At 56.2% G+C, this 115845-nt stretch overlaps 2 protein-coding genes across 12 annotated transcripts; one reads left to right on the top strand and one right to left on the bottom strand.

The window, feature by feature from the left end:
- Positions 1 to 26312: 26312 nt before the first annotated feature.
- Positions 26313 to 33917, top strand: LOC113917133 (cartilage oligomeric matrix protein). Its single transcript, XM_027584714.2, has 19 exons — positions 26313 to 26391; positions 26636 to 26721; positions 27113 to 27164; positions 27634 to 27803; positions 28496 to 28633; positions 28920 to 28994; positions 29089 to 29247; positions 29357 to 29461; positions 29549 to 29656; positions 29862 to 30021; positions 30533 to 30651; positions 30858 to 30910; positions 31014 to 31195; positions 31336 to 31514; positions 31626 to 31674; positions 32026 to 32222; positions 32861 to 33033; positions 33501 to 33640; positions 33726 to 33917. Exons 1-19 carry the CDS (start codon positions 26313 to 26315, stop codon positions 33770 to 33772), a joined length of 2271 nt encoding a protein of 756 aa, XP_027440515.1. The 3' UTR covers positions 33773 to 33917.
- Positions 33918 to 34365: 448 nt separating this feature from the next.
- On the bottom strand, positions 34366 to 112159 carry CRTC1 (CREB regulated transcription coactivator 1). Of its 11 annotated transcripts, XM_027586690.2 has the most exons (16): positions 111954 to 112159; positions 69355 to 69471; positions 68092 to 68139; positions 66401 to 66538; positions 65303 to 65364; positions 63469 to 63563; positions 60886 to 60971; positions 56735 to 56775; positions 55991 to 56211; positions 50652 to 50785; positions 47396 to 47548; positions 47237 to 47287; positions 45072 to 45176; positions 41999 to 42085; positions 41191 to 41371; positions 34366 to 39869 (listed from the first exon to the last, which is right to left on the bottom strand). In XM_027586690.2, the coding sequence occupies exons 1-16, from the start codon at positions 112077 to 112079 to the stop codon at positions 39658 to 39660; spliced, it is 1857 nt and encodes a 618-aa protein (XP_027442491.1). In that variant the 5' UTR covers positions 112080 to 112159; the 3' UTR covers positions 34366 to 39657. The 11 variants fall into 11 exon arrangements, with proteins under 11 accessions (XP_027442491.1, XP_027442485.1, XP_027442496.1 ...); XM_027586684.2 differs by having other exon boundaries at positions 47237 to 47548; XM_027586695.2 differs by lacking the exon at positions 68092 to 68139.
- Positions 112160 to 115845: the final 3686 nt, after the last annotated feature.

The raw sequence follows: 115845 nt of genomic DNA, 5'->3' as shown, positions 1-115845 counted from the left end.
AGAGAGAGACACAGCGAGAGAGGGAACACAAGCAGGGGGAGTGGGAGAGGGAGAAGCAGGCTTCCCGCAGAGCAGGGAGCCCGATGCGGGGCTGGATCCCAGGACCCTGGGATCATGACCTGAGCCAAAGGCAGACGCTTAACTGACTGAACCACCCAGGCGCCCCTCCTCTGTCCCTTTTAAATGATTCGTATTTTTATTTTGGCATGGTAGGAGTTCTATCTTCTGGATACAAGTCCCTCATCAGATGTATGATTGGCAAATGTTTTCTGCCCAGTCCATGGGTTGTCTTTTTTACTTTCCTGATAGTATTATTTGCAGGACCAAAGTTTTAAATTTTGATCAAGTCCACCTTGTCTGTTTTTCCTGCTGTTGCCCCGTGCTTTCGGTGTTGTTTCTAAGCGACTCTTGCCTAATCCAAGGTCACAGAGATTTATTCCTGTATACGGCGGGGGTCTGACTTCATTCTTTTGTGTGTGGACATCCAGCTGTCCCAGCACCACTTGTCGAAAAGATTGTTCTTTCTCCGTTGAATTGTGTTGGCACCCTTATCGATGTTTTTTAGTGTAAATATGTGCCATGCAATATTTGGAATATACTCAAGCTAAAAAATTATTATTTGTCTATCTGGAATTCAAATTTACCCTGGGCATCCCGGGTTTGTATTTGCTGAATCTGGCAACTCTATACTGGCATCTAGTGGGTAGAGGCCAGGGATGCTGCTAGAAGTCCTACAACACCCAAGGCAGTCTCCTCCCCTCCCCTCCCCAGGGAAATCCGGCCCAAAATGGTGAAAGTGCTGAGGTTGAGAAACCCCTCCCATGAAACAAACAAGGGGATAGCGTCACCTGACAACCGGTACCACAGCAACTCTGAGAGTAGGTGGCATTGGCCCATTTCCCGGGAGTGGAAACTGAGGCTCAGAGCAGTGAAACACACTGCAAAATTTGAATCCAACACTGGGGGAGAGGAGGGTAGGATTCGCCTGGATACTCTTTAAAAAATTGTCCAGGAGAGGGGCGCCTGGGTGGCTCAGTCGTAAAGCATCTGCCTTCGGCTCAGGTCATGATCCCAGGGTCCTGGGATCGAGCCCCGCATCGGCTCCCTGCTCCGCGGGAAGCCTGCTTCTCCCTCTCCCACTCCCCCTACTTGTGTTCCTGCTCTCGCTGTCTCGCTCTCTGTCAAATAAATAAAATCTTTAAAAAAAAAAAAAATTGTCCAGGAGAAATTGTCCCAGAAGGGAACCCAGGGGCTTTTCAAAGGGACCTGGGGTGTCCCCCTTGATACAGGCCTCTCAATCTCCAAGGACCCTTGGACCCTCAATCTCCAAGGACCCCCTCCCCCACCAGGCACTCAGCTTGAGAAGGTCCTGGATAGTCCCAGGAATCTGCATTTTCTTAAAGATTTTTTTTTTTTTAGGGACGCCTGGGTGGCTCAGTCGTTAAGTGTCTGCCTTCAACTCAGGTCATGATCCCAGGGTCCTGGGATGGAGCCCCGCCTCGGGCTCCCTGCTCAGCAGGAAGCCTGCTTCTCCCCTTCCACTCCCCCTGCTGTGTTTCCTCTCTTGCTATCTCTCTCTCTCTCTCTCTGCCAAATAAATTAAAAAATAAAACGAAATCCTTAAAAAGAAAAGTTTTTTTAAATTTATCCATTTGAGAGAGAGAGAGCACGGGCACTCGAGCACAAGCGGGGGGCGGGGGGGGGAAGGGAGAAGCAGGCTTCCCGCGGATCAGGGAGCCCGCTGCGGGGCTCGGTCCCAGGACCCTGGGATCATGACCTGAGCGGAAGGCAGATGCTTAATGACTGAGCCGCCCAAGCTCTCCCTCCTCTGTCTCTTATATGGACACCTGTCATTGGATTCAGGGCCCACCCTAAATCCAGGATGATCTCATTTTGAGGTCCTTCACTTAAGTACATCTGCAAGGGTCCTTTTTCCAAATAAGGTCACGTCCATAAGTTCTGGGGGTCAGGACTTGACCGTATCTTTTGGAGGAACATCATTCAACCTAACATAGGAGGCAAATGTTAATTATTGCTTGTTAGTTTAAAAAAAAAAAAAATGACCAGTGACCAAATAAACAAAAGTAGTCACAGAACCTCTAGTGATGAGAATATGGCCAGACCAAGCATTATTTTCTTTCTCATCCTTTCCATGTGACATCCTAAAAACGTCCTCGGGGTTAGTGTTAAAATGCAGATGCCTGGGACACCTGGGTGGCTCCGTCTGTTGAGCGTCTGACTTTTTTTTTAAAAGATTTTATTTATTCATTTGACAGAGAGAGAGAAAGCACAAGCAGGGGGAGTGGCAGGCAGAGAGAGAGGGAGAAACAGACTCCCCACTGAGCAGGGAGCCTGATGCAGGACTTGATCCCAGGACCCTGGGATCATGACCTGAACCGAAGGCTGACGCTCAACCGAATGAGCTACCCAGGCATCCCAAGCGTCTGACTCTTGATCTCAGCTCAGGTCTTTTTTTTTTTAAAGATTTTATTTATTTATTTGACAGAAAGAGAACGAGAGGGGGAACACAAGCAGGGGGAGTGCGAGAGGGAGAAGCAGGCTTCCCGCAGAGCAGGGAGCCTGACATGGGGCTCGATCCCAGGACCCTGGGACCATGACCTGAGCCGAAGGCAGACACTTAACGACTGAGCCACCCAGGCGCCCTCAGCTCAGGTCTTGATCTCAGCATCGTGAGTTCAAGTCCTACATTGGGCTCCACGCTGGGCATGGAGCCTGCTTAAAAAAAAAAAAAAAAAAAAAAGTGCATATACACTTTTAGTTGGATTGTGTTTCACTTTGTGAAGGCCATCATGCTAGCTGTGATCTAAGGGGTCCTTACTCCTTTTCATGTAGTGATTCTATGTCTGAGCTCCGGCCATTTTGGCGCCCAGCCCTTGGGGCGCACTTCTGGATGCCTTTCTGACCTCCATTCGGCACTGAGGTAGATTCCAGGTCTGCCTGGCTGTGGACACCTCCAACACATCCAGCAATTTCTCTTGGGCAAATCACAGGGTGTGCGAATATTCCACTCCAGGAAGAAGAACCAGCTGGCTTCAACACAGCAACTGTTACACACCAGCAAACCCCCCTCCACCGTCTGTGAGATTCTCCCTGGGAAGCCCCACTCCCACCAAGCTAGGTATTATCTCCCTTGGTCCTTTTTCCCAAAAAACTGTAGGCAAAGTGGTATCTCACTGAGGTACTCAGGTTATTCTGATGCACCTTTTTAAAACATTGAATTAAAAAAAATCTAATCTTAAAAATTCACATAACGTAAAATGTCCCACGTTAGCGGCTCTAAAGTTGGGCAATTCAGTGGCATTTAGTGCATTCACAATGTTGTGCAACCATCAGCTCTATCTAGTTCCAGAACATTTTCATCACCTTAAAAGGAAACCTTGTACCTTTAATGAGACTTCCGAGCAAAACTAAGCCGCTAATATTTAATTTAATTTAATGTAATTTAATATTTAATATTAATTTTATATTATTTAATATTTGTGTATTTCTTCTGTTTGGGAGAAACCCAGAAGGTTGGTGTGTATGAGACGGAGGGTCCCCGACTGTAAAAGGAACATATTCTTGATGCTGGGAAAGAAAACAAAAAAAAATCGGACAAAAGAGAAAAGTGGAATATAAAACCACTGGAACCTCACAGCCCAGAACGCTGTGTCAACCGTGATCCCCTCCCCCGACGCTAACCTGAAAAAGCTGACACCAGCAAGTGCTGGTGAGGATGGGGAGGAACCGGGACTCCCGTCCAGGCTGCTGGAAATGCACAATGGCTCAGCGGCTTGGAAAGGCAGCTTGGCAGTTTCTGCACAGGTTCATCGGGGACCCACCGTGGAGCCAGGCTGTCCCCCCAACTGTCCATCATCAGGGTGATGGATGGAGCCACGATGAAATACTTCTCAACAATGAGAAGGCGGAAGCTGGCAACCCCACGGGTGTACCTCCGGGCCATTACGCTGAGTGAAAGAAGCCAGACCTGGAACGTTACATGGTGCAAGATTCCATTTATGTGCCGTTGTAGAAAGTGCAAAGTATTGTAAACTGACAGAAAACAGATCAGAGGTTGCCCAAGGAGAGGTGAGAGGGAGGGACGAGAAAGGGCAGGAGGAAACATTCAGGAGTGATGGCTGTGGTCACTATCATTTTTCTTTTTTTTTTTTTTGGATTTTATTTCTTTATTTGACAGACAGAGACACAGCGAGAGAGGGAACACAAGCAGGGGGAGTGGGGGAGGGAGAAGCAGGCTTCCCGCCGAGCAGGGAGCCCGATGCAGGGCTCGATCCCAGGACCCCGGGATCATGACCTGAGCAGAAGGCAGACGCTTAACGACTGAGCCACCCAGGCGCCCCTGCGGTCACTATCTTAATCCTGGTGACAGTTTCATAGGTGTAGACGTATGCCAAATGTATCAAATCATAACACTTTAGGGGCGCCTGGGTAGTTCAGTCGGTTAAACGTCTGCCTTTGGGGCGCCTGGGTGGCTCGGTTGGTTGGGCGACTGCCTTCGGCTCAGGTCATGATCCTGGAGTCCCGGGATCGAGTCCCGCATCAGGCTCCCTGCTCGGCAGGGAGTCGGCTTCTCCCTCTGACCCTCTTCGCTCTCGTGTTCTCTGTCTCTCATTCTCTCTCTCTCAAATAAATAAATAAAATCTTTAAAAAAAAAAAAAAAGTCTGCCTTTGGCTCGGGTCATGATCTCAGGGTCCTGGGATCGAGCCCTGCATCGCGCTCCCTGCTCAGAGGGGAGCCTGCTTCTCCCTCTGCCTCTGCCCCTCCCCCAGCTCGTGCTCACTCGCTCGCTCTTGATCTCTATCTCAAATAAATAAATAAAATCTTTTTAAAAAAATTGTACACTTCAGCCACAGAGGAGAGCCTGTTGATGAGTTTGGGTTAACTAGAGCAGGCCTGGATTCACCTTCTTGCCCTGCCATTGGCTTGCTGTGTGACCCCTCTCAACTGTCTTGGCCTCTCTGTGCCTCACCCGTGAAATGGGATTCTAGTGGCCCCGACGCCCCATGGTGTGTAACTTAGGGCAGCATCTGGCCAGCAGCCATCAAGCACCGGCTTTTACGAATGCTCAGCTCTGCTTTGCTTTGTCTACATTTTAACAATTCATCACTGGAATTTTTAAAAAAATATCATTTCAGACCATGCCAAAGTCCCACAGGGCTTCCACCACAGAGGTGTGTGTGTGTGTGTGTGTGTGTGTGTGTGTGGGCTAATCCCAGGCCCATCCCAGGCCCATCCCACTTGGTGACTTTCACCCAGCTCGGGTTGCACTCCTGAATCCACCCGCCAGTCCTGGATTCACAGCTTGGCCCCACATCCTGGTCCAGCCCCTCCTCAAGTTCCCCGCCAGCCTCTAAGTCCAGGAAACTGGAATTCTTCTCTCATACCAAGAGAGGTCCCTCAAGGGTAAGCAGCGGCTGTGGCTGCTGCAGGGAAGTTCCACGACTCTGGAGAAAGGAGATTTGGGATCATGCAGCTGCTTCTCCCAGCCCGGGCCACCAGCCTTTGTGAAGCCCCCCTGTCTTGGGGTCCCGGCTCGCACAGATATGGCCCTCCCCCTGCCCTTGCTGAGATGAGGCCAGCTCCCGCAAACCTGGACCCCATGTAGGGTTCCCCCCAAGAACAGTGGGCTCTTGTGGGTTTCTGTGGGCACCCCTCTGCGGCCCCATTCTTGCTTCAAAGGAGCCCTTTGTGGAACATAGCTGTGTGGCCAAGGCCCCAGTGATGCTGGTGGGGAACAGAAAATAGCCATGTGTGTATATTTCATAGCCCTTCTCTGCTCTCTGAACGGCCTCTTTGAAGGTGACGATGGGTCACAGCAGGCCTTGGGCGGGAGGACCGTACGCGGCCACCTTGATTCTAATTTGACCATACGTTGCTTTTCTGGGGGATGTGCTGGGGTGTCTGGAGAGGTGGGTTTTGGCTTGGCCTCAAAGCTCTGGTTCCCACAGAGACTCAAGGCCCCTATTGTGGGTGGCAAGGCTCCGAGGAGGAAGGCAGCCCCTGGGGACCCCCTTCTATTCCCGCACCGGGCTGCATGCCGGGATATATTTTGGATGGAATACCACGGTGGCTATTTTTGAAGGTGCTGGGGTGGGAAACTAACCAACCCCTTCTTAGAGGCCCCGACCCCAGGTCACTGTCCCCCGTTCACGGATAGCTGTGTGAGCTCTTCCAGCAGCGGGATGGACGACAAGCAAAGTCATGGGGAGTCAGTAACGGGCGTAGTGTGTCGGGAGGTGAACAAAAGAATCAAAGGAGGACGGACCACATCACCGCCACTGGGACGATCGTTGTCCAAAATGGAAAATAACCAGCGTCGTCAAGGACGTGGGGACGCTGGAACCCCCGAGCACCGCCAGCGGGAGTGTAAAATGGGGCAGCCGCTGTCGAAAGAAGCTTGGCGGTTCCTCAAAAAGTTAAACATAGAATTATTTTATGACCTAGAAGCTCCCCTTCTGGGTGTGTACCCAACATAAGTGAAAATAGGGTCTCAAGGAGATTCTTATACAGGTACAGTCACAGCAGCATTGCCCAAAGGTAGAAAGAACCCAGGTTTCCATGAAGAGGAGCAGATAAACAACGTGGTCCCCGGGCACGAGGAATATTACTCAGCCATGAAAAAGAATGGAGCCCTGATACACATCACATCGTGGATGAACCTCGAAAACATCATGCGAAGTGAAAGAAGCCAGACACAAAAGGCCACATGGTGTGGGATCTCATGTATATGAAATGTCCAGAATTGGCAAATCCATGGAGACAGAAAGCAGGTGCAGTGGGGGCCGGGGGCTCGGGGAGGGGGATGGGGAGTGGCAGCTAAAGGGGCTGGGGCCTTGGTGTGGGACTGATCAAAATTATTTGAGGGGAGGGCGCCTGGGTGGCTCAGATGGTTAAGCGTCTGCCTTCGGCTCAGGTCATGATCCCAGGGTCCTGGGATCGAGTCCCGCATCGGGCTCCCTGCTCCTTGGGAGCTTGCTTCTCCCTCTGCTTCTCTCTCTCTCCCTCTGTCTCTCATGAATAAATAAATAAAAATCTTAAAAAAAAATTATTTGAGGGGTGCCTGGCGGGGGGGCTCCGTCGGTGGAGCGGCCAACTCTGGATTTCGGCTCAGGTCCTGATCTCAGGGTCAAGATCGAGCCCTGCGTCGGGCTCCACGCCTGGCATGGAGTCTGCTTGAAGATTCTCTCTCTTCCTCTCCCTCTGCCCCTCCCCTTGCTTGTGTGCTTTCTCTCTCTCTCTAAAGTAAATAAATAAATCTTTTAAAAAATGATCTGAAAGCAGAAAGAGGGGATGGTTGCAACATCACTGCGATTGTACTAAATGCCACTGAATTGTCTGCTTTAAAATGGTGAATTTTGGGCGCCTGGGTGGCTCGGTTGGTTAAGCGACTGCCTTCGGCTCAGGTCATGATCCTGGAGTCCCGAGATCGAGTCCCACATCGGGCTCCTTGCTCAGCGAGGAGCCTGCTTCTCCCTCTGACCCTCCCCCCTCTCATGTACTCTCTCTCTCTCATTCTCGCTCTCTCAAATAAATAAATAAATCTTTAAAAAGTAAAAAATAAATAAATAAATAAAATGGTGAATTTTATGGTATGTAAATGTCACCTCAATGAAAAGAGGACAAACTGCTGGGAGAATTGATAAGGGGTTACCTGCAGGATATGTTGTAAGTGGGAAAAACAGCACACGCTGCGGCAGAGGAAGTATACCCTCAGGACCCCCATGCGCACAAAGTTGGGAGAGGTAGACCTGCATCTTTCCGAGCATGGATGATGGCTGTGGAAGGAGCTTACATCCAGGCGCACCTGAAGGGAGTAGATGTGCTAGAGGTTTGGGGGGGCTGACAGAGGCTGGTGGGGCCATCAGACCATGCAGGTGCCCCCCCGAGAAGGAGGGGAGGAAGGAGGGTGGGGAGAGGCTGGGGGTGGGAGCCGTGAGTAGGTCCAGGCCAGGTGGAAGGAAGGAGTCCTCCTGATTGGGCCCTGCCCGATTTCAGTGTTGCTCTTTGTGGCTGATACGGTGGACTCTTCCAGAAGCAGTGGTAGCTGGATCATCATTGTAAGTGGGGGGGGCCTGCTGCTGGCCTATGCGTCGCCCCTTTTCAGCGCCATGATTCCTCTGTTCGTGAGCCTGTCACATGACAAATGACCAAGGCAGCCAACGTCACCAGGCCAAGTCATGTGGTCTGTGTGGTGGTTCCAGGCCCCTTCGTGGCGGATGCCTTCTGGAGGACATTGATGCCGGGACAAAAATCCTCACGCTTAGTCCAGCCCCGTTGGTCCACGGATGTCTCTACCCCTGACCTCCTTTTTTTTTTTTTTTTTAAAGATTTTATTTGTTTGACAGAGAGAGACACAGCGAGAGAGGGAACACAAGCAGGGGGATCGGGAGAGGGAGAAGCAGGCCTCCCGCCGAGCAGAGAGCCCGACGCGGGGCTCGATCCCAGGACCCGGGGATCATGACCCGAGCCGAAGGCAGACGCTTAACGACTGAGCCACCCTGGCGCCCCTACCCCTGACCTCCTTGTCTCTGTCCTTTCCTTTGTGGCCCCAGCCCAGAAATCCATGCATGCTCTCATCCAAGGTCACCTCCCCACCCCACAAAGTGGGGGGCCACGGTCTCCCTCACAGCTCTGCTCACGGGGAAGGATGCCCCTCCACTGTCCTTCAGACCCACCTGCACAAGGCTGGACTGCAGCCACTGGCTTGTCCCTGTGTGCCAAACAACCCCCCACAGACCCATGCAGGAGGCTGAACATGCCCCTGAGTGTCGGGGTGCCAGATTTATCAACACAGACAAACACACACCCAGAAAACAAACAAAGCTTTTAAAAAAGCACACCCGGATGGATCTGAGTTTCACAGAAGCAACAACAAATTTCATTTACAATTTTTTTAAATTGTGGTAAAATATACGCAACATAAAATTGTGTGTGCATTTAACTGTGCATTTCAGTAGTCTTTTTTTAAGTTTTTTTTTTTTTTAATGAGAGAGAGAGAGAGAATGAGCTGGGGGAGAGGCAGATGGGGAGGGAGAGGCTGAGCAGGGAGCCTGATGCGGGACTCGATCCCAGGACTCCGGGATCATGACCTGAGCCGAAGGCACGCGCTTAACAGACTGAGCCGCCCAGGCGCCCCTGTGCACCTCAGTAGTCTTAAGAACATCCATAATGCCGTGCAAGCGTCACAACTATCCATCTCCAGAACTTTTTCATCTTCCCAAACAAAAACCCCACTAAATACTAACTTCTTAGCCTCTTCCCTCAGCCCCTGGCACCCAACCATTCTTTCTGTCTCCAAAAATCTGACTATTCTAGTGACCTCATGTAAGTGGAATCACACAGTATTTGTGCTTTTGTGACCAGCTTATTTCACTCAGCATAATGTCCTCAAGGTTCATCCAAGTTATAGTCTGGGTCAGAATTGTCTTCCTTTTTAAGGCTGAATACTATTCCCTTGTATGGATGCACCACATGTTGATTATCCGTTCGGCTGTCAATGGACATTTGGGTTGCTTCTGCCTTTTGGCTATTGTCAATAACGTTGCTGTGAACGTGGGTGTGCAAATATCTGTTCAAGACCCTGCTTTCAATTCCTTTGGGGATCTAATCCAGAAAAGGAATTGCTGGATTATTTATTCTATTTTTAATTTTTTCAGGAAATGCCATATTGCTTTTCCACAGTGATTGTGCATTTCACATTCGCACCAGCCACGCACAACGGGTCGTTTCTCCACATCCTCGCCAACAGTTGTTTTTGGTGTCCTTTTTTTTTTTTTTTTTAAGATTTTTATATATTATTTTCTTTGAGAGAGAGCGAGAGATAGAGAGAGAGCACAAGTGGAGGGGAGGGGCAGAGGGAGAAGGAGAGGCAGACTCCCCGCTGAGTAGGGAGCGCAACACAGGGCTCGATCCCAGGACTCCAGGATCATGACCCAATCTGAAGGCAGACGCTTAACTGACTGAGTCACCCAGGTGCCCCTGCTTTTGGTGCTCTTGACAGCAGCCACCGGATGGGGATGTGGCGATATCTCATTGTGGTTTTGGTTTGCCTTTCCCTAATGATTAGTCTTGTTGAGCAGCAAACACATTTGGGATATAGTTATCCTTAAAAAAAGTCATTGTTGATTTGAATTCAAATTCAGTTGGGCGTCCTATATTTTTGTTTCTTTTTTCATTGCAGTAAAGTACACGTAATATAAAATTTGCCATTAACTATTTTTAGGCATAAAAATCCATTGGCATTTAGTACATTTACAATATTGTATAAACACCGCCGCTATCTAGTTCCAGAACTTGTTCATCAACCTTCCACCCCCACCCCAAACGAATAGGCTTCTGTATCTTATCCGGCAATCCTAGCCCCGGGACAAAAACTACAAATGCATATTCTTGTCCATCTCAGGGGAATGTGAACTGTTTCTCATTCTTCTTTCTTTCTTTTCTTTTTTTTTTTTTAAGATTTTATTTATTTATTTGAGAGAGAGAGAATGAGAGACAGAGAGCACGAGAGGGAAGAGGGTCAGAGGGAGAAGCAGACTCCCCGCTGAGCAGGGAGCCCGATGCGGGCCTCGATCCCGTGACTCCAGGATCATGACCTGAGCCGAAGGCAGTCGCTTAACCAACTGAGCCACCCAGGCGCCCTCTTTCTTTTCTTTCTTTCTCTCTTTCTCTCTTTCTTTCTTTCTTTCTTTCTTTCTTTCTTTCTTTCTTTCTTTCTTTCTTTCTTTCTTTCTTTCTCTTTCTTTCTTTCTTTCTTTCTTTCTTTCTTTCTTTCTTTCTTTCTTTCTTTCTCTCTTTCTTTCCTTTCTTCTTTCTTTCTCTCTTTCTTTCCTTTCTTCTTTCTTTCCTTTTTCCCCCCCATCCTTCTTTCTCATTGAAATAGAGAAGAATGTGTTCACCAACCCAGTGGCCGCGAGCCACGTGCATGTGCCACGTACCAGGGATAAGCTCTGGCAAGGCTCCCCAATACGGCCCAGCAGCTGGATGGGGGCAGCTACTCACTCCGGCCTGTGGGGGTCCACGGTCATTCTCTGGTGCCCATCTAGTGTCTACAGATGCTGAGTGGAGATGTAAAGGGACCCACGCCTCCATTCTTCAGGCCTTTGATGGTGGCCTCCCTGCAGGTGCAATATCCGTTATCTTTTACTGCTTTGGCAGGGGTGGGGAGCAGTTTCAGAAGCCTCCTACAGCCTTCCCCACTCTTAACCCCCAGGCCAGGAGCTCAATGGTTGGAGGCAGGTCCACCAACTCTCATCAGCTCTAACCACACACTGGGAGCCCAATGAGCCAGGCCACTGTGAGCTGAACTTCCTCTGGGACTCTGTCCATTCCCTGGACCCCCAGCCCTCAGTCTGCAGATGGCCATTGTGACTTGTTGGTCTCTGGGGATCAGTGTCAACTCAGCCTCTGTGTCTGATAGTCCTTGAAATGTCGGCGCCCCCTTCTGCAGTGAACGGTGACTCGAGTTCAGGACTGCAGGTCATTGTGGGGAAGGACTGGGGGCTGTCATGCACCTGACCACCTCCTCCATCTGGCTCAAGCCTGAGAACCACGCAAAGTGATTGTGGCTCTTTATTGGGGCGCCCGGCCTCGGCGTCCTACCCCTCTCTTCCTCCTTTGTCAGGTGATGGATGTTAATTAAAAGGTACCTTCGGTGGCTGCCCATCCCTCTCATCCAGAGAGACATTTTTTTTGAAAGATTTTATTTACTTATTTGACACACACACACACACACACACACACACACACACACACAGAGAGAGAGAGAGAGAGAGAGAGAGAGCGCACAAGCAGGGGGAGTGGCAGGCAGAGGCAGAGGGAGATGCAGACTCTGCCCGATGCGGGGCTCGATCCCAGGACCCTGAGATCATGACCTGAGCCGAAGGCAGGCGCCCAACCAACTGAGCCCCCCAGGCGCCCAAGAGAGACATTTGTTAATTCTATTCACCGTCGCCATGACTCAGTGGGGGCTTCACCACCTTGCCTGGCATATCAACCGCGTTCTCCCAGAGATGGAACCAGCAGGACATGCATATACTGGGCAACCTCTCCGGTCCCCTCCCTCCTCTGGAGTTTGATACTATCACTTTGCTATTGCTCAGTAAACCTTGCTTTTCTGCCCGCCCCCCCGCCAAAGGATATGCATATGTCAAGAGACTTATTGCAAGGAGCTGCTTATGCAACCATGGGGGCTGACCGGTCTGAAATTCGTAGGGCAGGCAGGCAGCCTGGAGCCTCATGCAGGAGCCGATGCCACCGTCCACAGGCTGACCAAGACTCTCCATGACCAAACCCAAGCCAGGCTTCTCTGAACCCGCTTCTTGACGAGGCCTGAACCTTGGCCCTCTAAAGACTCACTAACATGGTGCCTGAAGGCTCAGCACCTCATCCCTAGGATGACCCTAGCCCCTCTTAAAGTACCTGCCTGAGAAAACTCAAGTCCGCTCAAGGAACTGGCCTCTTGTTCCAGCAACACCTGAAGGTGGGCCCCATCTCCCCAGCCTCTGGGGCCGAACTTCAAGAAGCACCAGTTAGCAAACCCAGGTGGGTTTCGCAAGGACCAAGCCCTCCCACCTTCCAGTTTTTCGTACTTGTTCAGGTCCCTGACTCTGAAGCCCCCCTCACCCACCTCCCCGTTCCCCCCATTCTCCCTGTAAAGTGCCAAATTGATGTTGAGTTCACGCCACCCTGGGCCCTTTGCCCTATTGCAACAGTATGTTACTGACTAGAGTCTGTCCCGACTTCAGCTAGGGTCTGGCTTTACCTTGGACAAGCTGGAACTTGTTTTGCTCTCGAGGCCTTTCAGCTGACTGGATGAGGCCCACGCCAATTACTTAGCGTCAAATGGCGTGGCTGTTAATCACATCTACGAAGTTATCTCCACGGCAACACCCGGGGTGGTGTTTAATAGTCGACTGGGTGGTAGGGCTTAGCCACGTTGACATGTAAAACTCTCCACGGCACTGTCTTAGGACAATCGAGGGCTCTGGCAGGATGGTTCCCTCTTGTTCCCACCGTGTCCCCAGCGCCCGACAGGGACCGGTGCACAGTGGGACAATAGCCGGTGTTTGTTGAGTGAATACATGATGGAAACTACATCAGCCCCTGGCTTTAGCGCAGGCCGCTAGGGAATTTCTCCCTGGTCTGGGGGACAGGGGAGAGGGGGACTTCGCTCGGGTAGAGAGTCTCTGCAGAGCCTGGACCTCCGAGGAGGGCAGAGGAGGACGGGTGGGGTCTGAGCCGCTCTGCTGAAGGAACAGCAGCGTGTCGAGGCCTTTCCACTCTGCGGTCAGACTCCTGGCCCCGAGAGCCATAAAACAGCCCTGCTTGGACTGGAAACATTTTCCTTTAATATGTTCCTGGAGGCGTTGGCAGAGCCTGTAAGGAAAATTCCAGGGGAATAAGGAGAGAGGTCTTCAGCAACCACTGAGGGCTGGGAGGTGGTGGCCAGACCCATGGCTCTGGGGGGACCCAACTGTCTTGAGGGGAGGGTGAGGGACCCGGGCAGGGTCAGGTAGCTGTCACTGTGTTATCTGGGTCTGGGAGGATCCTGCGGACTGTTGGACCTCCCTGAGCCTTGTGGTGGCGGGGCTGGCGGGTGGCCTCGCCGGTCGGAGTCAGTTCTCCACAGGAATTTGTATAAAGCTGCCTGGAGTTGGTCTCAGCAAGCATGAGCACGTTGACCCCACAGGGCGCTGAGGTCTGGGGAGGGAGCCTCCAAGGGCCTGGCAAAGGGCAATGGGGTACAAGTCTGATGTGCCTTCTGCTCACTCACCTCCTAGGGTGCCCCATTGCCGTCGGATGGAATCCAGACACTGTCATCCCAGGTGCTGTCAACCCATCCAGCTCCATCAGCCCGTCTCCCCTCACCCCATGTGTACCCAGTTCCAAGAACACTGCCTTGTCCTCTGTCACCTCCAGGCCTTTGCTCACACTGGGGCCTACCACCCCAAGCACCCTCTGCGGCCTCTGACCTGGCTTATTCCTATCCCTCCTTCAGCTGGAGCTTAGAGGTCCCTCTTCCTGGCCCCCCGTGGCTGCCTGTGTGCCCCCCATCACGGCTGCAACCATCCTGGCATGTACTGAGAGCAAGTGTTGGTTATAAATCCCGGGGTGTTGCAGGGGGAGGTCAGGGGGCCTCGGAGGGACAGATGTTTCTCCAGCTTTGTCATCGGGACTGGGTATGTCCCTTCGTCCCCAGGAAGACACAACCCCACCTAGTACGGGCCAGGCACAGTGGTATGCCCCAGGGAAAAAACGCAGTTTGTATTTGCATGAACACACCAAGATGATAACTTCAAAGACTGGAGAGTTGGGTGGAGGTGTTTCTGCTCAGGGGTTGGCGGAGGCCTCCTGAGGTGCTAACATTTAAGCCGAGACCTGAAGGAGGATAGGAGAGTATCGTGTAGGTATGGAGGATGAGCATTCCAGACAGAAAGGATGACTCGTGGGGCCCTGGGGCAGGAAAGGGCTTGGGGGCTGGAGGGACATGGAGGAGGCTGGCGTGACTGCAGCCAAGTGAGCGAAGGAGGAGGAGACACACCAGAGGGATGGGCTGAAGCCAGATCACACAGGGCTCTGCAGGCCACAGAGAGAAGGTGGGTTTTATTCCGAGAGAAATGGGGAGCCATGAAGGGTGTGTGAGCGGGAGGGGAACACGATCTGATTTGGGATTTTTGAGACATCCCCCGCGGCTGCTATGGGGAGAAGGCCGGGCCCGCATCCGGGCAGGAGTCAGGAGGGCGGAGACCGGGACCGGCTGGCAGGAGAGGACAAGTGGTTGGATTTGGAAGCTGAGGGGACAAGAGCTATTGATGTGCTGGACAGACGGGGGCAGGGAGGAGTCTCAGACGCCACCCAGGTCTCAGGCCCAGCGCTGAGTGAATGGTGGGGTCGTTGTCGGAGACAGGAAGACTTGGAGAGATGACGTCAGGGACCAACGGCCCCACCTTGGCCGTGTGCTTGTGGTGTCTGGTTGGACCCAGGAGCCTGGGCTGGGATGGCCAGGCTCCAGATGGAACCATGGGCTTTGCAGGCCAAGAGTGGCCTTTGGTGTCCGGGCCTGGATGGGGTCCACCGGGGAGAGGCAGGCAGGGGGCAGGGGCCAAGCCCTTGACGCCCAACTTTTGTGCAAGAGGCCGGGCCCACCCCAGGTCCTCTTGTTCCAGCTGGAAGCCAGGACCAAATCAAAAAGTCCAGATGTGGAGTTGGACACCGTCCTGTGACCGTGCGGTTTGGGGAGGCCCAGCGGCCAGGCGTCCAGTGGGTCAGGCCTCCGTGTGGCCTCACTGGCGACCGCCCGGCCGGGTGTGGGGGGCAGGACGGCTTCGGCTTTGAGTCTCTGGCTGCAACAAAGGTTAAAAAAATAATCACCAGCACTGAGACCTGGCCCCTCCCAGCATCAACCCCGGTGCCGGTGGAAAAACAGGTCCCGGGACCCCCGCCAGCCCACAGGCCTGAGACTTGCCCGGGGCGGTGGGGGGGGGGGCGCCCCATTCAAGAGCAGTGGCAGGGGTCAAGAGGGCATAAAGCTGGATCCCAATCTTTCTTTACCCGTGACTCAGTTTCCCATCTGGAAAATGAGGCATTGCTCTAGAATCACATCATGCTCAAGTTCTCCTGAAGCACCTATGGGGCACCAAGCCCCCCTCCCCCTCTCCAGGTGCTGGGGAGTTGAATGTCGGACAAGCCAAGGCTGGGTCTGCCCTCACAGCCTCCCAGGCAGGTGGGGATGAGATGCAGGATTCGCTGGACAAGGGCTGTCACATCCCTGGGCCTTGGTTTTTCCATCTCTATGATGGGGAGAAAAATAGCAGCTACCCCTGAGAGTCATCATTATTCCTGTGACAGCTTCCCCTTAGGGGACTGTTTATGACCCAGCTTGGAGCACCAGGTGGTTCCAAATCTTCCAGGCCAAGGGGGCAAGTTGGCTGTTTAAAATCAGGTGTTCCCGGGGCGCCTGGGTGGCTCAGTTGGTTGGGCGACTGCCTTCAGCTCAGGTCATGATCCTGGAGTCCTGAGATCGAGTCCCACGTGGGGCTCCCTGCTCAGCGGGGAGTCTGCTTCTCCCTCTGACCCTCCTCCCTCTCATGCTCTCTTTCAAATAAATAAATAAAATTCTTAAAAAAAAAATCAGGTGTTCTGGGGGCACCTCAGTGGTTCAGTCGTTAAGTGTCTGCCTTTGGCTCAGGTCATGATCCCGGGGTCCTGGGTTCGAGCCCCCTGTCTGGCTCCCTGCTCAGCTGGGAGTCTACTTGTCTCCCTCTCCCTCTGCCCCTCCCCCCACTTGTGCTCGCTCTCAAATAAATAAATAAACATTTTTTTAAAGATTTTATTTATTTACTTGACAGAGAGAGAGAGGAAGAGAGAGCACAAGCAGGGGGAGCAGCAGAGGGGGAGGGAGAAGAAAGCTTCCCACTGAGCAGGGAGCCTGATTCTCGAGGCTGGCTTCCAGGACCCTGGGATCATAACCTGAGCTGAAGGCAGATGCTCAACCCACTGAGCCACCCAGGCGCCCCAGTAGGTAAAATCTTTTTTTTTTTTTTCTTTTTTTAAGGAAAAGAGTTCTGGAGATGGCTGCACAACAATGTGAACTTGCTGTCGTTTAAAAATTATTAAGATGGTAAATTTTATGTTACGTGTTTTTTACTATAATAAAAGCTGATTTTTTATAAGAAGAGGGAAAAAAGGTAGAGTTTGGAATCTGATCTGCCTCTTGTTTACTGTATGGCCCCGAGCAAATGTCTTACCCTCTCTGGGCTCCTGTTTGTTCCCTGCCTCCCTCCCTCCCAGCTCTGGGTCAGGGTCACCACCTTGATTTTACGGGTTCCCTTCAAGTCTGCGTTTCCCGGTTTCAGCCCTCTGGGGCTCGAAGCAGGGCTGGGAGCAAGGGAGCCGAACATCACTTGAGCTGCCTTGGAACTGGTGATGGGGCGAGGAGGCCCCTCCTGTGGGCTCCTCCACTACCAGCCAGCCATTTGGAAATAACAGTCTGGCGGTAGCAGCCGTTCTGGGCAAAGCCTGTTTCCTGTGATGTTCAAGGTTGCCTGGTACCCAGGAGAGGTCAAGAGGCCACCAGAAGTAGGGAAGGGCTTCGGCTGGGCCTGCAGCCGCCCCCAGCAGCACCCTTCCAGGGAAGCCTGGGTCACAGCTGGGACCGCCACCCTTCCCAAGGGCAGAGGGCAGCAAGAAGGGCCTCTCATAGGGTTTGGAGGCGGAGGGAGAGGATGGGGGCTTGGCACGCTGCCAGAATCACCCCCATTAAAGCAGGTGGAGCCTAACAGCCTGTGATCCAGAAAGCCCACTGAGGCAGGAATGAGGGGTGGAGGATCCAGTCTCTACCATTTGCCTACTCAGAGTGGCATCCAGGAGGGGCTGACCACCACCACAGACACCACCCCCCCTCCAACACCCCAAACACACCTAGAGAGGCTGGCTCGGGCCAGGGCACAGTGATTGGTCCTGGGAGGGGCATGGGACCTGAGCTGGACCAATGAGAGTCAGCCCTGAGATCTCCGCGGGGCCTATCAGGGGAAAGGTGCTCCGTTTCCTCCAGACCTGGGCTAGGAGAGATGTAAGCCTGGCCAGCCTGGCCCCCCAGGTGCAGGAAGAGAGCTGACCACGGAGACGCAAATCAGAGCCACGAGGAGATACCACCTCACACCCACTAGGCTGGCCGTCATCACAAGCCGGAAAAACGAGTGTTGGCCAGGCTGTGGAGAAGCTGGAACCCTCAGGAAGTGCTGGAGGGGGTGTCAGTGGCCTGGCCACTGTGGAAAACAGGGTGGCAGGTCCTCAGATAGTCAGACATCGAGTTATAGGATTCAGGGATCTCACTTGCCGGTTACATACTCGAGAGACACGTTCACTGCATTCATTCCGCACAATCGCAAAAGGGGGGGGAACAACCCAGCTGTCCGGCCACTGGAGAATGGATACACAAAATGTGGTCCATGCGTCCAACAACATGCTAGTTAGGCATGAAAAGGAACGAAGCTCTGATACAAGCTGCAACGTGGATGAACCTTGAGGACACGCTCGGTGAGAGAAGCCAGATGCAAAAGGACACATGTTGTATGACTCTGTTTATATGAAATGTCTAGCACAGGCAAGTCCATAGAGACAGAAAACAGATTAGTGGTTGCCAGGGGTTGGCGGAGGGGATGGGGAGTGCCTGCTAATGGGGACCAGGTTTCCTTTTGGGAGGAGAGGAACATGTTCTGAGATAGAAGGGATTATTGTGGGGCATCACGAATGTTCTAAAAACCACTGAACTGTACACTTTATAACTGTTGAAATGATACATTTTATGTCATGGGTATTTTACCACAAGCTTTTTTTTTTTTTTTTTTTTTTAAGGAAGAAGAAGACAGCTGACAGACACAGATCCTGGAGGCTTCATTTGGGGATCTGGATCCAGCCATGCCTGAAGGCAGAGCTGCCACTGGGGTAAGGCAGCAAGAGATGGGCTTTCTCTCCCTATAACTTGGCATTTCAGAAAGTCAGCTGTGTTTGTTCTTGCCCATGTCCCCATCATGATGAGAAGAGCCTCACCGAAGGTGCTGGAGGCCTCAGGAAGGTCCAAACCTCACTCCCTAGCCCCCTGCTTTGCAATCTGTAAGATGAGAGGGGGACAAGGTCCTGCCACGCTAGCAACACCAGGTCCCAGTATGCACTCACAAGGATGATGCTTCATTGTCCATCACAGGCCTGTGAATCCGGTGTTCTGAGCTCAGCTAAGGGAAGAAATTGCTGGGGCCCATGTTCCTGCCTTCCATGCTGTGCCACCTTTAAGCAAACTGCCAGGGCCTCAGGAGGAAGGTGGCTGGGGCCCCGAGAGGCAGCCCAGCTGGGTGCTGATGAGCTCATGCTTAGCATCTGATAAGTTTGGGTTCATGTCTTGGCTCTGGCCCTCTGTGATCCTGGGCCAGCTCTCTCCCGTTCTGGGCCTCAGTTTCCCCTCTCCAAAACAGACTGGTTGTTCTGGGTGTCGGGTGTGGGGTCTGCTGGGTAAACAGTTGCTGTCTCAGGAGAGCTCATTAATACACGGATGTGTCTGGTGGCATCCGAGCTGGACTAGGACTACTGGTGTGGGCAGAGCTGGGAGCTGGGGGAGAGGGCGGGGACAGCCTACCAGCTTACTGCCCCCCTCCCCCCGGAGAGGGATGCAGCCGGGATACATCCTTCCCTCTGTGCTGTGTTGTTATTGGCTTCTGAAAGGATAGGGATGTAGAAGTAACTCGTTGATTCTTTTTCCACTTGCTGCCGAGCACTCAGCGTCCTGGCGCGCCCGGCCGGAGACTGGTACTGTTTCCAGGCACCTGGACGGCTTCGCTTGGCCCCGGCACAGGGACTCACTGAGTGTTTGGCGGCTGGCGGGCTCCAGGCGTCGGCACATGGCGTGGTCCTTCTCTCCTGTGGCTGCTCCCGAGATGGGGGTGGAAAGCGCCTTGTAGCTCCTGCAGCCTCCGGGAGCCTCCCTGGACAGTCCAACACGTGAGGGTATGGCCAAGAGGGCGGTTCTGTTGGGGTCAACTTGGAGACTCCCTCCTATGGCACCTCAGATGTGGGATGCCCCCGTGCCGTGTCTCCAGCCTCCCTGGGGCCCTGTGGCTTCCACCATCCTACAGCTCTCTGTGCTCCCACTGACTGACAGCCACATCACCCTAGGTCCGTGGCTCTGTAACACCACGGTCCCGCAGCTCTAGGATCCCACAGTCCTGGGGCTTTAGCATACTGTGGTCCTCTGGCCCCACTGACCCATGACGCTATGACTTTGTCATTCCTTAGTTCTGTGTCTCCTTGTTCTGTGGTCTCATGACTCGGATTATTTGGAACTTCATGACTCTAGAAAAGAGTAAGTCATTCACGCCAGTGGGAAATAGTCAGGAAGCCTCATGGGGTGGCTGTTCCAGAGACACCCACCCCAGCACCATGAGGACCAACAGCAACAGTGACATCACCCCTTTTCCAGAAGGCTCCATGGAGTCGTCATCGTCCCACAGCTCCCTCTCAGACTGCCCTGACAGTTGCTGTGGTTTGGCCATTCCTGGAGGGCTTTATTAAACACCTCAGTCTCCCTCTGTGGTGCAGGAATATGGACACACAGGCCAGAAAGCCTGGTCTGGCCTGAGGGAGTAACCTTTAAGTTAGGGTGAGTAGGGGCCAGCCAGGTAAAGAGCAGGATGAAGAGTGCTTCAGGCAGAGGGTACAGCCTGTGCAAAGGTCCTGAGATGGGGAGGAGCTGAAAGTTGAGAGGCCCAGAGAGGCAGCCAGTGAGGCCTAACTGTTCACCTCCCTTTGTCTCAAGTAGGGCAAAGGGAACAGAAAATGGACAAAAAACACCTACTGTGTGCTTCACTTTCATTCTGTCATTGACTCCTTATAGTGATTTCTGAATGGGGTTGCCACATAGCCAGAGAGGCCCCTGGGGGGGGCGGGGTCCAGCCAGCCAGCCACCACCCAGCCACCTATTCACCCAGCCACCTATCCACTCACTCGTCCATTCATCTGCCCAACCACTTGACTGTCCATCCAACCACCCACCCAGCCAGCCATTCCATCTCTCTACCTATCCATCATTTATCCATCCATCCATCCACTCATCCCCAATCCATCCAACGATACAAACATCCATCATCCATCCATCTACTCATTCAACCATGCATCCACTCATCATCCTTCCCATCTGTCCACCCATCCATCCATCCACCCACCCAGCCATCCGCCTACTCACCCGTGGGGCTCAAACATGGTTCATGGCTCTGTCCCTGCACAGGGTTCCCATCACCACACCCCTCTCTGTGTTCCGGCCCTCCTCCCCACTCCATTGCTCCCTCACCTCTCTGCTCCAGCCACACCTGCCTCCTCGGTGAACCTCCAGTGCATCAGACACCTCCCACCTCTGGGCTCTTGCCTTTGCTGTGCCCTCTGCCTGGGGTGCTCATCAGCGAGAACCCATTCACCTGCCCTGGTCTTGGCACCAACATCCCCCCACAGTGGCCTCCCTGACCCCTGGGCTCCGTTCCCTGCAGTCCAGCTGGCTCCTCCTTCCGAGCGGCAAGCACTCCATGCCCCTGCGTGCACTTGTCCACCTTCGAGATCACCCACCTCGGGGCTCAGAAGCCAAGACCACCTCCTCCCTGTTGCCCATGTGGCAAGGGGACTGTATGGTGGATGAAATTGTCTAATCTCATCCCACTGATCGATGATCATTTCTGTGGCACCCATTGTGTGCCAGTCTTCCTACATTGGGGCTGGGGCTCCTCCCTGCCCAGTACCCTCCCTCCCACACTGGCCCATGCCCTGGTCTGGGCCACTGCCTGCCCGGCAGCCGGTGGGTAAACACACCCCGCCCTCAGCCTCCCGCCCCATCCATCCCTGGCCTGAACAAGGGCCTCCTGTTAATGAGCTGGGGTGGGGGCCAGAGAGGGGCAGGAAGAGGGAGGATGAGGAAGGGTGAGGAATCGGGGTCGGCGCCCTGCTTCCTGTGCTCTCTGCTGCCCACCCACCCACCCTCCCGACAGCTGCAGAAGCCTGGGTGGGGGACCCTCTCCCTATGGCCTTTGTGGGGAGGGGAGTGTGTGACTTCCTTCTTTGAGCATCTGGTGCCCAAACTGAGGCAACAGGACGAACCTGCCTCTCTGAGCCTCAGTTTGTCCATCTGCAGAGTGGGGACATTAATGAGTGCCTCCATGGAAAAGTGCTCAGCACACTTCTTACGTATGGGCTAACTTATTCAGTTCTCATGACGACCGTAAGATGTGGGGGCTCTTGTTGTCCCCGTTTCACCTGGGTTTTTACTGCTCCTGTTAAGGTGCCCAAAACTTTAGCCATTTCTATTCTTCACTTCATTAAACACACACACACACACACACACACACACACACACACACACACACACACACACACAACAAAACTTGTGTAGTTAGCCCCACAGGCTGTCTCTCTCCCTGTAACACAGACACAGACTTGTTTTACTGTTACCCTACAAAACTCTCCTTAAATGTGAGAGGGAAGGAGAGAGGAGCAGGGTGCTCATTTGCCCTGCCAGTTATCTCTGGAAAATTATAACCTCGTTCTCCAAAATCGGTACCCGCTAAATGCCACATCGGTCAATTCCAGTCAGTTCCTCATGAAGTGAAGTTCTTTCTCCCCTGAAACGACTCTTCAGTACACTCACTAACCTTGAGAATTCAAAATTTACATGGTAATAAACTTTTGAAGGTGGCTCTGCCCTTCCCCTCCCAAAAAGGAAAGAAAAACGTATAAACTGAGGCACAGACAAGTTAAGCGGCCTACCTCAGGCCCCACAGCAGAGCTGGGAGACACGACCCAGGGCCCCCTGCCAGAAAAAAAGCAAGACCTTCATCACTGTGCCCTGCTGCCCCGCATGATGAGGAGTTCCTGCTTCCTGGGGCCAGGGGAGGGGGAGCAGAAAGGGGAAACCCACACATGTGGTATGGCAAGGTTTTGAACCCTTGGCACCTGCTCGATAAAATTGTAGCCACTATATTTATTGTTACCTCCTTTCTTTATCAGCACTTTCCTGGGAACCTGGGATGGAATGGGGACAGGGTTGGGGCAGATTGGAAAGTGGGAGCGTAGGCAGGGCTTCCCGAAGTTCACAGTGTAAGTCGGGGTGGGTGTGCCCGACTCCAGTGTCTGGGTGGCACCCTGGCACCCACTCCCATACCCCCAACTACTTGGTCCTTCTGGAGAGATGGGTCCAGTGGGGCTGTCTGAGGCAGGCTAGGTCAGACTCTCAGCTACGGATGCAGCCGTGGCCAAGTGGCCTCCCTCATGGCCCTGATGAATTCCCCAGACCCTGGGCCTGTGGCCGGGCCCGCCCAGGGCAGGGCAGCTGCCTTCCCAACATACTTTCCCTCTGGATTCACGAGAGGCGGCTGGGTAAGCTGGGGGCGCCCACATGTCTCCTGGCCCAGCAAACCCCTGCCAGGAAGGGCCCGGGGGCCCCATCACACAGGCACTGGCCCCTCTGCCCCAGCCTGGCCAGGGTCCCGGAACCACTGGGTCTGGTGTGATGGGAAGGGGAGCCGGCTGGGCCGCCAGCCAAAGGCTCAGGCCAGGAGGTCCTGGGCAGCAGAATCTTCACAGCTAATGAGGGGCCTGGGCCAGCATTTCTTGTCTGGATTCTGGGGCCAAGGGCAATGAGGGGGGTGTGAAGGCCTTAGGGGTCCCCCCTTCCCCAGTTCTAATTCCTGCTGTGTGACCTCGAGCTGTCTCGTTTCCTCTCTAAGGAAAATGTGAATAAGGGCAATCTGAGGTGTAGGTGACATAGTGTATACGTTCCATATTGTATAGCAAGGCTAATACTGGAGCCAGACATCAGGCACAGGTTAGCTCATTCAATTCTCTCAACCACGAGCACCCCCATTTTACAAGTGAGGAAACTGGGGCACAGAGAGGTCATGCAACTTGCCCGAAGTCACACAGAAAGGCTGAGCCCAGCCAACATTTGAACCTAGACCATGTGGCCCCCAAGTCTGTTGTAAAGTATAGTGGGGGCAGGTATTACTATTATTAATAGTAAATAGTAATTAATAATGATCAATAGTAAGTATTAATATAATCAATAGTAACAGTAATGATGTCCCATGAATGATAAGGAATAAGAAGTGACACGCTAATCCTAGTAGGTAACCTCACAGCTCACCAGCCTCCTCTCTCTGCACCGAGGGATCCCCAGGCTGTGAGAGACAGAACAAAACAGAGACAATCCCAGTTCCCAAGAGTCAGACCATCCCAACCTTTTCTGCCAGGAATATTCTGCCAGGGGTCCCAGAGGGCTGTCATACAGCCACCAGCCCCTGAGCCCGGCCCGGGGAAGAGCACGGAGGGCTCCCTGGAAGAGGAGGCATTGGAGTCTGGACTTGAAGGATGGAAGAAGGTATTTGGGGTGATGGGGAACAGTATCTGCGAAGACCGGGAAGGACACCTGGAGTAAGTTATTCTGTCATGTGAGAGTGGTGTGGTGTGCTTGAGAGAAGGAATCACTGCCTGGAAGGAGGATTTCAGGGTTGGTGAGATCCAGGAGGCAGGATCGTGAAAGCAGACTGCTTGTCTGGGCCTCTGTTGTCTGATCTGCAAACTGGGACATCCTCAGGACCTCTGCCTCTGCCGTCCCCCCGGCTTGGAATGCCCTTCCCTGCATCTCCCCGTGGCCTGGCCATGAACAAGGCCACGTGCATCCAAGTCCCAGCCTCGTGCCCAGCCTGTGGCAGAGGCCTGGCTTCCATGCGCCCTTGTCTCAGCTGCATGAGGCACACGCAAGCCCACAGGCCCTGCTGGAGTTGCGGTTTTCCCAAGAACTCCAGTGCCAGCCGGGAGCGGCCCCCAGGTGTGCTGGGCGCCAAGGAAAACAGGAGGTGAGCTCATGGCCCGCCCACAGGCAGCAGGCAAGGTGGGCACCGTCAGGGCGCAGGCTTCACTAGAAATGCCCAGGTTGGGGCTGACTGCTCCCACCCAGCCTCCCCGCCAGGGCCGCCCCCTCCTACTCACCCTCTGCAGCTCCCTATTGCCCTAGAAGACAGCCTGAGCTCCGCACCACTGGTACTGCATCTCCTGAGCCCCAACATCTCTCCACGCTGAGATCATTCCTTCTAACAGACCAGGCTCATTTCTGTCTCAGGGCCTTTGCATATTCTGCTCCTCTACCTGGAAGACCTACCACCATCTTTTTGCCTGACCATGTCCTCCTCACCTTCCTGGTCCAAATTTACTGCTCCCCCCTCCTCTGAAAAGCCTATCCAGATTCCCCCCAACCCCACCCCACCCCACCCCAGGCTAGGTCAGGCACCTCCTTGGGAGCTCCCACCACTGCCTGTGTATCCCCATCACAGCTCTGGCCCCTTTGGGTGATTATGCAGCTGCCTCCCCACCAACCTGGGCTCCCCTCGAGGGAGGAGCCCAGTCTGGCTTGTTCATCCTGGGTCAAGAGTCTGGCCTAAGGACATGACACATAGTAGGTGCTCAGTGTGTGTTTGTGGAATAAATCAATGTGTCTGAAATTTCCCCACCTCCAAGCCATAGGTGCTTCCTCTGCTGATCTGAGTCCTTCCTTTCCTTGAGGTTTCCTTTCCATCTCCTCTGGGAAGCCGTCGATGACTTCTCTGCAGCCTCCCAGGAGAACGGATCTGGCTATGACCCTACTCTGACTTCACCCTTGCCCCTTGCGGTGGCCTTAGGCTAGCCACTTCCCCTTTCTGGGCCTCCGATTCCTGACCTAGACCATAGAGGCTTCGAGCACTTGGAGGGTGGGGTGGAGAGGGTTAACTCCAGAAAGCTGAGGTGTTTTGTAGCTCAGGAGCGAGGCTGAGGCTGCGCTGGGAGGGACGATTTTCCTGATTAGCAGTAATTTTTATTTTTATTACAGGCTGTGCCCACAGCAGCTGGAGCGCAGCTCGGAAGGTATGGCGAAGTCTCCACAAACAGAAGCCCTGGCCACCCCCCCCCCCCCACAGACCTCCTCCTGCTGGAGCCCTTGAATTTGTGCACTCCCCTGCTGAGGATGGACCCCCACACAGCCCATTACACAGACTGGGAAACTGGGCGGGCTCCCGGCCAGGCTGTCCCTACCCACCACTCACCAGCCAGAGAACCACAGAGAGGGCAGTCCATAAAGCCGATCGGGGAGGCACTTGCAACCCTCTAGACCTGGGCAGGGAACCCGAGAGTCCCCGCTCTCACTTGACTCCCCATTTTCCTGTAATAATGATAATCATTAACAATGATACTTATTACCTCCCTTGTGCAGGGGAGGAAACTGAAGCACAGAGAGATGTCATTTGCCACATTTTGAAGCAAGTGAGGAAGGAATGGAGGGCCAGTCAGCCTGACTTTAAAGTAGACTGGAGGGGGGTGGTGGAGGCTAACCTTTAGCCTCTCTTGACTCTGTTTCCCCGAGTGTGAGCTGAGGGGAGGGGCCACGGGGATCGCCTCGTACTCAGCCATGTCCCACTCCTGGCATACAGCAGGCACTCAGTAAATAAGTTAAAGAGGGCTGGAGGGTGGTCCCACCTGACACCCTGCCCCACCGACCTCTACACTCAGGTTCCCCTGTGACTCAGTTTCCCCGCTGTGTCCAGGTTCAGCAACACCGGGCGGGGCCTTGAATGCAGAGACCAGCGCCATCTGTTTACCTTGCGGCTGGACGCTGGGCAGGGCCGCGGGTGGGCCGTCCCGGGAGCCGGCTGCGCCGCGGCGATAAATAGGCCCCGCGGGTCTCGTGGGCAGCAGAGAGCCAGCTGCAGTTCAGCTCCCCGCCGCCGCCATGGTTCCTGCCGCCGCCTGCGTTCTTCTGCTCACCCTGGCCGCCCTCGGCGCGTCGGGTCAGGGCCAGCTACCACTGGGTAAGCCGCCCCTTCCCCCACGCGTGGCCTCGACCCCCAACCATACCGGAGGACCCGTGAGGCCTGGGGTCGCGGCTCCCAGGCGCTCGGGGACTGTTCACCGGGACGTGCAGGACGGAGAAAGCAGGCAGCGGGGCGGACGTTCAAGGAATGAGGGCGTCCCGGGTCCCTGCCGCGGCGCCGTGAGGACTGGTGGTGGGGGTCCCCAACCCCGACGCCCCATCAGCGCCTCCTGTCGGCGCAGGTGAAGATCTGGGCCCGCAGATGCTTCGGGAACTTCAGGAGACCAACGCCGCGTTGCAGGATGTGCGGGAGCTGTTGCGGCAGCAGGTGCGGACCAGGGCGCGGAGACAGGGAGCGCCGAGGAGGGGAGAGAGGCGTGGAAGAGGAGGGGGGCGAGGAGGATGGGAGAAGGAGGTCCCGGTGGAGAGGGAGAGGGTTCTGGGTACGAAGATCCGGGGAGGAAGTTGTAGAAAAGAGGGAAAGGGGACTCCCAGGGGCAGAAGGTTCCGCGGGAGAAGACAGGGGTCCGTGAGGGGTTAAAGTCCCAGGGAAGGAAGGGGGGGGCAGGGAGGATAGGGAGTACGGGGTGGGGGGGGCGGATCCGAGGGGAGTGAGTGGGCCTGTGCGAAGGGAGTCTGGGGGAGGGGGAGGGGAGACCCGAGGGAGGAAGAGAGGGATGGCGCCCCGCGGACTACATCCCATCCCCCCTGCACCGCAGGTCAAGGAGATCACGTTTCTGAAAAACACAGTGATGGAGTGTGATGCGTGCGGTGAGCGCCGCTCGGGCGGCAGAGAGGCGGCAGGCGGGAGCTGGAGAAGAGATGGGGAGACAGACAGAGACAGCGAAGGAAAGACCGGGAGCAAAAGAGACAGGAAGAGACGGAGGCTGACCGAGATGGAGAGATTGGATGAGGGATGGAGAGAGACGAACAAGGAGGGGAGACAGAGACTATGGGAAGGGAGATGGTGGACACACGAAAAGAAGCAGAAGCCGTGCGAGAGATGCAGGGAGATGCAGAGACGCTGAGGCAGAAGCAGAAAACGGACGCGCGCGCGGAGATACAGTGACTGAGAAAACCTGGCGGGCGGGGAGCGTGGTCCGGGGCGGGGTCCCAGAAAGCCCGGGACCTCGCCACGCCCCCAGGGGGGTGGCCCCCAGGACGGGGCGTGGTCCCAATAGACTCTGCCCCGCCCCCCCCGCCGGCGTGGCCCTGACCCGCCCTACTTCACTCCCCGCAGGGATGCAGCCGGCGCGCACCCCGGGTCTGAGCGTGCGGCCCCTATCCCAGTGCGCGCCCGGCTTCTGCTACCCGGGCGTGGTCTGCACTCAGACGGCAAGCGGCGCGCGCTGCGGACCTTGCCCCGCGGGCTTCACTGGCAATGGCTCGCACTGCGTCGACGTCAACGAGGTGCCCTCGCCCCCCAGCGCCCCGACGATCCCCCTAACGCCTGCCCCCACAACTGCCCACCTCCCCAACAATCTCCTCCCCCGCTGAGGGTCCTCACCCGGAGGACCCCTTCACCTCTGGGGGCGCACGTCCGGACGACCTTGCCGGCGGGGGGCCCTCACCCCGACCACTTCCTTCACCATCAGTGACTCCGGTCCCGCCAACCCCCTCCGTAGCCAGTGACGCCCGCCCCGACCACTCTGCTACGGCAGAGAGTGGTCCTCCCCGACGACCCCCCTCACCTCTGGGCCTCACAAGCCCCAGCGGCGCTTCCACCACCGCGAGGCCCCCGCCCGGACGACGCGTCCCCTGCAGGGCACGCACGCCCCGACGACCACTACCCCCCTCTGCTGGGGACGCCCGCCCTCGCAATTCCTTCCCCCACCCTTGACCACCCAGCTCTTCGGCTCCCGGGAACAGCCCCCTCCAGACACTCCCCTCTCTCCGCCAGGTCGCTCCCCTAGCCCCATCAAGGCAAAGTCGCGTCTGACCCCTGGGACGATGGCCTCTGCCCCGCAAGGCACCCCCCTCCCCAAGTGCTGGCTGATGGCCCCTGAATTTTCTAAGTTCAAGCCCCAAAAATCCTGAGGTGCCACTCTCGACGGGGCCCACCTCCTGCATCCTCTGACCCTCCGGGGCCCTTCCTCCCCCAGTGCAACGCCCATCCCTGCTTTCCTCGCGTCCGCTGCATCAACACCAGCCCCGGCTTCCGCTGCGAGGCTTGCCCGCCCGGGTACAGTGGCCCCGCTCACGAGGGCGTGGGGCTGGCCTTCGCCAAGGCCAACAAGCAGGTGAGGGCCATGGAGGGGTGGGCGCCAGGAGGGAATTGGGGGGGGGCGCTCGTTTTGTTCAATAAACTGGCCCTCCAACCTTGCGGCCATTTTCCTCCCTCGCTTCAGCGGGAAGGGGTGGGGGACCGGGGCCTGGGGGAGGGATAGGGGAAGGGTCCTCATCAGGATGGTTGAGGCTGGGGGAGGACTGGAGGGGAGAGGCAGGATGCAGAGGAGACGTGAACCGGGTGGGAGGCCCGAGGGTTTGTGCGTGTGGGCGGTGACCTCTGCGCTCCCTGCCATCCAGGTTTGCACGGACGTTAACGAGTGTGAGACCGGGCAGCATAACTGTGTCCCCAACTCCGTGTGCGTCAACACCCGGGTAAGGCCCGGGAGGAGTGGGTAAGGATCGAGACACTGGGGGTGGGTGAGAAGTGGCAGGCAGCCCAAGCTCACTGCCCGCGGCCCGGGCCCAGGGCTCCTTCCAGTGCGGCCCTTGCCAGCCCGGCTTCGTGGGCGACCAGACATCTGGCTGCAAGCGGCGCGCACAGCGCTTCTGCCCGGACGGCACGCCCAGCCCGTGCCACGAGAAGGCCGACTGCGTCCTGGAACGCGATGGCTCGCGATCGTGCGTGGTGAGTGCGGGCGAGCAGGGGAGGGGCGTGGCATGGGTATGAAGGGGGTGAGGTGGGGTGGGATGGGTGGCGATCACGCCGGGGCACCTACTCACTACCTCACCCGCAGTGCGCCGTTGGCTGGGCAGGCAACGGGCTCCTCTGCGGCCGAGACACGGACCTAGACGGCTTCCCTGACGAGAAGCTTCGATGCTCAGAACGCCAGTGCCGAAAGGTGGGCGGGGTCTCAAGGGCGTGAACTGGACGGCGACGGGCGGGGCTCCCCGACCACGCCCCTCATGTCCGCTGTGCCCGCCCCTAGGACAACTGTGTGACGGTGCCCAACTCAGGGCAAGAGGACGTGGATCGCGACGGCATCGGAGACGCCTGCGATCCGGATGCCGATGGGGACGGGGTCCTCAACGAGCAGGTGGGGCCAACGTCGGGTCCTAGGCAAAGCTGGGTGGGGGTGTGGCTTCGGTGAGGGAAGTGACCTCAGAGGATGTGGACTCGGGGGTCCAGGAGGGATGAGGGTGTCTCCGCGGAGGGGGCGGGGCCTCGGAGATGGGCTGGTCTGGGGAGTGACGTTTGCCCCTCGAGGCTTACCCCCCCCTCCACCCGGCCCTGTCCCCCAGGACAACTGTAAGCTGGTGCGGAACCCGGACCAGCGCAATGCGGACGGTGACAAGTGGGGTGACGCTTGCGACAACTGCCGGTCCCAGAAGAACGACGACCAAAAGGACACAGATCAGGACGGCAAAGGCGACGCCTGCGACGACGACATCGACGGCGACCGTGAGCGCAGCGGCAGAGGGGAGGGAAGAGGGCAGGGCCGGCAGCGAGGGGCGGAGCTTGCCTGGGGGCGAAGCTCGGCTCGTTCTGGAAGCCGCAGCGGGTGAGCTCCCCTGGGCTCCAGGCACCACGATTGTGCTCTGGTGGGCGCAAAGATGCAAGCCGGGACACGACGCAGAGGGTAAAAGGCAGGAACATTCGGAGGAGGGGAAGGTGGGTCCTGTGTCGGATGCCGCAGGGATTAAGTAGGAGCACAGAGACGTGAGCTTGGGGTTTAGTGCCAGGGAGGTGCCAGTTTTACATTCACAGTGCCAGCGGAGGGTCCCCCTGAGCTTGCCCTGTGAGAGCCAGTCCCCTCACCCGCCGGCCATCATTAAGTCTCTGAGGCTTGGGCCAGTGCAGGAGCACTTGATTTAACTTCGTATCTGGAGAGGCGTGGTTTGCATCTGCCTTGCTGGTCAGCCTGTCCCCGCCCCCATCTTGGGATCCTGTGCTGTCCCCCTGCTTCTCGCAGGGATCCGAAATACGGTGGACAACTGCCCAAGGGTGCCCAACTCAGACCAGAAGGACAGTGATGGTGATGGTGTAGGGGATGCCTGCGACAACTGTCCCCAGAAAAGCAACCCAGAGCAGGTGAGCGCGGGCCACACCCCAGCTGGGTCAAATCCCTGAGATGAGCTCTAGACTAGTTAAGGAGACGGAAACCTAGTCTAAGCGCGGTGTGTGGGGCGGGAGGGTGTTCCGTGGGGTCAGGATGACCTTGGCTCTGGAACGGGGGTGGGGGTGGGTGGGAGGCTTCCGAATTTCCCTGCCCTGATTTCGGACTCCTTCCTCCCCAGAGGGATGTAGACCACGACTTTGTGGGAGACGCTTGCGACAGCGACCAAGACCAGTAAGGATGCCATCTGGGGTGCGAGTGGGGACCGAGGGTGGGCGGCGCCGACCCAGCACTCTGGGAAATCTCACCGTCTCTGTGTCCCACCCACCAATTCTAGGGATGGGGATGGGCACCAGGACTCACGGGACAACTGCCCCACAGTACCAAACAGTGCCCAGCAGGACTCAGACCACGATGGCCAGGGTGACGCCTGCGACGAGGATGACGACAACGACGGGGTCCCCGACAGTCGGGACAACTGTCGCCTGGTGCCCAACCCAAACCAGGAAGACTTAGACAGTAAGGCAGGGGGCGGGGCCTGTGGTGGGATTACGGCTGGTGTGGAGACCTTGGCAGGTGTGGGCGGGACCGATAGCAGATGTGGGCGTGACTAGGTCTTGGGCGGGGCTGGCGCTGACCCCACCGCTCGGGTCTCTCAGGGGACGGAGTGGGCGACGCGTGCCAGGGCGACTTCGACGCGGACAAGGTGGTGGACAAGATCGATGTGTGCCCGGAGAACGCCGAGGTCACCCTCACCGACTTCCGGGCCTTCCAGACTGTCGTACTGGACCCCGAGGGCGACGCACAAATAGATCCCAATTGGGTGGTGCTCAACCAGGTTGGGACCGGGCCCCGGCGGAAGGTGGTGGGAGAGGGTCCTAAGCTGGGGGCGGGGGAACCGAGGGCCCACGCGGCCAGCCTGAGGCCCTTCTTCCTTTGACCCCTTCAGGGTATGGAGATCGTGCAGACGATGAACAGCGACCCTGGCCTGGCTGTGGGTGAGACAAGGAGTGGGGCAAGGCGGTGCAGCGAGCTGAAAAGGGGGCGGGGTCAGAGGAGGGCCGGGGCGGGGCGGGGCCAGGGGCGGGTCTGAACGCAGGAAAGGCAGAGCCGGGTTGGGACTGGGCTCCGGGGCCGGACGGTTCTGGACTCTGAAGGAGCGTGGCCCTAGGCGGTTGGCAGGCTCATGGGAGTGGTCATGGCTGGCCTCGGGGGTGGGGGGGTGGTGGGGATGGAGCGGGCCTGTGGGTGGGGATCTGGGCCTAGGAGGCAGTTTGGACCCCAGAGGGGCGGGTGGGGGGGGGGTGCCCGGGCTCCGGTGGCGGTAAGGCTAGCGTCCCTTCCCCCAGGTTACACGGCCTTCAATGGCGTGGACTTCGAAGGCACGTTCCACGTGAACACGGTCACGGATGACGACTACGCAGGCTTCATCTTTGGCTACCAGGACAGCTCCAGCTTTTATGTGGTTATGTGGAAGCAGATGGAGCAGACATACTGGCAGGCGAATCCCTTCCGCGCGGTAGCTGAACCGGGCATTCAGCTAAAGGTGTCTGTGGCCCTACCTGACCTCTAGGTCCCTGGGCCCTCTAGGAGGCCCCAAATCCTTCTGCGGACTCCCAAAGCCTTTACAGCTCCCCAGCATCATTCTATGGATCTCAGAGTCCTCCCAGCCCTCCCCTGGATCCCACAGGCCCTCACACACTCCCTCGGGGCCCCCAGTCTTCCTCTAGGCCCCAAAACCTCCTCATGGAGCCCTAAACTTTCCCTCAGATTCCAAATCTTCCTGCAGAACCTCTAGACCCCAGTATGTCACTGAAACCCTGTAGTAAATTCCCCAAATCCTCTAGCCCCCCGTTTATCCCATGGACCCCCAAGCCTTTCTATAGGTCACCAAGTCCTCTTGCAGACCCGTCCAAATCCTCTCAGAACCCCAACCTGTCCATGGACTCCCAAATCCTCTCATGGGATCCCGGACCATCCCGGCCCTCCAAATCGCCCCTACAAATCTCCATGTGACCCTCAAGAAAGCTTCCTTGCAGGTCTCCCATCCAGGCACCCTAAGGCCTCCCACCACTGCCAAGACCTGCAGCTCCCCACCTGTCCCATCCCAGCAGGCAGGGTTCTGGGGGCCTCCGGCAGCCTGTGCGGTCTCTGACTCTGTTCCCCCGTCCCCGGGCTTGGCAGGCCGTGAAGTCCTCCACAGGCCCTGGGGAGCAGCTGCGGAATGCACTCTGGCACACAGGGGACACAGCATCACAGGTGCGACTGCTGTGGAAGGACCCCCGCAATGTGGGCTGGAAGGACAAGACCTCCTACCGCTGGTTCCTGCAGCACCGGCCCCAAGTGGGCTACATCAGGTGGGGACCCCACCCCTTGCCAATGGGCCAGGATTCCCTTGCTCTGTCCTGGCCCCTGGCAGTTCAGGGGGCCTCAGTCCCCTTATCTGTAAAATGGGAATGATACGGGCAGTTAGATTAACTGTCTGGCTCTGGGACGTGACACTCCTCCTAAGACCCAGGACACAGCAGGTCCTCAGATAGAAGGTGGGGTCCTACTCACACCCTGTTTCTCAGTCCCCACTCTGCACTGCCGGCAAGTCCAGGCACTCTGCTTAGCACCTGCTGTGTCCATCCTCTCATGCAGGGAAACTGAGGCTCAGCTCAGGAGCCCTACCTGCCTTGTGTGTGGCCCAGGCAGGGGGGAGGGGGAACACATGGCCCCCACTCCCAGACAGGAGGGGACCCATCTTCCAAGGCAGACGCCAAGGTCTCAGAAGGGAGGGCCTAGCCCAGGGCCCTGCCTCACCGTCCCATCCTCCTCACAGAGTGCGGTTCTATGAGGGTCCTGAGCTGGTGGCTGACAGCAACGTGGTCCTGGACACAACCATGAGGGGTGGCCGCCTGGGCGTCTTCTGCTTCTCCCAAGAGAACATCATCTGGGCCAATCTGCGCTACCGATGCAATGGTGAGGGGAGCGTCCCGCCAGGGGGGGTGGGGAGTTCGTCCTGCGCCAGCTCACCCCTTCTCGCTTGCTTGCCCTTTCTCCGCAGACACCATCCCGGAGGACTACGAGACTCAGAGGCTGCTGCAGGCCTAGGGGATGGGGGTGGGGACCCACTGCTGGAAGATGGCCACCATCGTGGCCACCCTCACTGCGACAAGCAGGGAACTCAACACCCGGCTCCAGGGGGTGGCTGCCCTAGAGGGGCTGAGAGAGGACAGAATAAAGTGTGTGTGGTGGAGTGGCTGGCTGCGGTCTCTGCTGCAGGTGGAGTGGGGCCTCTGCAGGAGCGCTGGGAAAGGACCCCAGACCCAGGCCTGCCACTGACTCCCTTCCTGACTGGCTAGGGCCCAGCAACCTGACTAGGAGTGTCCAACCCTGATGTGGGAGGCCCCAGGCCTGCTGCTGCATCCTACCCACTTGAGGTCATGGGCCTGGATCCCACCACCGAGTGCCTGCTCCAGGATCCTGGGGGGCGGGTCCTTGCCCTTCCGGACATTAGACCCAACTACCTGGCTAGGGGTGGGGACGAGGGGCTCACGCCTGTGCGTCCATATTCATGTGTGTGTGTGTGTGTGGGGGGGGGTGCCTGTGTGTGGCTCCCACGTGGCATATCCCACTAGGCCCATGTTCCAACCCCGTTGTGGGGAGGAGGAGCAGGAAAAAAGGGGAGGAGGCAGAGACGAAAACATTGGATTTTTATTATGTTTCATTACAAAGGATGCAAAGGTACAAAGACAAAAGCGGCCACGCCAGAGAGGATGGGCAGGGGCCGGCCGAGTGCGCCCTGAGCCGCCCGCCCCCACCCGCCATGGGCACCCAACCCACGGCCCACGGGACATCCACAGCAGAGTGTACATGCTGGGGGGGGGGGCGGGGGCAGAGCCAGCCTGGGGACAGAAAAACACAGGCGGAGCAGGGCTCGGACCAGCGGTTTGCATATATCAGTGGGCCCGCCCGGCCCCCTGGGGGGCAGTTTCCTATGGTGGGGCACAGAGGGGCCGGTGGACCTTGGCTGCCAAAGCCCTCCTCTCGGGGCCTAGTGGCAAAGGCCACACCTGTGTCCACCTGTCCCGAGTGGGCAAGAGGTCAGAAGTGATGGGCTAGGATGGGTTGGGCATTGACTGCCCCCAAGCTCCAGAACCCTCCCCTGGCAACACCCCTCCCCTGCAGGTACCATGTGTCCCTGGCATCCTGGGACAGGGTGTGGAGGGCTGGCCAAGAGGGCAGAAGACAGGGAGAACCGTCTGAGCCAGCATCACTCTCATGTCCAGCCCCTACCCCTGACCCTACCAGGGAGGAGCCTGAGGCCCCAAGACCCATGGGGTCTGAGCCAGTGATGGAGGGAAACTGAGGCCTGGGTCACAGGGGTCTTTTTCCCGTTACCCTCCCCTCCCCTATACCTCTCAGAGTACTCCAGCGCCCAGGCCTGAAGGTGCGGGTCACCCCACCTCCCTCCTGGGGAGTGGCCGCTTCGGAGAGAATGTGGCACACGGAGGGTGATGAGAGGTGCCTGAGCCCCACCCAACCAGGACACCCCTGGAGGCCAAAGGCCAAGAGAAACCAAGAACAGAGAGTCAGCTCTGGCTGGGCAGGGCCTGATGGGGGAATGTCCCAGGAACCCCCAGGAGGTGGGGCAGCAACAGACCCAGCTGCCCACTCACCCCAGGCAGGCCTCCAGCAGTGGGCAAAGAACACAGAACCCCCCCACCCCCACCCCGCAGCTCTGCAAGCCAAGCGGGAAGGGCTCAGGTGGCCAAAGCCCCTTACCTGGAGCGCCACCTGCAGGAGTGATGGGCCAAGACCAGGGGCACGGAGTACCCTTGACCTTGCAGCCCCCACACCCTCTGCGGCCTCTTAACTACAGCTCCATCAGAACCCAGGGAGGGTGATGGGTGCTGCTGTTGCTTTGTCAGGAGCGGGGTGGGGGGTGGGGGGCCCCCCAATACCACCAGGCCTTACCACACCCAGCCTGTACCCAGGAGTGGGGATGCCTTCTTTGGAAATGCAGAAAACCCAGAATCCATCCGGGGGGTGGGAGTCTGGAAGGATGTTTGGTTATGAACCAGCTCAGGGTTGGCTGAGATGTGGAGGCCTGGGGAGGGGGGGCACATTCCCGTGTGTCCTCAGCTCCCCTGAGGGCCCAAGGACAGTCCCTCACGGGGGCTCATCAGGCCCAGGATGCTGGATGGGGGAGAAGGCAGCTCAGCTCCCCATAGTCCTGGCATCGTCTCCCGTCCTGCCTGACCGGGCCGCAGCTAGCACCTGGCACACAGCCCGCGAACCGGACCTCCACCCCTGCACAACTGGATGGACGTGGAGCCTTCTCACCCTCCACGTAGGGGTCTCCTGGTGTTGGACACCCGTCCTTGCCTGCCCCGCTATGACACATGGGCCTCACAACAGGGCCCACCGGGCTAGGCATCCTCAGGGGACCTCAGCCACCCAAAGAAATCAGGCCAAACACACAGACAGCAGAACCCTTCTTCCCAGCCCCCGACACCCACAAATAGACGAGTCCAGAAAGAGGCTGCAAAGGCAGGACCCCTGCCCTCAAGGCACACCCCCGGGGCAGGCAGGTGGCTCAGAAGCCAGCAGGGAGGTCTGCGTGGAGGTGTGGCTGGGGAAAGGGCCACAGTGGCAGGGGGGGTTGGACTCACCCCAATTAGGGCCCCTTCTGCTCTGGCTTGTCCCCCACAGGGGAGCATAGACAGTTTTTGGATGCTGTCAGCTGTGGGCCCCTAAATTTTGCTGAAGGGTCAACCTGCCTCCTGAGCTTTCCACGGAGGGTCTCAGCGTCCCTTGCCCCAAGGGGTTGGCACCCCCCAACCCTTCCTGCCCAGAAGAGTGTCGGGAGGAAGCAGGGTGCGTGGGAAGAACAGGGAGGGGGCTGCAGGATGTCCTGAAGAACGCTGACTATCCTCCCCCTGGCAAGGACTCAGTGGGGATGGAGGCTGGCATGGGTACCTGTGACGGGGAATACGAGCCCGAACAAGACCCCTTCTCCTCCCCCACGTCAGCCCTGGACACTGGGGGGGAGGGGGGTGACTGATGGGTGGGTGTCGAGGGAGCAGGGACACAAGCCCTCTTCTCTGAGGACAGAGAGGGGCTGATCCCAGGCTCTACTCTGGCCCACAAACCTCCCTGGGGGTAAACAACTCACTGTCCTGGGGGCTTGGGGGGCAGAGGCGAAACTGAGGCAGGTGGGAACACTGTTCAGCTTGTTCCCGGGGCAGAAGTTCCCACAGCTGAGGGGACTGAAGTCGGGAGAACTCAGGGGGCAGCGGCAGCGGGACAGACTGGCTTGGCCTCCGACTTCGCGCGGGCTGAGCATCCAGGCCTGTCCCGAGCGAGTGAGCGAGCGAGGACACAGGCGGTGGGTCTATGTACAATATTCCGGGCCCCCGGCCCAGCCCTCACGGCGCGGCTCGTCTGAAATCACAGTATTTTCACATCACAAGTAAAAGGGCTGGTTCCCTTAGGCTGTCCTGTTTCAGGAAATCTTGGCAATTCAAGAATACTTAGTAGAGAAGCAGTATTTAGGAAATAAGCAAAATCCCCTGTTGTAGACCTCAGGAGGCCTGCCCAGGCCCAGGCAGGGGTGTGAACCCTTTTGAGGACCCAGGGACGCCTGGCCACTGGCTCCTGGCTGGGACCCCCTCCCTGGGAAAACTGCACCTATGCCCCTCCTGGGCCAAAGTGGCCACATAAATACAATGTCACCTGTGCCCCCCAGCCAAGGGGATGCTGGACACAGGCTGCAGGGGTGGACACCCTCCCTCTCCTGCCCATCTGCACTGAGAACCGGGCGCCAAGCAGACGGGAAGTAGGGGCTGACGAGGCTCCCTCATGGGGGTCCCCAGTGCCTCGTTTGAAAATTGCATCCAGGAAGGTTGCTTGTAATTTTATTAAGGCCATTTTTTAAAAAGTTCTACACACAAGTCTAATGGTAATCAAACTCTTCTATGTACATGTAGTTTTTTCTTTAAAAAAAAAAACAAAACAAAAGTCTCACTCTTTGCTCCCAGCCCCTGCCTCAGTGAGAGGCTGGGCCCTCGACCTGGACGGACTGACCCCGTGTCCCCCAGCCCAGACACAGGCAGCAGGGGCCACCTGACTGAGGCGGGGGCCTTCTCACGCCTGTGGCCGCCCAGTTGCTTGGCCAGGTGCTACGAGCCCGGCCAAGGGGGGATGAGCGGGAGGGACGTCGCTAGGATGAAATCTGGCTCCCACACGGACAGAGCCGAGGGCTCGTGAGACCTAGAGGCAGTGGCCGCGACACCACACGGAGAGACACGCACCGCGCGGCAGGGGCTGGCCCGGCCTGCAGGCCGCGCGCTCAAGATGCGGCGGCTTCGGAGGGACCGAAACAGAAGTTCCCATCTCAGAGCAGCTGACCGAAAACAAAGACACCCCTGTCACCCCCTCCCAGGGCCTGGAGGACACAGGGACAGTGCCCAGCACGGTCCGAGCCCCGATGGTCACCTCAGCCTCCCGGAACGCCGCCGCTACAATGCACACTGCGCTCTTTCCTCCGGAGCCAGCCCTGCCCGGAGGGGCCGTGAGAGGGGCGGCTGGTGGGGACGAATGTCAGCTGGGTCTCGGGGCGAGGGGGCACCTCATCGCTGGGGTGCGTCAGGGCAGAGGGGCTGCCGCTGCCGCCAGCCTCGGGGTCTGGGACTAGCCCTCCCTGAGGACCGGCAGGCACCTTGAGGATGACCAGGCAGAGGTGGGTCTTCGAGGGACCCTTAATAAAAGCCGTGGCTCCTTCCTGGGAGTCTGACATGTGGCTGGAGGGCGCAGCACCCCCGGCCACCTCGAGCTTCTGCCAGAGACCCTACCAGGCCCAACCCGCCCTCACTCAGCCCTTCCATTTCGAGATAGCACGGGCCTGAGCAAAAGCGGCCGGAGACTCAGCTCAGACCCGGCAGGCAGCAGCCTGCTTCCAGTTAGCTTAAAAAATATATAACATGGGATATCTGGAATAAAAACATGCTCTCAGGCAAGTGTTAGATTGAAGGAGTCAGCTACTCGTCTACAACCAAAGTGTAAATACAAACCAAAAGAAACAAACAAACAAAAACACAACAAAGAATGCCCTGGCCGCCCCCTCCCCACCCCGTTCTTTAAATAACAGTAACAGTGACCACGGTACAGAGAAAAAAAGATGAAAACAAGTTGAGAGACGAAAACAACCCGCAGAAATAACCCCTGTCTCCACATGCATCCCCTGGCAGGCCCCTTCATCCTGGCCAGGGGCTTCACTTTCAGGGCAAAGGTGGCCACAGAGGGACCTGGCTGGGGGAGGGCAAAGCGGGAGTGTGGGTCCCGGGAAGATTTAGCTGCTTTGCATGCTCTGTTCACACCTTTTATAGTCTACCTCCATGGGACGGAGTCTAGAATTCTCTGAATGTGCTCAGAAATATAAAAGACAGCAGTCAAAATAGTGTTTATTTCACTTTGTGTCTGCCCCTCTCTCTGGCACCTTCTCCCTTTGGGTGGGGCGGGGAAGGGGGAGGCTGGCTTGCTACCTAACCTCAGGCTGGGGGGTGGCCGGGCGGGGTGGGGGGGGAACCAGGAACGAAGGAAGGCAGTGAGAGCTGGACAACAGTCGGAAAATGCACCTCAGCCCACCGCCGCTGTGGACCACAGCGCCCCCTCCAGGCCGGTGGCCCTGCCCAACACGCTTTCCGCATCTTACAGGGGGGACGGCTCATGGCCCAGGGTGGGGGGCGAGAGAGCACGCGCAGGAAGGGTCCGCGGGGGTGACACGCGGCCTCCCGAGGGAGGTGGACAGCTGGGGGGGGGGCGGGCGGGTGGGCAGGGGGCGCTTGGCGGCATTGCAAGCTCAGAATCACAAGCTCGGCCGTTTGCGAAGGACGGAGCGCGGCCGTCCCTGGGCTCAGGGAGACGCCGTCGGGACCACTGACCGGCGGGGTGATGGAGCCGGGGGCTGGGCGGCGATGTGCCGGGTGTGCAGCTCACAGACGGTCCATCCGGAAGGTGTCCTCGGTGGCCGGGTCGGCCAGGACCATGTCGGGGTCGTTGAGCATGTGCAGTCCGTCCAGGGTCAGGGGGTCAATCTTGAGTTCGTCCAGGGGGAACTGGTTGTCGGAGTCGAAGCTGACGTCACCGACCCCGGCCAGTGTGCTGGTCAGTTCTTTAGACAGGCTGGGAGGGGACTCTCCCGTCACTGGGCGGGGAAGGTGGGGGGAACAGAAGTCTCAGCACGGCCCTGGCTCTCTGTTCCCATGCCCTGCGCCTCCATGGACCCTGTCAATGCTCAGGGAAGAGGGGCTTGGGCCACCCCAGGGGTACTTACCTGGGGGTTTGCCCTCTGGGGGTTATACTGGCGATGTCTAGGGGCATTTTTAGTTGTCATGGCCGGAGAAGAGGAAATGCTACTGGCATCAGGTGGGTAGGGAGCAGGGATGCTGCTCAGCACCTCGGAATGCACAGGATAGCTCCCACCACCCCCAGAGAAAGATCCAGCCCCACGTACTGGCAGTACCAAGGCTGGGAAGCCCTGGGCTGAGACCTAGGTCACAAACGTTCAGCGTGAGCTGGCAGGGGCAGGGGCCTTTCCTGCTCTGCCAGGCTCTGCCAGGACATCTCCTCTGTGTGCATCCCTGAGAAGCAGGCTGAGGTGTGTGTGAATTCCCCTCCACCCCCCAAAGACCTGGGTTCAAACCTGGGCTCTCTCCTCTACTTAGTAGTGACACCTCAGGCCTTAGTTTCCCAATCTGAGACATGGGTATGAAAATCCTGGTCTTTCTGGGCTACTGGGGCCATCACAGGGGCCTAAACCTTCTCATGCGTCTGAAGCTACGGCCCCCAGAGCATCTACTGCAGACCACTGCTCACCCATGGTAGGGAGGAAGCACTACGCCCTGGGGTGAGGGGTGGGGGTAGGGGTGGCTCTGGGCGTGGACTCCTCTATCCTGGAGATGTCAGTGGGACCACCAGAGGATGTCACTCTCAATCCTCAGATAGTACTGGTTTATAAGGAAATTGCTTCTTTCAATAAAACCCAGAACCTAGGGTCTGGGTTCTATGCTACATGGAGCAGGGACTTACTCACATGTGCTGTGCTCAGGCTGTTTGGGGATGCTCATCGCAGTGTGTGTGAGCTGTTGCACGTACGCTGACTGTGACAAGCCCTGCCAGGCAGGGCCCATCCCCCCCCACCCCCAGTCACCTGTGATCCCAGTATACTCAGCTAATGGGGTTGAGGGACCTGGGTAGCAGACGCAGGGCTGGGTGAGTGACCGGCTCTGTCCTGCTCTTGCTCTGAGAACGGGACACCGGAAGCCTGGTCCAGGGTCCAGTGTGTCCCCAGGGGCCTGCTCCACACAGCCCAGCAATGAGTCAAGGTTGGTGGGGTCTGGCCTCCTCATCCTGCAGGGCAAGGGTGCCATCTCTTCTGGGGATGAGGCCCCTTGCAGCTGCCAGGCCCCCCTGGAGGCACTCTGCCCAAGACCCCCACCTAGGACGCCATGGTCAGGTGGCCTCACCTGTGAGGATGATGTTGGGGATGCTGCTGTGGCTGGGGTAGCCAAGCTGCTGGGTGTCTGGCAGGCTCCCGTGGCTGCCCGTGAGGCCCATCATGGCCGCCTGTGAATAGTTGAGCGTCGAGCCCGGGCTGTACAGGCTGCTGGAGCTGATGGCATTCTCCATCATGTTGAACTGCTCCAGCTGTGGGCGGAAGCACGCAGGCATGAGGCCGGCCCTGCTGAGCCCCTGGCTATTATTGCTGGCTGGCTTGTCCTGCGGCAGCCGGAACCAGCTCCTCTGCAAGATGCCCAGCGCCTGTGCTCAGACACTGAGGGCTTGTTGAATAGGAGACTCTTTGCCCTAAGGTCTCCAGGTCTCCCCCTCTTTCCTCTCTGAACCTGCCCAGGCCCTGTCCACATACGGCCCCCATCTGGGCTTGCTGGATGGATGGATTGATGGAAGGATGGATGGGTGAGTGACCTGCTCCAGGAAGCGGCCAACCCTTCTCATGCCCACATGCCCTTGACCCTGACCTCCACGCAAAGCCAGTTTCGCCTCCCAGCAAGCCCACATGCACGGCCCACGCTGAGGCGCCAATGCTACAGCCACCACCTGTCCCTGCCAGTGTTTGCTGCCCACCCTTCCTCCCCCTCTGCTGCTGGCCTCATTCTGAGGGCCCGGTGCAGGTGCCTGCGGAGGCAAAGCCAAGTCACCCCCTCCAAGGCCTGGAGACAGGAGGGAGCCTCAGGAGTGAAGCTCACGCCCGAGGGGCGGGCGGGGTCCGGGTGAGCGTCTGCTGTGGGCGCTGTGACCCGGGCACCCGCTCACCTGGTGGGACAGAGCATTGGCCTGCCTGGCCGCCATCTGCTGCTCATAGTACGAGTCCCCAAACACGCCGCCCAAGGTGGAGGAGTGCTGCAGACAGAAGAGAGGCCTGCTGTCATCACGGTCCCCAAGACCAGGTCAGGGGCTGCCGAGGTGGAGGACCTCCCACGGGCTGCTTGTGCCCATAGGGAGGTCCCTGGAACCTCCGGTAGGATGCTCAGAATAAAGGAGGCTGAGCACCTATTGCAGGCCTCCTGGGAGAACCCACACCTTCCAGGATGGAGGGGTGCCCCCCAATCTCAGGATGTTTCCACCACCTGCTCCTGAGGGGGCCTCTGTACCCCAATATCCCCCAAAGCAAGATCCCCCCATCTCCTCTACTTGAGCCCAGGTACGGGTGACCCTGTTTCTATCAGATAGAAGACGGGGGGGGGGCACGGGGGGGGATCAGGAAACCCCCGACAGGGTCCAGAGGAAAACACGTGACCGGGGCCAGGGTGGGGGGTGTTCTGAATTTCAGGAAGAGAAGTGCACTTGGTGACCATTGTCAAGCCCCCAGGGAGACATGGGACATGGTGGCAGGCCATATACACATGGACAGGATGGGCGCATGGAGCCGAATGCCGGCCGAGTGAGCACAGGACGGGCACACAGAAAGCCCCCCTGCCCAGCTATCTGCCCCTGGCTGCTGGCCTGGGAAACCCCAGGGCCCACGGGTGGGCAGGAAGCCCACCTCCTGCTCTTCCAAGGCCAGCTGTGGGCCAGGTCTGCTCCTGGGAGAAGAGCAGCGGACTGGGGACCCTCACAGGCAGTAGAGATGCCAGGAACAGGAGCTTGGAGCCCCTGCCTGCTCCCATGATTCCAGAGAGAGACGGCAGGATGGAGCCTGGTGGGATGTGCAAGGGAGGAGGGACAGCCAACGTGTGGCCAGACCTCACATGGGGCACCGGGCCTCAGGAAACACATCCGCAGCCCAGACCCGAGTCTGTTTCCTCCTTGGTGAATGAGCTGAGAGCAGAAAGAAAAAATGCCACCTTCACCCTAACTATAGCCAGCTTCAGGTTTGGAAAAGGGGGCTGCAAGGTTGTGGCCGGGATTCCCCATTAAGGAGGAAGCAGGTCTGTTCTGGGGTATCTGTGTCTACCCCCACAGCCTTGGCCTCAAAGGGGCTCGTCACAAGCAGGGGACCCAGGCTAAGGTGTCTGTCTTTTGTGAGGCTGCCATGAGAGTTTGCCAGGAAGGTCCACTCATAATGGAAGGGAAGAACACAGTACCGAAGGCCAGCTGCCTAAGGCCCAGGGGTGCGGTCAGAGACAATGTGCACTCGAGGCTGGGGAGGCCGAGGAGGGGGAGGGAGGCCGTGGCGCACAGGGCCACTGAATGCAACCTAGGGACCCAGCTGCAGTACGAAGCCAGGCCTGGCCTCCACCCAGCACGGTCTGCCCCCAAGTGAGCCTCCTGGCCATCTTAAACCCAGGTCTGGTTGAGTCCAGACAACCTGATAGCCCTGTCCTCACAGCCACTTGAGCTGCTTGCCGCCCTTGCCAGCACCCAGTGAATGGATGGATAGACCAGCACACAGACTTGGGCTTGACGAGACAGCAACACACTTTCTGCCTAGGACGGATGAGCCCACTTTGGTCTAGGCAAATCTCTCCTGAGAAATCTGCTCCACCCTTGAATTCCTGTCCTGCTTCCTGTGTAAAAAGAGACATTACTCAAGGACCAGCCCCAGGAACAGGCCCCACCTGCCACTTCCCCTGCCTGACCTGCTTCTCCCATCCCTCAGCATCCCATGACACCACACGACACGACCAGACGCTTTTCGGGAGCCACAAGAGCTGGGAGCCGGCGTGGACGTATCTAGAGCTTGCAGACACCAGGCTGAGCTCTGGCCTGCCCTGAGCTCACGGATGCCCTCCCCACCTGCCTATGGAGCAGGAAGCTGCACACGGATGGTCCCAGCAGGACCCCAGGCCACTGTGGGGTGGTGGAGGAAGGGTCCTAGGAGAGCTCCTCCTATAGCAGATGGAACCATGAGAGCAGCCTTCCTGAACAGGACACCCACCATCTCAATACAGGGCCCAATTTGGGTGCACTTTTGAGAACTGGGGAAGTGGGCACAGCAAGGCATGTCCCCCTGGGACAAGGAAGCCCGACATTGTTCTTGCATCGTCCTGCCTGGTGGGACAGTTCCTCTCCCTTCCTTAGCAGGGAAGGAAAATCCTGTCGCCCCCTGGGCCAAGAATGAGGCTTCAGGGTCTTGGGCACTGCCCTGTGGCAGCAGCTCCTGGGACTCTCTCAGCTTGGTGACATCTTGGGGATGGGGTGGTGGGGTCCTGAGGCGGCTCTGCAGCATCGAAATTCTGAGCCCAGATGTCAGCTTTGTAAGCACCCCTTCTCTTCTGGTGGAATGTTCCAGATAGAATTCAGCCATGGGCTGAGAGCAGTGCTAAGGAGAATTCTGAGGAACCTGGAGGGGGATATGTATGCATGTACGCCATGTCAGAGATTGGGGTCCAACGGTGTTGGGGGAAAGCCCCAGTCTGATGAATGTGGTCAAGCCCTTCTGTTGCCTGGGACAAGCCTCAGTCTCCTCCTCGGCTGAGACGGAGACAGAGGCCCCTGAGAGGCTGCAGTGCCACTCAGAAAAGCTTCCTGTGAGGACCTGCCTTCCAGGGAGGCAGAGGGGAGAACAATCTGAGGAGTCAGGGCCCCAGCCACAGGCCAGCTGTCACCTCAGCTGCGCCCCAGGGCGGGAGGAGAACCCCTCCACTTCTGGGAGTCTCGATGCTGTTGGACACATGCTCTGAGCCGCACGCTGAGGGGGCCCTGACTGCCGGCCAAGAGGCCAGGGTGTGGCCGACACGAAGGTCCCTAGTGCGAGTGAGGAGCCCACCACCCCCGGACGGGTCCGCAGGCACGTGGCAGCGCCTCGTGCTCCCTGCCCCGCCGGGGCGGACGAGATGGCGTGGAATGAGGCGTGAGGCACAGACGGCGGGAGGGTCGCTACGTGGGGGGTGCGAAGCAGGGCCGGAGTGCAGGGCGCTGGGCGAGGGGCGGCGGCGTCCCTTACTTGCGGGGAGCTCCCCGGGGAGAAGCCTTGATTGGAGACAGGTGAGGTGGGAGACTGGTTAGCCGGGGAGCCGGCACTAGCGCGGTACTGCTGCAGAGCCGGCGCCTGCGACAACAGACAGGTCAGGACGCGCAAGGGGCCCCAGGCCTGGCATCCTGGGGCTGGCCATTCCCCACTGGGCACCACCCCCAAGGACACCCCCCCTCCCCCGCACCTATCGGGTGAGCAGAGCACCTGCAAGAGATCTGGGTCCCTGAGCCCTGTCTGAGCCTGGGGCCTTTTGGGGCTCCCGGGGGAAGGGGGCCGCATTGGTCAGAGAACCCAGCTTCATGGATCATACCGGAGGGCTGTGGGAGGGGCACGGCAGGCTCCAGAGCACCCGCACGAACGCACGCCCACACCCATAGAGGTGTGCACACAGCCACACGTGTGTACAAACACACCCACACCCAGGTGGGCACGGGAGGCCCAGGGCGGGGCAGGGAGATGCTGCCTTCTGCTGCCGACTCCGGGCAGCGCCCTCGGTTCTCTGAGCTCCAGCTCTGCAAGCTGGCACGTCCTGCCCACCTCCAGCAGAAGTGGAACGACAGCAAAGGTCATCCGGGGCACGCTGCACCCAGTACTGGGCAGTCACTATCAGCAGCATCACTTGGGACAAGCCTGATGGGTATGCCGTCCAGAGACCTCAAAGGGACAGCAACCTCCTCACCCGAAGGACAGAGGGCCTTAGCTTCTCACCAGGGGCAGGATGGGCTGGGTCAGGAACCTGGATTTAGACCCTGCTCTGTTCCCAGTCCAGCCAGGACCCGCTGTGTGCCTCTGGACAGGCTGCCTGACCTCTCTGGGCCTCTTGTTCACCGAGGCCCGGACGACCAGCCCAGGGCCCCATAAACGCTCGGTCTCCCCCATTTCCTCAGTGGCCCGTTCTGAGTAGTCTAGGGTAGGGATTGAGCCTGGGTGGGTCATGGGGGCTCAATTAACAAGGTTATCAATGCTGGAGGTGCCAGCACGGTCACTTGGCAATGACTGGCTTGGACCTTCTCAGAGTTGAAAAGAAGAAAATGTCCACAGGAACACTGTCCTTGCTTGGCTGAGTCAGCACAGACCAAGGAAGAGGCCACCAGAGCCCCTGCCCCAAGGGAACCAGAAGTTCCTGGTAGGGGTGCCCGGCAGCCGACGCGCTTGCCTACGAGCCTGGGGGTAATGTCTGTGCCCCGGACACCCGTGCCTTCCTTGTCTGCCCGGCTCAAAAGTGAGGTACCACTGGTGGAGGGCGTCAGGGAATGAGGTACCCCAGGCAGGCTCCACCACCAGAGCTTGCGTGCGTTCCTATCTGGGGGACCCCTGGGGTCTGCCCTATGAGGGGTCAGAGCAGCTTGGAAACAGGTCTCCATTCACCCACCCTGCCCAGCTCAGGGGGGTAGTCTTTGCAGAGCACATGATATTCTGATGACATTTATCTTGGGGTTGGCAGCCAAGGGCTGAGTGGAGAGGGCTTGCTGTACCCCAAATGTGGTCCCCGTTCCTTGGATTTGGCCAAAGGTAGCTATGACCACCCCCTTGCCACCAGGGCAAAAGCCTGAATAATCAAGAAGCTTTGAAGGGGTGCAGAGGTCGAAACCTAGCACCCATTACCCCGAGCCCAGGCCCAGGCAAGGGGTCCCGTGATCTAAATTGCACCTCTGGGCCCAGGCCACTGTGCTGCATGAACCACAGGGGAGCTTTAGCCCTTCTTCTCCTCCAAGGTCCCCTCCGTGCTTCTGGCTCCCAGGATCTGTTCCCCAGGCCCTGAGAGTTCTGAGCCCTCCCTGCCCCCAAGGAAGGCATTTCAGGTGGGAAGGGTTGAAGTACTAGGCATCAAGGGCCATGGGGGGACCCTTGGCAGTCAGACACAGGGTGGCCCATCTTGGGTGAAGTTGGGGCAAATGCTTCCTGCTCGTCTCAGCCTCCCCATCTATACATGGGATGAGACCTCAGCCCAGCAGTGTTTGCTTCAGCTCTGACCCCTGGCCAAGTTGGCCTTGAAGTGGAACCTCGAGAAGGCCTAGGCCAGACGCCTGAGTGTTTTTGGGCCTTGGGAGCCCAATGGGGGCCTCCCACAGCCCCTGGGTTCCTCCTGCATGAGCCCCCCAGCCAGGCCCCACAAAACCCCACCCTGGGCTTACCGAGGTAATGTCGATCCCCATTGGCGGCTGGCCCGGGTTCTCTGGGGGGGACTGGGGGAGAGAGGACGGTACCGTGACCGCGAGCGGGGGCAGCTGGGGCCCCCGCGTCAAGCTGGCACTTGGCATCAGGGGGCCGCCTGGGGGGAGGCCGATGGGCACCTGTGGGGGTGGCGGGGGCGGCTGTTGCTGGGACGCGGGCGGCGGCGGAGGAGGGGGCTGGGGCTGCGGCGGCGGAGGCTGCTGGGAGCCCGCCTGGGTGAAGAAGGCGTAGGGCAGCTGCTGCTCCAGAGACAGGGCATCCATGGCCACAGCCTGGGGGAAGAGGAGGGCGTCAGGTGGGAGGCCACGGGGCAGCGGGGGCCAGGCTGGGAGTACCTGGACCCTGGGGACACCCCATGGCCTGACGTGCTCAGCAAAGATGTCATGGATAAACAAAAGGGACATCCAGACCCTGGACCGGGGAAACACAGGCCTAGAGAGGGCAGGCCTCGCCCAGGGCCACAGAGGGTTAGGCTGCAGCTGGACAGGGCCGGGACTTCTCATGCAGCTGGAAGTGCCCTGTCCCCAACGAGCCTTTCCTTCGTCTCTGCACCACCTTCCGTACCCACTCAGGCCCCGGAGGTCCCTGGCCTCTCTGAGCTAGAGTCTGCCCACTGCAGGCAGGCACAGGGCGCCACAGTCCGGCAACCCAGCAGGCAGCCTGTGCCTAGCCCAACTCTGTGGGGGCTGGAGACCGTGTGGGTGATGGATGCGCTGGTGTGGCCACTCGGTCATGACCAGCTCAGGTCTTCTTCAAGTTGGAAAGAGGAAAAGTTTTCCCTGGTTAGAGGGAAGTTTTCAACATTTGTGAATCTGTACGGACAGCTCCTGGGGCAGGCCAGGGCTCCTGTCCTCCAAGGGAGGCAGCATGTGACCAGGAGCCACAGGATATAACACTTCGCAGAATGCCCGGCCTCTAATAAGTGGTGATTACTTCATGAACAAAAAAGGAGTCTCTAGAAAAGGAAGGCAGGTTTAAGGGAGAGGGGAGAAGGAACGGGGGTCACAGATGGAGAGCTACCTGTGCCTCTGTTTAGATCCTGGTCTGAACAAGTAGACAGAGACAAAGAGGTGAACCAGGCCTAGGCGAGGCATTGGAGGGGATGGAGGAATGCCTCTCAGTTTTGTTGGAGGTGGACAATGCCACTGAGGTTATGTTAAAAAACAAACAAAAATATCATCTATTAGGGATTAAAAAAAAAAAAAAAGACAAAATGGACAAATTCCTAGAAACACACAGACTACCAAACTGATCCAAGAAAAAATGGAAAATCTGAATAGACCTATATCAAGAAAGGAGATTTAATCAGTAATCAAAAACCTCCCAAGGGAAAATATTTGCAAATGGCATTTCTGAAAAAGGTGGTATCCAAACGTATAAAGGTAGTACCCAAAACGTATAAACGTATAAAGAACTTGCAAAACTCAACACCCAAGAAATGAATAATCTAGGGCGCCTGGGTGGCTCAGTTGGTTAAGCGACTGCCTTCGGCTCGGGTCATGATCCTGGAGTCCCGGGATTGAGTCCCACGTCGGGCTCCCTGCTCAGCGGGGAGTCTGCTTCTCCATCTGACCCTCTTCCCTCTCGTGCTCTCTATCTCTCATTCTCTCTCTCTCAAATAAATAAATAAAATCTTTAAAAAAAAAAAAAAAGAAATGAATAATCTAATTAAAAAATGGGCCGAAGACATGAATAGACATTTTTCCAAAGAAGACATACACATGGACAACAGACACGTTAAAAGATGCTCAACATCACTCATCATCAGGGAAAGGCAAATCAAAACTACAATGAGATATCACCTCACACCAGTCAGAATGGCTAAAATCAACAAGGCAAGAAACAACAGGCGTTGGAGAGGATGTGGAGAAAGGGGAACCCTCTTGACCTGTTGGTGGGAACGCAAACCGGTACAGCCACCATGGAAAACTGTATAGGGGTTTCTCAAAAAGTTAAAAGTAGAACTACCCTACAAGCCAGCAATCGCACTGCTAGGTCTTTACCCAAAGAACACAAAAATACTTACTCAAAGGGATACATGGATACATGCACCCCAATGTCTACAGCTGCATTATCTACAACAGCCCAATTATGGAAGCAGCTCAAGCGTCCACTGATTGATAAACGGGTAAAGAAGATGTGGTATATATACAATGGAATATTATTCAGCCATTAAAAAAGGATGAAACCTTGCCATTTGCAACAACATGGATGGACCTAGACAGTATAATGCCAAGTGAAATAAATCAATCAGAGAAAGACAAATACCACATGATCTCACTCGTATGTGGAATTTAAGAAACAGAAAAAAAAAGCAAAGCGGGGGGGGGAAAAAGAGAGAGAGAGACAAACCCAGAAACAGACCCAACTATAGAGCATAAATTGCTGGTTACCAGAGGGGAGGTCGGGAGGGAGATGGGGGAAATAGGTGATGGGGATTAAGGAGTGTACCTGTTGTGATGAATCACTATATTGTACACCTGAAACTACTAGAACACTGTATGCTAACTGGAATTTAAATAAAAACTTAAAAAAAAACCAAAAAACAACCCTCTCAATGAAGATAAGCTCAGACCAGTGGCTTTGCTGGTGAATTCTACCAAATATTTAAAGAGTTTACACCAGTGCTTCTTAAACGCTTCCCAAAACAACAGAAGAAGAGGGAACACTTCCTCACTTGTTTTGTGGTCCTAAACTAAATAAAAAGGAATCGAATTCCTGAAATCAGAAATGAAAAGTGGGATTACTGCTACGGACTCCAGAAAATAAAAATTATTATGAGAGCTACGAACGATCGTATGCTAGCACAATGGATAACGTAGATGAAAGAGACCAATTCCTAAACACACACGAGCTACCAAAAAAGCAGATGAAACAAAATTATGGTAAACTGAAAAACAAAAAAAAAACCTCTCTAGGGACGCCTGGGTGGTTCAGTTGATTAAGCGTCTGCCTTCGACTCGGGTCATGATCCCAGGGTCCTGGGATCGAGTCCCGCGTCGGGCTCCTTGCTCAGCGGGGAGCCTGCTTCTCCCTCTCCCACTCCCTCTGCTTGTGTTCCCTCTCTCGCTGTGTCTCTCTCTGCCAAATAAATAAAACCTTTTAAAAAAATGTTTAAAAAAATAACTCTCTAAACAACTAGATCCTCAAGAGAAAGTAACACAATGAAGAAGAGTCACACGGATCTGCCCATGACAGGTACAGGAGACTACAGGCCAGTAATGCATGCATTTCTGTGCGTTTGAAAGTTTGACAAACAGCCAAAAGTGTTGGGAACCTTTGTCTTCGGGATTCTATAGCCCCCAGGAAGGAGAGGGAGGTCTCCCAGAGGGGTAGAGCTGGCCACACCTCCCCCACCCCCCCAAGCCCTCACACCTGAGTGATGGGTGACAGCTGGGAGAGGGTGGGTGACACCTGCTGGGCCTGCTGCCTCCTTGTCTCCGTGCTCAGGGACAACGGGCTGACACCAGCCGGGCGGTGCTGTGGTGAGGAGCCTGGAGTGCTCATCCCTGAAAGGAAGGACAGGAGACAAGGGTGGGCCTGACTCTAGCCTCTGGAAGGCTGCTCACACACCATGATCACTGCTGAGAATAGCCCAATCAGACAGAATCCATTGTGTCCTGATCACCAAACCCAGGGTGCCCCCTCCAAGGCCCCAACACTTGTGTGGGCTCTGTTCTCCTTCCTGATCCATCCCCATGCTGGTCAACACTCTCCCACTTATCCTATCATCCCTCCAAGAGGGGTGTGTCCCACAGGCCCTGCCAATCAGCACTTCCCTGCCTCTAAACCACCACATGATTGGCTCCCAGATGGACATGTTACCAGACTGGCCCAATGAGAGCCTGCCCTGGGACTTTTGAGGGAACTCCAAGGAGGGACGTTTGGAGCTGTGTAGGGGGAGCATCACGTGGCTGCAAGGGGAAGAGCCAGCTGGACAATCAGGGGCTGAGGGGTAGAGGCAGCACCTGTGCCCTGGATCCAGCCATACTGGTGCTTCCTGGTTTGGGGAGATAATCAGTGCCCTTTTTTGCCTAAACTGCCTTGGGGTTTGGTTAGCTTCAAGAAAACTGGTCCTGGGGGTGCCTAGGTGGCTCAGTTGGTTAAGCGTCTGCCTTTGGCTCAGGTCGTGATCCCAGGGTCCTGGGATTTGGCCCGAGTCAGGCTCCCTGCTCAGCTGGGAGTCTGCTTCTCCCTCTCCCTCCCTGCTGCTTGTGCTCTCTCAAATAAATCAATAAAATCTTTGAAAAAAAGAAAGCTGGTCCTGTCCAGACGCTGCAGTTTCTCTAAAGCCTCATGCTCCCCTTCTCCTCCTCCAACAAAATCGTACCTTCCTGTAACTGCTCCTTCAGCCCCTCCCCCCACACCCCTCCACTTCGTGTGCTCTCCATGCTAGACCATCAGCCCTGCTAGAAACTCAGTTACTCTGTATCTTCTTCCAATACCCACAGCTCCCAACTGACCTCCTGTCAGGAGGGCTCCATGTTGCCCTTTCCCTCACCCTGGCTCCCTTCCCCAGCAATGCTATCCCTGGATGTGTCTGTCGCGAAGGAGCTTAGTGAGGTCAAGTTCAGTATGGCAGCAATTGGGGCCTGCTGGGTTTTCCTGGGACACTGTGCCAGGGAAGCAACAGGCTTCCGATGCTTGCGGGAGCCCTGAGGGCTTGGCCTTGATTCCCCCAGACTTGTCTCCTTATCCTTGAGATGGAAATGGTAACAGCCACCCTCAAGAGTTCACTGTGAGGGCCCTAATGAGGTTGGGAGCAGGCTCTGAAGACAGTCTGGCCTGCAGTCAAGGCTGATGTAGGAGCCTGACTCACCGGGGGCAACTGGGCTCATCCTGCCGAGGCCATCAGATCAACCTGGGTCCAGCGGGTGAGACAGCAGGCTCACAGGCCAGTGGGAAGGCACCCAGCACACACCGAGGGGAGAGGACGGGTGGCCTTCTCACTGTGCAAGGCATGCCTGGTCATGCCTGCATTTCCCCTTGGTCACCCTGGCAGCTCCACGCAGCCGTGCACCACAGGAGGGCCTGGTGCCACTGAGTGCTCCCGAGGCAGAGCCCTGGGTTCCGGGTTATGCACAGACCTTGGGCCCCAGAATCAGGCTGCTGCAGACATAGCAATATCAAGGGGGCATGGACAAGAAGCCTGAGCAGGAAGAGTCCAGGAGACGCCTGATCAGAGAACACTCAAGAGTCAGGCCCACGGGCTGCTCCCTCCCCTTCTCTGAGTGTCCATGGCCTCTTATGCCCTTCAGGCTGAGAACACGCCACACCCAGGGAGAAGCGATGTCAGGGCTTGGTAAGCAGCAGAGGCCAAGGTCAGGAGAGGAGACGGTCAGTGGGGCAACGGGGACTTGGGGCAAACTGGACCATGTCAAGGCCCAGGACCTCCACCCACCACTGCTGGGCCTTCCGATTCTTCAAGAGAAGCCAGAAATCCTGAGTTTTACATGCACTCTCCTGATTTTTAAATGTTGATTCAAACATCACGCACGCAACTACAGGCCAGACAAAACACACTGTAGGCTGGATTTGGCACTTGGGCTGCCAGCCTCTGTCGATCCGGAATACAAGGGAGTTTTTAATCCTCTGCTGGGCTGCAGAGTGAGCTCCTGGTCTCACACTGGGCAGGCCACCACCCCCAGGAAAGGCCAGTTGGGCCGGGAGGGCAAACGGACTCCTTGCTGTTGAATTCCTTTTGGCAACCTGGATCACCTTTGGGAAAAGGAGTGAGGCCAGCTGGAAGGGAAGTCTGGGGCGGGCAGGGAGAGCTGCCAAGGGAGGGCAGGCCAGGTGGCAGGGGCCCAGCCTGAGGCACGCAAGCCTTGTGTGCGGGGCCGGCAGGCCTCGGAGCCGTGCCAGGAAGGAGGACCCGGGCCTGCCCTCCTGGTTCTGGCCAACAACCAGGAAAACGACCTCGGCAAATGTTTAAGAGAAGAGGGGCCGCTGTCTCCCTGGTGGCAGAAGCCTCCCATTCTTTCTCGAGGGGCTCACGTTCCGACTGGCGGGTGGGCTGGGTTGGGGGGGGGCGATCTCCATGTGTGCCAGGGGCCTGCGGCTCGGCTTGATTTAAAATGCGCCCAGAAAGTGAAGACCCTGCCAGGCGAGCTGCTAGAACGGCAGGTTCGCAAACAACCAAACACATGTCAGACATTACTGGGCTGGCGCTCCCAGCCAGGCGGGCCGGGGTCTGGGCCCCACGCTCGGGGTCTGCGCTTGTTCCCGCATCTATGACTTTCACATGTGCTGTGTTTTCCTGTGCTTGTTTAGACTTGGCGTGGGCCGGGGGTGCATAGCTCCCGGGCGGGCGCTGGGGGGCTGCCAAGGACCCTCTGGAGGAGGGGGTGGTGCTCTTGGTGAGACATGAGGAGAAAAACGGGGGGCCAGGAAACAGCGGTGTCTGCACACGGGGCTCCCCCACCAGCATCCTCAGAGCCAACCTTCTGATTTTTTGCTTTGCGCAGGCCTGTGTGGATGCTGCCTGCCCACCCACCTCTCAGGAGGCCGTGGGTCTCAGGCTCCCCTGAATCTGCTCGTTTTGTCTTCTAGGCCTTCCCTGGGGGTGTGGGGGGGGCACAGCGGGGGCTGGCATCCTCTGCTTGGTGGCTGAGCCTGAGTGGGCACAGGGCCAGGGGTGTACAAGCAGGAACAGAGCCTCAGTGCTGTTAGGCCAGGGTCTTGCTCTGCTTTGCACTGTTCTGGCCTCTATTTCCTCATCTAGAAACCTAGGAACACTTGCACTGTTCTCAACACCCTTCACCTGCCTCTGGCCCTGTCAGCACCAAAGCCAGGAATGACTCCAGGCTCCTCAAGTTCCTCTGCTCCCCACACTGACCTAGCTCCCAGGCCAGCCAACTTTACCTGGAAGCCTCTCTAGAGCGTTCGATGGGGCCCTGCCCTGGTGCTGCCACCCCTCCTGATAGCCTGTTCTCCCTGGGCAGCCAGAAGGGCTGTGGCAAATGTGAATCTGAGCGTGTGATTCTCCCTGGGAAAACCCTGCATGGTGCTGCCCACCACACTTGGGGCAGAGGTGCGACAGGCAGATGGACGGCGTGAGCACTGGCTCCCGGGCAGGCCGGAGGGCACAGCAAGGTAGTGCTCTCACTAGCCGCCAAGTCCTGACATGTGTGGACTCACAGAGGGGTCCCCCCACAGCCTGTCCTGCCTGTCTCGCCACAAGGCTGCCAGGGCTTCCTTATCTCCTCCGTGGATGCAAACCCACACATCCCACAGTCAACATGGGTGCACGAACGACAGCGGGGACATGGGGGACATAGTGGGGACACGGGAGAGCTGGCCCTGACCCAGGGGACAGTTGAGAGCAAAGCAGTGACTCAAGAGCAGCAGGGTAAATGCAGAAAAGCGATGCAGAGGGGAACCTGGATGGCTCAGTCGTTGAGCGTCTGCCTTCGGCCCGGGTCATGATCCCAGGGTTCTGGGATCGAGCCCCGCATCGGGCTCTCTGCTCAGCAGGGAGTCTGCTTCTCCCTCTCCCTCTGCCTGCCGCTCCCCCTGCTTGTGCTCTCTCTCTCTCTCTCTCTGTGTGTGTCAAAAATAAATAAAACTTAAAAAAATAACAAAGAGGCCAGACACAAAGTCTTACTTAAAAAAAAAAAAAAAAAATCGATGCAGAGTGAGACCTGTGTGGGCAGGGGGCCAAGACGGCTCACCGAGAAGAGGAAGTATGAGCGAGGATGGTGTGGGTGAGGGGCCCTGCGGCCCACCTGCAGGAAGAGGAGGACTGTGAGAGAAGGGCAGCACGTGCGGACACCCTCAGGCGAGCTCACTGGCTGGACGGGAGATGCTGTGGGGGGCGGGGGTGGGGGTGGGGGTGGGGGCGGGAGACCAAGTCAGAGGGTGAACCAGACCTCCCAGGCCCCAGGGGTCTCAGGTTTTCACTGGGAGGGGGCTGAGGACCCGTGCCAGGTCCTGAGCAGACAAGAGCCACGAGGTGATTCTGGGTGAGAAGAGGCTGGGAGCTGGGGGGTCGGGCGGAGGGCAGGCAGGTGGAGGTCATGCAAGGCGGAGGGGGTCCAAGCTGGGCGGGGCCCTAATGGTGGGGCTGAGGAGATGCATCAACAGGCTAGGGCAGGCAAGAGAACAGAGGAATCATGCCACTGGGAAACAGTGCTGCCTGTCCCCAGAGGAGCAGGACTGGGGCAGCACCGGGAGGTACTACAAAGGCGAGGGGCCCGTGGGACGTCTTCATGGACATGGAGTGTCCCAAGCAGGTGGGACACTGTCAGCCACTGGGTGCGAGGGAGTGTGGAGGGGGCAGGTTAGGCCTGGTCCTGTCCCTCCGTGAAGAGCTGAGGACAAGGAGAGGCAGGGGGAAATGCCTGGTATACCCCAGGTCAAACCCTTGGGGGCTCCCCTCCTAGAATGTTCTGGACTCACTCAGACTCTCTGAAGCCCCCAGTCCACCCTCAGAACCACTGTGTGATCCCTGGGGACACTGGGAGTTTTCCCACCTCCAGGCCTCTGCCAAGGCTATGTACCCTCTGCCCAGGCTATGTACCCTCTGCCCAGGATGCCTTTCCTGGGCAACATCGGGAAATGACAAGCCGCTATGGTAGGTTCTGCCTCCCACTCCGTGCCCGGTATTTTGGATGTCATCCTGCTAAATCATCATTCAAACCCGTATGTCATCTTCACTAGATGCTGAGTTCCGCCAGGGAAGGAAGTTCTGCCACCGCCTGGCCTGGCCTTACCCTGGCTGGTGCCGCCGATGCCCAGATGAGTCAGGTTGGCTGCGAGGTTGCCGGTGCTGCTGGAGCTGCTGAGCGCGGGGAAGGTGGGCTCCTCAGGGTCCAGTGGGGTCGGGAGGGGGGAGGGGAAGTGTATGTTGGTCAGGTCAGGCAGGGAGCCCCCTGTGTTGTGGGTGGCAGGGATCAGGGCTGTAGTGTTTTCCTGGTCAGCGGATGGAAAGATGCTGGGGGGAAGGCCAGACAGAGGGGGGAGGTGAGCTCTCGCCCCGGGCCCATTCTCCCCCAGAAGCTATAGTGGGGGGTGAGGGGGTGGGGGAGACTGGCGCAAGAACATTAGGGGGCACCAAACGGTACCCTGGGATTAGGTGCTGCCATGCTCAGAAACTACCGTCAGCCTGCACCTCCAACGGAACCTTAGGAACCAGCCTGTCTACGCAGGACGGGGGCTGGGGTGAGGGGGGCTGGGGTGAGGGTCCTCCTGCTGCCCGGGGGACAGGGTGTGTCTGATGAGCCCGTGAGCTGGGGCTGAGTGGCGGGGAGAGGGGGCTTGGTCCCCGCAGGCAGGGAGGGGTAGGAGGGCCCCCCCACCCCCACCCCCACCCCGGTGAGGCTCGTTGGATAGCGGCCAGCGGCAGGGCAGCCCTCTTGTCAGGACTTGCAGCCTGCTGAGCGGCCGGGAAGCCCAGGGGGTCATCTGAACAGCCCCAACAGCCCCAGGCATGCAGGGCGGGCCCTGCTGAGACTTACTTGATCCCAGGAACCTCGCAGGACTTGGGCCTGGACCCCGTCTGAAAGAGAAGACAGCAGAGGCTGAGCGGGCCTCCTCGCACACTGCAGCTCCCCGGGGCACGGCTGACCATGCCAACAAGAGGGGGAGTTCATCAGGCCCCAGGATGTCTCACAAACCAGAACCAGGCAGCCTCTAAGGCCAAGGGGCCTGTCCCAGACATGTCCAGGGGCAAAAGCAAGAGTGATATGCAGAGGAGTCTCTACAGCTCCCACCTCCAGCTCCTGCCCTTGGTGGCAAGCAGGCACATCCCAGCCTAGCTCTGCCTGCCCGTAAGGTGGGCACAGCAGACAGGGGCGAAATGATCCCTTGTCTGAGCAGGCATTTGAGGAAGAACGTGCCTTGTCCACTCTTTACACCTGAAAACCCCAGGCATGCACGAGCTCAGCAATGGGCCCAGTGGAAACCCAGGCACCCCGAGGCCAATCCCCCATTCCACTCCTGGATCAGAGCGGGTGGTGCTCCTGGGGAAGGAGCTGCCTCTGCTCAACACGCGTTTGTCTACAGCAGGCAAGTACATCATGTGGGGCAGCACGAGGACACTTGGACTGGGCCCCACGAACATCCAGAAGGCGCTGCCCATGCCCCTAGCCGACCCACGGAGGTCCCTCAGCCATGGCTCCCACAGGGACCCACGGAGCCGTGGGTGCTCCCATGCCCCCACCACCTGAGGACGAAGACTCTGGCTGCCCTGTGGGCTGGGGAGGGGGTCCCAGGGAAACCCCACTGGCAGCAAGACCCTGGCTTCCTCCTCTCGAGCTACGGCCACCAGGTCACCCGAGAACTGCAGGCTCTACGCAGAGCCCCCAGACTCTCATTCAAGGACAAAGGAGGGAACTCTTCGGATGGTGGCAGACATGATGGGACAGGGCCCGTGTGCTGATGGAGGGCTCCAGCTGTGTCACATTCCCTAATTCCCCATCGGCCTCAGAGGCCCTCAGGCTGATGTGTTCTTTAGGGATTATCAGATATAAGAAGGCGGATGCACTGGCGGAGGGCTGGGCTGGCGGCCTCTATGCGCATGCCCAGAGTGCGTGCCAGGGGTGGGGGCTGGGGGGGTGCTGGCAGCGACTGGGGAGCCTGAGGGGTAGTATGCGACCAGCAGCGTTAAGCCTCTGCAGAGAATGCCAGAGGAACGGGTTTCTACTTGGCCACGGGCTCCTTAATTCTGTGAGTAAACAGTTGCTTCATTACCGGATTTCTACAAAGCATGAAGACAATGACTTTCTAAAGAATCTTTTCAAAAGCATTCCACGAACATTATGGGGATAACAGTGGATTTCTAAACAGTATTAAAAATTCACCCATCATTGCCTGCCCCCCCCCCCCAGTGCCACCCCACTCCCAACAAATCCAACGGAATTCCTTTACTGACATCCTTGCAGACACATCCTTTCGTGTGGGCGGTAGTTAAAAGTTGGGCCACAATGCTGGGTTCTGCCACCCTCTTCTCACTCCCAGGATGTCAAGTGTGTTTGCACCAGTATTCACCATCACTTTAGGGCTCAGCAGCACACTGAGCTGCTTGGAAGGACCCTGCTGTCTGTCCTTACCCACCTCTATGCAACCACACATTTCAGTTGCTCCCCAATTTTACTGGGGTTGTAAGAATTCTTTTTGAGTTATTTTCTTCCCTGAATATAAAAATCATATGCAAAATCATATGCCTGTGCAAAACTGGAACACGCAGGCAGGGGTAAGGGCTGACAGTGGCCATGCGAGAGAACACGCCCCCCCGCACATCTCCCCAGGCATCTGTGTGTAGACAAGCGTACCCTGGGGATACTGTGGGTTCAGTTCCAGACCACCCCAATAAGGCAAGTATCACAGTAAAGCAAGTCAAATGAATTTCTTCATTTCCCGGTGCATATAAAAGTTATGTTTATCTTATCGTGCAGCACAAGAGTGCGAAAGCAGTACGTCTAAAAAAACAACCTAGGTACCTTAATTAAAATATGCTGATCATCATCTAAGCTTTCAGCGAGTTGTAATCACTGATCAAACATCACGTGACAAATATAATAATGAAAACAGGGACACCTGCGTGGCTCAGTTGGTTTAACACCTGCCTTCAGCTCAGGTCAGGCTTCCTGCGCAGCAGGGAGTCTGCTTCTCTCTTTCTCCCTCTCCCTCTGCCCCTCCCCACCACTCGTTCTCTCTCTCTCTCTCAAATAGATAAATAAAATCTTAAAAAATAATGAAAACAGGGCGCCTGGATGTCCCAGTCGGTTAAGCATCTGCCTTCGGCTCAGGTCATGATCCTGGAGTCCCGGGATCAAGTCCCACATCGGGCTCCCTGCTCAGCAGGGAGTCTGCTTCTCCCTCTGACCCTCTTCCCTCTCGTGCTCTCTATCTCTCATTCGCTCTCTCTCAAATAAATAAATAAAATTTAAAAAAAAAATAAGGAAAACATTTGAATTACTGCGAGAATTACCAGAATGTGACACAGAGACACAAAGTGAGAAAACTGCTATTGGAAAAAGGGCGCTGATATTCTTGTTCAACACAGGGTTGCCACAAACCTTCGACTGGTAAAAAAAAAACACAGCACAATAAAGAAAAGTGCAATAAAATGAAGTGTGCCTGTCCGTTTCTAACTGTTGCATGCCTTTCTAAATAGCTATATCCTGCTCTTTCCACACAACATGAGAAGGGTCACTCATGCCTTTAAAATTCCTTCAAAAATCCTAACTCCAGGGGCGCCTGGGTGGCTCAGTGAGTTTATGTCAGACTTTTTTTTTTTTTTAAGATTTTATTTATTTATTTGAAAGAGAGAGTGATTGAGAGAGAGAGAGCATGAGCAGGGGGAGGGAGAAAAGCAGACTCCCCTGCTGAGCAGGGAGCCTAACACGGGGCTCGATCCCAGGACCCTTGGGATCATGACCTGAGCCGAAGGCAGACGGTTAACCAACTGAGCCACCCAGGCACCCCTAAACGTCCAACTCTTGATCTCGGCTCAGGGTCTTGATCTCAGGGTCATGAGTTCAAGCCCTGCACTGGGCTCCACGCTGGGCACCGAACCTACTTAAAAAACAAAATCCCAACTCCACGCGTGTGGAACTTTCCACATGAGGGACTGAGGATAATTTCCTTATAAATACCCCACTGTCAAACATTCAGGTTGTCTCCAGTTGGTTTCAAAAGCTCTGAACACACACCTTTGAGGAACACATCAGTGTTTGCTCATTTGTCACCTCCCTACGATTTCCTGGAGGGGATGAGCAATTCATGTTGCTGCCCCTTTCACCACAACATGACCAGCAATGCGTTTTAGGTTTGTTTGTTTGTTTTAATATTCAAAATAGCTTTGGTGTTAAGTGCATTTTGTTCTATGCAAATTCTCTGAAATCTGTATTCATGGCACAAATTCTCTTACCACTAGACATTTTATAGATAGAACTTGAGAAATTTGTTTCTGGACCTGGAAATAATACAGAAATTCCAACTGAACTGGAAATTCCAAGTAGACTTTGTAGTCTAATAAACGTTGTAGTTATTTGTGCAGATGAATGAAAGTTTAAGGATGACTGTCAACATTCATAAACATTAACGACTACCCAAAACTATGCATTAGTAGGAAGATCACAGGCTAAGAAGGAGGAGGTATAGGTTCTAAACCCTGAGTATCTTCACAGCCTTAGACAAATCACTTAACCTCCACAGCTTCAACCTTTTTTTTTGCGCTATAACGGACCTATAATATTGCGTTAGTTTCAGGTTACATAATGATTCGGTATCTGAATATACTATGAAGTGGTCACCACAGTAAGTCTACTTCCCAGCCAATACCATACATAAAAATCTGGAGTGCTTCATGAATTTGAGTGTCATTCTTGGGCAGTGGCCGCGCTGAGCTCTGCACCATTGTACTTTTTAGTATACGTGCTGCCACGGCAAACATGGATTTTCATTTCTCATGGCTTCTGCCAGTGTAACAGGCCTGCCGTTCATGTTAAAGAGGCCTATACGACTAACCAAATCTGAGTGAGGGTCACCCTTGAGAGAAGGCAAGACTCCCCCGATAGACTATTTTCTCCATCTTGGACCAGGCTATGCTTGAAGAAAAGATCGAGAAGGAAAATCATTTCTGAAAGCCCTTAGACTCTCTTACCTTCTTGGTGTCCCATGCTTGCTTAGAAAGATTCTTATCTGTCTCCGATGTGGTTTCCTCCATTCCTGGAACTGTTAATAGTAAGACTGGGGTAGGGTGGGGTGGGGTGGGGGAGAGAAGGGTGAATCAGAACCTTTTCACTCTGAAGCTGTGTGGCACCAAGGGGGGAGCTTCCCCAACATACACAGTCATGATCGTGACACAGGTACTTACTGCCCCAACCAGCGACTTCTGGGGGTTGCACTCAAGTACAACAAAGGGTTTCATTCAGAGCAAAACAAAACAAAACAAAAAACTTAAAAAAAAAGTAAGTAAGGGGCGCCTGGGTGGCTCAGTTGTTAAGCGCCTGCCTTCGGCTCAGGTCATGATCCCAGGGTCCTGGGATCGAGCCCCCCATCGGGCTCCCTGCTCGGCAGGAAGCCTGCTTCTCCCTCTCCCACTCCCCCCGCTTGTGTTGCCTCTCTCTGTCTCTGTCAAATAAATAAATAAAATATTTTAAAAAAAACCACCCAAAAAACAAAAAAACAAACAAAAAAAGTAAGTAAGTGGGGGGCGCCTGGTTGGCTCAGTTGGTTGAGGGTCCAACTCTTAGTTTTGGCTCAGGTCAGGATCTCAGGGTCATGGGATTGAGCCCTGCACTGGGCTCCATACTCAGTGGGGAGTCTGCTTGGGATTCTCTCTCTCCCTCTCCTCCTGCCCCTCCCCATCCTTAAGCATGAGCATGCTCTCTCTCTCTCAAATAAATAGGTAAATCTAAAAATAAATAAATAAGCCAGAGACCCGGTGACTTAAAAAGAAATGAAAATAGGAGCTCTGGAGCTGAGGACATGTATTAATTCTGCCTCCCATGGGACCGACTCAGGCCTTGGAGGTCAGCAGAGAAATTCTCCGGGCCTTGCCCCACCTGCCACCCTGTGGTCACCTGCCTCCTAGCCCATGATGCTCAAGGTTGGCCAGGGGTTGGTTGATCTACTCATTGTAGCTGCGGCGTATGAATTAGCTGCAATGTCAGCCAGCCCCACAGGAGGAGAGGAGGGGAGGGGAGGGAAGGTCTGAGGGACTGAACGGGCATCCTTTAAGGCCCTGGAACCAGCCGTGCCTGAAGGCCCCTTTCTTTGGATCTTTTGGTTAAGGTGAGATTAAACATTATCTTTATGAGACCCGGTTTCTTTATGCGTCTTGAAGGTTCAGTCTTTCACTTGCAATAGAGCCATACTGAACACAGACAGACGGGTCAACTCCTCCTTCTTAAAACCCAGAGAGACCAGCTGTGGTGGGTGGGAGGGCAGCCAGGCTAACCCCCCACCCTGTCACTGCTTGGGTCCCTCCTAGAGAAACAGGGGCAGGTGACAGGTCTCCCCTCTCTCCACCCCGAGGACAACTGGACTCTGAGCTGCCAAGGGCCCCTGGGTTGCAGCTCCCTTCCATGGTCACAGATTCCCGAGGCATAATGACGCTTGCCTTGGAAAGCCTACCTTGAAAGCCACCCCCCTGGGGAACCCACCAAGGAGACAGCCCCCTCAGAATGGTTCCCAATATTGGGAACAGGAGGGAAGCACCAGGTGCCCTGTGTCCTCTTCACCCCCGGAGCATTTGGAATCCTCACTTTTATCATGGAGACAGTTCCTTCTGCAATCTCACCTTCACTGTCTGATGAGCAGGGATCCAGGGAAGATGGCAAGTGCACAGCCCCCGCCCAAAGGGTGAAGCTCTGATTGATAATCCTTATTCTACCAGCAGAATCCCCCTGGTATATTTACATGTTCACACAGTGCAATGCTACCCAAGAAACTGTAAGTGTTCGGACCTTAACTGTATGTGATTAATTCTCTGGTTTCTGCGTCTCTGGGCAGATCAAGCCTGGGTGGGGTTTGCCACAGCCTTACAGCACTGTGCTCCCCTCTCTGGGTAATGCTGCCCCAGTTTTTACGTTGGCATCTACCCTCCCACAAGGGCCCAGGGACAACTGCCCCTGCGCCCAGCTCTGGGGAGAGGCTGGGGGCCTGGGCCCAGATCTGCCCTAGCTACTGCAGGGGTGTACGCACAGCCCAGTCAGAGAGGAGATTAGGAAAGAGGTGGGAAAGAACGGGCCCCATTTCCACCCACAGTAGGCAGAATGGGTCCAGGGACTGTGAACCACGAGGGTTCTGAGCTGCAGAGCCAGGGAACGGTCCAGCGTGAAGGCCTGAATTGAGTTACACCTAATGCTGAACATCTAGCTCTAGATTGCTTGGTCATGAGCTGATAAATGCCTCCTTTTGCTTGGGCTGGCTGCCCCCTACAACTGCAAGAACCGGCAAGGCCCACATACTGTGTGGCCATGCCCTGAATCCATGAATGGAAGCCAGTGTGTCTTTGCAGGGGCGGTTTTCTCTGCCCAGAAAACTCCTATGCACTCTTCAAAACCCAACTCAAGCAGCACCATTTCTGAACATGTTCAAGCCTCTCCCCTTGTCCCATAATACCCACTGACTCCTCCTTTGCATGTCTGTCCACCTATGAGCTTGTGACCTCTGGGAGCACAGGGGCCACCCACTGGACTCGCGTGACCCAAGGAAAGAAGCCCACGTGCCCTGCCAGTACCTCTTTTCTGGTGTGCGTCCTGGGACCCGCCTGTAAAGGGCTCTGGTTGGGTGGGTGTCATTGTGCTCTGGTGCAGGGCAGAGTCCGAATTGGTCCTGAGGAGAGGAGAGAGACAGTGAGCCTAGGCCCCAGTGGGGACGATGGGATAATCCTGGCCCCACTCTATCCAGGAGATGCTCAGTGGGACAGGGTGCGAATAGTGGGTCATACTTGCGAGCTGTTGGACCTGCATAAAACCCCAAGGACACTGTTCTCAAAAGAACCACAGGAGTGACCATGAGTTTCATCTGCAAAGCCCGCTGAAGACAAAAAGCTGCTGTAGCAGAGATGTCCCTCCACTCCTAACCAGCCCCTCCCCACTCCCACCCTGTCCGTGGGCTTCTCAGCTTTGGGGGAAAGGATGGCGCCTTCCTGCTGAAACTCTCTGGACAGATGGACCCACGGTGGCCCAGCCTTGGGGGTACAAGCCCCAGCCCATCACTGGGTCCCCTTCTGGTGACAAACACCAATGGGCAACCATGCCACCCCAGGATGCTCAGTTGCAAACCAGGTGTAATGAGCAAAACGGAGAGGCAGTGATAGGAGGCTCGAAGAACGACCCAGAAAGAATGCAGCCCCTTGAAAGCTGCCAGGAGCTCTGCCTTCTGCACCAGGGATGGAGTAACTCAATGTACTCCCAGCTGCAGGTGCCTGGAGGGATGTTCCCCAGAAGAGCCCCTCGGGTACCCAGGAAACTGTGGGCACCCAGGGGAGCTGGGCAGGTCCAAGCCACATGGCTGGCAATCTGGGAATAAAAGTAAGAGCAGCATGAATCCAAAAGGGACATCCTAGCTACTGAGAGTGACAGGGAGGAAACTTAGTTCAAGGAGATGGGCAGGTTACAAGGGATTGGGTCAGCTGACTCTGACCCTGGGGCCATAGGAGCAGTGAGAAGCTGGTCTGGATCCTGGCCCCCCGCATCAGATGTATGTCCCTGAGCAAGTCTTCTGACCTCTCTATGCTCACTTTCCTTATATCTAAAACGTGGAGAATAAAAGCACCTACTCCACAACGCTCTGTTCATCTTATATCAGTTAATGAATATGATGGTTGAAATTGGGCCTGATATATAATACATACTCAGTAGGAGTTTAATTACGTTATTGAATGATACATTACATGACATATCATCCTTCATATATGTGGGTTTTTGGGTTTTTTTTACAACTTACTTTTGGTCTTTGGTGAAGTCACCAAATACATATATATTTTTTTATGTATGGTAAAACAGAAGTAACATAAAGTTTACTGTTTTAACCATTTTTAAGTATACACTTCCGAGGTATAAGTATATTCACACTGGTGTGCAACCATCCTGTTATTTGCTGTAGGTGTTAACATTAACTATATTATTGTTATTTTAGACCTCTGTAGATAATGGCACTACTGATTTTTTTCCTCTTCTAGGTACACTTGTGTATTCCTAATCTTCTGGTAATAAATGTATAATACTTTTATAACCACATTTTCAGTGACTGTTCAGCAATGTGAGAAACCATTCATAATATCGCACTAAATGACAAAAGGCAAGTTACAATACTGAATATCCAACCTAATCCCAACTCTGTCTATAAAAGAAAAAAAAAGTCATGGAAGGAGAAAAAAAAATCCCTGGAAGACTCCAAAAGCTATGACCTTGGCGTTACACGGCTAGAGATGATTTCTAGAAATTTCTGGATACTTCTTAGTTTTGTCATTTTAAAGTGACTGCATATTGGTTTTCCAAGCACAAGCATGATGTAAGTTTGTTTTTGTTTCCAACAAGAGGGCTGAGGGCCGGTTCTGGGTCACTGACCTTCTCCAGCTGGTGTCCGCGGGCGGCGAGAGGTACACGGTACCGTACGGGCAGCTGTCCGCTTGAGTGTGAGTTAAGGGGACAGCACTGTTGGCTCAGGCCCCACCCCGAGCCCCAGGAACCTTGTGGCCAGGCTGCTGGGAGCCTGCAAACAGCTGGGGCCGCAGGGCGGGGGCCTTTCCTGCCTGGCTGCAAGCAGCCCCCGGGGTTCGGCCTGTCCACCTAGCACTCAGCACTCACCCCCTGCGAGCACACGTGCGGGCTGCGCCCCTTCCAAAAGGGGCCTCGGCTGTGAAACTGGGGCCTGTGGGGGGCAGTGGGGAGTCTCGTTCAGCTGACCTGGGTCTTGACTCTTAATTCTAGGCCGACAGGGCGGCTCCCGGGGCCCGAGGGCTCTATCTGGGGCCCAGCTGGTTGGGCTGCCCCAGCCATGGGAATGAGAAGCGGGAAATAACAGGCTTCTCTGTTCTCGAATGCTGGGGGGGGGGGTCCCAAGAGCAGCCACTCAGACTCTGGTGATGCAGCGGCGGGGGGGGGGGGGGGGGGGGGGGGGCGTGGCTGGCTGGCTGGCCAAGCACCAAGAGGCAGCCAAGTCTTGGGGGCGGGGGAGAAACTCCCAACGATCTCTGCTTGGCCAAGGTGCAGAGGAGAATTCTGTGTCTTCAGATGGAGCCTCCCTTGGATCTGTCTGGGTCTGGCGCAGACCCCCCTCAGCCCGGCTGCCTGGGCTGGGCTGCCCTCTGCATGGCCCCAACATGTGGACACCCTGCTCACAGCCTTTCTGGGTTCCACTGCCGCCAGGCGTACAACACAGTGTGGGTCCGACCTTACCTTCCCCAACACTCCCCGCAGGCTGCATGCTCCAGCAGCCCAGGGCCTCTGTCCCCGTGTGCCCCTGCCCTAGCCTAAGGCTCTTCAGCTAGCCACACTGCCTCTGCCAGGGTTGCCTTGCAGCTGTGCCCTCCCTCAGTGCTGGCCCGGGAGTGCTGGAGGGCTGGGGCAACCCCTATTCCAGCTCCAGAGCTGGCAGCTCAGTCACCTAGACTCCGGGTCCTGTCGTCACCAACAGCCCCCCTCCGTCCTCCGGGTAAAAGATATCTGCCGTCCGTGTTTGTCCACTGACAAGGGCCGGCGATGTGGGGAGCCCAGCCGGCCACGCTCTCGGTATACTCTGTCCACCAGCCCGTGGTGCCGGGTGGTTCGGCTGGTGTCCAGGCCCGAGGACTGGAAGGGTGTCTGGGCGGGGGGAGAGGGGGGGATTGGGGAGAAGGAGACCAGAAAAGAGAGAGAAACCCAAACAGTTATCAGCCGTGGCCTGAGATCCAATGCAGCTCTGCCCCCCAGGATCTGACCTCAGGGCCCACCCCACCCCCACTCCTGAGACAGCCTTTGTCCCCACTCTGCAGCCCAGACGGGCTTCCTCCTGCAGCCGGGGCCCCCCAGCCTCTGAGCACTGCCAGGGTAGGGGCGAGCTGGGGATCCTGGGTGCCGGGCGGCAGGCGTGCAGTGCGGCTGGCATGCACGGGCCAGGCAGCGCAGCACAAGCTCAGGGCCCGGTGCCGGCTGGGGTGCCAGGGGTGCAGACGGCCCAAGCGCCCCCCAGCCTCGCCAGGTGCAAACAGGCCTCCGCCTTCTCTCCCTGGGCCTGGCTGGCCTCCTCTCCCCACCTACGTCATCCCTGGAGGGGACTGCCAAAAGACAGCCCCCAGGGCTTCCAGCCGAGGACGTCAAGGGGCCCACCTGGCCAAGTGCTGGCTCCCCAGAGGCTCCTTATTGAGCCCGGGCCGGTCTTGATTGAGATGAGCCCCCCACGCCCTCCCCCACCACCTCATCCCTTCACCACTGAAGCCAAGTGCAAGCGCTTTCTGGAGCCCTGGCCCACAGCTTGGCCAGAAGGGGCTTCCTTCCAGCACCTGGGGCTGGCACGAGGCCTCCGGCCAGACCTTGCTCCCTCTCCCAGCTCCATGCCCCTGGGGCCCCTGGGAGCCTGCTCCCTGCCTGCCCTGGTGCCGTGGGGCCCCTCGCCATCTGACTGGGGCGAGACTGGCAACCTTAGCCAGCTCTGGAGGCAGCCAGTCCCCCCGCCCCACCATCTGGCCCTTGGGCCCTTCTGTCTTCTCTGGGCAGCCAGGCAAAAGCAATTTCCTTCCGGAAGACTGCCACTGGCTGGAATCACTGCTCTTCCCTACCCGTCTGAACGCCTGGGCCAGTGTTCAGGGCCGACAGCTCTCCCTGGAGTCTGGGCCCCCCTGTTTCTCTCTGGCCCAGATAGAATCCTGCCAGCTTGGGTCTTTCTGCACTTTTGCCTCCAAAAGGTCTTGGGACTGGAGACTTCAGTGACTGAGGGAAGGTGGGAACCTTGCCATCCAGGCACAAACACCGGAGAGCAGGGGCTGTTCATCTCCTCCCAGAGATGCCTAGAAGGCCGGGGAGTTGGGGGTGGGGGGAACCAAGGGAGCTGAAGCAGAGCCAGAGGCAGAGAGAAGCTCGGGCCCGGCCACAGCCCGGTTCACCAGGCTGTACCTGGGATCCACACACACATACATGTGCATGTGTCACAGGAACGAACCATGCAGCATTGATGCCCATGCTCGGATCCCCCAGGCGGGGGCCTCTTGACGCAACTAGACGCACTTCCCCACACAGGGCAGGGGGAGGTGCAGAGTGGATCCACTTCCGTTTGGCAGACAGGACACTTCCCGCCAGGCCACTGGGGCGACCACGCAGGGATACCCAGCACCCGCGCACGTGCCAGGGACGCCGAGGCCTCAGCCCAGGGGCTCATTTACCAGAGAGACAGGAGCCGCTGCCAGGGCCTCCCCCAGATATCCGCTGGGCTGAAAATGCAAAGAACCGATACTTTGAGACACTCCTGCCTCGTCCGGCCCCCCAGCGGGATGCCCAACAGGTCCCAGGATACCCTTGGCCCGAGGAGGCTCGACGCCAGCCCTAGCCAGGGCCATACTGGGGGAGCTGCCCAGAGAGATGCTCCCTTTGAGGGAGAAGGGGATAGGGGAAACAGAGGAAGGGGAGAGGCAGGAGGAGGGGAGAAAACTCAAACTAGGATGGGCCTTGACAAAGAGGTCAGGGTCTTGGAGCACATTCAGGATCGGCGCAACAGCCCCATGTGTCCGCTCCAGCAAGGAGGCCATGTGAGGAGGGCCATGCTCCAAGGAGCCCAGGGGATGTGGAGCTGAGCCAGCCTAGGGGACCCCGGGCCAGTGCCCTCCTACATCCCAGCAGTAGTGTGGGAGGAGGAGGAGCTGAGGAGTGACTCCGGTGGGTGGGGGACTGAACTCCATGCAGGACGGGCCTGGCTCCACCTGGCCTGTCAACAACATGGACAGACGTGGCTGTTTCTGAGGCCCTGTCCCAGAAAAGGGGCGGGTGTGTGGCCGTCTGGTGGACCAGTCCCTACCGAGCCCAGACAAGCTGGGGGTGGCCCCGGCACCCGGTCCCATTCCCAGGCCCACCTCACCCCTGCTTCCACCTGCAGACCAGGGTCAGGGCATAGCCTGGGGTAAGAGGCCAGCCCGGCACCCAGGCAGTGGGCCTTATCTCTCATTATTTATGATAAGGACGTGCACGGCGGCTGTGTGGCCTGCGGGAGCCGCGTTGTGTGCGTCTCTGCCAAGAAACGTTTGCAGACAAGTGGGGTCAGGCCACAGGGCCTCCTTCTGAGAATTGCTGGGCTTGCGGATTAGTGAGGCAGGATGGAGCCAAGCCCCAGAGGCCCCGAGCGGTTCCCGATGCCGCACAGCCGGCCAACAGGTGTAGCGGCTGCCGAAATGCTCTTGGCCAGACCACAGCCTCACTGTGGGCTCTGCTGACAGGGGACAGGCAGGGGGATCCAGGCAAGGCCTGGCCAAGCCTTCCCAGGGACAGGAAAAGAGTAGGTGGGGGCGGGGGGAGGCGGGCTGCTGCAATTATCTGGTGACCCCAGCTATCCGCAGTGGCCAACACACACGCTTGCTCGCTCTGTGGCCAGGGTGGGGCCCGGATATGACGTGCACCAGGTGGGAGGCTGTTGGGGGGGGGGGGTGGGGGCTCACCTGGAAGGGCAGATCCACGGTGCCACTCCCAATCTGGTTGACGTTGGGCAGGGACCCACCGTAGTACTGGCCACGGCTTGGGCCCAGCTGCAGGTACTGAGACTTCTGGAGCTGGAGCTGCAAGAGAAGCCAGCAGCTGCAGTGCGGGCCCGACAACTTCCCCAGCATATGAGAAGAGTGCCACCCCAGGGGGCTCCCAGAAAGGAACTAAGCGATGGGGTCAAGGGCACCAGCCACGGAGGGTATGGGACCCTGTGACTCAGATACTCAAAGGAGCCAGGTGTCTCTCCACCCAAAACAGCAGAATCAGAAAGCCAAGGTGCCCCAGGCAGCTCTCTCTAGGCAGGGCAGCGGGCCCTGTGCGGAACTGCCTCCATGAACCTGGGGAAGTCTTGCTGATTCACTTGCATGGTTTGTGAATGAGCAACAGAGTATCGGGCAGACCTGGAGCCTAGAGCCTATGGAGGCGGCCCCTCACCCACCCAGGGGAGCCATTTCTTATCACAGCCAAAGACTGCATTCCCGGGGTGCAGGCCAGAGGCTGTGAATGGACGCCCGGACACAGGAGAAATTGTTTTTCCAATGGCCTGAAGCAGAGGGACCGTCTCAGAAGCACAGCGCTGACTTTCAAAGCGCATGATGTGTGATCCCTCTGGGAGCACACACAGGGCAAGCCGGTCGGCCAGACCCTGCCCGAGTGCTAAGGGGGCCTGCCCAAGCCCCCAGGCTCCTTCTGCCTTTCTTGCTGGCCTCCCTGGAGCTGGGCCCAGTGGAGGGCCTTCATCTGGGATGGCCCAATGCCTGCACAGACCTCCACCCGTCACTCACATGGGGATATGGCCCACTGGGCCACACCTCAGACCCAGGAGCCCAGCTCCCTGACTGGCCGCGGCTGCCTCGAGGTGAGGCTGGGACCTGGCCTCCTCTCCCTTGAATAGCTGATTCCACTTTCCTGGGAACAACAGATGTCCCTGGCATGGTCAGCGCCACTCGTGGCCCTCAGGGCTGAAAGTCCACGACGCCTGTCCCACTCCCCTTGGGAGGCAGGCGTCGTGTCCGAGGGGTGGTGGCTGGGCATTCAGGGAGGATGGGCGTCCGTTCTGGCCTGGGCTGGGGCGGTTGCTAGGGTCGACACTGTGTACACAACAAGGCCGGCTCACGTTCCCTCACAAACAGCTCCTGGCAGCGCTCCGTGAGCTGGCTGCCCACGCCGCCCTGCTCTCCCACGCCGGCCCCTGCTTCCTGGGGGGCCTTGGATCCTGGAGGGGGAAGTGAGGCTCGGGAACTGGCCGCCCGCCCAGCAGAGCACCTCACCCAGGTAAACAGCTGTTTCCTGCGGACTGCGGTGGCGTCAGGAGGGAGACTGACCTTGTTCCATCCTTCCTGGGTGGTTCTTTGGGTCTGCGGGGCCCGCCCAGGATCTGTCTCCAATGGCTGGAGACCTCACTGGGAACACCCCACTGCGTCCCTCCCACCCTACAGTCGCACGAGATGAAAGAGGCCAGCCGCCGGCCAGGGTAAGGGGGAGACCAAGCAGGGTGGGGCCCCCACCCCTGCCTGGGTGTAAGTCACCTCAGACCCAAGACACCCACGGGCTTCCTTGTGGCAGAAGCCTGCATTGCATCCAACTCTCAAGAACCATGTGACCCCCCCACTTCGTGGCCTCGGTTTCCCCCTCCCGTTTGTCCAGGAGTAGGTGGGAATGCCTGCCATGTGACACAGGAAGTGCTTACACCACAGGCTGAACTGCCAGCTCAGGGAGCCCAAGCATTCTGTCCAAGCACTCCACAAAGCCGCCATGTTCCAGGCCAGAAAGAGCCTGGTGTTGGGGACGATCTACAGGACTGGGCACTGAGAAGATGCTCATGCTCGCACGCTGCTGTAACACCACCCCTCCCAGGCCCCACCTGTGTCTGAGCCTTTCTAGCAACAGCCTCCCACCCACCTCCCCACTTTGCTACAGGACTGTCAGGCTTTGGAGAAGAGCCTCTAGGTCTGGAGTGGAAGGTGTGTGTGGCCCTGCACTTCTTTTGGGGGACCCTGTGCCTGTCCCTGGTTGCATATTGGCAGCGCAGGAAAGTGTCCACCTGGCCTAGAGAAGTCTGGCCTTTGTCCTCAGATCCTGAGAGGTGGAAGCCCTCTGAACATTCTGCCTGACAAGACTATCTTTGTTTGCCTGGGGTCTTGGGCCACACTGGGCAGTCTATGCCAACAGTGTGACTTAGGGTAGGGGTCTTAGGCCACGTTGAATCAGCTCGCCCCCTGCAGGGGCTAGAGATGTAGATCACCTGTGTGGCAGTCAGCCAGGTCCATGTGAGTGAGCTCCAGTAAAAACCCCGGACACGGAGGCTCAGGGAGCATCCCTGGACGGCAGTACACCATGCGTGTCGTCACACACTGGTGCTAGGAGAAGAGAAAGCTGTCCACAAGACTCCACAGACAGGGGACACCCAGAAGTTCCATGCACGGAATACCCTGGGTGTCTCCACCCCAGACACCCCTTCCCTTCGCCGACTATAACCTGTGTCCTTTTGCTTGTCATAAACCCTGTGAGCACAACAGCTTCCAGTGAGTCCTGTGTCTCTCAAGTGACCCGCTGATCTGAGTGTGGTCTTGGGGACCCCCTAACTTTGCAGGAGCTGACTGCCATCCCAGGCCTTGCCAGGAACCCCCAGGAGCAGGGTACCGAGGTGAGAAGTGGGGCCCTGCCCAAGAACCTGCTGCTCAGAGGGCCCATGGGAAGGAAGGACAGCAGAGTGACACCACCAGGCCGGACCTGATGAGCTGCTGAATGTTGAAACTCAAGCCTCTTCCTATTGCCAAGTCACAGCCCTTCGTGCATCCTTCCACCCAGCAGTCCTCACTCTGTGCCCCCCACGATGGCACTTGTCCCTAACCTCGCCAACAGAGCTCCGCAAACCCAGCATCCAAGCCAGGGCTGTCGCTCAGCAGCATCTGCTCATGGAACAAATACGTGTATGAACACGTGAGTGAGTTAATGAATGAACACCGCTGTTCCTGCTCTCAAGGGCCGACTTTCACAAGCCAGGTGACAGGCCCATCTGGAGGCCACACAAGCGCCTTTCTGAAGGCCAAGACAGCTTCCAACACAATTAGAGGCCCGAGGTCGAAACAGGGCTTGGATGCCTCCCCCACCCCCACCCCATCCTCACAGGCTGCTGGAAAGGGCAGTGCAGAGAGGCCCAGCCAAGGCCGTCAGGTGCTGGAGGCCACGTGCTCAAATAGGAGACCTGCATCTCTCAGGGCTCCCCCTTGCTTGTGGCCTGTGGCCGGATATCCCGGAGTAGGAGTCCCGGCCTCCCGACTATGAGAGTGGGCCCCACTCCAGATTCAGAGGGCCTGGGCTGAGGGTGGGTAGGTGCCCCATTACCCAGGCTTTTGCCATAACCTCCCTACCTTCTGCTCTCCCCACTCCTTGGCCCCAAAGCACCCTGACTTTATGAACCTCCAGGGCCTTGGCCTGTGACAGCCCCCCTTCCATGCCCATCCCAGAGGGGACTCCTTGACACCCACCCAAGGAGTAGCCCCTCCAAGTCACTATCACATCAGCCTCTAGCTTGGTTTGTATTGTTTTTAATAAAGCTTTCATCACAGAAGTTTCAGATTTACAGAAAAACTACAAAGATGGTACACTGTTCCCCAACACCCCTCAGCCAGCTTCCCCTAAAGCCACCCTTCTGCCTTACTGGGACAAAATTAGGAAAGTGGCGGTGTTGCGGCACACCTGGCTGATCCAGACCCACTTGTGTGAAGCTTCCAGTGTGCCTCATCAGGTTTGCTGCACTGGAAATACCCTTGCTCCAGGACCATGTCCAACATTCCTATCTGGTCCCCACCAGATGGCAGGGACCCAAGACTCATGGTCTTCTGGTCACGCTGTGTCCAGTGCCAAGACTGTGCGTGGTCATGCTGGACCCTCAGTAAGTACTACCATGTGTCTGCCTTACCTCCCACCAGCCTGCTGCAGCCTCGGATCTTTCCAGAACAATATTCCCAGCCCATGCCTCTCAAACCCTCTTGCTCTCAGGTTTGAACCGACTGAGCAAGCAGCATCAGGCCCTAGGGGTCAGAGGTATCTCGGGGTTGACGCCATCCACGATCGATGGCCATGAAGCTCAGCACAGACCTTGGCCACCCTGCGCTCAACATTTCCCCCACGCCAAGCATTACAGATGGCACCCCAGGTGTCCCTGAGCCCCCACCATGGGCACAGAGCCCTTCCCAGCACATTTAAGCTATCACAATAGGCCTACCTTCAGTGTTCCAGGGCTACCGCAACAAAAGACCATAAACAGGGTGGCTTAAAACAGTAAGAATTTACTCTCTCATGGTTCAGAAGACAGAAGGGCTGGGTTGGTTCCTTCTTGAAGCTCTGAGGGAGAGTCTGTCCCAGGCCTGTCCCAGCTCCTGGCAGCTCCAGGGCTCCTGGGCTTGTGGCCACATCCCTTCAGCCTCTACCTCCATCCCCTCATGGCCTTCCCCTGCGTGTGCCTCAAATCTCCCTCTACTTTCTCTTATAATACCTATCACTGGATTCAGGGCCCACCCTAATCAAGAATGATCTCATCTTGAGCCCCTTGATTATATTTGCAAAGACCCTCCTGCCAATAAAGTCACATTCCCAGGTTCTGGGGTAAACACATGGACACAGGTTTTGGGGGGATACAAGTCAACCCAAGAGAGGCCCTCTGAGGGGAGCACCAGCACACACCACTTTCCAGATGGGAAAAGCGAGATTTGCCAGGCAAGGGAACTGCCCAAGGTCACCCAGCTTAGAAGTGGCTGAGCAGGGAACGGACTCCACTTCTGGAATTTGACCCCTGCATGACCCTGCGGACCAGCAGGCAGCCGGTGCTACACTGTGAGAGACCATGTGGCATCGTGGATGAGTGCACACCAGTTCCTCTGGGAGCCTCCAGTCAGAGCATCGATCCGATGACAAGTCTACCACACTGACTCCATCAAGGTGGGACCCAACACAAGTCTCTCTGCAAAAAGCCGCTTGGGGTCCTGCCTCAGCCCGAGGACCCTTGTTTCCAGGCAGGCCACCCCCACTTCTTGACACAGCGCATGCCTGGACCGCCTCCCTTCCCCCAGCACAGTGCACATCCCCCACCTTTGTCCATGCCCACACCCTCTGCAGGCCTGCTGGACACACCCCCTCCCCCCTTCCACCCTGGCGGTATCCACCAGCCAGGCAGAGGGGAAGCCACAAGGCTGGGGAATGGGGGCCGGCGGCCCTGGGAAGGCCTGGCGTGCAAACACACATAGTTCTCCAGGGCAGCCCCCAGTCTTCCAGGACCCCACACAGGATGCAGCGACACCCCTACCTGCCAGCTCCCCCCAGTCCTCACTCTCTAGATGAAGCTGGCCTTGGCTCCCCCCCACCCCCCACCCCTTCCAGCAATCGCCGTGGCAACTGGCTGGCTTTCTAATGAGATTAAGGGGAAGCAGACCTGCTGAAGGCTGAGCTCTGCCCTCTGCAAAGCCAAGGCAAGCGTGGGGGCCGTGCTGCAGAGGGCCAGAGAGGAGCTCTGTGCTCCAAGTGGACCCTAATACCCCCCCCCCCCCCAACCACCGCCACCAAAAAAGGCCTGCATGGTCTGGCCCTCTGCTCTCCACCACCAGAGCAGGTCGCTGCCTTGGGGTGTTCACCCTGGCACCCCCTCCTCCACTGGGTCAGCCCAACACTGTGCCCCTCACCTCCACAGGATCACCTCCTCCACAGCTCACTATCCAAACCCACCTGACTGAGGTCCATCTCCTCTCACCAGACTGTCAGCCCCACAAGGACCCTGGCACAATGGAGTTGTGGTTTGGCATCCACAGGAGGAACCTTTGTCTGGATGAACATGTGAGTGTAGGATGCACTCAGAGTCCCAGACAGGGATAATTTTTCTCCCACAACCACACAGGACTACCTGCCCCCCTCACCTCCTCAGGTAAAATGAGGCCCAAGGGAGAATGGCCAGCTGCCCAAGTACAGAGAGGCAAAGAACCACCCATGAGAGGGGAAGTAGAGAGTGAATACTCTCTGGAAAGGATCAGACACCTGGGGCTCTGGGGGAGACAGCTGTGCACGCACACGTGCCCCACCAGGAAGGTCCATAACTGCTTTTTCTGTCTTTCTCAACTTATTCATCGAAGTAGGAGTCACATAACATAAAAGGAACCCTTTTAGCATGTACGATTCAGTGGCATACAGTACATATGACACGTTATATACAACCATCACCTCCATCCAGGTCCAGAATATTTCCATCACCCCAAAAGGAGACCCCACCCCATAGTCACTCCCCATCCCCCTCCCCCTGGCAACCACCACCCTGCCTTTGGTCTGATGGATTTGCCTGTTCGGGACGTTTCACCTTAAATGGAATCACATAACATGTGGTCTTTTATGACTGGCTTCTTCCACTCAGCACAATGACTTTTTTGGTTTTTTGTTTTTTAAAAAGTAATCTCCACGCCCAATGTGGGGCTTGAACTCACGACCCCAAGATCAAGACTCACATGCTCTACTGACTGAGCCAGCCAGGCGCTCCTCACTCAGCACCATGTTTTTAAGGTTTATCCATGTTATAGCATGTGTCAGGGATTCACTTTTTTTTAAAGATTTTATTTTATTTGTGCGAGAGAGAGAGAGAGAGAGAGAGAGAAAGAGAGAGAGAGCGCGCACGCACAAGCAGGGGGAGCGGCAGGCAGAGGAGAAGCAGGCTCCCCGCCGAGGAAGGAGCCCAATGTGGGCCTCGATCCCAGGACCCCGGGATCACGACCTGAGCCGAAGGCAGACGCTTAATCCACTGAGCCACCCACGCGTCCCAGGGATTCACTCCTTTTTGTGGCTGAGTAATATTCCATTATAGGGATGGACCACATTTTGTTTACCAATTCGGTTGCTGATGAACACTGGGCTGTCTCCACCCTTTGGCCATTGTAACTAGTGCTACTGCGACTGAACAGGCAAGTACCGGTATCTGTTTGAGTCCCTGTCTTCAAATCTCTGGGTAAATGGCTAGGAGTAAATGCGGGAATGAATTGCCCAACGTGGAGCCCCGTGCAGGGCTTGAACTCACGACCCTGAGACCAAAACCGGAGCTGAGATCAAGAGCTGGACGCTTAACCAACTGAGCCACCCAGGTGCCCCTGTTGCTTATTGTTTTACTGTCATATCTAAAAATCCATCACCTCTGGGGCGCCTGGGTGGCTCAGTCGGTTGAGCGTCTGCCTTTGGCTCAGGTCATGGTCCTGGGGTCCTGGAATCAAGCCCCGCGTCGGGCTTCCTGCTCAGAGGGGAGCCTGCTTCTCCCTCTGCTTGCTGCTTCCCCTGCTTGTGCGTGCTCTTTCTCTCTCTGACAAATAAATAAAATCTTAAAAAAAAAATTAAAAAAATAAAAACCCATCACCTCATCTAAGTCCAGGATGATTCACACTTATGCTTCCTTCCAGGAGCTTTCTAGATTTAGATCTTAGAGTTCGGTCTTTGGTACACTGTGAGTTAATTCTTAAGTTCGTTGCTGCCCCAGCCCCACCTGGCTGGTGGGCCGAGAGGGCTCTGCAGGGAGGAGCGCCGCCCGGCTGACCCCGCGGAAGCGCGCTGGTACGCTGGAGTAGCGCGGGACGGAATACTGAATGAATGAGGGAATGAATGAAAGCGTCACAGGCGTGTGGCCGAGCGTGGATTCCAGGCTGAGTCACCCCTGCCCCCGGCCCCCTGGCCGACTGAGACACTCCCCAGCTGCCTCCTCACTCGTTCCCAAAGTGTAAATACAGAACCAGATACACAAACACCGAGTGCGCCTCGGAATGCCTTTAATCAGGCTCTGCTGCCGCTGCCAAATTCCCAACCCTGGCTGAATCAGAGGGTCCTCTGTGAGCACGTTTTGTTTCCCTTGCTGGTGGCGGCTGCTGAGCACAGACGTTCCGGCTGGGATGTGTGAAGGGTCCCTCGGGGCCTGAGCATAGCACAGCTGGCTCACGGGGGCCTCTCTGCCTGTGAACGAGACCCCGGCCCTGCCAGCCGGCTGCGAGCCAGACCTGGGTGGGGATTTGCAGCAGCTCTGAGATGGGGAGACATGGCTTCACCTCCATTTTACAAATGGGGGAAACTGAAACACTGAGGGACAACAGGCTTGCCCTGAGGTCACTCGGCAACAGGAGGGGGCCTCAGTTACAGTCCAGGGTCTTTCTCCAGCAAGGCCCACAAGGCCCTTTTAGCTCCTTCTGCCTCTGGGCCCCTGTACCCGATTCATTCTTTTCTGGAACCTTCCATGGAGCTCCTCCTCATCATTTAGGTTCACTCAATATCACCTCCTCAAGAAGCTCTCTCCATGACCCCCTACTTCTAAAATAACCCTCTTCATTAACTCCAGCCGCCATAACAAAATACCACAGACTGGGGCAGCTTGAACAACAGACACTTATTTCTCCCAATTCCGGAAGCTGGAAGTCCGAGACCAGGGTGCTGTCCCTGTAAGGGCCCACTTGCTGGCCTGCAGAAAGCCACCTTCTCCGTGTCCTCACGCGGCCTTTCCGGGCAGCGCGTGCGGGCGGAGAGAACGTTCTCTCCTCGCTCTTCCTCTTCTCAGAAGGACGCCTGTCCTATCAGATCAGGACCCCACCCTAATGACCCCAGTTCACCTTAGTCATCTCCTCCTCACAGACCCCATCTCCACATACTGTCACACTGGTGATCAGGGTTTCCACGTATGAATCTGGGGGACACAATTCAGCGCACAGCACCCCCTCATGGGTATGTTGCCTGCCGGTGTCTGTCCCACAGGCCGACCCGCCCTAACTAGCTGCAGCCCTGCTTGCCAGGCCGCCATGGGCACCTCAGGCACCGGTGCCTACCTCCAGGAAGTGACCACTGAGAGCTGTATCTGGAATGGGAGTCCTCTGGGAACACCCACAGCTAGCCAGTCCCAGACAGAACCCAGGGACCCCAGGAGTGTCCCAGCAGGAGCCCACAGGGTGCACGGTGAGGCGGCCTACTAGGAGAGACCTTCTCAGGCCCCAGAGAGCCCCCGAGTGAGTGAGGTGAGGGCGACAAACAGTGCATGCTCCCCTGGGGCTGCCAGGCTACCGAGACATGATGCGTGGAAAATCAGGAATGCCGCTGCCCAAATACAAAATGATGCGCCTACTTACTGGGGTCATGGGCTGGCGCATGGGTGAGAGTGTACCTGGAGAACAGCTCAGGCAGCTGCAAGGGAGCGTGACAAAGGAACAGCCTGAGGTAGATCAGCTCAGCCCCTGCACTGGGCTGACCAGTGGTCCCCAAAATTCACACCCACCCGGAACCTCAGAATGTGACCTTGTTTGGAAATCGGGTTTTTGCAAATGTAATTAGTTAAGACTCTTGAGATGAGGTCGTCCTGGTTCTAAGGAGGTCCCTAAATCCTATTCCTGGTGTCATTATAAGACGAGGACACAGAGGGGCGCCTGCCTGGCTCAGTCGGTAGAGCATGAGACTCTTGAACTTGGGGTGGTGAGTTCAAACCCCACACTGGGTGTGGAGATGACTTAAAGAAAAATCTTTAGGGGCACCTGGGTGGCTCAGTCGTTGGGCGTCTGCCTTCGGCTTGGGTCGTGGTCCCGGGGTCCTGGGATCGAGCCCCGCATCGGGCTCCCTGCTCGGCGGGAAGCCTGCCTCTCCCTCTCCCACTCCCCCTCTCTCGCTGTGTCTCTGTCAAATAAATAAATAAAATCTTAAAAAAAAAAAATCTTTAAAAAAGAAGAGGACACAGAGACAGGAAAAAGGTCCATGTGAAGACGGAGGCAGTGATCAGGGTGATGCAGTCACAAGCCAAGGAACCGCAAGGGTTGCTGGCAGCCACCAGAAACTGGGAGACGGGCCTGGGGCAGATTCCCCAGAAGGATCCCCAGAAGGATCCAGCGCTGCCCACACCTTGATCTCTGACTCCTAGTCTCCAGAACCGTGAGAGAATAAATCTCTGTCATTTTAAGCCTCCCAGTTTATGGTTCTTTGCTATGGCAGCCCCAGGAAATGAACTGCTGTGGAGCAGAGTCCGTGGGGGCCCAGGGGGAGGCAGGGCTACTCAGAGCCAAGCTTAGGGCAGGAGGAGACCCTAAAATTAAACAGTCGGGGAGAGCCAACCATGCGGACCCTCAAAGAATGAACTACTTAGCATCTGAGCAGAGGGAAGAGCAGGGGCGGAAGTGAAGGCCCAGGGAGAGAGGGAGGAAGGACAAGGCCAGCTCCGACGCGCAGGCACTGCAGAAAGGCAGGGCGGGTGACTCTGGAGCCGAGACCAGGGCAGCACGAGGGATGGTGACTCAGGGGCTGGTAACACCACAGCGGGCTCACCAGGCAGGGGAGTCTCGGCACATTAGCAGCTACGGAGGGGCCCATCCCCAAGATACGCCTCCCTGTTAGGTCACGGGAGCACCCACCCACGACCTCCTGCCAACCCCACCCCCAGGTCCTGGGGGCTGCACTAGGTGGAGCGACAGGGATGGGGGGGTCTAACCGAAAACAAAGCTCAGCCCTGGCTACACATGCCTCCCTCTGGTCTGTGTGTGGGCACCAGATCCTACAGGGCTGGGGCGGGATCCAGTGAAAAGGGGCGTGGGCAGCATGACCCCCCTCCCCATTCCCTTGCCCACATACTGACCGCAGGGCTGCAGCACATCACCGTTGGACCCCCAGGGGGCTATGCACAGCAGACCAGGGGGGTCTAGTGTTCACTCACCCACCTCTGCCTTGTACAAGCCCAGGCAGGCCCGGGGCAGGCGTGAGGGCCCCAAGCTGGAGACAGGACGATACTTGGTGGGGTCCACACGAGGCTCAAAAGCGAAGCCCAGTGCCGCCAGCACAGTCAACATCAGATGCAGGCCCCCTTCCGCCTTCACCTGCTGGAGGCCACGGACGACCCCGCACTGTTCAGGTGGCTTTTTACATTCCACCTATCTGCTCCCCCTGGCTCCACGTCATGGTGGCCACAAGACAGGAAGCCGACTGGCCCACACGGAGACAGGATGACCAGCACCCGAGAGCCAACCCCCCCCCCATCTGTCTGAGTGCCAGATTCCCACAGCACAGCTGAGCATGTTCGCTGTTGGCCGGGGTCCCCTGAGACAGACGGCCGGACCCGGGCACACATCGAGGCCCTGTCCACAGGGCCAGCGGCAGCTGGCTTCACCTGTGACTTCTGGAAGCTCTCCCAGCCAGCCTCCACAGGGGCTGCCCGGCCCTGGCCCACCAAGAGGCTCTGGGGAGGCCACAGGGCTGGAGGGCTCACGGACAGAGAGGCTTTAAGAAGGAGGCAAACGGCATCAAGTTTAAAGATCTTTAAAGATCAGGCTCAAACAAGTCACTTGGAGCTGCTGGTTATGACTACGTCCTAGTGTGACTTGCTTTCGGGAGCTGATAGGATCTAGATCTCTGATATTTTTAAGTCCAAACCGCTTGGACCCTGCAGCTCTTTCCGGGTTTTGCTCCTCCACCGCTCATTCTGTACAGCTAATTAAGCTGAAGAAGCCTGGGAATAAAGTGTGGAACAAGGTTAATAAAGTTCTTTGCCTCATAACAAAAACAAAGAGAGCCAGAAAGAGGGAGAGGGCGGGTGGCAGGGCACCGGGAGAGGGGTGCTTCTCCAAGGGCAGGGACCCTGATCCCAGAGGCTCTCTGTCCACTCCCACTCTCCAGCACTCTCCGAGTTTCCTGGGGCTGCCATGACAGAGGACCACACACCAGAGGGCTTCTAACAACAGGAATGTATCCCCTCACCACACCAGAGGCCAGACAACTGAAATCAAGGTGTGGGCAGGGCTGGATCCCTCCAGAGGCTCTGACGGAGAATCTGCTCCAGGCCTCTCTCCCAGCTTCTGGGGGCTGCCGGCAGTCCACAGTGTCCCTGGACTTGTAGACGCCTCAGTCCAACCCCTACCTCTATGTTCACACGACCTTTTTGGCCTGTGTGTCTCTGTGCTATCTTCTTGTAAGGACACCAGTCTCTGGGTTGAGGGCCCGGCCCGCCCTACTCCAGGTCGACCTCACACTGACTTGATGACACCTGAAAGACCTCATTTCCAAAAAGGTCTCATTCACAGGTTCTGGTTGGACATAAATTTGGGGGCGGGGGACACTCTTCAACCCATCACAGTCACCCCATCCTGTGTCGCCGCGGGCCCCACGCCAAGAACCTCCCACGACAGCAGCACCTCAAGCTCAAGCCCCAGGCTTTCTCCTGCAGCCAGCCCTTGGGCCTCGCGGGCACGCCCTCCCCTCCTGGGCCTCCGTTTCTTCCGCTGATCGGCTGAGGGCAGAGGGGTAAAGCTGGGTGGCACACGGACCCACCCAGCACCCATCAGCCACAGCGGAAGCAACTGGGACCCTGCCAGGCAGGTGGCTGGCAGTCTGGAGAGTCATTTGGCAGGGTCTGTAAAGAACCTGAACAACGTTCCTGCCCTCTGACCCAGTAATTCCACTTCTGGGAAGCTCTCCTGAGGGAGATCATCCAAAATGCAGATTTATGCACAAAGATGTTCCTGCACGGTCAGTCGTCAGAGCAAGGAGCTACACTGTGCAGCAGGATCAGGCCAGGCGAGGGCGGAGCCTCCACTCTGAAGAAGAGCAGAGGACACGCACCCCCAAGCCGGAGGTGGAGAGGAGGAAAGGCACCCCCTGCAGAGATCAATCCCTGAAGGTTCAGGCAGACCTGGGGTAAGGCCGGGCCACTCCCTTTCCAGGGACGTCCCCAAGTGGGGCTGGACACCGGAGTGTGCAGGGGGGAAGGCGGGGGAGCAGGGTGGCCAGCAGCTCCATAAATGCCCCTTGGGACAGGAGAGGAATTCTCCAGAACAAAGGGCGGGCTGTGGAGAACCATGTAACGAATGACCAAGACCACCTGAACTCAAAGCGGGGTCCAACACTCCCATGTTATCCCCCTCCCAGGCAGAGGCTGACACAAACCCAAACACAGGCCAGTGCAATGACCTGGGCAGTGAGGGGTTCTGTGAGAATGGGGAAGGCTCCCTGGAGACCATGGGGAGGGACACCCCACTTGGATGGAGCTGAGCAAGGGGGATGCTCGGGGTACAGAGGCCCCACAGAGTTTAGAAAGGAGGTTCCCCCTACTCAGGCCAAGGTTGCCAGGGGAGTGGCGGGAGTATGATCCCACATATGCGCAGCAGGTCACAGACATCTGCCTGGTATACTCAAGACAGAGGGGCATCCCCAGCTCCAGGCAGGCCTCCCCAAAAAAGGGCACGAGGATGGGAGGGGCAGATGCCCGTGAAAAGGTGAAGTGGGGGGGGGGGCAGGCGACAGGGTTGGAAGCCCTTAAACTGACAAAGTCAAGAACACAGTAACAGCAAGATCCAGCCGGTGCCCCTCCCCCCACCTCATGTGGGTGTCATTTGAGCACTCCAGGTGGGTCAACTCAGATACACGCAGTGGGTTCACTTGAGTCCTTGAAAACCTATGTCCCCATCCTCACCCCTGGAACCTGTGACTGACCCTATTTAGAAAAAGGGTCTTTACAGATGTAAATTAAGGTAAGTATATTGGGATGAAGAAATCTTTCTATGTTATCCGGGTGGGCCCTCAATCCAAAGACAAGTGTCCTTATAAGAGACACGAAGGGACAAGGCCATGTGGAGACGGAGACAGAGACTGGGGTCACAAAGTACAAGCCAGGAAACGCCAGAGCCCCCAGGAGCTGCAAGTGGATCCTCCTCTAGAGCCTTCGGAGACGGCATGGCCCTGCTGACACCTTGACTTCAGATTTCTGGCCTCTAGGCTGTGGGATAATAAACTCCTGCTGTTGTAAGCCCCCCAGTGTGTGGTCCTTGTTACATGCATACCCACAGCACCCCTGAGCCAGGACAGGTGCTGCCATCTCCCCTGCTCAGGGGAAAGCTGAGGCCAGGTGGGTGGGCCCTGCACCCCAAGCTCGTACCAGGAAACCCAACCCCCCAAAGACAGACAGCACCCCATTACCTCTTCCTTTCATTTTTTAAGATTTTATTTATTTATTTGACAGAGAGAGAGAGAGAGAGACAGCGAGAGAGGGACCACAAGCAGGGGGAGTGGGAGAGGGAGAAGCAGGCTTCCCGCGGAGCAGGGAGCCCGATGCGGGGCTTGATCCCAGGACCCCGGGATCATGACCTGAGCCGAAGGCAGACACTTAACGACTGAGCCACCCAGGCGCCCTACCTCTTCCTTTTAACGTGAAAATGAAACTGACAGCCAGCAAGCACAAAAAACAACATACCTCTGCCCCAGCCCAAGACCTAACAACTGTCACTACCGCGTCGCGTCAGCCTCCGCAAAGTGGACAATGGGGCCCCCCGAGGATGCCACCAGGGACCTGTGTTTGAGCCACGCTTCCCTGTCGGTGATGCGGGATGTCACGACTGTTGACACACCAACTCACGTCCTGCCTTTCAGGGGCTCTGAGGGGATGGCGGCCAGGGGGTGATCCTCTCCCTCCATCTGGGCCCCGCATCCCTCCTGCTCAGAAGCCCCTCAGACCATCCGGGGCTCATGGCTCTTTTAGGCAACCCCACCCCCACAGGGCCCCAAGGCAGGAAACACCAAACCGAAAAGCACATGCCCCAGAGTTCCCCAGAAGGCCCTCCGTCCAGCAGGCACCAAGCCCATCGCCGGGAACGCTGCCCTCAACCTGCCACAGCCATAACCGTCTGACATGTAACACTGTGGTGTGGTGGTGCTACACGTGCCCAGAGGTTGGGGAGCCCCACAGCCGGATAGAGCTCTCCACCTGCTGGCCTTGGTAGGGCGGACGCTCACCCTTCCAGGGCCTCTTGCATTTACACCTGGCTCACAGGTACTTCCTGAGCACCGGCTTCCGGGGCAGGAACACTGGGGCAGACAGGGACAGATGTGGGGAGACTGAAGGTCAGGGGTAAACAAATGTATAAACCGTAGATGGACCATTCACAACTGCCAAGGGGTGGAAACAACCCCAGGATGAAGGTGTAAATAAAACGTGCTCCATCCGTGCAGTGGAATATCATTCAGCCGTAAGAAGGAATAAACCTCGGACACACGCTACAACATGGACGAACCTTGGAAACTTTATGCTGAGAGAAGCCAGACACAAAAGGCCACATTGTGTGTGATTCCATGTATATGGAATGTCCAGAACAGGCAGATCCACAGAGACAGAAAGCAGGTTAGTGGGTGCCAGGGGCTAAGAGCAAAGAGGTGGGGGGAGTGGGGAGTGACTGCTCACAGGTCCAGGGTTTTTCTTTTTTCTTTTTTTTTTTTTAAGATTTTATTTATTTATTTGAGACAGAGAGAAAGAGAGAGAGAGAGCGAGCACATGAGAGGGGGGAGGGTCAGAGGGAGAAGCAGACTCTCTGCCGAGCAGGGAGCCCGATGCGGGACTCGATCCCGGGACTCCAGGATCATGACCTGAGCCGAAGGCAGTCGCCCAACCAACTGAGCCACCCAGGCGCCCTTTTTAAAAGATTTTATTTACTTATTCATGAGAGACAGACAGAGAGAGAAAGAGAGAGGCAGAGGGAGAAGCAGGCTCCCAAGGAGCAGGGAGCCCGATGTGGGACTCGATCCCAAGACGCCGGGATTGTGACCTGAGCCGAAGGCAGACGCTTAACCATCTGAGCCACCCAGGCGCCCAAGGGGCCAGGGTTTCTTTCTGGAGTGATGAAAATGTTCTGGAACTAGACTGACATCATGGCTATAAAAGCACTGCGAAGACACTAAATGCCACTGAACTGTTCACTTAAAAATGGTGAATTTTAGGGCACCTGGGTGGCTCAGTCAGGTGAGCGTCCGACTCTTGGTTTCAGCTCGGGTCATGATCTGGGAGTCGTGGGATCAAGCCCCACATCAAGCTCCACACTCGGCTGGCGGGGGGTGGTCTGCTTGAGATTCTCTCTCTCCCCATGCCTGCGTTCTTGCTCTACAATAAAATAAATGAATCTCTAAAAAAATATACATGGTAAATTTTATCTTAATTTAAAAATTGGGGGCTCTTGGTAATCCTTGGTGTTTCTTGGCTTATGGCAGCATCACAGCAATCTCCGCCTCTGTCCTCACGTGGCCTTCTTAGAAGGACACAAGTCACTGGATTGAGGGCTCGCCCTACTCCAGATGATCTCATCTCAAGATATTTAACTTAGTCACATCTCCAAAGACCCTTTTCTCTAAATTGGGTCTTGGTCACATACCAGGGTTTAGGACCTGGACATAGGTGTTTGGGGGATACCATGCAACCCACTCCACCAGGGTTGCTGTAAGGCTGATGGGGAATAGGGGGTGTCCAGTGTGCACATGGCCTGTGTCTGTGCCCAGCCCTGCCCCTGGCCTGCCACTGCCTAGCCAGGGATCACAGCCCAGTTTGTAATCACTTGGCCTCAGTTTCACCATCTGCAACATAGGGCTGGGAGTGTCTTCCTGGCAAGATGGTGGAGTGCTCAGATGATTCTCACACACGAAGTGTCACATGGTGCCTGGGACGCAGTGAGCCTATGCACGGACACCAGGGGCCCACAGTGCCTGTCCACAAAACCCACAGCTCTGTGCCCAGACAGCAGAGATCCCACCCACATTCAGCTGAGCCCCTGGCCTCACTGTAACCCAGGTAATCCCCGTGTGCTTGAACGTAAGGTGGGTATGTCACTGTACCTCTCAGGGGTCTCGCTGAGGGCCAGGGGGCCTGCCTGGTGGAGGACCTATCGTGGGCTGAATTGTGTCCCCCCCAAAATCTACATCCCTGTCCTAACCACCCTGTACCTGGGACTGTGACCTTATGTGGAGACTGAAGCTCCCATTAGTTAAGATGAGATGATACTGGAGTAGGACAAGCCCTATTCCACTGACTGGTGTCTTTATAAGATGAGGAGGAGCAGACAGAGACACACAGACACACACGGAGAAGACCACGTGGAGACAAGAGGGAGAGACTGGGGTGATGCAGCCACAAGCCGAGGAATGCCAGAGCTTCCAGAAGGTGCAAGAAGCAAGGAAGGATCCTCTCCTGGGGAGCCTCTGGAGGGAGCACAGCCCTGCTGACACCCTGATTTTGGACCTCTGGCCTCCAGAACTGTGAAAGAACCCATTTCCGTTGTTTAAGCACCCCACTTTGTGGCTATTTATTACGGCAGGCCCAGGACACTAAGAATGGCCACAAGACCCCACACATACATGGGTGTTGTATGTGGAAGAGAGAGAGAAAACTTAAAACTTGTCCTTTCTCCGCCTTGACTCTGAACACACTAAGGTGCACACAGCTTCTGGAGCCTGTGAGTACACTTAACTCTATTTGTAGCCGAGGGAACAGATCCTTCGCAGTTTAATTTTAAATCTCGTCACCAATTGGATAACACAAATCACCAGCCGGAACGCCGGCCACTAGAAACGGGGGCTGCCTCCCAGCAAGCGGACGCCTCCCCCCCTCCCCGGCCTAGGCAGGGGGCCAGATAGGGATGCTGCTGCCCGCAACAGGGCCTGCACCTCCCTTGGCCCATCCCACCTTGAAAACATCAGGCTGAGTTTCTGACAGGTGCCGGACTGGCCTTGGGGAGCGGGGTCCCAGAGGCGACAAGAAGTCATCCTTTCTCATGCTGGCCTGTTGGCCTCCCCTATCCTAGGTACCACAGGGCAATCTGCCAGAGCTGCCTCGGGCTGATGCCAAACAAATGACTTTTGAAAACGGCATCCACATGCTGACACACAGCCTTGCTCGGGTGCTGGGATGAAACCACCTCTTGCAAACAGCTCCTTCAGTGCTGCCTCCCCCCAGGATGGCTGGCAGGGGCCACGGGAAGATAAGACAAAAGCGAGATGCCCTCATTACCATGGGCCCAAAATAGCTTTATGCTCCATTTTTTAGACATAGCACAACTATGGAGTTACATAACAATGAAAGCCATTTTGTGGTCTGGAAGGCAGGATCCTGGAGGCCGCCCAGACCCCCTCTGTGCCCCTTGGGTGCCAGTCCTGCCCCGAGCCCCCCAAGCTCCCACATACCCTGGGCAGCACCTGCTCCAGGCATGGGGACAGGGCAGGGTCGGTCCTACGGCTGCCTCGCTGCCCTCAGACCACACGCTTGGCCTGGTGAGACGGGCCCCACACAGAACCGTGTGTGGCTCAGGTAGCTGGACAGGAGACACGGCAGAGAGACCGTGAAGAGGTCAGGCCAGAGGGCTGGCCGGGAGGGGCTGGAGCCAGGCCTGAGTGCTGCACTGAGGAGGTAAGGGGCTAGCAGGGGAACACTGTGGAGTCTCCTAGGGCCCCCCTTTCCCTCTCCCCCTTGTCCCTTCCATGAGGAAGTCCCAGCAGCTCAACTGCCAGGGCCATGTGCGACCCCCTCCCTGGTCCCAGCCTGTGTCTTGCACCAGGACATCTACACAACCTCCTCCCCAGTTCTCCTGCCCGAAGCCTTCTCTTTCTCTGCACACCGCTGCCAGGAACCCTTCCTTTCCTTTTCTTGATTAATTAAGTTCAAATCGCCTCAAGCTCCTGTTTTAAACACACCAGTAGGTTGTCATCCTACTTAAAATAAAAACCTGACCCCAGTTTGGCGGCTCCTGAACACGTTAAAGAGAGTTACCAGAGGACACAGCAACTCCACTGCTCAGCGTACACCCCCACAAAATGAAGACTAACGTCTACAACCACACTTGCACGTGCGGGTTCCCAGCAGCCAAAAAGATGGGAACAGCCCAAGGCTCCGCCGATGGATGAATGGGTAAACAGAACACAGTGCGTCCATACAATGGAGTTATTCAGCCATAAAGCCCGGACACACGCTACGGCATGGATGAACCTCAAAAACCCCATGTCCGGTGAAAGAAGCCAGTCACGAAAGACCACATGGCTCACGATTCCACATACAGGAAACGTCCAGAAGAGACAAGTCCGTAGACACAGAAAGCAGATTAGTAGGTGCCAGGGGCTGGGGGAGGGGTGCGGGAGTGACTGCTTGTGGGGACAGGGTTTCCTTTTGAGGGTGACAGAAATATTTCAGAAGGAAATGATGGCAGCAGACGTGCAACACTGTGAACGTACTAAATGGCATTCCCTTGTTCAATGGTTAATTTTATGTTACCTCAGAGTCACCTCAAAAATAAACAGACCACCGGGCGCCTGGGTGGCTCAGTTGGTTGAGCGACTGCCTTCGGCTCAGGTCATGATCCTGGAGTCCCGGGATCGAGTCCCGCATCGGGCTCCCTGCTCGGCGGGGAGTCTGCTTCTCCCTCTGACCTTCCCCCCTCTCCTGCTCTCTCTCTCTCTCAAATAAATAAATAAAATCTTAAAAAAAACTAAAACTACACCTATTTAAAAATAAATAAATTAAAAAAATAAACAAACAGACCACCAATGAAAATCAAACCAGACCCCAACACCAAGCTGGCCATGCCTTGCCATCTTCTCTCTTGCTCCCTGTCCCACCTCCCAGATCTTCCTCCTGCTCCGGGAGATGGCCAAGTCCCTCCCCCTCAGGGCCTCTGTCGGTGCCGGCCCCTCCTGCCTGCGCCCCCCGCCACCCCCAGCTCTGGGATGGCTGTGCCCCAGCCTGGAGCGGGCATGCGAGCCCCCTCCTCCAAGAAGCCTTGCCTCATCCCCAAGCCTCATCTGCTCCCTACCCGAGGCGCGGCCCTGCTTCCTCCCTCGGGCCCAGTACAGGAGCAGTGTCGCAGCGGCCTGGGGTCGAACAGGGGCTGCCCATGAGGAGAGGAAGGTCTGGCCCCTTGGCTCTGCCAGCACACAGTGGATCTGCCCATGCATGCGGGGTGCGGTGGCAACCCTGATCCTCTTCACGGACCACTGGGCTTGACCCCGAGGACTACTGCCCGGAGGCTATTAACACACCCAGGACAGAGGACCTGGAAGAGACAGAACTTGTCCCGAACTCCACACACCCTGGACCCCCATAAACTAGAGGACCCCCTCGGAGAGGGTGCCGGGTGGAGGGACCCCCTTGGCTCCTGACTGAAGCCCACTTGGACACCCACTCCCTAGCCCAACAGCTCTCTTTTCTGCCCCACCTCATGCTTGCCAGGAAGGATCCTCTTGAAGCCCCCAAATTCATGCCTCCCACCCAGCGCCTGCCATCCTCCTGAGAAGGCCGTACAGATATCCCAGGCAAGCATACGTACAGACTCACTCACACGTACGTGCACAGAAGCACGCACGCACTCCCAGGCACACACACAACACAAATGTGTTCATACCCACCCAGCGGCCGAATACATACATGCAGACACCAGTGCACACTACTTATCCACACACTCCTGTGTGCACGCTGACCTGTGCACACATTCACGTCCTCCCCTGGGACGGCATCTCTCTCAGTCACAGTCCCCCGACTTGCTCCCACACCTGCTCCTCCAGCCCCAAGCCCGTCCACCCCCAGCCATCACCCTCTCCCACCTCCATCCACCTCTATCACCGGATCCGAGCCCCCTCACCGCCAGCCCCACAAATGCAGAAGCCTCCTGCCTGGGCACCCAAATCAATTCCGCAGGACCCAATCCCCTCTGCAGGTGGCAGCCAGAGTCCCGCCCAACTGCCTACCTGAGTAGAGCGCCTCTCCTCACGGGGCCCTCTGGCCCTCACTTCCCCAGCAGCCTCTACCAGCACGCAGTCCTTGCTCCCCGACCCACACACACTTACCCCGGGCTCCACAGGAGCTGCAACAGGGATCCACGGAATGAGGTCCCCTCCTTGGGCTGTGGGACCCACTGCTCACCATGGAATCCTCAGAGCCCCCAAGGCTTCTCCCTGCCTGTAGTCCAGCATGGGGCCAGGCCTGGCCTCGCATCGTCCCCCTGCATGGCCCCCTGCATCACAAGCTGCACACGTGCCCCAGGCTAGGATTGCAGGAATGCAGGCGGCAGCTCCACACAGCTGCAAAGCGGAAGCCCACTGGGCAGGAATACTAACCACGGCAAACCCGACTAAGGAACACGGTACGTCGCCGAGCAGGGCAGGCGTGCGCACTCCTGGGTCGAAATGAGCCTCAAGACCCCGGCCAACTCAGAGAGACGCCAGCCCTGGGGGATCCATCTGCACACAGGCAAACAGCACTCCGTTCTGGGCTATGAAAATTCCATGGCAAAAGCAAAGGCATGATGCCTGCACACCGAGGCGTGTGGTGGAGCGGGAAGACAGGGGTGTCTGTGGAGGGCGTCAGGCAATCGAGAGGGAAGTTTTACCCCTGTGCTGGGTTCAGAGCCTTCACTGTGCTATTGCCTTACTCACACAGCTTCTGTCGCAGATTGAATTATGTCCCCCCAAAAAGAGACGTCCAAGTCCTAGCCACTGTACGGGGAATGTGACTTTGAAAATAGGGTTATTTGCAGATATGATCAAGTTAAGACAAAGCCGTACCGGAGCAGGGTGGGCACTAACCCAATGATGGGCGTCCTTCTGAGAAGACGGGACAGAGACACACAGGGGAAGGCAGAGACGGGGTGATGTGGCCACAGGCTGAGGACGCCCGGAGCCACCAGAGGCTGCAACAGGCTAGGAAGGCTCCTCCCCTAGGCCTCCCAGAAGGAATGACCAACCCTCGTGACACCTCAATTTCAGACTGCTTGCCTCCAGAATATGAGACAATAAATTCCTGTTGTTTTAAGCCACCAGGTTTATGGTCATCTGCTGCGGCGGTTCCTGGACACTAATACACACAGTACCCAAACTGTCCCCGAACATTCCCAGGAGACCCTGCCCAAGACTGCCCTCAGGCCGTGCGCGCCAGAGCCCAGGGGAGCAGGAGGGTCCTCAGAGGCACTGAAGGAGGGCAAGGAAGGTGCAGGCAGCAGGCTGTGGCTGGGGGATGGAGGCCCCTGAGGTCGTCACCACCCCTCAGGGCAGGGAACGATGCCCCAATCCCTCCACCCTGCAATACTGAAAACTCTGCAGAAACCCTTCTGGTGAGCGTGGCACAAACCTGCCAGCAGTGACATCTGATCAGTAGACAGGAGACTGCCCTGGTCTGTTCTCAGAGCATCACTTCTGCTGCAAACATATCCCCAGGTCTATAGTGGGGGGCTGCCCAGACTCCACTGAGGGTGCTCCCTCACATCGGCATGGATACTACACCATCTTCCCAGAAATGGAACAGATACGAGTTCTGGGGCACCTGTGACCCCCTGCTTCAGATGGTCTGCCTGCGTGTATGGCTTGCCTGGCATTGTGGCACAGGCTGCAAGCCAGTGGGGGACTGTGTGGGCCCTGGCCAGCACCCCCACTCCGAGGCCTCTGGGCGGGCCCTCGTGCACAGGGAGGAGGCCAGCACAGGGTGCCCAGAGGGGGCACGTGGCAGCTATATACAAAATGGGTTTCCACACTCGCAAGCCCTCCCGCTAGGACAGAGAATGGACTGCATGGGTCTGAGGCTCAGATGGGCTGGGGACTCACTGGCAGCCATGGCACTGGCATCCCGGAGTGACCCCTGGGCACACAAAGGGGTTCCCCACTCTGATCCATGCCCTGGGTGTGCTGCGTCACATCCCTAGGCCTTCACTTCTTGGCACACAAATGGAATATTCCAGATGCACCAGGGCAGGAATCCCAACATTCACCGATTCCTTGGACACTGAGCTAAGACCAAACAACAGTGAGTTTTACAGTTACAGGGCCATGAGCAAACGCAACAAACCTCAATAATAGCGTAAAGTAATAGCGTACCCAATAAAATCAGGAGTGTGTGGGGAGGGCAGATGGAGGACCCAGAAGTGGGCCGAGAGCCCCAGCTCCCAAGCAGAGGTGCAGCCAGGGGCATGGAAGAAGTGGTCTGCAAAACCAGTCTGCTCTTGGAATATGGTCTGGTGGTTCCTCAAAAAGTGAGACACAGAATTACTACGTGACCCAGCATTTCCACTCCTGGGTACAGACCCCAAGGAACTCAGGTGTTCAAACAAAGACGTACACACACGTTCATAGCAGCACTAGTCACAGTTGCCAAGCAGTGGAAACAATCCAAGTGTACACCGATGGGTGAATGGATAAACAAGACGTAGTTCGTCCTGACAGTGGAATACTAGTCAGCCATAAAAAGGAACAAGGAAGCATCGACTCCTGCTACAATGTGGGTGAACCTCAAAAACATCATAATGAGAGAAGCCAGACACAAAAGGCCATAGATTGTACAATCCTGTCTACGCGCAATGTCCAGAACACACGAATCCACAGAGACGGCAAGTGGTTGCCAGGGGCTAGAGGAGGGGCCCTGGCTGCTAACCGGGACGGGGCTTCCTGCAGAGGTGATGGAATTGTTCTGGGACCACACAGAGGTGGTGCTTGTACAACACCATGAATGTACTAAAAGCCACTAAACTGCTCGCTAATATACGGTGAATTCTGTTATGTGAATTTTACCACAGTAAAAAAAAACATGAAGAAGGGCGCCTGGGTGGCTCAGTCAGTTAAGCGTCTGCCTTCAGCTCAGGTCATGATCCCAGGGTCCTGGGATCAAGCCCCATATCCGGCTCCCTGCTCAGCCTGCTTCTCCCTCTCCCTCTGCCTGCCTCTCTGCCAGCTTGTGCGCTCTGTCAAATAAATAAACAAAATCTTAAAAAAAAAAAAAATGAAGAAATGAAAAGCATTCCCAACATTCTGATCAAGGGCAAAGTGCATGTCAGTGTGAAGGTGAGCAGCGGGCAGGGCCCAGAGTGTCTCATCCTAAGCCTGTGCCTTTGGGACAGCAGCATGGGTAGCGGACTGTCACCAAGGACAGCATCCCTGCCCTCAGAGCAGTGTCATCTAACAGGGAAGCCACTATGGCCCCATGTGTGTACCCAGAGGAAGAGCAGGGCCTGCCAAAGGGCCTGGGCCACGTGGCTTCTTGGCCACTGCATATCCCCTCTGCAGGCAGCCCAGGAATGAGTGGACCCATGAGGCACCCATCCCAGGAGTGGCGCGGCTGCCTCTCCACGGCAACCCAGACGCCCTCAGGGTCCACTGGCCCACATCAGAGCCCGCCACCTGGCAGGCAGGAGCACGGTGGCTGCAGCTGTGGCCTTCCTGAAGTCTGAAGAAACATTTTAAAGAATGCGAACTGGTGGCCAACTTTAAAATTTTTTTTTTTTAATTAGCTTAAATATCAGAATTGGGGCTTCTCCTGAAACACCAAAAGTGCCAACAACTCAGGGCCTGGATTTCTGGCTGGTGAATCTTTCTCAGTCAGAGCGGGACCAGGCATAAAGGCACCATGGGTCCCCTCAAACGCCACATCCAACCCCAGGCTCCAAGAGGGTCAGCACAGCCGGAGGTCACCCAGCTGGCTGCAGACCCGGGGCCTCCAAGCCTAGCTCATCCCTGCTGCCCTCACTCCAGCTCGGCAGCTGCGTGGCCTGACCCAAGGCCTGGAGGGAGGAAGCCCCCACCCCACCCCAAGAAGCAGGCCAACTGGGACGGGAAGGTGAAGATCTAGGATGCTGCATGTGGGCCAAGCAAGGCCCGGAATGCAGGTCTCACCCTGAGCCAAAACCCCAAAGAAATCCACGGCTGCCTGCTCAGCATTTAACCATTAACAGCCCAGGCCCGAGAGGATGCTGAGAGGCCTGCAGAGCCCTGGGGCGGGGAGTGGGGGGGGGAGGGGTGGGCAGTGGTGAAAGCAGAGGGGTCAGCAGCCAGGCCTAGGCATAGGCTTGCTCAAGAGCCAGAGGTTCCGGGAGGGCAGCCCACACTACACCCCTACCCAAAGCACCCACCTGAGGGAATAGCTCAACACAGCCCAGAAGCCTGGCTGCTCACACTGGCTCCCAGTTTTGCCCTCCAGCAGTCCCTGAAAATCCTGCATGTCTGGCTCAGCCAGCAGGGCCAGTCCCCTCCGGGGAGGGTCCACAGGGCATTGCCTGGGGCCAGCAGGACGGGAGGCCTGGGCAGGCAGCTGGGAACAGAGGGAACAGAGGCAGAGGAAGCCAGTAGGCCCATGCTGTCTGGGGACAAGCTCGACCGGCTCACGAGCTTGCCCCCAAGCACAAAGCACAAACAGGTCCTGGTGCACTCTAGGCAGAGAGACCGGTGGAAAAGGGAGGAGGCTGAGGATTTCTGAGTAAGAGGGCCTGTGCCGAAAACAAGCAGGAAATGGGAGGGGGGAACAGGCAGGTGGCCAAGGAGGTGACACTGGAGCTGCGAAGAGGACTCTAGGCAGGAGGCCCAGGAGTGCAAAGGCCCTGGGGTCAGAATGAGCATGATGGGGGGAGGACCAGCATGGAGGGAACAAGGGGCCAGGCCGCCCACCAGTAAACAAGGAGGTTGGGGTGCGGGGAGGCTCAGGGCCTCGTGGGACCTCACTCTGAGTATGATGAGAACCCACCGGAAAGTTTTAAGCCAAAGTGACCTGAGCCACCTTCCCTTGCACAGAGTCCTCCATGCCAGGAAGAGCTAGATTGAGGGGCCAGAGTGGGGCAGGGCAGGCAATGTGGGAGTGGGTGGTTCATTCCTGGTAGATGGGACACAGAGCAGATGGCGATGGGACCCCTGACTCGAGTACCTTCCAGGATGGGGCCCAATGAGACATCTGGATGATTAGCCGCTGTCCAGATACAAGGAAAACTGCCCAGGACAGGAAGAACCTGGAAGCACCTGTCCCAGGCGCTGAGCACTGCCAGGTCGCACCCCTGGATGTACTTACAGCTTCCCAAAGGGTCCCAGGAGGGTGTCCACAGGCATGTTGGCTCACCCCAATTCCTGTCCACAGCCTCTCGTGGACACAGCCCCTGGCCAGGCACTCTGTCTGTCCCTCTCTCGTCCCCATGCGGGTGCGGGACAGCATTCCTCCTGATGTCTCCCTCCTTCATGTCCAGACTCCCACTCAGACCATGTGGCTATTAGAGAACTACGAAAGGTGTCACAGCTATCCTTGCCTCCCCTCACCCACCTGTGCCCTGAACCAGCAGCTGTGCCCCCCACTGCAGGGTTCCTGCCGCCACCCGTGGGATGAAGTCCACCGTGCCTGCGGGAACATGAGGCCAAGCTGGGGCACTCCCTGGATCGTCCCCTTGGGCCCTGCCTTCTCACACACATGCCTCCCCATGCCAAGCCTCTGCAGCTCCTGTGCCCCCTACCAGGTGCACCTTCTTCTACGCCCCGGGCAAACCTCACCCAGGGTATCACTGTGCTCAATGTGGCCGTCCCCGTGCGCCACTGGGCACCGACTGCTCCAGGAGCAGCTGCAGCCCTGCACCGCTACACACCAGGCAGGCTCCGAGCAGGTACTGGTCACACATTCATTCACTGGAGGAGCCTCTCCAGCCTGGCACCCATGGCCGCCCTCACGAGGGGACCTCCTCCAGCCTCTCATCCCATGGTTCCTCCTCTGGCCTCTGCCTTGTGGTCCCCTCCCAACTCGTTCAAACATGACTCTGCAAGGGCTCAGGCCTCTCTGTCCCTCGTGTGCCACCCCTTCCGGAGAGGCCCTTAATGCCAAGTTGGCCAGCAACTCCCGAGTGCCACCTGGCCCTGCCCTCCGAATGCCCCGATGCTCAGAGGAACCTCCTCCTCTATCCCAGCAGCCCCCTGACCAGGCTCGTGTCCTCCCGAATCCTCCATTCCACACTCCTGCTCCTCCTGACCCTGGCAGGTGGCACCATGATCTTCCTGTGTTGCAGCCCGTGCGCCCCCGTCAGGCCTCCCACCCTCACTGGCCTGGCAGGCACCTCTCATAGCTCCTGAGCTCCCCGGGAACCCCTGCCTCCCACACCTGGTCTCTTGCTCCCCCCAACCAACCTTTTCTCGAGCTCTCCCTAAAACCCAAAGCCAATACTGGGTCTCTCCTTCCCTACCACATCGGCTAGGCTCTGGGTCGTGCCCAAGCTCCCCACCTTGGCTCTTGGGGCCCTTCCAGATCTGACTCCCACTCCCGGCTCTCCTCTCTGGTCACTCGCCCCCTACCGAGAGTCACCTCATACCACAGTCATGCCCCAGACAAGCCCTCTCCAAGCTTCTGTGCCTCTGTACACATCATTCCTCCTCTTCCCAAAGACCCTTTCCCTCAAAATCCCCTCCTGTCCCACCACAGAGCTCTCCTCTTCCAGGCAGCCCTCCCAGCTTGACCCCACCCTCCCACAGCCTCTTCTCTCCTCTAAGTCAGTAGCTCCTCAAGGCAGTCAGCAGACACCACTTCCTCCATAGAGCACCAATTTGTGCAGGTCCAGTCCTAAGGGCTATTCATGCACTAACAGAGTTGACCCCCTCCACAAGCACATCTGAGGAGTGGCGATGGGGAACCTGACAGCACCCAGGTATATGCTTGCCCAGGGCCACACAGCTGGGAGGAGGAGACCAGGACTTCATATTGTTAAGATGGCAATACTACCCAAAGCAATCTACAGAGTCAGTGCAACCCCTATCAAAATCCCAACCATGATTTTCGCAGAAATAGAAAAAGCCACCATAAAATTCATACGAAATCTCAAAGGACCCTGAATAGCCAAGACAATCTTTAAAAAGAAGAAAGTTGGCAGACTCATACTTCCTGATTTCTAAACTTACTACAAAGCTACAGTAACAAAGACAGTGTGGTACTGGCATAAAAACAGACCTAGAAACCAGTGGAATAGAAAGCCCAGAAATAAACTCTTGCATGCATGGTCAAATGATTTTTGACAAGGGTGCCAAAACCATTCAAGAGAGAAAGGACAGTCTTTTCAACGAGGTGCCGGGAAAACTGGATCTCTACATGCGATGAATAAAGTTGGACCCACACTTTATTCCAGATATAAAAATCAACATGGATCAAAGACTGAAAGCTAAAACTATAAAACTCAGAAGAAAACAGAGGAAAAGCTTAATAATATTAGACTTGGCAGTAACTTCTTGGCTATAAAACCAAAAGCACACTCAACAAAAAATATATATATAAATTGGACTTTATAAAAATTAAAACCATTTGTGCAACAAAGGACACAACAGACACAGTGTAAAGGCCCGTTCTCAAGGAACGTGAGGGAACATTTGCAAATCATACACTGGATAAGGGATAAATATCCAGAATGTGTCCAGAACTCCTACAACTCAACGACAAAAAACCAATTCAAAACCAGGCCAGGGCGCTTGGGTGGCTCAGTTGGCTAAGCAACTGCCTTCGGCTCAGGTCATGGTCCTGGAGTCCCAGGATCGAGTCCCGCATCGGGCTCCCTGCTCAGCAGGGAGTCTGCTTCTCCCTCTGACCCTCCCTGCTCTCATGTGCTCTCTCTCTCTCTCTCACATAAACAAATTAAAAAAAAATCTTTAAAAAGATGCTCAATGTCACTCATCATTTGGGAAACGCACATCAAAACACAATGAGAACCACCTCACAAGCACAAGGATATGATAAAAAAAAAAAAAAAACCCACACACCATAAAAGGAAAAGTGTTGGTGAGGCTGTGGAGAGACTGCAACCCTTGTGCGTTTCTGGTGGGAACATGAAATGGCACCACCACAGTGGAAGAAGGCCTAGTGGTTCCTCAAGAAATTAACCAGCAATCCCACCTCTGCATATATGCCCCCAAAATGGAAGCAGGGATTCGGACACCCATGTTCACAGCACCATTATTCCAAAGAGCCAAAACGTGGAAGCAACCCAAGTGCCCATGGAAAGATGAATGGATCAATTAAATGTGATGCGTACGTACAATGGAATATCATTCCACGCTAAAAAGAAATTCTGACACACGCTATGACACAGACACGTACTACAACACTGAGGATGTTATGCTTGTAACGGAAATAAGCCAGTCACAAAAAGACAAATCCAATGAGTCCATTTATAGGAGTGGTCAAATTCACAGGGAAAGAAAAGTGGAATAGTTGGCACCAGGAGCAGAGAAAAGACAGGATGCGGAGTTAGTGTTTAATGGGGACAGAGTTCCCTCCAAAGTTCTGGAAACGGAAGCACCCCAATGTGAATATGCTCAATGCCCATGAACCCTTTTTTTTAAGATTTATTTGAGGGTGAGATAGAGAGACGGTACACGTGCCTGAGCGGGGGGGGGGGGGGGGGGGGGGGGGGGGGGGGGGGGAGGCAAAGGGAGAGGGAGAGAGAATCACAAGCAGGCTCTGAGCCCGGAGCCCAAGGCGGGGCTTGATCTCACGACCCTGAGATCATGACCTGAGCCGAAATCAAGAGCTGGACACTTAACCAATTGAGCCACCCAGGCAGCCCGAACCACACATTTAAAAATGAGTAAGATGGTAAATTTTATGTACATTTTACCACAATTTAAGGAAAGGAAAAATATAAAAAGAAAATTACCACTGTGGGATTCCTGCCCAAAACACACCACCTCAGCTCAACTGCAAGAAAACATCAGACAAACCACCCTGAGCAACAAAAAGATTGAGCAGTTCTCCTCAAGGGCTTGAAGGTCACAGGTGACACAGAAACCCTGAGCAATGGTCGTGGGTTGGAGACCGAGAAGACATGACGACCAAAAGTGACACGGGAGCCTGGATGGGAGCCTGGGCCAGAGAAAAGTCACTGGGGGACGTCGGGAGGAAATCCAAACTCAGTCCTTAGCCTCGTCAATAGAAGTGTGCCGACACTGCTGTCCTGGTTTGACCGGCCCATGCTGGTCACGTGACGTGTTCAAGGGCGGGGGTGAGGAGGAAGGGACAGGGTCTGCACTCCTTGCTGAAATCTAAAACTATCTCAAAAGAAAAAGTGACTGGGGCGCCTGGGTGGCTGTCAGTTAAGCGGCTGCCTTTGGCTCAGGTCATGATCCCAGGGTTCTGGGATCGAGCCCCACATCGGGCTCGAGCAGGGAGCCCGCTTCTCCCTCTGCTGCTCCCCCCACTCATCTGTGCTCATGCACGCTCTCTCTCAAATAAATAAAAATCTTAAAAAAAAAGAAAAAGAAAAAATGAAGAGAAATGAATATACCCACTGCCCCCCCAAATGAAACCAAGCGAACTGTTCATAAGCCATGCCGTGGCATCTGTCACATGTCAAGCCACGGCACGAGTCCAAAGAGTAAGACCCTGCCCTCACAGCTGCCCCACAGGGCACCCTGATGCCAGCTAAGTACAGAGCCAAGCACTTGGGATGGGCATGTCCTAAGCTGTACAACTCTACCGATGGGAAACTGAGGCACTGAGAAGTGGAGTCATTTGAGGGAAGCCAGCAGAGGCAGGGCTTGAGCCAGAGGGAGCCACTTGGCCAGGCGCTGGGGTGACAGTGTGGGGCCATGGGCAGCTCCTTAGGGCACAAGTGGCCCCCAGCAGGGCCCTGCTATGGACCCTCAGGGCTCCTCCCTCTGCTGTTGCTGAGCCAGCGGTGAGGGAATTAACATCTCCTTGCCACCTGCAGGCAAAGACTGAGGCTGCTGGGCCTACAAATCACTCCCTCGGCCGCGCACTGATTCCGTGATGATTTAATGAGCCGCTCCCGTCCTAATTACAGCTATCAAACCCCGCCTGCCTGGGAGGACAGAGGGACTGAGAAAGCTCGACGCTCACAGGTGCACAAGGACCCGGGGAAGAGGGCCGCAGGAGCTTGTTTCTTCAGTTACTTGAGAACCACTGAACTTACCAAGAAAGGCTTTTTAGCCAGGCTGGGAGTGGACACAGAGACCCCTCTGCGTGACATGCTCTGCCTCCCCCTGTCCCCAACTGTCTGGCCCCCCAGCCCGAGAACTGGCTGGCCCTGCAGAGCCAGCCCCGGGCACTGTGCCTGGCTGGGTCGACACCTCCTCCCAGAGATGTCCAGGCAAATGACCAGCTGGCATGCACCCACCCACCCTCTGCGCCCAGGTGAGCTGTGTCAGATGCACAGAACAGAAGAAACGGGGAAGCGCTTTGGGTTTTGTTTTCAATTTTCATCAAAGTTTTGAAACATAGTTTCCTTTTTTTTTTAATTTAAACAAACAAAAGGTGTGGCAGAGAGCTCCCCTGCAAGTCCAGCAGGCAGGGAAGGCGGCCTGCAAAAGTTCTCAGGGGACTCCACCGCTGGGCAGTGGAGTCCTAGGCAGTGAGGGAGAGACCACAGAGCTCGGAGGCTGTAGCTGGGAATGGGTGCAGAGACTCACTCCTCTGGATAGAACGCCACACCCCAGCTTTGGGGTGAAAACCCTGTGACCAAGTTGGGTGTCAGGCTGGGACCACAGACAAAGCGAAATTTCACATATGAAATTAGGACTCCAGGTCTCGACTGCAAAAATGCCTTTCCTCAGTCCAGGGGCCACCAGAGCACAAAGTGGAAGCTATTTAATATAACCCCCCCTTCACCTTCCTGGGGAATCAGATTCCTGATTCTTGGATGAAAGAACATCTCCCAAGTCAGCAAGTCCTGGTCTGTAATGAATCCAACACCCATGATCTCGGGCGGGGGGGGGGGGAGGGTAATGGGAAGGGAAGGAGACCCCTGCCCCAGCCCCCTCTCAGGTCCCCGCAACTGCCCATATGGCAGCCGGAGGGATCTTTGCTAAACCAACATCTCGTATCACAGTCCTGCTTAAAACCTTCCCAGAGTCGGGGCGCCTGGGTGGCTCAGTCGTTAAGCGTCTCCCTTCAGCTCAGGTCACGATCCCAGGATCCTGGGATCAAGCCCCACATCGGGCTCCCTTCTCCACGGGAAGCCTGCTTCTCCCTCTCCCACCCCCTGCTTGCGTTCCCTCTCTCGCTGTGTCTCTCTCTGTCAAATAAATAAATAAAATCTTTAAAGAAAAAAAAAAAACCTTCCCAGAGCAGCCCACTACCAGAGCTATCATTCACTGAGCTCGGTCAGGTCAGGCTCTCCCCCACGACTAAGCTTCGTGCTCTCCCCCACAAGTTTCGTGCTCTCCATCCCCATGGCTCATTCTCATCCCCTGGGCTCAGCTTAAACATCACCTCCCCCAAAGGGTCCCCACCCCATTTCACTCTCTTAGAGCCATGACCTCAGGGCTGGGGACTAGCTGGCCATTGTTTCCTGTGACTTGTTCTGCAAGGCATCCCCAGGACACAGCACCAGGTAGGTGCTCAATAAATACTGAATGATGATCCCAGGGTCCTGGGATAGAGCCCCACATTGGGCTCCCTGCTCAGCGGGGAGTCTGCTTTCTGCTTCTCCCTCTGCCTCTCACTCGTGTGCACGTGCGCGTGCTCTCTCTCTCTCTCTCTCAAATAAAATCTTTTTTAAAAGGGGGGGGTGCATGGGTGGCTCAGTTAGTTAAGCATCTGCCTTCAGCTCAGGTTATGATCCCAGAGTCCTGGGATCAAGCTCCACATTAGGCTCCCTGCTCGGCAGGGAGTCTGCTTCTCCTTCTGCCTCTCCCTCATGCGCGTGCTCTCTCTCAAATAAATAAAATCTTTAAAAATAAACAAATACTGACTGAAGGAACGGACTTTCCAGTCCAAACTGTGGCCACTGCAGGGAGACCTCACTGGGCAACCCTGATGCTTCTCACGCTCTGTGCCAGGGCACCACACTGCCCCAGGCCTGCTGGCCCCAAGCCCGTATGGGTCTGCAGTCCACCTCATAACACACCATGCCTGGCCAATACTCAAACTTTCTCACTGAAGTTGTTCAGCCAAACTGAAGCTCTGGGAAGACCACCATGCTCCCCACCTGGCTCCATGGCCCCTCAGCACCTCGGATGTGTTCCCAGATTGAGAATAGGAACACACATCACGCTCCTGCTACATAAGGGAGGGAAGCCTGACTGTGTGTTGGGACACTGGCCCTTTTAAAGGACACTTGCACCCAGGGAATTCCAGAATGAACTGGAGACAAGCCTGCCCTCAGGGAGGTCACAGTCCAATGTCTGCTTAGCACCTGCTGAATGCCCACTATGTGCCCTACTGAGTATCCACTGAGTAAATCCCGTGTGCCTGCTGAATTTCTGCTGAACGCTTGCTGAATACACACTGTGTGCCTGCTGAACGCTTGCCAAGTACACACTGTATGCGGGCTAAATGCCTGCTCAACGGGAGCTGTGTGCCCACCAGCAGTCCACATGTGCCTGCTGCCAAGTGCTGCTGAGCACCTGCTAAGTACACACAGTGTGCCTGCTGAACGCCTGCCATCGGAAGAGTGCCCACGGAGCGCCACCATGTGTTCACTGTGCACACACCTCCAGCATCTCAGCAGCAGCCACCACGCAGTGAGCATCCATGTGCCGGCCCCATTCTGGAAGCGCTACATGCGTTAACCTAAATCTGACCACAGTCCGGCCAGAGACCACTGCGACCCCGGCTTCACAGAGAGGGAGCGGAGCACAGAGAAAGCTCAGCCAGGTCTAAAATCACCCAGGAGGAAGCAAGGAGAAGCCCAGTAGCCGTGGCCCTGCGCCGGGCACCAGGTGCTACAGAATCCCCCCACACTTTCTGCACTTCGTTTCCATTTGGCAAATAATAAATATTGACTCTCTCCACGTCCTTGGCCCATGAGGCAGGCCGTAGCTTCCTTGTTTGCGCACCTGGACCCCCATCCGGCCAGCAACACCACGGCCACACCCAGCCAGGGCAAGGCACCCACCTCTGCCCTGGGGTGGGGCTGGATGTGGTAGCAGGAGGTAGGGGAGGGGGTCAGAGACACCCCAGCCAGGACCAGGGAGCCATTCCATCTCACAAGCCCCAAAGCAAAGTGGGACTCTCCCACCCCCACCCCTTTCTCTCTGGTTCACCCATCACAGCCAGAAAGCCTCCACCTTGCCCTCCTTCCTCTCACCTGCTGATTAACTCTGTCATTATTACCCTCTAAATGTCCCAAAGCAGCCCTCCCTTTGTCCCATGGCCCATCCCAAGCTGCTACATGCCCCCCCCCTTGCTGTGGGGCAAAAGGACACACGGGGGGGCCATGCCTGGGTGCACGCACCCATGGGGACAAACATGATGAATGTCTGGTTTGCAAAAAACCGGGGACAGCCTCTACGATCTTCAACAGATGGATATGAATTGAAGTTCGGCATACAACAGGGTCCTCTATGCCTACGTTAAGAAAAACGTGGGCCCCGGATTCAGACATAGGTTCAAACCCAGCCCCTCTGCACAGACAGCCAATCACCTCTCCCACCCATTTCTCATCTGTGCAACAGGAGAAGGAGCAGGCTTCCTCGTGGATTACTACAACAACCCACTGGGCATACGCACATGGGCTCTACCAAGTCTGGCTCCTGCCACTCCCTGCATCTTCATGTCACTCATGCTGCCATCCTGCTGGAACCTTCCATGGCTCCCCATGGCCCACAGGCAGGGTCTTGCCCAGGGCCCTCCACCACCCGCCCCACCTCCCTCCCAGATGCTCTGCCCATGCAGCCTACGCTCCTCAAGCACAGGGCTTCAGGAGCCTGGAAGGCTCTGCTCCACCCTAACCAGCTGGCAAACGCCCAGAGCAGCATGAGAAGAGAGAAAACGTACAGGGGACTCAGGTCAAATCCCAGCTCACGTCCCTAATGCTGTGACACTCTCCAAGCCTCAGGCTCCCCCTCTATAAACCAGGGAGAATACCATCGGCTGCCTGGGGGTGTTATTACCCGTCACTAGGCTTCATGCTTGTAGCTCCTGGAACTGGGGCCTCCACCCAGCCCCTCTGCACCTGCACAATCCTGGCACATCAAGGGCTGCAAGAGCAGGGCTGCTCAGCCTGAGCACCAGAGACACCTGGGGCTGGATCATTCTCTGGGTTGGGGCTGTCCAGGGCACCGCAGGGTGCTGAGCAGCATCTCCAGACTGCAGCCACCACATGCCAACAGCATCCTCCCAGCCCGAGTCATGACGACCAAAAATGTCCCCAATGTTGCCAAATGCCCCTGGAGGCAGAACTGGCCAGGGTGAGCCCCCCGCGCCACCTGTCTCTGATGCTTCCCTGGCACTGCGCTCAGGCCAGTCTCTCCCCAGACCGGATCCCACCGCTGACATCAGCATGGCATTTTCCAGAGGATCCCCTTTAAAAAGAAATCACTAGCACCACAGTCTCTTAATCTTGAGTACCCCGAGGTACTTCTGCCTCGTCTCACAGAACAGCACCAGAGGGAGCCCCAGACCCCCGGGCTAAAATCAGAAAGCCCCCAGCACAGAAAGCAGCAGAAAAGGGCTGACGTGTAGCCTTCCACAGTGCCTGCAATGGCCCAGCTCTGACCCAGAGAAATCAAATTCACCCCAACCAGGACCAGAAGGCCCACTACAAAGACAAGAGTCACCTTGCACCGTCCCCCAGGCCAGCTTTAGGAACTGTGACAGTGGAACACCTTTCTCAGCTCTATGGACCCACAAACACCACCGTGCCACCCACCGAGGGCTAGACAGCTAGTTCACACCCCTGACCAAGGCCGACCCTCTCCCTCTGCGTGGCACAGCCCTGGTGACCGCAGGGCACAGGACTCCCAGCGAGGCCTGCGTGGCCAGCTTTCCGGGTCCCCACTCAAATTTGGGCTCCCATCTGGATCTGCAGAAGCAGAATCTGGGGGGAGCCCAGGAGTCTTCATCCTTTATCTCATAAATGACAGAACCACCGCCCACCATCTTCCCAACCTTCCCTATCGCTCTAAGTCAGCAGGTCTCAAACTGCGGGCAAGACCCATTGTCCTGGGGCCCACAAACCTTCTACGAAGCTCCAGATGGTAAATATTTTTGCCTCTGCAGGCCATGCGGTCTCTGTCAAAATGACTCAACTCTGCCATAGATAAGACAAAAACGAACAGGATGGCCATGTTCTAATAAAACTTTATTTACAAAAACAAGCAGAGCTCACTGAACTCCGGATTAGCGGGTTAAGAAATCAATTTGGTGGGTCCCCACTAGCATTCTACATTAAACAGAAGTGAATGGATTTTATCAGTTTTCCCCCCACAGATGGGAGGGGCTGGACTCCTCGGAGAAAGTTGTTTTGATTTTATGTTTGTTGCTGGGTGCTGGGATGCCATGAAACACTAATTTCCAACCCTAGATCACAGTCAAGGAAGTGAGAAGGCATCTTCGGGACTAAGCCCTCAGTTCCCATGCCTGTCTCTCAGCCAGTGACACCACCCACCACCCCCCGCCCCCCGGCCCACAAGTGTTTGCTTCAGCCCATTTTCACGTCGCGGGCATAGGCTCAGGGGAGGAACCACCATGAATATTGATTTGCTAGGCAGTAGCAGGTGGTCAGGGTGTGCAGAGGTGGGACCCACCTGCTCTGAGGAATCCAGGAGGCCTTCCTGGACCTGTAGTGTGCATGGAACCAGGGGTGTCTGGGGCTGGGTGTGAGCTTTGGGAGGGGTTCTCTGCACAGGACCTCAGGCTGGTAGGGACACTCAACAGTCACCTGTGGGAAGCATGCATGGGAAGGCTGGGAACAGGGCTGAGGCTCCCATGAAAAGCCTCCTTCCAAACAAAAACTTAGAAGCTTGCTACTTAGAAGCTTGTCTCTTCCAGGTTGTGGAGGGTTGGAGCACCAGCCTGATCTAGGCAGTGACTTTCAGAGGGAGAAGAGCCATGGGTCACACACAAAGGGGCATGTGATGCACCCCACAGCCACCACCTCTGTGACAACAGTAGTTACTGGCAAGAAATATGTATGCCCGGGTCCAAGTCAAAGGAGGAACATGTGCTTAGCTGCAGAAACGATCACTTCTCAGAGAAATCAAGGCCCAAGTGGGACCAACGTGCTCTGGCAAGCAACAGAAGGTTCCAGTCTGTGGTTTTAATTCCTTGTTCTGGACACGTTGTATGTGACTGTCTCGGGGCTGAGCACCAACTCTACCTCTTCCCAGCTAGGACACCACTCCGGGCCTCAGTTTCCCCATCTGTATGGTGGGGAAGACAACATCTCTTCTCTGAGGGGGTCTGAGCGTCAAGAATCAGGGACTGAGTGAAGGCCACACGGTGCCAGGCAGGGATCAGGAACCAATAGGACAAACTTGACCCACTGCCTTAGAATAAACCCTCATCTCGCCCCCAGGCCTTGCTCCTACTATCAACCCTCTGGCTTATTCACCGTTGGCTCGGGGCCAGCAATGGGGTGAGGATCCCCAGTTCCTGGCAACGGATGAAGGAAGGGTCCCCTCTAGTCCTCAATGGTAAAGGCCACACGACCTGTACGAGCAGGCCAGAGAAGGACAGATGTGTGCATCTGCAGACAACCCCTAGGCCCACTGTCCCGAGGTGGTTTCAACAAGGTGCCCAGATTCTGCCTTAGCCTGGGGTGGCGGGGAGAGCAACCTGGGGCCACCATCACAAAGGACCACAAACTGAGCAGTGTAAAACAAAAGGACTTTATTCCCTCTCAGTCCTGGAGACCAGACTTCTGAAACCCAGGTGTGGGCAGGGCCGCATTCCCTCCCGAGGCTCTAGGGGAGGATCTTTCTTGGTCTCTTCCAGCTTCTGGGGGCTCCAGGCATCCTTGGCTCATGGGAGCATCACACCAGTCTCTGCCTCCGTCCTCATCATCACGTGGCCTTCTCCTGCTCTCCCGCGTGCGGCTGTGTGTTCTCTTTTTACGAGAACGCCAGTCACAAGATTTAGGACCACCCTAAATCCAGGATGATCTCATCTCGAGATCCTTACCCTAATTTCATCTACAGAGACATCTTTTCTAAATAAAGTCGCAACCACGGGTTCTGGGGGTCAGGACACGGACAAATCTTTTTGGAGGCCCCTGTCCTACTCAACCCAATCCTCAGTGTGCCGCTCACAACCTGGAGAGCATGAGCCTGCCGGGGCTTTCTGGGGGGCGGGAGGCGGCTCGCTCTAGCCTCTCAAACAGAGCAGCTCGGGGAGCCCTGCGTGCGTGTATGTGGAGGCTGCAGATGGCACCAGACACTTGAAGCAGCCGGCACAGAGGCAAACAGTGCTGAAGCCAGGACTGGGGCCAGGACTGGGGGCGGCCTTCACGCTCCGCGAACCCAAGCCACCGCTGCGCTATGCCTGCCGCCCAGGGACCCGTTTTCCCCCAGCCTGTGCAGAGCCACCCCCGTAACAGGGGAGGGCCAGGAGAACACCCTCCTTCGGTGCAGCCATAACCGGCAGCCCTGGCTGGGCCACCACGGACTGCTTTGCTTTGTGTGTGGGCTTTTTCTGGCCCAGGTGCCGCTCCCTGGGTACTTAGTGATCAGTCACACGCAGAGCCTGCTATGTCCTGAGTCCCTGGCAGGTCTGCTGCCCAAGTATCACCCAAAGCCACTAATCCTGGTCACCGCCACAGACACCTCCAGGCTCAAGCCACCACTCCCTGATCCCAAACCCAGGTGCCGCAGCAGCCTCTCACCATCTGCCTGCTTCTCCTCTCATCCCCTGGCCTGTTCGGCCCACAGCCATCTTTGTGAGACATGAAGAGTCCTCAAATGGTTAAACGGACAGTGACCCTATGACCTGGCACCTACCATGTGACCTCCGCTCCTTGGTATCCACTCAAGGGAGAAGAAGAGCTGCCGCCACACAAGCTCCTGGGCACGAATGTCCATGGCAGTGATAGTCACAATGGCCCAAAGGTGGAAACAACCCCAACGTCCATCGACGGATGAATGGCTATACAGAACGTGGCAGGGCCACAAAACGCAGTATTATTCAGCCTTAAAAAGGAAATGACAGACGTGCCCAACTGTGAATGTACTTATTGCCACAGAACTGTCCACTCAAAGATAGCGAAGGTGGCAAATTTTATGATCTATATATCTCACCACAAGTTTTTTCAAAAAGAAGGAAATGCTGACACACCCTCCAGTGTGGATGAACCTTGAAAACCTCGTGCCAAGTGAGAGAAGCCGGACACAAAAGTCCACGTGGTTCATGATTCCATGTATATAAAATGTCCAGAACAGACAAATCCATGGAGACAGAGAGCAGATGAGTGGGTGCCAGGGGCAGGGGGAGGGGGCAGGGGGCTTCCTTTCGGACTGATGGAAACGTCCCAAAGTTGACTGGTGATGGTTGCACAACTCTGTGAACATGCGAAACACCACTGAATAGTGTATTTTAAGTGAGTAGACTGAATGTACTTGGAACTGTATCTCAATAAAGCAAAGGATCAAGCCCTTTGCCATCACAAACCTTCCCAGGGCCCCTCCCTCAGTGCAACTGAGGGCTCGCCAAGCCACGCCAACCTCACCTCGACCCTCACTCTATATGTGCCGGTCTGTCTTCTGATCTGTCCTCAACCTTGCCAAGCCATTCCCACTTTAGGGTCTCTGTGCCTGCCTGTCCCTCACCTGGGGTACTCTTCCCCAATGGGGGGGAGGGGGCTGCATCTCACTGCTGGGGTGTCAACTTCCCACCCTGGCCAGTCCCAGCAAGTCACTCTGTTGCTTCTCTCTGAGAACACCCGTTTTGTTCATTTGCAGCAATTCTCTCCTGTCCCCCCTAAAACCACACTGGCTCCCCAAAACCATGGCCCTCACATGCCCTGGATGCTGTTTCCCCAGCACCCAACATGGTCCCTGAACAGTCCCTGAAATGTGCTGCCCCAACCTTACAGGCCAAGATTCTGAGGCCCAGAGAGGTTAAGAGACCTGCCCAAAGTCACACAGCAGAGCACCATGGCCCTCCCTGCACCTCGGGCTCCCCCAAGTCTGAGGACGAGAATGGAATACTCATGCACCGACCCTTCCACCCTGCGACCTGAAAGTGGTCTCCCCAACATCACACCTCATCCCCACACCCAACCTGGTCCTTAGGGTTCCTGCCCCTGGGTAAGGTCACAGCATGGATTTATGCATCAGGCTGAACGTCTGCTGGCTTTCACATGGTAATGGCATGCCTATCACCACCAAGGACCGTAGACTGACACTTGGGCATTCATGGGAAGGAGTAGGTACCAAAGCAGCCACATTCCCCCTGTTCGCAGGTAAAAACTTTGAGATCTATCATAGGGGAAGGCTGCAGCCACAGAAGGGCAGGAGGGGAGCCTGCGTCAGGTGGGTTCGCTCCCCTGCACCAGGCATTGCAGATTTGCCGCTTGTCACATGCAACAGCCCAAGAGGCTTGGAAAGAGCTTGCTCATCCTGGTCCCAGGTGTGGGAAAAGCCACCGGCCCATCCAAGACAGCACACCATACAGGTGGGTGCAGAGCTTTGACCTCTATCTGACCAGGTGCAAAGCTTGTACCCCCGCCCCCTCAACATTTCCTCCAAACTGAAGGGTTCTTAGCCTCAGCACTGCTGACTTTTGGGCCTGCGTTGCTCTCTGTGGTGGGGGCCATCCATGAATCGTGAGGTGTTGAACAGCATTCCTATTCTCTACCCACTAGATGCCAGGAGCGCCCCTCTACCCCAGACAAGACAACCAAAATGTCTCCAGACACTGCCTAATGTCCCTGCGGGACAGAATTGCCCCCCATACAAAACACTGCTCTGCCTCACAAGATCCAGTGTAAGTTCACCTCCGCCCAGGGCTCACGCCCAACTCCCAGTGTAAAGGAAGGCGAGAGAGGGAAGAAAGAGACAGAGAATGGTTACCAAGAACAAGAGAATGGCTATCTGCATATCTTACAAATCTTTTCTAACTCTATCAATAGATGACATATAGGCAAATGTGCTCCACGTGTTCAGTGGAGTATTACTTGGCCATTAAAAGCAATGAAGTTCTTTGATATACACTACAATGTGGATGAACCTTGAAAATATTATGCTGAGTGAGAAAAGCCAGACACAAAAGGCCACACGATGTAGGATCCCATGTATATGAAATGTCCAGAAAAGGTAAATCCATAGAGACAAAAAGCAGATTGGTGGTTACCAGGGGCTGAGGGAGGGAGGAATGGAGAGTGACTGCACATGGGGATGGGATTTCTTTCGAGGGTGATGAAGTGTTCTGGAATTAGACGCTGGTGATGGTTGCACTACTCTGTAAAATACACTAAAAACCACTAATTTTTACACGTTCAACAGATAAATTATTCAGTACACAAACCATACGTCAATAAAACTATTACTTTAATGAAATCTTTTTAAAAACAATAATACATTTCCAAATCCAATGCAGAAACCAGACATCCAGTCATGAAAACAGCCATTAACCTAGCATGACCCCCTTCTTCCTGTCACACTACATACACCTACTGCGTGAGACAAGATAAAGTGGACATTCTTGCCCTCAGAAGCCCTGACTTATGGGGACACTCAAGGTGCTTGCTTGCTTGCTTTCATTCATTCATTCATTCATTCACCGACCATCTCTTCCTCTACATGCTAAGCAAAAACATGAGCTGCCGGAGCAGGAACAGACGGTACCTGGTCAATGGTGAGCACCCCATCAATATGTGCCAAACAAATGCACAGAAATGAAGATACACATTCTAGCCTACGTGGTCATGATCTCACAAAGAAACAAGCAACTAATTAGAAAACAGTATGACCTGAAAATTCCACCTGAAGAATCAGAGCCTGAGGCTCACGTCACACAGGTATGTCTGCCTAGGACAGTCAGATCGGAGGCCAAATCCAGAAACCAGCCACATGGGTGTCTGCAGCTCCCATGCAAACCCTCCCCAAGGCCTTAGGATGCAGGACAGGGGGGAGGGTCCCGCCATTCTGCAGGAATGCAGCAGAGACTTACTGCCACCTGTGCAAAGCGTGCTCTCCTCTTTGACCCACAAGGAAGGACTTGCTAGACACACCTGACAAAAGAGGATACTGAGGCCTGAGGAGCTTGGGACCTCAGTGCAGTCATGTGGCCAGAGAGCTGGGCCCAGGAGAAGAGCCAAGCCTCCAACTCCTCTCAGGGCCCACAGCAGCTTCCCAGGTGAGGTTAGCAGGTAACCTGGCCTGCCCCTGCACGCAAAACACAGCCAGCAACTTGAGGAAGAACTGTCCCTCCACCCTGGTCCTGAGAGGCCAGGAGCCATCTGTGGCCAGCTGTCCCTTGTCTCAGTGGGAGGAACACAACCTGGTCCCCACCATATGGGCTACATGGGGAAGGGGTAGCTGTCTCCACTCCAAGCTCCAGGATGGAGCACAATCTGTCTTCCTGACCACCCTCAGGTCCCCACAGGAGAGGGCACCAAAACTTTCCTTCAGATAATCCGAAAGGGAGAAATACCTATCCCACCTCAAGTCTACAATGAAGATACCTGTCCTTCTTCCAACACCCAGGGAGTGAAGGTACAGGTGACAAAGATGTAGAGACACCCATCCCTTTAGGTAGCAATGATGTGGGGACAGCTGTTCCCCTTAGTTCACAATGATACGGAGGTACTTTTCCCGCACCAGGTACGAACTACGTGGGAACATCTATCCCCCCTTCCCCAAGTAACAATGATGCTTGCAAGCAGCGCCCAGTTCATACACCTCACAGTATCATCCTGTCTTCCCTAGGTAGCAGTGATATGGAGGCATTTGACCCTCTCAGGTAGCAAGGATGTAGGGACACCTGTCCCTCCTCAGGTAACAATGATGTGGTGGCACCTACTCCACATGATGGAGTAATGTATGTAGTAATGATGTAGAGGCCACTGTCCCCTCCAAATAATAATGAAATAGTGACACCTATCCCCACCTCCAAGTAGCAATGATGTAGGGGCACCTGAACCCTTTCAGGTATCCGTGATGTGGGGGCACCTGTCCCGCCCACGATGCCCGGGGCGTAGGAACACCTGTACCCTCAGGCTGTGCCAAGCCCCGCCCCGCCGCGCGCGCCCCGCCCCCGCCGCGCGCCCCCCGCCCCGTGCACACGCCGGACACGCGCCCCCTCCCTCCCCTCCCGGCCCCGAAGGGTCGGGGCGGACAGCCCCCTTACCCGCGCGGCCCGCGTCAGGCTCAAGTCCTTCATGACCTCCTCGAAGGCCGCTGTCTCCTCTGCCTGCTTCTGGTTGTGCAGGGCGATCTTCTCGCTGAATTTCCGCGGATTGTTCGAAGTCGCCATCTTCTCGCCGCCGCCTCCTCCTCCTCCTCCTCCTCCACCTCCTCACCCCCCCCACTCGCCAGTGCCACCGCGCAAGCGCCGGCCGGGCCCGCGGGCGGCGGGCAGTGCGCAGGCGCCTTGGTGGTCGTGAGTGCGGCGCAGGCGTACGGGAGCAGTGCGCGGCGCGGGGGCGAAAGCGCATGCGTACGCCCAGCCGCGCGCTCGGGTCCATCAGAAGAGGCGGGGGGTTGGCGGGTGGAAAGAGTAGGGTTTGAGCACATGCGTAGTGCGTAGACTCCTGGCCCGCTGGACAGCGGCCGCCTGCCTATTGGACAAGCATGGTTCGCCGACGGGCTGGGGCCCTGGAGCCCCCAAGGAGACCGCCGGACCCAAAACCTTCCAAATTACAAGGATGGGGCCAGCAACCCACAAAGACAGGTAGCACCCCGATGCTGAGCTGGGCCTCGGACTAGTTCAGCTTTGAGACCAGTTCAGGGAGTTGCTCATTCGTGCATTCATCCATTCAACGAATATTTATTGAGCGCCTGTATGTGCCAGGCACACTGAGGAAAAGGCGTGAGCAAGCAGACGTGGTCCCTGACTTGACGGGGTGCGCAATTAGGGACGGGGACAGACATAACCAACAAATGACCCAAGAACATTTCTGATGGAGATAATTGTGATGTGGAAAATAAAACTAGGGGCGCCTGGATGGCTCAGGTCATGATCCCGGGGTCCTCCGATCAGCCCCACATCAGGCTCCCTGCTCCGCGGGGAGCATGCTTCTCCCTCTCCTGCCTGCTGCTCCCCCTGCTTGTGCTGTGTGTGTGTGTCAAATAAATAAATAAAATCTTTAAAAAATAAAAAAGAAAGAAAAGAAAACTAGTAATGGTCTGGCAGGATATTGATGGTAGGGAGGGAGGCTCCTGGCCACCACTGTCAGGGAAGTAGGGGGGACATTTGAGCTGAGGCCTGAACCTTGTCAGCAGCCCCCACAGCCCTAAATCCCAGGCATATTTAACATCTTGTTTTCCCTATCACCTTACATTTGACCAGTTTCTACTCTCTGGATCCTTAAGCCTGAAGGAACACAAGTTTGACATGGGGTGCTATAGGAAAGGTTCAGAAATCGCACCTAGACTAGATCCAGCAGTGAAGAGGGTAGCAGGGTCTTCCCAGTGGCAGATGGGGGACCCAAGGAAACAAGAAAGGTTCTGACGTCTAACTGTCCCTTCCCAAGCAGAGGGACCATGACCACCAATATCAAAGGTTTACATTCAGAAGGCTCCAGGGATTTCCAGGCATGGACAGGGCGGAAGCCAAGAGGGGCAGCTAGGGAACTGTGGGACAGCTCTAACTGAACAAAAAGCACACTTGAAAGAAAGAAAGAGAAAAGATTTTTAAAAAGCACACTTTTTACTAGGGTGAGGGATGGCTGGAGGGATTGCTGGTGATGATCATAGGGGGAATCACCATTATTTTCTGAACATGCTTTTATTCACACTTTACAACTGTTCACTGAATACTGTCCATATTAAATATATAGATAGATAGATTTTAATTTGGATTATCCTGGGCACTATCGCTGCTTTATTTTATCCTTTTTGTTCATATGGTTTTGAGCACTTTCATGGTCTTCTAAGGTTTTTGTCCAACAAGCATCTGCCCTCCCCTTTTGGGTGCCAACAACCAACTGCCCAGGGAACATTCTGCAATTTTCAGTCCATGATATGTGGATGGCATGAGCTTCATTACCCTCTCTCCCCACAAACCCACCTTCCCAAGTTGGAGGTCTTTGCCAATCATCAGAGCCCATTGCTTTGCCTTCATGATTGGCTCAAGGCAGGCACGTGATCCTGTTTGCACAATGAGACGCAATTCTGAAATTTTTGCTTGAACCACTGGAAAGAGAAGCACCCTTTTTGCTTGGATGGCTGGTTTGAAGGATAACACAAATTTGCTGTGTCAGAGGTCACTACTTAAGAGAGATGTCCCAAGAGAGTGGCCCTTACACAGAGAAAAACAGAGCCAAAGTTAGACACTGAGCTCCTGGATCCAGCCATGCCTGAAGCTAACTAAACACTCCTACATTTTCAGTTATATGAGCCAATAATTTGTTCTCTTCTTTGCTGAAGTCGATTTGAAGTCTATTTTCTGTCTCTGGTGCTGACAGAGACCACAGACCACAGCTTCTGGGAGTAAGGTGCAGAGCTGGGCATTCTACAAATACGGCTTCCAATTCCAGCCACCATCCTATAAGATAGGAGAGGAAATACAGACAGAGGAGGAATGGCAGCTGCCTGTACGAAGTTAAGTGCCAGAGCCAGGACTAGACCTCAGACCTGACAGCAGAGCTCAGCTTTCTTCTCCGCACTGGGTTTTGTAAGGTTTAAATGCTGTCAATACATGTCAGGTGCCTAGCTTAAAACAAGTACTCAGAAATTGCTGGTAATCCTGATCCCTTACATATGTCTGCACTAAGCCAGTTTCTGGGCAGAGAAAATAAAAAGATTTGGTAGGTAGCAGTGGTTATCAGATCCCGAACTGGGCCATGCCCGCAGAGCAGAGGTGAAGATCCACTGCTTGCCCTACTCACCCCCATTCACCCCACACCCAGGCAGTAACCCAATCCGTCCTAAACCCTGGTGATGAGTCAGAGGAAGCTGTGAGCCTGCTTATTGCGTAATGGCCGGACAATGACCCAAGCCCTCCTCCCGTTCCATTGACCCCCAGTCCGAGGAAGGCGAGGCTGAAGCGTCTGGTGACCAGGGCAGAACCCAGCCCTGCTGTTTTTGCTTTCTTCACTCATCAAAGAAAGCTGCTAATGCTAGTGTGGCCTGGGCGGGCTTCTTGGACCAGCCCATGGTCTCTGTAAGTCAGGGTGGATCTCATGCTCCCCATCACACTTAGGAAAAAAATCCACCCTCCTCCTGGCGACTCAGGAGGCCCTCATCCCCCTCCCGCCTCCCTGGCCTCTCATTCCAGCCAGTCCAGCCTTCTTGCTGTACCACCTCCAGATCTCGGCATGCACGGGAGCCTCTGCCGACTGCTTCTGCATCGTTGTGGCACCTTCTCATTTTCAGGTCTCTCCTCTGAAAGACCCTCCCTGAGGGCCTATCTGAAATCTGTCCCTATGTGTGTCCCATGTCCCGTGAACATCCCACTCTCTGAAGGCAGCTGTTTCCAGGGTGCTATCTGCTCCCTGCTAGACCAACTGAGACCAGAAGCTGAAAGTATGTTCACCCTACCCAAACACTCCTGGGCTCAAGTTCCCTGTGTGATGCACAGAGGACACAGACATACCAACACCTTAGTCTTAAGGCTTATTCTTTATCCCTTGAAGGGTCTGAGCACTTTAAGCCTCATTTAAAAAAAAAAAAAAAGATTTATTTATTTATTTTGGAGCGCGAGAGCGCACACGCACCCATGCGCACACACACACACAAATGTGAAGGGAGGGGCAGAGGGAGAGGGAGAAGGAGAGAATCTCAGGCAAACTCCCTGCTGAGCTCAGAGCCTGACACAGGGGCTCGATTTCATAGCCCATGAAACCATGACCTGAGCCAAAATCATGAGTTGGACGCTCAACCCAACTGAGCCACCCAAGCGCCCCTAAGCCTTATTTTATACTTGCCTATTCATTCTGTTTTCCTGGGTCCCCAGAGCTAACACAAACCTAGGCACAGAGGGAGAGTTAGGAAGTGCTCGTTAAATGAATCATTTTCTGCCTGGGAAACTCCTATTCATCCCTCAAAACCCACCTCAAATGCCCCCTCCCTCCAGAAAG

The sequence above is a fragment of the Zalophus californianus genome, chromosome 1, assembly GCF_009762305.2.
Source record: "Zalophus californianus isolate mZalCal1 chromosome 1, mZalCal1.pri.v2, whole genome shotgun sequence".
NCBI lineage: Eukaryota > Metazoa > Chordata > Mammalia > Carnivora > Otariidae > Zalophus > Zalophus californianus.
The sequence above is the reverse complement of the archived record's forward strand: the minus strand, read 5'-3'. Positions and strand labels throughout refer to the sequence as shown.

Bases quoted from the DNA above. Each gene is read 5' to 3' on its own strand.
- LOC113917133 (XM_027584714.2), top strand. From the start codon at position 26,313: ATGGTTCCTGCCGCCGCCTGCGTTCTTCTGCTCACCCTGGCCGCCCTC. The intron at 29,462-29,548 runs GTGGGCGGGGTC...GCCCGCCCCTAG, and splicing joins CAGAACGCCAGTGCCGAAAG to GACAACTGTGTGACGGTGCC. The intron at 30,652-30,857 runs GTGAGCGCGGGC...CTTCCTCCCCAG, and splicing joins AGAAAAGCAACCCAGAGCAG to AGGGATGTAGACCACGACTT.
- CRTC1 (XM_027586684.2), bottom strand. From the start codon at position 112,079: ATGGCGACTTCGAACAATCCGCGGAAATTCAGCGAGAAGATCGCCCTG. The intron at 47,549-50,651 runs GTGTGAGGGCTT...CTCTTCCCCCAG, and splicing joins AGCTGTCACCCATCACTCAG to GCTGTGGCCATGGATGCCCT. The intron at 41,372-41,998 runs GTGAGCGGGTGC...TTCCGCCCACAG, and splicing joins CCAATGCTCTGTCCCACCAG to CTGGAGCAGTTCAACATGAT.